The sequence below is a fragment of the Phalacrocorax carbo genome, chromosome 1, assembly GCF_963921805.1.
Source record: "Phalacrocorax carbo chromosome 1, bPhaCar2.1, whole genome shotgun sequence".
Lineage (NCBI taxonomy): Eukaryota > Metazoa > Chordata > Aves > Suliformes > Phalacrocoracidae > Phalacrocorax > Phalacrocorax carbo.
The window spans coordinates 118,788,861-118,910,756 of NC_087513.1; the positions used below are offsets into that span (position 1 = coordinate 118,788,861).

Sequence of the window (121,896 nt, forward strand, 5' to 3'; positions counted from 1 at the left end):
TGCACTCACTGCCAATAAACAGCACCATTTTGGCTACGCTTACCAGGTGTTCTTGAAGGTTTCATGCAGAACTAATCCAAAAAACACCCCAGGAGCAGCATTTCTCTCCACCGCCTCCAAAGTACATCTGGCAAAGGCTGCTGCAAGGCAGATCAAAAAGAGGAGTTTTTAAAAGGCCTTAGAAATCCAATGCAAATACATAGAAGTAAAATAAATGGAGTGGGGATGGAGGAAAAAGCACAAGACCCCTCTAAGAGTTCAGGTCGTGGTAAATTATGGGTATGAGGGAAACCCTAGGCAGTTACAATCACTGCACAGGTGAAGGGAGCGGGAGCCTGAGAGGCAAATGCACCTGGGAGATAATAAGAGTTAAGATTAGTGAAACACAAATGACAGAATAACTGAACCAAAAATATATCTGCAGGGACATGGGTCATTTACTGCCAGCTGTCAAGGAACTGCGTAAGAAAGAGTTGCTATCTTTAGTTACCCATCGTCTGAGGAGGCAGAGCAAATGATGCAGTGATGCACCAGAGCTGGAAAAGGGTAAACATCATAAAAAGTTCATCTGTCAGGGAGGAAGGGGCAGGCCAGCTAGCCTAACACTAATACTGGCAAAATAACAAGCTATTCAATTTCTGAGCCCTTCTAAGTTTATAAAGAGCACAGCCAAAACTTGGCTGCCAGTTTTCTTATCAGATTTCCGAATTCCCTTGTTTCCTCCCTCATCAATCATTTTGCCTTCACACTGTGTTTCAGATGCTGGTTCTTCTTCCCTCCACATCACCATTAAACCCACTTCCCCCTAACTGAAGATGCTTGCATGTTTCAATCAAACAGCTTATCCAGCGACATCATGATTTTCTATCTTTGGAATAACCAACATGTCTATTTCCATATATGCTTTCATGATTCAAAGTGATGCAATCTCCCAGTTAGCATCCATCAATTGTTCTTAAACAGTTCCCTGGGACTAATTATTAATGGCAATTAAGTTTTGTTGGTCACATAAAGTTGTGTGCCATTGTTTCCATTTCCTGACTGGAGGACAAGGCAAGTCATTTCAGTGCTAATATTAACATGGTGTGATTTTCCGTTTGCTTTTGCAAATACTTGTATCTCCAGCTTTGAAATAATCATTCGTTGAACCACCATGATATAGTATGGTTCAGTCGACCTAACGGTCATAACAGGCTCATGCAAATGCATGACAAGTAGAGTTAAGCAAATTTCCTTAATTATACGCACAAATCTGAGTGGATTTTTGTTATAATACTGTCTACCCAGTTCTCCAAACAACTGTTGGCCTGTTTTCCGGTATTTGCGTTCTCTCTCTTTCTTCAGCTTCATTTCATGGCCATTTCCTTTTCTTCCCATATTCGTAAGATCTCCTTCTCTATTCATTCCGCTACCTAGTGTGCCTTTCTCCTTCCTGAAATGACTTGTCCTTGGCAACCCTTTAAGCAAATCTTCTCTGTTATTTACTCCGTTATTATTTGAAACCTAATCTCCTTTTCAGCAAAGTTTTTTTGGGGATGGGTCTTGCTTTTCCCTTGGGATTCATTTTGCAGTTTTTGGCAAAACATTTTAACTCGTTGTGAAAGACCTCAGCCTAAAATTCTAAAACAGGACAGCAGCCACATTAATAAACCAGATTGCTAAGGAAGAAAACTGCTACTGAAAGTAACACAGCAAACCTGTGACACCGTCCATTCCGCTTTTGCACGGTTTGGAAGCAGGGCAGAAAGGACGTCTGGTGTGTAAGCAAATGACCCGTGCTGGTATTATACACCTGGTTAACCTCTGCTCACTCTGGCTGGCTCTTTACAGTGAACGCAACATCTGCCCTCAGGGTAGCAGCAGCAGTCATGCTGCTCTTTAGATGCCTAGTAGCTGCTCATCTAATGCGGCAACTCTTATGACACTTTTGACCTTTTCACAGGGGACAACTGTAAAGATAAGATGAGCAAATTTTCCTGGATAATTTCAAGAAAAAAAAAATGCGGAGGGGACTATTAAGAGTTAAACATTATATAGAGGATATATCTCTATTTCTTAAGGGAAGAGATGTGACTTGCAGAATGAATGCCCTTCAGATAAATGCCACTGTGATGAGCTATCAGCATGCACTGCCATTTTTTCCGGGCATGCCCCTCCCCAGCAGAATTACATTTTCTGCCCATACAACAAGTGAGAGCTTGTGGCATACCCTTCTTCATTCAGATGAGACACTCTCAAAATAAACTTTATGAGGCAAGCAAACCTCTGTCGTGGCGCTATCAAAGGAGAAAGATCTGCACACACACCAGTAAAAAAAATTGCATTGTGAAATCCTCGCTGTTGACATGCAGCTAAAGGAACACACATCCACCAGATGGAAGGAAATAAAACTTAAATTACTTAAGAGTACTTATCTCCCCGTTCATTCAGCCATGTTCCTACCCAATTTTCTACCCATTCGTTTACAGTGAAACTCAATGCATATATATACTGTGACCAGCTCTAGTTACAGCTCCTTTCTGGATTTTAGAGCTTGGCAAGGTAGATGTATTAAAATAATAGTCTGGTTTAAGCACAGTTTTCGTACCCTTACCGTCACAGTCACATTGAAATAGTGTCTGGGAATACCACATTATGTCTTTGTATCTTTTATTATGTCTTATTATGGCACACTCAACACAGAGAAATATATAATAGACCTAATAACAGAAAACAGGAACTTGAGACAGCAGTGCAATCCCCAATCTCAGTAATACGATAAGCACTTAGAAGATGCAAATTTGCTGTTTTACTCCTTCAGGCAGGCAGTTGGCTGATGACTAGGAGCCAGGCCAGGGCTCACAGGCCTGCACTGAAATTTCCAGTTCAACCACAGCTTCCTGCATGACCTTACTCTAGTCAATTAATCCTGTAGATCTGTTTACAGTTGGTAGAAAGAGAATGCATGCTTTCCCTATCAGAGGGTGATTATGAAGGTAAAATCCCTTAACTGCTGTAAGGAATGAGAAGTTTTGAGGGCTCTGGCAACCTCTTGCTGGATTTTAAATGCTGATTTCACTACTGCATCTGCAGGCTCAGGTTAGACCAACAGGCTTGTGGTCAGGCAGAGTCTCCTGTTCCAGGGCACGGTCAGATACGCTGTTTTTGTTGGAGCTGCTGTGGATTTAGAGGTGACCTTACTCCCCAGCTGCTTGCCACTGTTTTCCCACAGGGGTGGCTGTGCCTATGCAGACACTGAGTTTAGGGAGAGCAGCCTGTAGAACTTTAGAGCCACAGCTTTAAAATTAACACTTTAATGATTAGTTAAACTGTTGCGCCATCTATGTTTAGACACGTCCCGTGTTAATAATGTGCTCAATCATCCCTGAAAAGGCACAGCCAGATACCTCCCACCAAAGTTCAAGTTCTTGACCACCGGCATGCCTGCACTGACCACATCCGTGCAGCAAGGCGCGTGACACCCGCCCCTGTGTGGCACCTTCCTTGCACTTCGGTTGTGTTCACGGTTGGGTCGGCAAACCTGCAAGTCTCATCCACAGCATGATTTCCATTCAGTCGCTAGGACCAACATCAGGGAAGGTCCATGAGGCTCCGTGCCTGGCCGTCTGCAAGAGATAAACAGCACAGCTTATTCAATGAAGGAAAAGCTCATAATAAAAGACTCAGAGACCTCTGGCTATAGCTGGCAGGAGGATCAGCTCGTCATTCCTCAAAGACAACAGACACCCAAATGTGGTTTTTTTCTCAAACCACTACCCTTCTTACCACTTGCTTTTTAAAGCAGTATGGTTTCACATTCCCCTTTATAAAGTGCCAGGCGTTGCACAGTCAGGTGTCCCTATTTTAGAAGTTGAGTTCTTTTCCTTACTGTTCCCTCTGCACTGTCCTCTTCACAGCTGAACTAATGTCACTGCAATAAAGCGTGTCAAAGATAAAGGAATCACTGCCACAGCACTGCTGAGCAGGGGTAAATGCTGTCCTTCCAACCAGATGACTGGGGAGGGGGGAAAGGGTTTCAGTAGAAGCATTTTGGTTATTTCCTTCTCAGGAAAGCTTTCTGCTGGGTCTTCATCCTTAAAAAAGAGGTGACTCAGGTCATGCTACCTGCCAATGCCTCATTTTAAATGTGCACAGTCCCTTACAGGCATATACCACCCAAATGCCAAAGTAACCATTTGTAAATACAGTTGCTGCGTTTGCACTCAGCAGAGTAGCTCCTTGTCTCAGGCAAGCAAAGGGTTCTGCAAACACCCAGAAGTGCTTGTAAACAGCGTGCACTCAACTAGCTACCATTTTCCCTTCAAATTAGCAGGCTGAGTGTGAACCCAGCTCTGAATTCAGTGAGTGTTTTGCTTTGCCTCTGATGCTGTGCCTTCGGCACTCAACCCTTTGCCTTGCACACCCCACCCTGCGCAGTGATAGCACTTCTTGGGACTGCACATGGAGCTCTTGTTTATGACTATGGAAGTCATGACCCCCTCCCTATCACCATTCAGCGACACCAGAGCATTTTGAGGAGTAGTTACAAATAGGAGAACAAAATGTAAAACAAATCAACCCCAGCGTGCTTACTGTTACAGCACATTCACCAGCGTATTCACCAGCTGGTGGCCAACATAGGCACCTCTTAGAAGAGCAGATAAGGGCCAGCTGAAACAGTCACCCTTCACTCCCCTGTTCCAAGAAGAGCTCTCCACTCCCATCTCGCTCTCCTGGCAAATCCTTGTCTTGAATCGCAGGCACTTTTGCAAACAGCTCGATCCCACTACTTTAGCTTCTTTCTCCATTTCCTAATGGCTAGGACAGTCACATAGACAAAGGAAGACCTACCTCCACATCTTAGTAGTGTCTCTGTTTTACATGCAGCAACCTTTGGATAAAATCTAGAGGAAACACTGGAGTCAGCACAGAGATCCCTGAACCACGTGTGAGCAGAAGGCACAGTGACTCCCACGCAGGGCACTGCCCCACTCCTCGGGATCCATGAATGGTGCACACCAGGTGCCTCCAGGCTGAGGCAGAAGCAAAACAGTTGTTTTCAAGACCACAGCTTCAAACTCGTCCTTAAATGGATCTGGGCTTGTCCTCAGAGTTACCTCTCAGCTTTATAGGCTGCTGCCGAAGCAATGTCCCTGCAATCAAGAGCTCGAGTTGTAAAAATGGCAGATTTTCCAAGGGAGTTTCCCAGAGGCCCAAAAAGCCATGAGATATCCAACCCTTGGTGGCTTTCAGCTCTGCCCATTATTCAAACCTAGTGCATTTCAAAGCATATTTCAAAGGCGGCTATCATCTGGGAGAGGTACTAAGTTGTTAATTATTTGATGTTGGTTGCAGGGCACAGGGGGAGTTTGCAATCCATTAATGACTGCGGAATCACTCAGCAACAACACATCCAAGGGAGCCTGGGAGATATATGAGCTGTTTATGAAAACTATTTTACTGTGAGAAGTGTTAAAGGCATCCTTTAACCTGCTCCTCCTTGGCAGGTTTTATTAGCAATTCATTTCTCTCACACCTCAGGTGAAGCTACTGTAGATCTTGCAAGATTTTTTTTTTTAAAACATGTTATTATTTAATTGGTGTCTCTAAGATTGTTTTCGATCCGGTGCATGCCCTGTGAGTGGCTGTCTGGGTCGTCTTCCAAGTTGGCCTCCACAGCAGAGCGTGCAACTTAACTGTTTTTCATTTTGTTTGACTGCCATTACTAAAGGACCACTGCCACACACTGGCAAACTCTGAAATACATATTTTCCTAAAGTCCTGCTGATGTTTTTATTCCATTAATCATCTCTGCTTCCCAAAGAATTTCTGTGAACACAAATTTTCTCTCTTTTCTTAACTGGTTTTATCCCTCTGCCTGATTATATCAGAGATGCTGCACAATCTGCTCTGGAGGCGACATCGAGATTCACCATCACAAAAGCTGCTGGTAGGAGGAGAGGCCTGGCCATAGCATAACAAACTGAGCTCTTACTCACAAATACTCCAGTAACAAATCAGCAACGACCAGGAAAGTCCTAAGAGGAACACTGCGACTGTGGTGGGGCTTGGGTCTGACTTTCTGAATGTCTCTGGGTGAGCAGGTGAGGGTCTTCCATGTCCCACCAGCTTCTGAGAAAGTTCTGGTGCCGCACCACAAGGATGGCTACCCAGTTCAAGGGTAGCTTGGTACAGAAATCTCCCCCAGGCTTTCAGCGCTGTCTCTATATGTCTGTTCCTGGGAACATGATTAAATTTGTCTTAAAGGAGGAGACGCTAACACAGGTTGGCAAGAAAAACATCACTCAGGCTTCAGGTTCAGGTTGTGCTGACACTTCTCAGGCATTAGACAAGGCCAAAGCCTGCAGAGATTACTGGGTCAGATGGATGGGACCGTCGTTTCTCTTTGGCATCTGAGCTCCATCATTTTGTTCTTCCTCCAGCTGGGCGTTATCAGCAATGCCGTGGTCTAAAACACAGACCGGAAAGGATAATTCGTTTCTCTCTTTTACTAGCTCTGGCAAATGGCTTACAGTCATGATTACAGAAGTTTGTTTTAATTGCTTTTGATACCCTGGGGTCTCCTACTTACATGAGACTATTTTGCTTTATCAGTTTTCTAGCTGGACTTTTTCTTCCCTGAAACCTGCAAGGTTCATGACCATGCTTGTAAGAGTTCCTCAAAACTGCCTGCTGGGTGCCATGGTCTGCAGTAAAAGCTTGGCCCATACCTAGTGGAAGTTAATAGGACTGCAATGGACTTCAGGTCCATTTTGAAATATTGTCACTTTGACACCTACTTTAAAACATTTTCAGGTGTATTCTGTAGTAGCCCTTGAATTATTTTTCTTCTCCTCAGGTGATCTCTCTGAGGCTGAAGCCACTTCTTCACCCTGCTTGAAAGACACTTCACTGGATTTTTATGATAATTCACAAGCTACAGTGCTTCTCCCTTTCTCTGCAAACACTGATCAAACAGCACTGCTTAGAGCGGTGCCCCGCGTCTGATTAAATTGCCTCTCAGGTAGAAAACATTTCTTCCGTAACAATATGTCAACAACTGTTCAAGGCTGTTACCAGTGAAGGGTAAAGCTGATGGGAAGAGCAGTTTCAGAAGTTGTTATTATACCCCAACCATTCCAGCCCAGCTGAATCAGATGCAGAGAGAGACCCATCATGCCTCTGTGTCCTCCTGATTCAGAACAAGATATACCTGAATTAGAATGGAATGAGCTCCTAAAAAAAGCTAGGAGGTAAGGTTTCTATTAATCGCTGCTAAGGCCTTGCAACGGTGAAAGTTTATTTCATTTGACTAAAAAGTTGGTGCTACCAGCATCGTTCCAGCCTTTCTTCTTTTTCATACCTCTCATCTCAAACCCTGGAGCTCTGCTAACTTGCAACTCACCTGCCACAACCCTTCCAAAAACACATCCCAAAAACTAACGCTGAGGCTGAGACAGTTTTTTTAAGATAAATGGTCACATAAAACTTTTGCCTAATAATTGTGGTCAGTTATAGCTGCTGTGATTTTGCTGTTGTTGTTACAACATTTTTATGACAGCAAAAACCTCAATACAGAATCAACCCTTCAAGCATACAGAAGATTTACTTTTGTATATCTTGTATTGCTCACCATGCCTGCAATATATATATTGGCAAAGCATTTTTGCCTGTATGTGCTGCCTGCACCAAAGGGCTGGCCAGGGTAGTTACTCTGGCAGAACTTTTACATCTAAATGATGCCCAAACCCCTCAGCTCCCATAATCACTTGGTGGCATCAACAGAGCTCAGGTGCCTGAACTCTGTGGGTGGGTGCTTCAGAAAACAGGAGCAGATCGGAGGCTTCTTTTCCCCACTGAATTTAGTAATTTCAAGCGGATGCTCAATATTTTTCTGCAGCATGTATAGAAGACAAACAGCACTCCTCTGCTAAAGACTGATTTTTCCTGCTTGGTCTTTCCCTTTTTTCTTTGCAAAGGTGGGGGCGGAAAGTAGCAGGTTCATATTTTCTGAAATGTCTAGCCTTCAGGGTTTGTTATACCATGTGTCAGACACTCACTGCAGCCCTTTCAACAGAGAGGCTCCTGTGCACTTTTTTGCTACATCTTGTTTGTGCCATGGCTTCTAGTTCACTCTCCTTTTGTACTGACGGACTGTGTTCCTTATTTCTTTTTAGAATAATTTTAGTTGAAAGATTTTCTCTCATTTTTCAGAAGTTTTTGGTAACAGGTGTTTGTGTAATAGGTTGGTTAATAAATAATTAGAGCTGCATAGTAATTTAAGTAGACAATATATGGAAAGTCCATTTATCTTAGAAATCCCTGTAACTTCAAAAGCCAACAGATCAGTGAGCAGTTTGTCATGGATCATTAATGTGATGGGACCCACTTTCCTTCATTAGCACAGACTGCATTCAGAACAGTCAGGATGCCAATGAGAGATGTGCATAAAGACCCAAAAGACTTTGTCCCCCAAAACAATCTTAGAACAAGGCCAAGCAGCCTGACCTGTTGCACAGGTCCTGGAAATGCCTTTTCTCACATGATGTCTGTACAGATTTCTTGGCAGCATCACTTCTATGCTCAGCTTGATAAACTACACCTGCCATGGAGATGTATAGCTGAACATCCCTTTCCCAGCTCTTCTTGCTCGGCACCCTTGATGCATAGCAGGAGAGTGTAGGCACAGCTCTCCGAACAGACGTGGGTGTCAGCTTCCCTCAATAACCATGCCACATGGCAGGAATAATCTGCCTGTCTTCACATGTGAAGAGCTGATCTCCTTCAGTCCTTTGCAGTATGCACATTACTGATACAGTCCAGCTTTCACTGGCTTGGGTGAATTGTGTAACCCTTGGTGTAAGATGCCTCTTCCCCGGTGTCACCTACCTGCCCAGCTGCACAAGGTGAAATGGGAGACAGTTGCAGACAGTTGGAAAGCTGCCTGGCAGAGAAAGACCTGGGAGTGCTGGTTGACAGCCAGCTGAACGTGAGCTAGCAGAGTGCTCAGGTGGCCAAGAAGGCCAACACCATCCTGGCTTGTATCAGGCATAGTGTGGCCAGCAGGAGCAGGGAAGTGATCGTGCCCCTGTACTTGGCACTGGTGAGGCTGCACCTTGAATACTGTGTTCAGTTTTGGGCCCCTCACTACAAGAAGGACATCGAGGTGCTGGAGTGTGTCCAAAGAAGGGCAACAAAGCTGGTGAAGGGTCTGGAGAGCAGGTCTTATGGGGAGAGGTTGAGGGAGCTGGGGTTGTTTAATCTGGAGAAGAGGAGGCTGAGGGGAGACCTTATCGCTCTCTACAACTACCTGAAAGGAGGTTGTAGGGAGGTGGGTGTTGGTCTCTTCACCCACGTTACTAGTGATAGGACGAGAGGAAATGGCCTCAAGCTGCGTCATGGGAGGTTTAGATTGGATATTAGGAAAAACGTCTTTACTGAAAGAGTGGTCAGGCATTGGCGCAGGCTGCCCAGAGAGGTGGCGGAGTCACCATCCTTGGAGGTGTTCAAAAAACATGTAGATGTGCACTGCACGGGTTGATGGTTGGACTTGATGGTCCTAGAGGTCTTTTCCAACCTGAATGATTTATGATACTATGATCCTACCCAGCATGTGCAGTTTTCCCATATCCTGTGTAGCAACCTGAAGCTGTCTACCCTGTTCCAGATCTTCCTTAACACCTTCACCTCTCTCCCCATTTCACTCCATTTTAGTATGGTATTTCTTGCTCTGTCCTTGAAAGCATCTGAAATCACTTATCAGAGGAAGGTGCTGGAGTAAGTGTTCTGACCTGGCACGCACGTCCTATTGCAACATCATTATTGAACTTAACAGTCAGTAAATCCTGCCTCAGTCCTGTGCTCTGCCTCTGCTGTCCGCTTGCCTTCTGTGATAATGCCTAGTCCTGTTTGTAGTTTCATCCTTCTTACAGGATGAAACTATACTTTTCCTGCAAAGCTCAGAAATCCTCATGACTCTCTGTGCAGAAGACACTAGAATGCCACCTAACGAATTGTGGTTGTTATGTGCTATGCTAGACTATCCTTGGTATTTCCTGAGGCATTTTTATGCCTGACTTTTAATTTACTATACTGAAAGCTGCTTGAAGCAGAAAGCACCTTTGCTCTCATTTCTCACCCTGGCACCCAACGCGGCACAAGCCCTTGTGTCACCAGGAGGGTCCATGCATGGTGGAAGCAGGATTTCTCACTTCCTTGTTTTGCAGGGTGTAGCTCTCCCCACCCCGCTCTCCCCACGGGTACTACCCAGCAGGCAGCTGTGAGCCTCAGACTTCATTCAAGGAGACCCCCTTTCTGCCTGAGGGAGATCACATTTCCATAAAACTCTTCTTTTGAAGGGGATTATTTCTGTATTACTTTTTTAAATTTTGATGCTTTGCAAGGAGATACAGTTTCCTGAAGGGCAATGTGACCATGGGTCCACCTTTCATCTGATGTGTCACTGTGCAATGTTTGGAGGAGCCTCCTGTTTTTCATAACTCATCTGCAAAAGAGAGCTCTGCACAGCCAAACCCAATAAAAAAATATTCTCTTGGGGAAATGGAAGTATCCTCCAGGCTTTGTGTATATTTACAGCAGGCAGATTAAATGCATACATTAAAAGGATAGGTAGAGGCTCTGAAGAGCTTAAGCCAGCCAAGGTACTCACACACTATGTATATTTATTAAGGATAGCATTTTTTTTCCCCCCCACAAGGAGCATTACTGTTTCACGTCTGACTTTCACAGTTGTGGTAAAATACACGGTGGCGTTTGAGGGCAGTGGGACTGCTGTGAAACCCCTCGCTTTGAGTGGTTCCCTGGTAGGAGACCTTGGCACCGAGAGATGGTAGGGAGGAAATTCTGGAACAGACCAAGAGCTAAAAGAAAGCACAGCTAAACATCACAAGATTTAAGTGCTGTGAATAGGGAGTTTGTCTCCCGAAGAGTCACACAGGCCTTTATCCATAGGAGATAGGTTGGAGGTCGTGGGGTCGTTTGGGGTTTTTACCCTCTTTTGCCAGCACAAAGCTACTTTCTGCCTACAGGCGCCCCCGATGAGCACCCTGGGCTGCAGTCTGGGGGCTGGTCAATAAATAAGTAACGCCTGTCAATACAGTCACTCACTCCTTACTGCGGCAGGCTGGCAAGAGTGTGCTGAGCAGCCGAGGTCCCAGCGCTGGGAGCCAGCCATGCTTCCACACACGGCCTGCGGGCGAAATGGAAACCAGATGGGAACCCCTCCAGCCCCACCGGGCTCGCCTTCCACCCGGTCTGCAATTAATTAAAACTGAAGGGGAGGTTTTGAATAACCCCTTTGTGGAACAAAATACACACAGTCAAAACCCAGCTGACAAACACAACAAAACTGACTTCATGGTTTCTTATGAGAAAACCATTAATGGCTTAGAGAAATGAAGAAACACTTTGTTCAAGTCACTGGTGTGAATGCAGCATATTCAGATTACAAAGCAGTCCTGCCCTGCTATAATAAATATCATATAGCTTTATCCACAGGTAAGCAGGTATATAAAAGCCAGGAATAACACATTAGGTTTTAAGTTAGCATACAGTACCCACTATTACATTTTCACGGAGTTCACTCACAAAGAGTCAGTGCTTCCACAGCAGTCGATGCCTCCGACGCAGCAAGCACCGACGAGGCAGTCACCCGATACCCGCCGCCACAGCTCTGGCTTGCTTTCAGCTCTTTGTCCATGCCTTCCCCTCTCATGTCAGCACCCAAGGGAGAGGGGGCTGCGTGCTAAAAGGTTTCATAAAGAAAGCTCTCCTTTACCTCGGCAGCGTGTTGCCTTCTTTTCCACAGTGGCGTATGTTAGAGCCTGCTGATGACCAGTGGCAGGTTGCTCAAACAGTCAGGCAGGAAGAAGTAGGGAAAAGGATCATATTTGGGGAAAACATTTACAGTTTCCAGACCTTAGTTGGGATGAAGTTTAATGGCATGTGTTATGTGGCAGGTCAGAGCAAAGGCTGTAACAGGCTCCTCTCCCTGCATAGGCTGTGAAAGCGGTACTCACTCCCTGTTTTACCGCCAGCACCCAAAGCATCTCACAGGTGTCCAAGCCTGGCTGTTTCCTACCGTGGATGTCTCTTGCAAAGGCTTTGTGTGAAGGCTGGCTAGCCACTCTCCATGATGCTTGCGAACCCGCCACGCAGGGCCAACCATGAGATGGGGAGCGTCGGTTCATGAAACACAGACCAAGCAGGTACTGGTCCGGCCTCACGTCACATTCTCCCTTTGGGCATTAGCAGCTGAAGCCCCCAAAGTCAGCAAGCACCTTCCTGTCTGCACCAAACCCTCAGCTCTGTCTGGAGGTCCCTGTCCTAACCTGAAGGTGAGAGACCTGGAGATGAGACTGCAAAACTCATTGATCCTTGAGGCCTCATCCAACCTGGGAACTCAAGGCCTTGCTGGAAAAGGTGGCCACCATGCCAAATCAGCATTTCAGGCACAAATCTGGATAATTTTTGATAATACCATTGTTAACATCCAGAAACACTGTCATTTTTAAGCTTATGTCATCGTCCTAATATGAAATAAATTCAGATCGACAAACCGTATTTTCATTAGGTTCTCAGAAAATCAGCATAGCACCTTGTCTCCCTAATTTGACAGCAGTTATAATTTACTGTCCACATTAGTCTCCATCATTATGAAGACTTTCACGCATCAAGAGTGCCAGGTAGGATAACAAATAATTGTTTTATTTCCAGAACACGAAAAGAACCTACTGCAAGACAAATGAGAAAATCCTGTTTCTACACCTTTGCCAGCCCGTAGAAACCTGAAAGGCTGAACTTGCTGAGGTGGTGAGTGTGCAAATTCAACAACAGTTTCCATGCCTGTATTCCAAAGTACTTAGCCACTCCATAACAAGCTCTCTTTACAGACTTATGATCCGGAGTGACAGCTAACCTTTTACAGTTGTTACCCCATAATTAAGTTGGTCCTGCCTTTCAGCTTGTCCTGTCATGTTACAAGACTAACTGTTCTCTTCAGGCCCATGAACAATGAGATGATTGTACCATCCTCTGGGTAAGAAACATGTGCTGAAAGAAACCACGGCCATATGCCGTAAGCCTTCCAGTCACAAGAAACTGGCTCAACACCTCACAGTTGACCCACTGAGATCAGGAGACCATGTCACAGCTGTCACTGGCCCTGCAGCCTGGTACTCATCTGCCCACAGGGCTTTGATGTCTTTTCTAATGCATGCACGGCGCTCTTTCCTCCGCATGTGGTAAGAGGTGTCTCCTTCCTCCCTCTCCCTCATTTCAAATGTGTTATCCTAAAGGTAATGGCTTATAAGCAGGCTCAGGTCAGGTCCTCCATCAGGTGTTGCAGGTACAAGGATCTTTGTGTGGACTCCCTCAACTCAAAACCAGCTGGGACTATTAATATCAGCCTTGCTTGATCAACCACCTTTAGATTTTCAATGCTAATCTCTCCCAGCCTCTCCGACTCTTCTCTTGAGAGTCAGTTTGATCTAAAAAGATGGCCTGGACAGAATAGATTGGGATCACTGTGGAGAACTGAAAGGCCGGACTTTTCCCTCCCCAAAATCACTGCAAAATTAGCTGGTACACAGGTGGCCTTAGAAAGATTTCTCACTACAAGCCCTACATGACTTCAGCTATACAGAAATGTTAGAGATGAAGTCAAGGTTTTTCTGAAGATGAGATCTTAACTCCGAAGGGACCACTGAAAAGGTCATTTAACACGGATGATTACAGCTGCCACTCATGCGCTAGGTGGGACTGTGGCAGGGCCATTACTCCTCCTCTAAATATACAAGATACTTCATTGCAGTGGCTTGCCTCTTCAAGCACTTGCTGAAATTGCAATTAACTTAATGCACAAATTTTATTCTACCAAGGTTTCTCTGATTTCTTTACAACTCGCCACACCTCCAGTCAGAACTCTATTTCTTCCTCCTGGTAACTTTGGGTCTGAGTTTCAAGCTGTGACTTTCTGCTTTCATCCATAGGATGAGCAACCCCTTCTTCCAATTCAGCTACTTCTTCAGACTCTTCAGGAAATACTAAGGAACAGGTTGCTTCTTCGCACCCCACTTTGACAAACCACAGGCTTTTTCTTAAATATCTGCTCTGGCAACCACAACACCACAGGAGCTGTCTCCTCCCTGGCTCTGACCCCAGCTCCTTTGTGCAGATCATTGCATCATCCTCTATTATAACCCACTGAATGCAAGGACCTACTCAGCATTCTACCTCATGCTGTAATTTCCTGTACATAATGTGGATCAACAGGACACATGAAGTCCTGAGAAAGACCAAAGAACCTGCCACATTCACACATGCAAAACTAAAAAGTTTCTGAATAGACCTTCTTCCAGCTGGACCACACATCTGATGATCTTCACAAGATAAGCCAAGAGTGATATTTCTGCCTAAGGTTTCTAGGTGATACTGCACGTAAGATTTCTCATCAAGCCCTCTTCAACACAAGAGAAAGGATAATCTGTGTCTGCTCTGCTCAAACTTCACAGAAAGAATTTCCCTTTAGCCAAGGGAGACCAGCACTGAGCATTTTGCTCAGGAAAAAAAAAAAAAGAAAAAAAAAGATGGGCAGAGCTAGGAACAGATGGGGAAAGGGAAGTATGATGGAAATTAAACCTCAAGCTTAATTATGTCCTCCAGTAACTATACTCAGAGTCATTTGTATTTCTGGCTTTCACAGATTTGTTAAAAGATCAGCCACTTCATTAAGAAGACAATAAAAACATCTGCTCAGAAGTAAACCTCTGTTTTTTTCCATTGAAGGGAGCATTTCTTTCTACAGCCCACTCTCTCCACAAACCAGAATGAAACCAGGGTGGAAAGGGAAGAATCTAATAAAAATGTGACAGGTAGAAAAAGAAGGGAGAAAAATTAAGAACTCTCTAACTGATAAATCTATCATAAGACACAGTAACCTTTGTAAAAAATCAGCAGCTTTACTCTGATCAATTTTTATGCATAGGCAGCTGTTGGGGACTGACCCAGGATAAAACTTAATGTAATGATGTAACTAATCACTTTGCGGAGGAAAGTGGTGGATAAGGACTATTTTTTAAAGTCACTGTTTTTAAGGTAATCAGCATAAGATGCTTTACCAAATCACTCTCAGAAAGTAAAAGAGCGATTAGAAGTTGCCAAAAATTAGTTCTTCTAGAGTCTCAAACACAAGATCATTTCAAACTAGTGTGAGTAGATGGATTTGAGGCCATTGCAACATGCAAAGTTTAGTCAACAGCTTGTTCTTTCTCTGTGTCATGTTCTTCCTCCACTGTTATTTTTTCAAACACAAGCCCACACATCGATTTTGTCCAAAGTACTACCAATAGTACATAAATATTGTTTACATTTCTATAAATGGAACAGTTTATTACAGCAATTTCTGCGTGATTGTTGCTCTGCACAAGAATGTTTTCAATGTCAAAGCAAGAAGGCTGATGAAATCCTGCTTGAAAGCATTTTCTATTGTCCATGGAGTATAAAAAGTCCACACTTCTTAGCATTTTAACAATTCAGTAGAGTACTGAAGCTTAATGCACAGCAAAGTACAATGACTCTACCCTTTTGAAGCCACGCAAAAGCACAGGGTTGTTAAAGAAAGAGCTCCTGAAACCTCCGCATTAAAAGAGATTAATAAGGTCATGAAAGGGTCCAGCTGCCCGTGCCAGGCCACTCATCGGGCCTGGAGGCTCTGCATCATACAAAGTGTTCATCCAGGGACAGTATTCACCCACCTGACGTTTCATCTTGGATTAATTTTGGATGGCTGCAATGAACTCCTCCGCAACCTCCAGCAGTCTCCAAACTGCAGTGCCAAAATTCAACTGGACAAGCGCTTAAGCAACCTGGCTCTGCAGTTACCCATGCTGGGATGTGGGGACAGGACTAGGGGCCTCCAGAGGTCCCTTCCAAGCCAAATCTTTCCACGATTCCATGAAAATATTGCATTTTTTTCTATTGAATCAATTAACATTCGACCCCTATTCAAAGTGAGCTTCCATTATGTTCAAATCTTTTTTCTTTTCTTTTTCAATTCAATCCTAGAAAGGTGTCTCTTGGCCCTACCTGTAAAAAAGGGGAATATAATATTTGACAATTTAGTTTAACTGAACACCTGCTGCCTTATTATAAAGGAGAGAGAAGTACTGTGAATTACTTGCAACTCTAAAAATAGGAAGGGACTGAAGAAAACCCATAAGAAATCCTCTGTGTACAATTTCTGAGAAATACACTCATTATCTGGCTAGAAACGTTAGCTGTCAACTAAATGCGACTTGGGTACATACAGGAAAAAACAACTCAGAACATATTCCTCCAAGTATCTAAAGATGAAATTTCCACACCTTTGAGAGCTGAATCATATTGTACTTCCTTTTACAAAGCTCCTATTCACTACAGTACTCAAGTATTCTCGGGAAGTGCATATTTAAAAAGAAAGGAACTTTTTCTAGACAAGCAGCAGGATAAAACGCTATCGTTTTGCAACTTGCCAGCAGAGCAGAGTGAGGTACACGAGAGACCGTAACAAACATAGAATCAAATGAAAAAGGAACAGAGAACTTGAATCTTCTGGCACCAGAAGATTTTGGGGGGGTTGGGTTTGGTTTCTTTTTTTCAAAGAGCCCCTGCAACAGAAATACTTTCAGAGATATGTTAATTTGACCACCCTTGGTAAATTAAGCAGCACACTATACTCTTATTTCCACTTGGACATTACGGTAAGCTATGGGCTGGTTTCCACCTGTCCGTAATCTGCTCAATATTAAATCAAATTCATCTCATACACACAAAAGCAAAGAACTAAATCTCTCCCACAAGGTGTTAAACGTGGGTAAGTTGGTTTTGGTTTTAGCACAACTTTTTGCACTGCTTCCTCCCTGTTACTATCCAGATTCTCTCTGAAATGCTGCTAAAAGCACCTCTTTCCAGCAGACACTGCCTCCCACCTTGCCCCAGCCTGGGTGGGTGACAGAACAGGAATCCTGTTTCTGGGGTTTGTTTCTTAACTACAGATGTTATAGCAACAGGCTGCAAAAGGCTTCAGGCATAAATGCCATGGGACAGGCTGAGAACATGACAGAATATAAGCAAGGGGAAAGGATCTTGTGCCTGGAAAGCCTCTGGGCTTTTCTCCTATTATCCCTCTTCCTTATGAAAGGTATTACTTCTTACCAGCGTCCCGGCACCATGCTTATGGCACTGTTGGGATGATAAGATTATTTGTCACACTGCTATCAAAGCAGGGGGTGCTGGTGCCAAGCGACTCGCAGAGCGGGGCTCTGCACCGTGCCTGCCCCGAGGCTGTGCTCTGAGGATGCCTGCCCATACCCCGCGGCCCCGCTTCCTTGCTGGGAAGAGGGAGCAGAGCATGGGTTTCCTCTGCAAAATGCTTGCAGGTCTCCAGATGGAGAATGCTCTCAGTTGCCCAGAGCAGCAGCTGATTAGCAGTCAGGTTTGAAATACGGTATTTTGAAGATACAAGCAAACCTGGTTTTATAACATGCTCAGGGAGCAGGAATGACATACACTGTGTCACCTGCTGCAAAGACCTTCCTCAGCAGATTAAATCAACAGACCAGATAAATGAATATATTATTAAATGCAGTCATTCATCTACGACACCAGATGAGAAAATTTATTCATTTACAAAACAGTAGTTTACATCCCTTACAATTTTTAAAAGATGGGGAGGGGGGGGAGAAAATCTTCCTCTGCTTATGAGACTCTCTTTTCACTGTGCTACTGCCATCTAGCATTAAAACAGAAAGAAAAATCCCTTTTTACCAAATAGCAGTACAGCAAAGAGGAATCCCATGGCTTGCCATGGGTTCAAATGCAGTCGGCGAGCTCTGCCAGCTCAAGGCTAGGAACCAAGTTGGGTGACACCCAACGTTTGCCTCTGTCTGATCACCCACACCAGGTGTGGGCTTAGCAGGCAAGCCGCGGAGCAGGACACGGTGCCACGCTGCCTGCGGGACAGCTGACCCTGTGCAACTGCCCTCTGCTGCTACCGTCACCCTGTGAGCAATGGGAGGACTGATGTCCCCAGGGCAGCCACCGTGGCCAGACTAAAACAGGATGGCCGAGGCTCCCTGATTCCCAGGCCAAGCCTGCTGCTCTGTCACCCCTTAAATGCCCATCACCTCTCAACTTTCGCTCACCCCACCATTAAGTAGCCAACCCCCTGCCAGGATCTGCACTGCATTTCTGAAAGCAGCTGCAGAGACGTCGGGTTTCTGCCATCTTTTACAGACAGGTACAGTCTGGGTGCTGCATGTTGCACTTACCTGCGCTCCGTGCAAACTGAAACACTGAAGTAAAGTGAGCTGTTTAAATCAGTCAGCCCATAAGTAGAAAAGAGGAAGATCAGAGAGCGGTACAAGAAGACAACCTGGCTTATACAGTCCAGCTGTTCCCTCTTTCTCTGAAAGAAATGCTGTGATCCCAGAGAACTGTGGTGTTGCAGTACTGAAACTCTCAACAACACTTATCAAGCACTTAGATCAATATTCTTCCATGTGATAACAGGGAGGAAAAGTGGAGATGTTGCCTTTTTTCCTCTCAAATCACAAGGTAGCCTTTTAAAAACAGGTAGAATTACTTTCATATTTCTCTTAATGTTTCAGCATTCTTTACCTCTTTAAAAAAACCCAGATCTACGTGAATTCTGCTAACCTGCACAAAAAAGGAACCCAGCCTACAGGTTCCTGCAATGGGCTCGTTACCCATTTTGAACCCACATGCACCCTTTTGGAGGTACCTGCTGTCTCTATTTTCAGGAATAATGATGAACAAAGCCAGTTATTAAGATTTTGTTACTTATTCCACAAACATGGGATCAGATTCCCTTGAGGAGACAATAATCTTTCCGTGGTATGTCCCACTGAGCAAATTACAACCTTAACATAAAACAGGAAGACATAAAACTGTCTCATAGATGGAATGAGATCTTTCTGGTCCATATTTCTGGGATAAAGCAGCCAATCTATCTCGCCTCATCTCATGTAAGCTGGAGATCTTGATGGCAGAGCCTTCAATGGAGGGAGATAAATCGTAGCAGATGAACCTGCCCATCCTGAACTCAGTGTCTAAAATAGGTGGGATTAATAACTTTCTGGAAGTTCCTGGCTCTCTCCATTGACTCGAGAGAGGTTTTCAGGTGAGGCAACATAGTGAACAACAGCCTTTTGTTGCAGCAGCAGAGTCTCATTCAAGACACTACCAAAACACCCGTTTACCGCAGAGACTAGAGGGTTTCACCCAGAGTTGCTAGGGGAAACTGTGGGGTTTTGTCACAGCCGGTCCCTGAAGGAGGGTTGGATGGCCACACTTCTGCAGGAAACCCTGCAGTGCTCCAGCTGAGTCAATGAGTTGCTCATCAAGTGGTTCCCCTGCAACCCGATGACCAAAGAGGCATTTTCCTCATCCTTTTATGGGTATAATCTGCACTTCCCATCTCACCCTCCTCAGGCCTTCTTTTCTAGGCAGGCTGTGTGGTGCTTACACCACCCACGAGCTCAGTGGCAGCGCTCTCTTTCAGCGTGCAGGGAAGAGAGAGAAATGCCAACCAGAAGAGTTCCTCCATGGCTGGGTAGAAATACTGATGGAAGAAAAGCAAGACGACTACAAGAAATGCTGACTCCATTCACAGAGCCTGCACTTGCTGCCTTTTTCATATCTACAGGGACAGGGTCGCAGTTAGATCAAAAGATCCATGCAGGAATCCCTATTTCTTCTGGAGAGCAAAGACCTCCCTCCAGTAATGCAGTGGGAAAATTCCAGCAGGAGTAGGATCACAGGTGGGATATTCCAGATGCCTGAGCTCAGATGGCTCTGTCAGCTGCTTTGCAGAAGCTTATGCTTTGTACTGAGGGAAAAGGTGCAAAAAAAAAAAAAAAGGCATATTCAAACAGAAACACTCGTTTCCTGCACAACCGCAAAATCCCCAGGGCCATTCTCCTCACAGAAGCTATAGCTTATTAGCAGGGACAGCCAGCCTTGCAAAGAGCATTTGAAGACACATTAGCAGAGGTAACTGCAGGCTGCTAAGATATTTAGGACACACATCCATAAAGGTGCTGGTTATTTGAGATTGTTCATAGAGAAAAAAAAAACCAACTCTGCTCCTGAAGCCCCTGAGCTGCACCGAACATGCCAAACACCATCCTGCCTCCTCCAGGGGCACCACGCCACGCTCTGCGGGGAAACCAAAACATGCAGCACACTGCAGAGTGCAGGGAAGCCCAAACCAGTGCATTCAGTGGTGGAGTATGTGTGCAGAGACAGGTAAAGAAAAGAGAAGGTAAAAACACCTCCCAGTTCAACCAGAAAGCAACTGGTAGCAGCACCTGTCCTGAACCATCTCTTTTAATTTTCTTTTTTTGTTTGTTTGCTTTTTAATGAAAGGTGTCACAGGCATGTCAGCAGAGCTTGGACTGCACCACAGCCAAAGCAGTGGCACCTTGGAGGGATTTCACCGGAGCAATCATCAAACCTGGAGGGGAAGAGCCCCTCCCCAGTGCTGGCGTTAGGGGACCAATTTCCCCAGTTTGCCTCTGGCAGTTTAGTTCCTCACGCATTGCAACGTACATGGGGCTTCTGCCAGGCTGGTGGGGAAGGTGACCCACCTCTGTCTCCTCTGGAAAGCCTGCCCAGGCTGGCCTCTCCCCAGCCCACGGCACACACCCCCAGTGCAGGGTCTGCATAGGCAGCCCTTATCCCTCCTCAGCCTAAACTCCCAAAGCTCCTCAACCCATGTCACGGTGCGGTTTCCCGCTACCTTGCCCCCAAGATAAGGGGGTTTCCCCTGGCACACCTCCAGCTGGCTCTGCTGCCCTCTCTCCACCATGCAGGTGTCCTCCCCAGTGACCCAACAGAGCCCATCCAGCCCCCTCACTGTGGCTGTAACCCCTAGGGCTTCTGCAAAGCCTCACTGAGGAAATCACAAAGTAGCACAGACGCTTTCCTGGGGTGCCCTAGCATTGGTCCCCCCTTGCTAGGACACAACACCTGCCTTGGATGCTGAAAACTCCTGTGGTTCAGTGGCCTGTGGAAGCACTGACCTGCAAACAAGCAGTGCCAGTCACTCACCTTGAAGAGGAAAACCCTGAAAATACCACCTCTCAGAGGGTCAACCTAGGCAGCAGATGAAATATTCAGGGAAATTTTTTTTTAAATACCATGAATTTTGAGGAATGACACTACTGTATAACCCTGGTCCCACCTGCCTGCCACATACATTTTCATCTTGAAATCATATTATCCTTTGGGGGAATCACTCAATCCCAGGAAGATTGTCCTTAAAGGAGAGAAATGTGCAGTGAGAGAGACCAAACCCTGACCCACCCTTAATGGAACGGCATATGCAGCATTTTATCAGGCTTTATTAGCAACACATGTTTGAGAGAAACAAAAAATAAGACACTTCTGTGTTTTTAAAGGGCTAGAAGAACTGAGCAACAATTAAGTCAGTCTGGCTAACGCTTATGCAGGAAACACCCAAAAAGATACAAAACCAGAGCACAGATGGACCCCTCTACCTCTGAACCTGCAAATGCTTGCACACCAGTAACTGGATTTGGTACAAGTCTCACTCAAAGTTTCCAGCAAATGCAAAATACTATGTGTGTAAATTATCCAACGTAAAACAAGTATATTATTAGATATCACACACTGAAACACAACACTTGTAATGCGAAACACCGCATCAGGGAGCATCCTGGCACCATACCCACTGACAGATGAGCTTTCACGATGGCTGTATTCTCTGAGAGACATGGGAATTGTTTTCTGCTGCCCATTATTATGACACACACCTTCTCTGTAGGGGAAAGTGTATTAAAAGTTGCTAAGGCAAAGACAGGACATGGCAAACCAAACAGAGAAGAAGAAGAATGGAAGAAAGGAAGAAATTCTCCACTACACAGTAAGCAACAGATGCCAAAAGCACCACTGGCCTCAGGAGGTCCACGCAAAGCCCACTCTCATCACACCAGTAATTCATAGTGCCCAGGATAGACCCTCACAGTGCTGGGCTGCCAGATGAGCCACACACAGGGAGGTCTGCAGCCAGCATGGGACTTGCTTGCACTCCCTTCAGCATGTGTATGGTATGGCACGTGCAAGGCATCTCAGTCCCAGGCCATACGGTAAGCCCAGACCCAAGGAGAGCATGGGATTTGCCTAGTAAGAATCACAGAATCACAGAATGGTAGGGCTTGGAAGGGACCTCTGGAGATCACCTCGTCCAACCCCCCTGCTTGAGCAGGCACACCCAGAGCAGGGGGCACAGGAACGCATCCAGGCGGGTTTTGAATGTCTCCAGGGAAGGAGACTCCACAGCCTCCCTGCGCAGCCTGTGCCCCTGCTCTGGCACCCTCACAGGAAAGAAGATTTTTCTCATATTGAGGTGGAACTTCCTGTGTTCCAACTTGTGCCCATTGCCCCTTGTCCTGTCATTGGGCACTATTGAAAAGAGCCTAGTCCCATCGTCCTGACACCCACCCTTCAGATATTTATAGGTATTTATTAAATCCCCCCCCAGTCTTCTCTTCTCCAGGCTAAACAAACCCAGGTTTCTCAGCCTTTCCTCATAAGGGAGATGCCCCAGTCCCCTGATCATCTTGGTAGCTCTCTGCTGGACTTGCTCAGGCAGTTCCACATCCTTCTTAAACTGGGGGGCCCAAAACTGGGCACAGTGCTCCAAATGAGGTCTCACTAGGGCAGAGGAGAGGAGCAGGATAACCTCTTTTGATCTGCTGGCCACACTCCTTTTAATGCACCCCAGGATACCCTTGGCCTTCTTGGCCACAAGGGCACATTATTGGCTCAGGGTCAGCTTGCTGTCCACCAGCACTCCCAGGTCCTTCTCAACAGAGCTGCTTTGCAGTAGTTCAGCCCCCAGCCTGTACTGGTGCATGGGGTTGTTCCTCCCCAGGCGCAGGACCTTGCACTTGCCCTTGCTGAATTTCATGAGGTTCCCCTCGGCCCAGCTCTCCAGCCTGTCCAGATCTCACTGGATGGCTGCACAGCCTTCTGGTGTATCAGCCACTCTTCCCAGCTTGGTGTCATCAGCGAACTTGCTGAGGTTACACTCTGTCCCTTCGTCCAGGTCATTGATGAATATGTTGACCAGGACTGGACCCAGCACAGACCCCTGGGGAACACCACTAGTGACAGGCCTCCATCCAGACTCCGCCCCATTGATCATGACCCTCTGAGTTCTGTTGTTGAGCCAGTTCTCAATCCACCTCACTGTCTGCTCATCCAACCCACAAGAAGTTGAAAGAAGAAGGGACAACAAAAAAATCAAACATGCATACAAGATAATATAGGCTTCGAATAAAAGGGGATACAATTGAATAATAATTCTATTCTATTCTAACTCCCATTCAAATTATGGGAATGATACGAAATTTTGCTATTTGTGTAAATAAAAAGAGAGTGCTGGAAGAAATAGCTTCTCAAGAAAGGGAAGCATGGACTGATTTTGCAGAAGAAAAGAGTTTATCTTTCAGCTGTACCTTGATGATAAAGAAAGTAGATGTAGTGAAAAGAATAAGAGCTGAGCATCACACTGATTTGCATCTCTCTTTTCATACCTGCTCACAGGCAAATAAGAAATATATTGCAATTTAGCTCAACACAGGCACTTCAGTTTAGACATACGGTGGTAATCTATGAATACGAAAAAAAAAGGGTGAGTGACCTGTGTGCTCACAAACTGCAGAAGAAGAAGCTGTTCAGTGAGACATGAGAGAAGCAGCCACATTACACGCCAGCATCGCATGCCGATTCGGTCACCAGACCGGGGAGCATGGAGCAAGAAAACACACCTGAGCCCTTATACTTCCACCAGCAGCCAGAGGCTGTGCTCCTCCAGTCATGTCCTGCACAATGCTCCATGCAAAAAAAAAAAAAAAAAATCTTTTTCTTAAAGTTTGTCCAGCTGTGTACAGCATAAAACTTTCCAGGAAGACACCTGGTACAGAGGAATACTGTAGCCTCATTCACTTCATTTAAGGCCTCTGTTGCTTACCCATCCAAATAATACGTGTACAACTTTTAAATTGGTTAAAAGGAGTCAAATGGAAAAAAATAAAGGAAGGAAAAAACTCACCCCCAAAACCCTGGGTGAAACTTTAGCAACCCAGCTATGACAAAGACATGCACGTCCTTGCTTCAAACCATTTAAACCGGGGCCCATTGGGTTCTACGGATTACTGTAGCACCCAAATTTTTCCAAAAATGTCAGACAAGTTTACCACAGCAATTAAGCTGTCTACCATCTGTAAAAGATTTTCCCAAGATTTTTCCTAATGTTTTTTCCCCCTGAAACACATTTAACTTAATTCTTTCAACATTTTGCCTATCATTCAAGTCCATATACATTAAGTATTGCAGAGTTGGCTAGATTTTTGAGGGCAACTTTTCCTTCTAAGGATTAGTTGTTCACTGGTGCACTGAAATTTTATATACAGAGTAACACTCTGAATATGAATTATTTCTTGAGAAACACTGCGCCTATTCTTGGGAATGAAGAAGTAAAAACTTTACTAGGAATTTCAGCCAAGAAGCTGAGATTAACACCCTTTATTCTCCTCCCAAATGGTGAGTTATTTTCAGAACACTAGACGGGGCTCAAGCTTAATGTTTCCATCACACTGTATTGAAAGTGCCCTACAAGTAAATACGTGCACTCAGCCAGTGACAATGAAAGACGTGGATCTGAATTCTTGAGCGCGCTGGAGAAAGTTTTAAGTTGTCTCAGCAACATTTAATGTACCTTGCCATCCAAGTAAAACAGTGGTTAGGAAAGCCGAAGGGTATTCTTTATGTTTCTCCTCCTTCTAGCCTGGATATAAACTGGTTGTTCCCAACTGCCTAACACTAGTGGGTGTTCTCACTTTTTGCTATGGAAACTGTATTTTTTATGTAACTCTCTAAATACAGATTGCTTCTGGGACAAATACTCAACCAGTCTACAACACGTTATTTTCTCTCCCTGAGCATTTATGCTTTTATTGCAACTTTTGTTCTTCCTTCATACACCCAAACACTGGGTCTCCTAAAATAACCTCTGAAAAAGTAATCCATTAATGATTAAAAGGCAGGAGGGTTGGGGGCACAACCTTGTTCTTGTCACATAGATGTGCATCGCCTTTGGAACCTGATTTTGACAGAGTTGGGAACAATTTTACGCTGCTTCTGTGACTCTGCAGAGGCAGAAGATAAGGTCAGGCCTTAGAAGACTTGAGAATAAGGATCAGAGTTTTTACAATGCCCAATAAATGACTACGTAACTGAGAAGAGTGGCAATTAGGAAAAGAAATAACTCAGTCCCTCACCTGGGCTCAGCATAGCACCTTTGAAATCCTTCAGTGACAAGATCTCTCTGTAAAATATAAAATGCTCATTTACCATTGAAAGCACATACTGAATTTTGGGATGGTGATTCTGTGTGGTTAAAAACCATCCATCAGCCTCAGTGGTTTTATAGCTGGCGCTTCATATTCATAAAACAGTGTAACAATGTAATGCTCCCGGTTTCTTCTTTCAGTTTCTTATCATGTGTTTTTCCTGTTTCTGAATTTCATCTAAGTGACGAAGCCCTTTGGAGTTGGCATCCCTTTCCTAGGAAAGCAACCAAAAGCACAGAAAGGGCTGATCACAGATGTGTAATGGTCTGCATGAGTGGTCCCACCACGCTTGCTGGGAACACTGAGGCAGCAAAATGACACACACAGTCCTCAAGCCGGGGCTAAAACCCCAAGCACCATGCAACAGCACTCACAAACCCACCCAGCTGCAGGGCTCCTCGCCCCTCCTTCCCTGTGGCCCCCCTTTCCGGCTGCATGGCATCAGTCCACACTTTGCTGCAAAGCACATCCCATCTTCCTGCTCTGGGGCTGCCACCTCCACTGTCCTCTGTAGCTGCAAGGTAGAGCTCCCCCCGCCATCCTCCTGCGCCAGCCTGAGGGACCTGGCTCCAGGCTGGTCATGCTTGGCTGCCACGGGCCGGCACGGCCATGGCCCCGCTAGCCAAACCTGCCTGCCACCAGGGTTAGGGCAGCCAGACCGCTCTCCCTTCAGAGCCATCACCATCATGTCTCCGGCGGATTTACTGTCACTGACCCCTGCACCATGAGGCAGTGTCTCTGACCCGCGGGTCGTGTGCCCCAGCCGTACAGGATGGCAAGCACCAGGTTTGTTTGGTTTTTTTTTTTTTACAGGCTGCTTTTTCACACAGCGAAGAGAGAAGCACAACTGATGTTTATTTTTGGTTGGGATGTTGAAAGCCACCCAAACAGTACACCAAGCGCTATTCGGCTAAGCCTCAGTACTTGCTGTGTTGAATACACATCCTTCATGCTACGCCTGTCCTCTGCTGCTGTATTTACTCCTAGGATTGTAGTGCAAATTCTGGTGGAAAAAAGAGTCGACACAGACACCAAAAAGTTGCACTGATTTAAAGTGGTGAGGGATTTTGCTGTTTGTTCTTCTCTCTATACAGAAAGGCAAATTTACAGCACTAAAATGAAATGTCTCTCCACCCCACTTTACACACGCTTTCAAAAATATTGCTGCTATTCAAAATAGCATATGCTAGGCACTAAAAAATAATAATAATCAACAGTGTGGAACGCATTCTTTCCACTTAAACGTTTTTACAGCCCATGGGCCTAGTGTTGCTCACACCGAGAAGGGGACACACAAAAATACTGCAAAACCATCCGAGAGGCCATAAGCCCCTAGAAGCCTTGCAGGGGAGCCCGGGCTCTGGAGATGAGATGAGGCAAGCAACCCATCCCCCAGGCTTAGCAGCAGGGCTGAAAAAGACAAGGCAAAAAAGGGCAGCTATAAGGATGGGGAATAGCACAGGGAACCAAGGAAGGGGATGGGGAAAGAGGTGGTCAGGAGTGTCAAAAAGAGGAGGCCCGTACCCTGGGACAAGCAGGGCCATGCACCCTCCCGCCCCAGAGCCACCTCATTCCCACTGCCAGGTGTCTCTCTACCCTAGAAAGGTGCAAGGGGAACAAGTCGACGCCTGCACTGCTGGCCTTCCCCTTTCTGGAGTGAGTGCAGAGAGCTGATGATGCAGGCATAATCTTTTCTGGGGCTGGGAGTCCACACCCTTGCTTGGATGCCCAGCCCTTGCCCTGACAGCATCCTCAAAGCTGGTGGCTGCTCACAAAGCTGCAGGGACAAAAGTGTCTCTCCGCTGCATGCATCCTCTTGGCTCTGCCCTCTCCTCTCTAAACCATGTGGGTGTGGACCACAAAAGGGCAAGCAATTCCTTAGCAAGCCTCTAACACCCAAAAAACTTCAGAGGTAGTATTTCTGAGATAGTTTGGCCACAGCTTTCCACCAGGTCACTGCTAAAGTATTCAGTCCAGGCAGCAGGGACTGGATCAATTTTCACAGATCAGATTCAGACCCCTGTGGCTGCATCCCCTACGCACCCTCTGCTTTCATTCATTCATTTCTTTGTTCATTCATTTGTTCATTCAGTGAACACGGGGCTTCCTTTTCTTAGCCACTTTTTACAAGTTACTTCTTAAGATTATCCCACAGCTCCCCAGGGGCCCCTTGACATCAGATGGCAACCACCAGCACACCACTGGCAGCCTCCCAGCAAGCCCAGCCCCACATCGCCGGAGGCAGCCAGCTCTGCTGGTCACCAGAGCCACATCCACAAGCCCCTGGCTGCCTCCATTGGGGCCCCACGTACACCCACTGCTGCCAGCAACCGCCCTACCGCAGCCCTGGGGAAAGAGGCCAGTCATCCCCTACTCATCTTCAGTGGCGCCAGGGACACCCAGCCTCTGCCGCTCGCTTGGCAGTGGCATTAATGGCTGCATGGGAGACAGTACATAACGATATTTGGTGTGATACAAGTCTACGAGGATCCATGGGTGCTATTTGTCCGTCTGTCCTAACAGCTGAAAATCCTTCAGGAAAAAAAAAGACCCTTAACAACACTTTTATTAAAGCAGCTCTGGCTCATACATCGCTCTAACTTGCGTAAGGAGGTGCTGTGACCAGAAGCCAAAGACACACAACCAAGAACAAAATAAAAGTTTGAAAACAATAGGTTCAGAACTGTATTCTCCTTGTGACTTCTCCTGTCCTCAACTCACAGAGACAAGGACAAGGAAGGTGCTAAACACTGAGCCCCTCTGAGTGAGTTCAGCTCTTCTTCCCTGTCAGAACAGGCTAGCGAACACATCGTCTCTGCTGAGACATCCACAGCCAAGGATCCCCTTCGAATGCTTCCACTGAGGCATGAAGGGTACACTTCCAGGATGAGGTTTACCTTCTCTCAAGGGTGTCAATCTCCTTGGACACTTTCTGCAGACGCCCAAGAGAAGAAAGCGCCCTCTCTGATTTTCCAGAGCTTTTTACTCACTTGTGAATGTTAGAACCAATTCAACAACTGTGTGACTGACTCACCCGTTTCTTAGAGTTCAGGTTCACTAACAGTAAGTGCAACTGCTACGTCCTTATATCCAAGGACAAACAACCCCTGAGTCATTTTCCTTCCCTTGCCCTTGTTCATGCTCACATTATTTGTCGTTGGCTAGGCTTTCACAGGAAGGAGACAGACGACTTGTGCTTTACTGCAGTGTGCAGAATACGGAAGGGCTACACAAACGCAGAGTGCCACCTGCCATACCTCAGACCACACCTCAGACCACACCCTTTCTTGCAAGAGTCGCTCCTTCAGCTCTCTGGAGCCGCCTCTCATCTCCACCATGGCAAGGTCCCAGCTCAGCAAAGCATTCGGACTGTGGTTACATCAAATAGCAGCCAGGGGAGATGAGGGGAGATGGAGGGACCCTAGGGGAGCAAGCAACCATAGGGTTACCACAAAGACTGTGCTCTTAAAAACACAGGGATACAATCAGGGGAAAATTAAGATAAACCATCTTGTCTGAGGGTCTGTAGGGAAAGGCAGTGCGTACAGCACAAATGGCCAGTCAACAAAGGCTGAAGCTTAGCTGCTGATCCTGCCCTTCCCATTAGACCTTCTTCTGATTTGAAATGTCCTGGCCAGAAAGCCCAACTGGGATGGATGGCTGTCCCCCTCTCTCCTCCACTCTGTCTGCACTGTCATTTTATAGAATCATAGAATCATTAAGGTTGGAAAAGACCTCTAGGACCATCAAGTCCAACCATCAACCCAACACTACCATGTCTCCTAAACCATCCCCTGAAGTGCCATGTCTACACATTTTTTGAACACCTCCAAGGATGGTGACTCCGCCACCTCTCTGGGCAGCCTGCTCCAATGCCTGGCCACTCTTTCAGTAAAGACGTTTTTCCTAATATCCAATCTAAACCTCCCATGACGCAGCTTGAGGCCATTTCCTCTCGTCCTATCACTAGTAACGTGGGTGAAGAGACCAACACCCACCTCCCTACAACCTCCTTTCAGGTAGTTGTAGAGAGCGATAAGGTCTCCCCTCAGCCTCCTCTTCTCCAGATTAAACAACCCCAGCTCCCTCAACCTCTCCCCATAAGACCTGCTCTCCAGACCCTTCACCAGCTTTGTTGCCCTTCTTTGGACACACTCCAGCACCTCGATGTCCTTCTTGTAGTGAGGGGCCCAAACCTGAACACAGTACTCGAGGTGCGGCCTCACCAGTGCTGAGTACAGGGGCACGATCACTGCCCTGGCTCTGCTGGCCACACTGTTCCTGATACAAGCCAGGATGGTGTTGGCCTTCTTGGCCACCTGAGCACACTGCTGGCTCATGTTCAGCCGGCTGTCAACCAACACCCCGAGGTCCTTCTCCACCGGGCAGCTTTCCAGCCACGAATGGACTTCTGGTCTCTCTTTCTCTATCCTGCATATAAATTTCCCGATTCCCCAGACAGCTACATTCTGCCACAGCCTGCAGTGGTCTCTGCTAACAGCCCCTGGCTGACAGTCTCGACTCTCCAAAGTTCTCACCACACCTGGAAAAGCAACAACCAGAAGTCCTGAACTCAGGCAAGCTCTGAAAGTGCCAACAACCCTGCCAAGACCAGGAGGACAGCACCTGCGGGGGGAAAAGCTGGTGCTGAAAATTACCTTTTGCCACTTCAACTCAGAGTTCATTCTTTGTGCTCACCACAAAATTCGCTTGTCAGGTGCAGGACAGGTTTTTGCCTGTGTGGTGTGAAGGCAGCATCCTCAAGCATCAAGACATATCCTGTCTAAGGGCTGGGCCCCACAAAGGTTTGCTTGTTAGCTTTCTACTTCTACTCAGTGTGCACCTTACACGCTTGGAGGCATTAAATAAGCTGTAAGCATTTCCCAGGTTTTACTGTTATCCCATTTGCATGTGTATTTTGCTCCACATCTAAATTTGTGGGACATTCAGGTTAAATATAAAATATATCACAGACCCATCTGGAAAAGAGGAAAATATAGCTAGAGTCAATAACATCTTGCGCGTCCAACCCTAGATCATTTGGTCAAAGGCAAAGTTCTTACTGATTTCACCAATACTGAAGGGAATTCAAGCAGGAAGAAAGCAACAATAGTTTCAAATATTGGACTTCTGTTTCCCTAGGATGTGAGTCACTGTAAAACTACACTTTGAAGCAAGCAAAAAGTAACAAAATAATTCTATAAATCAGCCTAATATGCCTTATCATAATAGGTATGCACAAGTGTGCCTAGGTGTATACTTGCGCACAGGCTGGAGGCTGGCTCTTTGAATTCATATATTATTTTTAGTGTGAGTTAAAATGCTGTCACTGAACAGCAGGTTATTTATTTATTCCCCCCTCAGATGAAACCTCTGACAAAAACATATACATGAAGTAGGTCCTATTTCTTCTTTTTTTCTATTTGACATGTATTTTCTGCAGGAACTCACCAAATTCATTTTGGGCACAATTAGAAATAGCACACTTACGCTAACAGCAGTGTTGCTCAAAAGCATAATCCGTAAACCCAGAAATCCAATGTGAATGAAATTGTTGGTAAAAACACCATTCTGTACGATAGACAAAACCAAAATATGCCTCCGTTTTCAAATTCTGCCAGAAAGAAAAACTTTGATTCGTGGATGTGCGTTGTAAACCACGATTTCATTTCACGACGAAAATGTCCCAGCAGGGATGCAAAGCTGAACTTACAGCAGAGGGTGAGGGAGCAAACGCCGGGGCTTCGCTCGGCGGCGTGGTTTCCCCAACACTGGGCTTCATCGCATTAAACATCGCCACTTAGAGAGACGTAGGGGTTTAAAGCAAAGCGTCAAGAACCAGAGGACTTAAACTCGTACGACGTGGCAACACTGCCCTCCTGCTTCCTAGCGATTCCTGCCCTTTTCTCATATTCAACATACCTCGGGCCAAGAGATGCCCCGGGCAGTTTCTCCCACCACAAAAGTGCTGAGGGACGACTTCTGCTTTTCCTTCAGTCTGTTCAGATCTCCTTGAGCAGGCAGCAAAGATGCATCTCGTTAGGGAAAAGAGGATAATAAAAGCCCAAAACTTTACTTTCTTGGTTTTCTCAGGAAAAAATACACAGAGCCATAGAAGTCATCTCAAAATCCACTGTTTGATTTCTGGGTTCTGCTTCAGGCTTTATAGATCAGCTTAACGCTTTATAACTGAATTAACAACAAATAATAAAATTATAATGAATTCATCTTAGAAGCGAAAATGGTTTATATCTGTTCTTTTCACTAGGTTAAACACAATGGAAAAGGTTTAAAAAATGGGGGAAATACATTGCTGGATTGTATTGGACTGATCCTGCTCTTTCTGCGTTCAGTGTTTGGGTGATGGCAGGCAGGGAGAGACGTAATACTCTAACCCTGGCCAGATTAAAATTTTTAAAATTAATTAAATTAAAACACAGTTAAAAATAGTAATCCCTATGACCTTTTCCCATCCGCTTCTGTTGAAACAGCCGTCCTCTATAGGCCAACAGAGCAAACATCGTACCGAGAACAGCAAGAAAAAGAAGAGAGGACACGTCCCGCTCCCAGCAGAGCCCGGAGGACAGGCCCTGCGGCCACGTGCAGCCGCTAGTGTGGCTGCAGGAAATGGGTGAAGCCTGAGCACATCAAGGGAATGACTCGGAGGGTTAATTTAAGCATATGATGAAGCAGCTAACTACTGTAAAGGAAAACAATGTGGAAACCGTACGTTTTATTTTGGATAATACTTCACCTGAGCCTATGCATTTTTTCCTCCCAGAAACAAAAACAAGCCGGGGTGTGCAAATAAATCAAGAAAACTGGAGGGAAGGAAGGAACAGCTTGCAAAGCAATTGTGAAAAAACAAACAACAGCGGCAATGAGGAAGGAACAGAAAATGCTTCACAAAGAGAGGACGTGGGACGGGGTTTAGAAAAGATTGGAAAGACACAAAAGGTGCAGGAAAAAAAAGCTTGAAAAGGCTTACTGAACCCAGGAGGTGAAGAAGACAGAGTAGCAAAATGAGAAAAAGGGGATTTACAAAGGAAAAAAAACCTCTATTTTATTTCTGAGTTCTTGTAGAACCGGGTACTGCTGCTGACAAATCTGAGCCCCTGGTGCTCATGAGTCCCAAACTCCCCCAGACTTCTGCCCTCCTTCGAGAGCGCAAAGCTGGCTTTAGACTCCCCTCGGTTGCCACTTAAATGTTCACACTTAAAAGGTAAAGGTTTACCCAGTAAAAACTGTCTGTGTGCTGTATGCCTTAGGAAGGATGTTTCTGCTTCCAAAGGAAAAAAAAAAATAACAAAAACAAACCAGAAAAAGCAGACGTAGGCAGTAGCCTTGCCTACTTTGTCACCCCAAAACCCTTACGGTTTTCTGATTTGAACCCAAAGCATTACCAGTTTGCGGATACCCAAACCGTCCGCTCGAGCTCTCTCTCCCATATCTTCTTTACCCTCCTTTGCCATTGACCTGAACAAAGCTTTTTTTTGGCCGCGAGCACACTCGGGAATCAACATGGCCACGCTCTCCACTGGTGGGGCCCGCAGCCCCGCCAAGCGCACTCCCTCCAGGAGTGCCGTACAGGCACCTCCGACACCTCTCACCCCCGTCTGCGTCCCCTCGCCTGACAGCAGCGCTGCGTGCGCAGCACCGTGTTTTCCTTCCAGAGGGCCTGGGGAAGACGAGGGGGTCCGGGAGTTTCGCTTGTGTGTTGCTTCCCCCACACTCACCGGCATTTTGCATCGTCGAACACCGCAGCTGAACGGTCCGACAGCTATTTTCACTCGAACGTTACTACTCACTTAATTAGCATTGATCTGCGCATTTGCCTCATGCTGGCTATCACCTTCTAGGCTTTCCATATGTGTCGGGTTTTCCTGACATGTGGCATTACTTTGGTGCCTGGGAGCTTGACTTTGTTCTGCACTCGAAGGTCACGCAGAGTGCTTTTTCAAAGCGTCCTTCAATCCAGCTCACTGACAATGACAAATCTCGGTTTATTGCCTTTCCTAAGGCCTCACAGCGTTTCCTATCAGACATCCTAGTGGTATTCTCAAATCCATCACTCTTGAAGCCAGATGTAAAGTAACCACCAAAAGCTGTATACAGCCATCAAGCCATACGAACGGTTTTATAACTACTGGCAACCCACTGAACATTAGATGTTGGATTAACATTCAACAGCTCTGCTGATGCTTCCTGCACTCTGGCAGCGAGCTCTCCCCACTCTGCCGTATGCTCGCGGAACGGCCGACAGCTCTCTTCCAGGAAAAATCTCAAAATGGAGGGCTTCGCTTGCGCTGCGCCAGACTCGCAACCCGCAGCCAGAGGGAAATGGAGCAACGCAACAGGACCGCAGGCTGGGAGACGAGACTGCTGCTGCTTTTCAGCCTCCGTGAAATCAGTCTGCAGCTCTTTCCTTACCTGTCTGGCCCAGGAAAAAACATGTGCTTGAGTGCTACCAACCCAGACCTCCCCTCTCACTCTCCTCTTTGCATGCCCCTAAGTGAGAACTGTGATCGTGATCCCTTTGGGACCAGGACTGGTTTTCCTGAGTGCAAGGTGAGTTTTCCTCACGTTTGCTTGACTTTTTCCCCTTACGCACCACAACATGAGCGCTTCTCCGAGCAGGAACTCCGAGAGCTGGCTCCAGGTGCCTGTGCTCCAGAGACGCAAGCACAAGTCCCAGCACCACCTCGTACCTCCTGCATGCTTTTAAGCAAGATCCTTCCTCAACTCCACGTCCCCCCTGCACTGCCTGCTGCTGCATCTGGCGCCTTGCACAGGACCTACCCGCCTCTGGTGCAGGGTGCTGCAAGACCGCAGGCACTAACCTGACCCTGTTATATCCAGCTTCCACCTCCATAAAGCACGGGCAGGTGAGGTGCCGCGAACATGGGCGATCCTGCCAACGCAGGTCAGGCACTGCAGTCGTCACCTGCCAACTTTTAGTTGCAGCTCCAACTTGTGGGAAGGAGCCTGATCCCGGAGGGATGCCAGGCGGCTGCTGTTGCCTGTGCGCGTGCACTCCTCCCAGCACGCTATTTTACATCCAGATGCAGCCTGCGCCGATTTTAGAGGCAGGAGGAGGCTGACTGATGGACTCCAGCACACAGCCCAGGAGAACACGCCAACAGACCCATGACAGGGGCAATCACCACGTTTAAAACACCATTTAAAGAAAGGTAACCTGTCAAGTTTGCTTATGTTGTAAGGCTCAGCCCCGGAGGACTCCGGCGTCATTTCCAGCACATCGAACTAACTGTAGTTTACATTCGTTTCACTCTCTATTAGAGGTGCTCCGCTTTTCAGGAAAACTAACGTGATCCGCAGCACCTGGCCGGCCGCAGCTTTCTGCACGAAACCCGAGCGCCTCTCTCCGCTGAATGGGGCTTCGGGTAATAGTCAGCGGAAAACGTGCAGCGCGATCTGTGGCATGTCACCCTAAACATCGCTACACGCCGAAAATAGTTTCAGCTTCCTCCGCCGCACGTACTCTGGAAATAAAACATATGGAGTTAGCACGGCTGCTGATTGGATTTTGATTGTTCTGAAACGCTGCCAAGTTTAAAGTGGAGAGTGAGGCCTGAAAGGAAATACAGTAGACACTAGACAATTTATTTGTTTCTGAGCAGGGACCTGGCTGACGGGCCGCTTCGAAGGTGGCTAACAAGAGCAGCATGTTCCCATATGGAAACCATATGGGCACATCGGCCGGGATCTAAGAACATGGCACCAGCATACGTTATCGCGGCAACAGAAAAAGCGGAGCGCTGTAAAATCGGTGCCAATCACAACAGCAAATCGCTGATGGACGGTGCTGAGGAATAACTCGGATAGCTAACGTACCGGCAGGTTTTAGATAAAGTAGGGCGGGAGCCGGGGCGGGAAAGGGCGCCCGCGAGGTGCCCTCGGGGGGGCGGCGGCGGCTCAGGTGCATTTGCAGCGCCCTCCCGCTCCAGCCTCCCAGTCGCTCCCACAAAACCGGGGCCCCCAAAACCTTGTAAAAGGGGGGAAAACAACCACCGCACGGCTGTGACCTTACTAGAGACCCGCGGGCGCTTTGCCGCCTGACGGCAGCCACGGAAAACCAGCCGAAAGCGCAAACATTTGCATTTGGGGAAAACACCCTCCAGCCGCGGCGCGCCCGGGGCCGAGGGGCGGCGGCCCGGCGCACCGCCCCGCGGGGAAACGGGGCCAGCCGCCGCCGCTGGAGCCCGCCCCGCCTTCGGCCGGAGTCGCCGAGGCCTCGCCGCCCCCTCCCGCGGCGGTGCCTGCCCCCGGGGCCGGGGCCGGGGCCGGGGCCGGGGCCGGGGCCGGGGCCGGGGCCGGGGCCGGGGCCGGGGCCGGGGCCGCAGGGACCCGCCGCCGCCCGGAGCCCCGCCCGCCGCCGCCCGCCCGGCAGCCGCTGGGCCACAGCGCCCCCGCGCGGCCGCACCGCGCCTCGGCACCGCGCGCAGCCCCGGGGCACCGCCCCCGGGGCACCGCCCCGCCCCCGGCTCCGCCCCCAGCATCGCCCCGCCCCCGGCTCCGCCTCCCCGGAGAGGGGAGGGAAACGGCAGTGGAATCAAAAGGATACACTGAATTTGGCATGAAATTAATCATCGTCTTGACAAAAGGAGGAGGAGAAATTAACCCCCTCCCCCATATTTGGGACGCTTTAAACTAGACCGCGTTCATACCTTTACTTTTTTCTATTAAAAAAAAAAACGGCCAAATTTGTCTGGATTTAAAGAACAAAATTTTTTCAAAAAATTAAAATTAATACTGAACCTCTAAACAAATTAAACTTTTCAATTAAAAAAAACCCAAAACTTTAAATTCCTTTTCTCTCCTCAGTTTTCTGAGAAAGCAGAATTTTTTCATGCTTTTTATAGACCCAAACCAGTCTTTTGGGGAAAAGAACCACTTTTCCGAGGTTATTTCACTTGAGTCAGTAAAGCAGAAAAGAAGAAATAGTCACCGTTTCAACTCTGAGGGTGAAAGGAGAAGGAAATAATTGAACATGCCGAAGCACGGCCCACCTGGCAACCTGACAGTCACCAAGGCCGCTTGTCATACTTCTAATTAGCTGCTGAAATATTTCTAGGACAGAAGCATTTTGTGCAAAGGCGGTATCGAGAGAGCTTGAACACACGACTATTGTCTCTTAGGAATAAGACCCCTTGTTTTCTCACCTCAGGAGCTACTAACTAATTTTTTATGTCTTGATTTTATGATTTTAAAGGTACAGGGAACAGATTTTTTTAAACGTTTGTCTGTGGAAAAGGCATTAGCTTTTCCACACTAACTTTTCAAGATTTATAGGTTTCCTTTTTGCCGGTGACAGTTCAGGAACTGTTTCACCGGTTCTGCGTATTTCTACCTATTCAGTTAATGTCTTCAGTAATACTAAGACCAAAGCAGTGATTTTGTGTTTATTAAATTCATGTATGATTTACACACAAGGCAGACTGTTCCAAAGCCCACAGAAATCAACATCACTTACGCTGACTCCGAGAAAAAACCCACTTGGGAAAATAATATCTTTCATTACAGCTCTGGCTACCTCCGTTCACTCTTCCTGCAAGACCCTTGTAGGAAGACTCCTGCACCCTCCCACCCTGCTTATCTTCCTACTGCTAATACTAGGGCTGGCGCTGCTTGAAACATGAAGTCCGTAACACCCCTGTCTGAGCCCACAGAGGTACTGTGGTGAACCTGAGGCTCTGACCTTTTGGGCCCACGGTTGTCTGGGTACAGGTGCCCGTGCGTGTCCTGCTCAGAGGGTTTAGGCATAAGCACCAAATCCAAAACATTCGAGAAACATCAAAGGTAGAGAGGATGAGAGAGATGCCGAGAGAAACCCGGACGTGCCACACATCCGCCAGAGATCCAAGGCTACGTTAGGGTAACTCCTGAATCCTGACAGAACCGGGCAGAAGCCAGGTAGTTGTCGGTCAGAGACAGGAATCGATGTGTGAATCACCCAGTTTCCCATTTTTGTTCTTTTATTTTAGATGAGCAATATTCCCATGCATTTACTGGCCTTGTCTGTGTGCCATTTCCTTGGACCTTTGCTTTTCTTCTTTATAATTTCCATTTGGGTTGGTTAGCTAGCACTCTGGAGCTGAGGGAAGTGGGTTATGCACAGTAGTGACTTGAAGCTCATCTGTTGCCATTACAGCTCCCATTTATTAAGCCCTAACAGGCATCTTTAATGCTAAAAACTATATAGGCAAGAAAACAAAGATTTCTGTCATCAGTTGCTTGTGATGATCTACCTGGTTAAATAACCCAGCCTTCAAAAGAAAAATAACACTTCAGTAAAAAAATCAGAAGCTTTAAGTGTCCAAAGGCCTCTCAATACAATCTCAGCAACTGTAAATTAATGTTTACATGTCAAACGTCCATAAGTGAATATGTAAGTCCATATATACACATGTACGTCCACATTCACTATAACTTAGAACTAAAAAAAGCCTCTGGGATGAGTTGGGTTTCAGCTTATTTAAAGATAAAGCTGAGGTTAGCACATATTTCAACATCACCTCAGGCACCACAAAGCTACGGCATGATGCATTTTTATTCCGATCATGAAAAAAAGTTTTGCACTGATTTACAATAAAAGAGGAAAAGTTTGCCCTATCCCTGTCTCCAGCTGCATACATTTTTTTGCACATGTAACACCCATGCTCCGGTCTCCTCCAGAAACAGAAGGGTCACATCCAGGTTGACACTACACCTGCTGCAGGAAAAGCCAACCAGACGTAGCTTTGCGAGCTGTAGCAGCAGTGGCACTCATGCTTTTCACTCCCTAAGCCAGATTTTCAACAGCAACCCCTAAACACACCAGTCAGCATAGCTCACTGAGTGATGCTCCTGTTTTCTTCACGAACTCAGAAAATGTACCAAAACTTCTAATTAGTCAACAGCCTCTAGAGCACTCCACTCTGCTCTTTAAGCAAAACGCATTGACTCTGGCCCACTGAGCACCTGCCTTTTCATTCCTCACCCTGGATTAGCTCCTTGAGGCTGAAGCAGGTGAGACAACCCACCCAGTTAGCCCTGTGCATGCTCTGCTCTTCCAAAATGGCCGAATTGTCTTTGGACAAATAACTGAAGCCCCTGCAAGCTGTGCCCTCTCTCTAAAATTTGGTTCTTTCTCCTAACCCTGTTAGGATCTCAAGCTGACAGCCACATCATCATTTCTGTGACCGTACCATGCTTTCCTACTGTGGGAAGTACTAATAACAGGCTGCAGTAGGGCAGGGACGGCACTGCTTAGCTCCCACCTTGGGGGTGGTGCCCACCACTTGCTTCTCTGGCTCCGCATCACTGGCAACATCAAAGGAGATGAAGATGGTCAAAGTGAGGTCCCAGTCAACACCCCATCTCACAGCAGCTGGTAGCAGATGATGAGGGAAAGAAAGAGCAGATGCTCAGAGAAAGCCTGCAGCAACACCCCATGGGTCTGCCTTACCAGTTGCTGGCAATCTAGCATCTAACCTTTGCGCTTAACAGCCCTCCATCAACACTTTCATTCCAGAATTTGCCCCTGCTGCCAGCACAAATAGACTCGGCAGCACCAGGGGAAAGGCTGGGAGTCTTCCCACAGAATAACATTGTCTAGAGGTTGCCCCTACACCCGAGGCTGGCAAACCTCTGAAACACAAGGACGGGAGGGTAGGGATGAGGATGCCAGCAAATAGGGAGCAGGCTGGGAGGTGGACAAGAGAGACAACTGGAGAAGGGCAAGTGGAAGAGTTGAGCAAGTGTATAAAGTAACATTTATTCCAAACTGAAGAAGCCAGAGGTGGTGCTTCCTACAGACAAAGAGCCAGTAGTTGAGGGAGTGGGTAGGGGCTTGCATCCTTTCATTGCTGGGTTAGACTGATTTTCCCAAAGCCCTAGCTCCTGGAAACACGTGACTTTGTGATGAAAGTTAAGGTCTGGCAAAGAAAGAAAGTAAAAGTCTAGCCCTAGTAGTTATGGGGTGAACTCAAACCTCAGGAGGCAGATAAAACGTACTCAGATTTTAGAAGTGGCATGGCTTCTGAAGCCGATTCAGAGTTTGCAAACTTGGAGCTAGCTACGCCAACAGAGACTTTATATACCTGTTCGCTTGTCAACATCTTTGTCTTTAAAAGCAGCGCTTCACTTTGCTACTAAAGAGACTTGTTACCCAGTCACGTCCGACTATAATGTTTGTGCCATGGTTTAACCCCAGCCAGCATCTAAGCCCCACGCAGCCGCTTGCTCGCTCCCCCGCAGTGGGATGGGGGAGAGAATCAGAAAAGTAAAAGTGAGAAAACTCCTGGGTTGAGATAAAGACAGTTTAATGGGTAAAGCAAAAGCCACTCATGGAAGCAAACCAAAACCAGGAATTCATTCACTCCTTCCCATGGGCAGGCAGGTGTTCAGCCATCTCCAGGAAAGCAGGGCTCCATCACGCGTTAACGGTTACTTGGGAAGACGAATGCCATCACTCTGAACGCGTTCCGTCCCCGTCCCCCCCTTTCTTCTTCCCACAGCTTTATACACTGAGCATGACACCATATGGTGTGGAATATCCCTTTGGTCAGCTGGGGTCAGCTGTCCTGGCTGTGCCCCCTCCCAGCTCCTTGTGTCCCCCCATCCCACTCACTGGTGCGTGGGGTGAGAGGCAGAAAAGGCCTTGGCTCTGTGTAAGCCCTGCTCAGCAGTAACGAAAACACCCCTGTGTTATCAACACTGTTTTCAGCACAAATTCAAAACACAGCCCCGTGCTAGCTACTGTGAAGAAAATTAACTCCATCCCAGCCAAAAGCAGCACAGTTTGCCTCTTGCCAGCAAGTTTTTAATTTCTGGCTCTTGAGTTCTAACCAAAGGGGTAATTTTTCAATCATCAGGGAATGGGTTTGACACGTAGGATTTAGTGCCCCATAATTACGTCTTTAAGGTCAGAGAGTTGAAGTGTACTAAAAAATGATAAAAAGGAAAGCTGGGCTAGAAAAATAACAGCTGAGGAAGTTGCTGGAACAAAATATAAAAAAGGGCTTTTTATCTTTTAAACACTCAAATAATTTTGTCCAACTGCAGTAACGACCAAAACTTTTTCATCTCATTTTGACACACCTTTAAAACAAACCACAACAATGGACGAAGCTTCCTGCATCCACTTCCTGGTATAAACCATTCTATTCTTTGAAATAAATATGTTTTGGGTTATTTTTGTAAGGGTAATGTTTAGTATCTGTCCCCCAGCGTGTAAATGTGTAGAATACACCAAAGATTTAACATCTGCTACAAATAATTTTACAGAGGATCTCAAGTTCTCTATTTTAAGATTATTAGGATATTGTACAGGTGGCCAAATTATTAAAATATGGTTTAAATTCAACACTTATGCCTTTTCATAACATGTATTGGATTTTAAAGTCTGGAAGCCACATGTCAACACTAGACAACACAAGGCTGGCTTGCTGAAGTTCAAACATTAAAGGCTACTTTCAAAACACTACAGACCTGCTACACAGCATCACAGCTGCGGCAGCAGGCTGCTCTGCAGAAACACTTAGCAGCACCCCCTAGGTAGAGGTGATGGAAAAAGTTACGGCAAGCTACTTTCCTTTCAGACAAGTGACCATTTCCATGAGCATTACAGCATTACTTTCTCTACCCCATACTGATTAAGTCAAGACCTTTACCAGCTGATCTTAATTTTAACATCTAACTTGAAGTGCGACGCTGGAAGTGTAATGTGGAATGAAAACTGAGCCATACAAAGTCAAACAACTGTTTTTGATCCTGTTTCTTTGTTCGTGAAGTACTGTGAAATCTAAATGAGGGAAAGCTAAATAAATGTGATATTAAAGAGACCTACTTACTCTTAATGCATAGGACTCGGTATTTATTCCTATTTTGAGTGAGCTGCTGCTTAATGAATGAACAGGAACATACTGCCTGATGCACTGACATGGTGCAGAGCTCCGGGGATGCGGCTGAGGAGTTCGGGTCCGGCTGGAAGGAAGTACATGACTCACACCAACATGTGCAACATGAAAACCCACTTCTGCAGCCTGTGGTTTTACTGGGCTGCTCTGAAGACCACAGAAAGTGGTTTAGCACAGGAACATTTGCACCCTCTTTGGAGGAAGCACTAGCTATACCGCTGCAAAAGAGAAGAGTTGTCTTACTCGATTCCCTCTGTCCCATGGTGTAGAAGTGGATGCCGTTAACTCGAGAAGCACCCTACAGCACCACCTGAGCTCCTTGGGTCTGAGATCTCAGCTAGCACGTCTGCTATTTCACTTCCTAAGAGCCGGCATATGTCTTTCTGCTTCCAGGCGATCCCTGCACAGGCACGATGCGCAATTGGGAAAGAGAATAGCACATGTGCGAAGGGGAGCTGGGATGATACTTAGTGAAGAGGCAGCCTCATGCTGCGGGCCCACCTGCTGTGAGCCATCCCATTCATAAATATTTTATTTTCCAACACACATGATTCTGAGCACATTCAGGGTAACCACATCAAGTACAGGGCTCTTACTGCTTGAAGTAGAATAACGTCAGACACAGTTGAGCCTGAATCAGAACAGAGTCAAAAACCATCTCAGACCTGAGCCAACACAAAATTTGATCTCCAGCATTGACTTGCAGACGTATTTCCATCCTGATTTTTTTTAAAGATAATTACTAAATATATTGAAGAAGTTAGCAAAAAACCTAAAATTCACACTAGCCTTAGAAAGCAGCGTTGCCATGACTGGGCACCACAGGAGAAAAACCAGGCTGCAGCTTTGATTATCTGACCTCTTACTCACCTCCATATTGGGATGTTCAGAAAAGCAAATAGAGCATTCACAGTTAGAGCCAACAAAACCTTCAATGAAAATTATGCTAGACAAGCCCACATCATCCAGAATTTCTTTACTAGCCAGACAGGGTGTCAGCTGAGAACTGTGGGGATTCATACTTGGTTTTCAGTCATAAGATCTCCACAGCAAGCCTTGTAAGAGACAAAGTTCATGTCCATAAAGATAGAAAATGTGCCTTCCACAACACCTGGGTATAAGTCTATTTATAAAAATCCCATAGGTTGAATTTTTTTTTTTTGTTAAAAAACCCTACTAAATTTCAATAGCTGTTAAAAGTATATATTCCTCACGTACGCTCTCATACAGCTCATAGAGAAATGGAAGAACATAAAGAAGTAAAATCTTGAAGGGCAGGTGCTGATTCACCTTTTCTGCTGAATACACCACTGCAGGGCATCTCCTCACGCAAGGCCCTACAAGGCTGTCTCAAACGTTCCTGCTTCCTGCCACTTGCAAGAAAAAACAACAACAGTCTGAAAAGCTCCACTGGGGAAACTCAATTCTGGTTTCAGGTTGAAGAGTTTTGCACCAGCACTTTCTAAGTAATGAACAAAAGAACTGCTTGTTTCTGACAGCATCCGCAGGGTTTCTGGCAAGTGTCCTCCAGGGTTTAAAGGTGGAAATAGCCAGGCACAGTATTTTGTACTTGCTCACTGTGCTTATTCTGCACAAAAAAAATCTTTTTCAATCCAATTTGGAAGCAAGTTAAGCGGAGCAGCACAAAGGCATTCTTTGTGACGTACAGGAATGTTACTCAGGCCAGCAGGGAATAGCTAGCTCACCTTACAACCTACTTTCATTTCACAACAACCGCCTCAAACCCTGATTTTATAGGATGGTCAGTGCTAAGGTTTCCTCTACTACGCTCTTACCTTTCCATACTGGCTGTCTCTGTTCTCATACAACTTTCCAGCTACAATCTTTCTGCCCACATGTTTTGGGTTTTTTGTTTTGTTTTGTTTTTTTTTTTTTTAAGCAAGGCTGTACATTCACCATTCATCTATTCAGTAATCAAATTGCTGCCTTTAGCAATTGTGACTCTATTTAATGTTCATACCCGAGTTGATGGAAAAAAAGACGGCTTTCATTTCAGTAGGCCATGAAAAGGGATCCAAGTCCAAATCAGACCTAACAGAAGAATTCAAGTATCAGCCCTGAACACACGAAACACAGTGGACTTAGTGTACGAAAGCATGTTGTAATCCTCTGATTAGAACACAGGGGAAGAACCCATGGTCTTTTGAGTAAATGCTTATTTTAAGGAACTGCCCTTTGAAGGTACATCACCTTTCTCACAAAACATCTTCTACTTTAAAGCCATTACCGAGGCAAGTACATAACACCCCGCACAAAGAGCTTTTAAACATTTGGTTATACAAATGTTTGAGGTAAAAAACTCGAGACTATAGCCTGCCATTCAACCTGTAACTTTCTTCCACAGACATGCTGTTTGGGGTCTGTCTTCCCTCACTGAAGACACCTCAGGACACCTTGCTATCAAAGCGAGACATGTGCTTTGCATTTTTATCCTTGCGAGTTAATGGTTTCCCACAGTATTTACTGTACAGAATTCTCAAGTACTTTCGCTCATCAGCTGTTCTACGATATCTATCAGCAGCATTGCAGTGTTCGCTATAAAGTAAGAAAGCCTTACCTCAAAGTTCTGATCTTACTTGGCTAGAGGTGCCCATTAATGTTGGTTGCTGTTATGTGCAGCAGCTGTCAACACTTTTAGTCTAAAAGAATTAAAGGGAAAAAGATGTAGATCTGATTGCACTGAAAAAAATCATTCATCTCTCCTACTTTCATTTCATTCTTAGCTCAAGTTTTTAGACACAAATCAGAACATTTTAAAAAATCTTTTTAATTACCTGCAACATTTCAAGTTTCACTATAGTATTTCTATTTCTACTTTCAGCATCCTGATCCAGCTTTGTTCTTACAACTCATCTTGCGAGCGCTCAACACGTCAGCAAGTCCTCAGCTTGTTCACCCACAAAACATGCAGATGCCAGCTGCGTGTCAACTTGTCCTTTACAGGGCATGCCTAGCATTACTAAAGAAACTCTTGCCTGAAGTTGAGGCAGAAAAATTCCTCCTTTACGTGCCACGAGTGTACTCATTTGCGTCAGTTATCACACTTTCCACCAGGGAGAAATGAAACCAGCAGTCTCACCCTGAGCTTCCTCCCCTCCACGTTGTTGTAACTGAGCGCTGCCCTTCAACATTGGAATTAAAGATGCAAATGTCTTCAGGCATCGGGTGGGGACTGAATTGAAGTTTGCAGGGCAAAATTCCAGGGTTTTCCTAAATTTTGCCTGCTTGACCTCCCAAATGTTTTAATAGTTTTTGGCATAGAAATTATAAAATTACATGTCGTAAGTGAGGTTATTCCTTTGAGGCTTTGGCAGCAAAGCAGTTTGCAGGGTGGAACCAAGATACTTTCTGCCAGTATGAAAAGGCTGGAGTCTAGGAAGACTTCAGTTGTCTGCTAGAGTGATGCAGGAAGATGAGGAGATCTTTACGTAGGGAGGGGGAAAAGATGTGCATCACGCATTGGCGTCAAGGATGGATTGATGAAAGAATAAAGGTCTTTCCTGCCTCATCTCCGTTGTGCAGTGGGAACACAGAGGTACGTGAATAAGGTTCAGGGAGGTGAATAAGGACAGGAGGCAGGTGGTCACTGAAAGCATCCTTTGCGACATGAGCTCCAACATCCCCTGCTGTAGTGCCGCAAAAGGCTTGGGCTCAGACAGAAACATTCGGGCTTGTGCTTTTGTGCACGGTACCAGCGTTTCTGCTGATGGCACTCAGGAAGGAGAAACTGTACAGGAAGGACAACTGGTACATCATGTCAAATCCAGAAGGAACATAAAGGGATAGAGGAGTGCTCAGGAAGCAGAGCAGGGCATAATGTTTTCATGCTGTATTTTCAAAAGGCTAAGAATTTTATGACTGAAGAGTCATTGCACTATGTGTGACCACAACAACCATGTGGGAAATGAAAGCAGAATAGCAGCAATATTGCTGTTTTGGGCATTCAAACATGGAGGTTTTGTAACAAATCCAAATAAACCGCAGATTTCCTGAATTGGACATTACCTCCTATGTCTGTACAGTTCAATACTCATACACCTGTGTCCTGAACTGCACAGACACCAACATGTTACAAGCCAAAAGCTAAGGAGCACCGTGATTCCAGGACTTAACAATTAGGTCAGGCACATCGCCTTTGAGTCAGAGCCTTCGAGGAAAGGGAGAACACGTCTGCCTAACAAATATATTCTGCAACATGATAAAGCAGATTAGACCTGAGGAGGCTGTGTCCTTGGTTTGGAAGACAACATTCTTCAGCAGAAGACAGCTTGGTGTTTTCTGAGGAAAAAAAAAAATGGTAGCAAGTGACTTAGATTATTTGAAAACTAGAAAAAGAAAACTCTTCCAGTCTAACTCTATCTGGTTTAGGCATTTGCATTTAGCCCAATAACTTAAGGAAACAAGTCTTATACAATCACATTTCAGACATGGAGGCAAGAATGCGCTTCTTCCCTAAAAGCTTCTGAAACCATCTGACAAAAGAGTTTCAAGTTTATACGCTCCTACGAGTATTACGAAAACTAGCAGCTGTTAGAAAAAAAGAAAACCTTGTTGCAGGCTCTTACTAGATACTGGAGAGCATAAAAAACAACAACAAAACAAAACCTTAGCACTGTTCAAATATGAAAAAATCTTCAGTCAGCGCTCACATCTTATGAGATACTCGGGCATCATCAGTTCTGATGCTTCCAGAAAGATTTGTTTTAAGGGAATATGAGCTACTTCATATGTCACATTATGGAAAAAGCCAGAGAGGATTTTAAATTAAGGTATCTTCTTTCACTGCCCTGTAGTGCTTACCGTGTACTGGAAAAGGTTGACATTTCAAATTTATTCAGCACAAACCAGCTGACACTGGTGAGGGAGAGTCGTACCGATTATACACTGTGCACGTGTCCTGGCCTACAGAGTTTCACACCAGAAAGCACTACTACTACACAAAGCTTGACCTCATCTGTAAAGTGGATCACAGAAATGTACCGGCATACACAGGGGGAATCCACTAATCCACTAGCTCAAGAGCATCCAACAGAGAGAACACCACACCCTACATAAGCACTTTCAGCTATGGAGAGCTATCACACTCTTTGAAGCAAAAATAATCTGCCTTCAGAGCACTCAGCCAATACACCAGTTTGCAAACTGCATGGGTGATAAACCAATACTAGAAGCATATTTACAGTTCCTATAAGAGCATGCATATTTATTATTAAAGATGTGTCTTGTTATGTACTTTACTCATTACCAATCAAACACGTTCAGGACACAACTAAGAAAATGGCGCAACTCTCTCAGAGCAACAGAATTCTCAGCTCAGATCACGCATACAAACAGGTTTTAATTAAAATGCTGCACAGAAATGGAAAAAAAACAGGAAGAACCATGTCCTGCACTTCCATGCTTCAGTTTGTTCCAAAATACAGTACCACTTAAAGCAACAGTTGCTTGCTTATATGTAATTATATTAGCAGAAGTTTAAATCAATGTCTTAACTGATATGCAACTTGATATCCACACTAATATTCTACTACTGCTGCAATGGTGATACAGTGTGCAGCTGAGAACTTCCAAAACCACAGGTTGTAGCAGGCCTGCTGAAGGCAGGGGTTACTTGCTACAGTGGATGTTGACTAAGCCAACCACTCTCAAAGCTGAAGGGGTGACAGCTCTGTTAAAGAAATACACTCTTCAAAAATGTCCACTGGGCACCTTGTGTAAGTCAAAGTTAGTTAAACTCAGTAGAGAACTTTGAAGCTGTTAACCTTTTGTTCCCAAAGGATAAGCTACATGCAGTTTAAAGATCTCTGCAGTGACAACACCAGCAAATTACCTGGCAGCAACAGAACTACTATCTTTTAATATTTTGTTTAAGAAAATTGCCTTAATTAAACAGAGGATATACACAAGTCAGAACTGCATACCAATCCTAATAAATATTTTACAGACACTGCTGAAATTGTTACCAACTTTCAGAGAATTTTTTGAGATGCTTTAAAACTTGAACTTTCATTTTCCTCTAAAGATCACATACTCTTCATAAGAGATCTTGTACTATTCCTACTGCTGCCAGCAATATGGAATTCTAAAGTGGACAGATTAAATCAGTTTGCCCTGGCAAATCCAGCTGAAGCAGCTTGCAAGCCTACCACTGCATTTGGCTGGGAGAGGTTCCCACCACCATGAGAGGTCTCACAGCAGGGCATGCTCCTGCGCCTCTAAGGCCTCCTCATCCAGGTCTGAAGCTGAAACTGCCAACAAAGGCAAGCTCTCAGCACGGCACTGCAAATGGGAGCTGCAGCATCTGAGCGTGGGCACATCTCTCTTCCTGGCAGATCTGCAGGCAGTAGCACCCCAAATGCCTGTGACGCAATGAATCCAAGCCACAGCCCTTCCATGCAGTTCAAAACAGCTCCACGTTCCTTCCTCCTACTAATCTGTAACGCGAGCTTAAGATTATTTTCCACTAGTAAGTCTTTTAAAGGTATTTACCATACTTTACTTACTATATTTTGTATCAACACACATATAAAAAAATATGTGCACACATACATATATATCATTCATACATACGCACACAAAAAGTTACATATATATTTATGTATGTAAAGAGACGCATAGCATATTTTCTCTATCACAGACAAATCTTTAAAAAGGATCAAATATTATTAAATCCTTTGTCTCAAAATAAAGTAAAAAATAGGTGTTCTCATTAGATATAGACAGAATTCCTTAACTGCATTTCCTCTTTTACATATAAAAGGTATACGTTTATATAAGACAAACCCTTCAGAAGGAGGAAAAGAAGTTGCTTTTCATCCTCAAGACACCTTTCCTAAAATCTTCCAGGAGAAATGCTCCCAAGCCATGCAGAAGAAATACGTGTTTGTAGTGATGAATTTGAAAGTAACAAACAGGAGCGCAGCAGTAAAAATCTACTGGAATTTATTCCACTTTTAAGGAAACAACTACAATTCCAAAATGTCCTCTACAGAAGAAACGGGAGTTTACGAAAGTGCAGTCTGCGTCACAAATGTCCTCTTTAGATATAGATATTACTGTGAGTTTCATTGGTGGTCAGTATCTTCTTCAAAATCTTTGTGCTTTCAGATATGTCCTAGGAAAAGGAAGAGATGATCAGCGTTAGCTACACTGCTGGTAGCCAAACAAAACAGAAAAGCCTCACTGTCCTCTATTCCAATTTTTATTACTGAGTATCCATTTGATTAAAATGTTATCTGTGAGCAAAACTCAGGTCTTCCAAATGAAGGTACCCAGAGACCTGCTAAAGCCTCCAAATGGATTTGCAGTTCAGCCACAGAATGGGATTTGTTAATTTGCATTCCTCCTCGCTTGTGTATGAGAGGAAGAGCCTGCATATTTGCTGTTGTTTTCCTTCAGAGTTTAAACATTTACATACAGGTCTGTTACACTTATTTAGCAGACCTGTATAAGCCATAACAAAAACTAGCTTGCAGTTCCCACATTTAAAACTGAAATAAATACTTCAGTACACATAAACCTCTTCTGTTGATTAAATGTAAGTTCAACTGGCAAAACTGAGGAGAGTGTTTTGAACCAATTTTGATTAAAAACGTTTCAGAAAGAAGCAAAATAGTTTTAGTAGCTATAACGCCATTTCAAAGCTGCTTGATTAGTGCAAAACTGTTAAGAATCATCTTAAGAAATTCAATCTTTTAATTCCAGAAAGAAGTTATAGGACAAGATAAATTTCTTAAGAAGCTTTCACGTATTGCACAAGACAGGTAAATACAGAGCTAGAACCGAGCCATCTTGCATATGAATGCAGAATGTTTTAAAAACATAAATATACTTAAAAGTTTTAACATAAGACACCTCTGAAGAAAACTGCAGCTTAAACAATCACAAGAAATTATTCTCTGAAATACTAATATCACTACAAGAGCCTGGAAAGTCAAAATGAAGTTCTCTAAGGGAAGCTGTAGATTCATTAAGCAACTTATAAACAGATATAAAGTTACAGCAGGCACTATACCAGATATCATAGGCCTCTGACAATAACGTCTATACATTTCTGTACTTCACACACATCAGCCTTTTTCAGTTGAATCCTCACAGGGGCACATCAACAGCAGAATGCAAGAGATGAAAGACAGACCAAAATAGACCGAACCTCCCATTAATTTTCAAATCTGAAATTTTACCTTGACTAAACTCTTGAGGATTTTAGAAGAAAGCAGAGGCTTGAACGCTTCAATTGTAACCGTGTCCAGTTTGATGACATCAGTGTAGCACTGATACAGCACTGCAGGAATCTGCCATACTTGACAATAACTCAAAACTAAATACAAGCCAAAAGAAAACGTGTGTTATATTCAGCAGAGAAGGAATCTCAGTTCTGTGTATAAAATCACATTTCTTCTGGCCAGAACTTCAAAATCATGAAAGTTTATAAATTAACTACTCATGATCCTGACTGCTAGACCAGCCATCCCTCATGGTCAATAAACCACCAGAAATTAGTAAAAATGTAGGTGGTATTTCTTCCTGGCAAATACCTTAACTGGAAACTGTGTATTATTGGTAAACAAAAATCATACGAGCTTCTGTTAAAAACAAAACAAAAAACCAACAAAACAAACCCCCAAAACCCAACCAAACATAGAAACTCAAAACAAGTGTAAACAAGCTTTTTCTAGAAAAATCATCCACTTTTAGCTCCTGCCAGACACAGATCTTTCCTCACAATGCTCTCACTAACTTGCTACCCTATAATGAAAAGCCTCAGAGTTTTATCACATTACACACTAAAACTGAACCTAACTTTTATATGAAGTCGATCGGCACTGTGAAACCTACTTTACCTGTAATATGCAAAAATGACTTTATGAGCCTCAGTTTAGATGCTCAATGAAAATAACTCTTCATAAAACATATTTAGTTGATAAGTAAAATGCCCAAAACCCCCAATATACAATATACTTTGTGAGGCTAGTACTTATGTTCCACACAGGAGGGGCAAAAGGATTTGTGGGTGGTTTTGAAATTTGTCCCTATTTTGCAAGGCAACATGTAAGATGTCAAACTGTTAGGAATGAACTTTCAAAAAGCTAACTTGTTAGCCAGTTCACATAATTCAGTAAAAATTCGAACTGCAGTGGGATGCTCTTCAAAGTGAATTTTATGTTGCCACCAGCAGCCTTGTAAATAACTGGAATTGCGAAATACCAGCAGCAGGAAGATCTCGCACAATGTTCGGTTGTTCCAGCAGTGGGCAGCAGACCTGCTCTTTGAATTCTTTTGTCTTCAAGGCTCTCAGAAACGGAGATGGAAGTGTTAAAGTGGATTCCTGAGTTTTATAATCAGCTACAGGACATGTTGAAAGAATGGTTACTTGCAAGCCCTCCTTTTGCATACAGCCAAAAACCTGAAATAAAAATGTTAATACATAAGCAATATTTATCTTCTCACAATAACAGCGTAAAACCACAAAGATTCATTTCCATTTCAGTGCAGATGGCAAACGGCAGTTTAATTCAGGTTTGCAGGACTAAAATTTGAATCACAACCTTCCAGTAGAAATTTCACATGGATTGCTCTTGGGATGGAGATAAAAAACCCAAAAGAACAGCTAACATATTTACCAAGTCTATTGATTTTCTTGAGAGGCTTTAGAGGTTTTCGGCACTTTCTATTACCTGTAAATATATTAAGACTTACTATTTTTACTAACGGCGACTGCAGAAAGAAAAAGGATTCCAAATAAAACCATGCTGCTTATGACAGGAAGGCAGCTTGCTTGGCTGCAAGACATTTGAAATTGAAATCGTGCTCACCACATGTTCTACAGTACTTAGAAAGAGTCTTCATTTTAAATACTCAGACTTTTCTTAATTATATCCAAATTGAATTGAGAAAGAGAACCTTAATTTTATCACAGTATTCCTCAAATTCAAAGAAGAGAGTTTCAAAGACATTGCACAAAACATACTTTCGGATCCACTGCATGCCATCACAAAACACCAACACACTGCATGGTGTTCCATTGTTTTTAAAGAACATATGTCAAAATGAGCAGAAACATGATAAACCTGCACCTTCCCATCACACTGCCCTCTTCGGATTTATGACCAATAAGGAGATAGGGAATTTGGTAAACATTACTGAAACTTGCCTGTTTCTGTATATGGTAACAAACACAGAAGGGAAGCTGACTGTTCCCTCGCATCAGTGTGTAACCATTGTAATACAAAACTGATAAAACTTTTCAGAAGCACATGCATTTTCAATTTGCTTTGTTCAAAACACTGACTGGTATGCATCACTGCAAAACTTTAGTCTGTACCTTCTCATTTTGTCAGTAATCGCTTAATGAGAAAACACATACAGAAGTAAAAATCTGATTCAGAGACTGAAAATGCTCAGTGAATCAGAATTCATCAAGCACAGAGAACAGGTCCATAACTCACAATAAAAGCAAAAGATTACCAGCACAATGTTTCTGCTGTACATTTAAAAATACCAGTAACCATGAAGTCTAAAAATACTCAAAAATACTGACTTTGTAAAGCTGCGCAGTCCTACTGTTCACGAACACCCACGTTTGAAATAACACATATGTGCAGACAGCTGGAAAAACACAAATGGGGAAGACAGCAAAACCACAATCATCTTTCTTTTGTGATCCCAGTTTAAATGAAGTGCAAGAATGTGTTGAATACAGCAAAACCAACATGTTTTAGGTCTTCGGGTTTCTGAGCTTCGAAGTGAACCACTACCTCCCACCAAAGCAAATTAAACTCTTCAACAAGCCAAGGGACCACAAAAGGCTAGTTTTCCACAAACTTGGGTCTGAAATCCCTGTATCATTCAGTGAAGTTACCCCAGTTTTCCACCCTCTTTGCCTTCCCATAATCTCCCTGGTTCCCTCATGCCGAGATGCTTGTATAGGTCTCCCTTGCAACAATGCAATCCTTCTCATGTGCTGCCTGGGCCAGCCAGCAGGCTACACCGAGCAGTATCACTCAGCTGTGGCTGACGACTTGCTTTCAGTGGACACACTGCTTTCTGTTTCACTCTTTGTAACTCTAGCCACAGCATTACACAACTCCAGTGTAACATAACAGCTTTAGAATCTCTCCTTGGTCATCAGATCAGCAGAGATTTAAAGGAACATAGGTTAGCAGACAGACAGCAAGACAAAATAAGCCACACTTCCTTGAGGCTAAGGAGTCACCAAAAGCCATAAGGAAAATCAACAGCCAGAACATTCCTCCCCTGGCTTTATCTTATTAAAATCAACGTGGTATTTGGAGGGACCTGAATGGCCAAGCAGCGTTGATGTACCCGAATGATGCCGGGGTAAGACATTTTGCATACTAAGGTCTATGAACAAATGGGACAGATGTTGCTTTAGAGCTCCTCCTTGTGGAAGGAGCATAACGCGCTCGTTAGTAAAGATACCATTCATTCATCCATCCATCCATCCATTATGAGTTTCACAACAAGCTTGTCTGGTGATCCTCTGACAGCTGTACAAATGCGGTTACGTTATTATTTTTTTTGGCAAGGTTCTCCCAGAGCTGAAACGCAGCTGAAATAAGCCATAGAAAATTTAAGACAAACAAGAAAAAATGTCTGGAAAGTAGTTAAAGGCAACAAAATTGGAACTGTCCAAAAGAAGCAATTGCACAAAGTTGGTAAGTTACAGCAGATACAACTGGCAGCATCTAGACAGGAATTTCACAGATTCTGTAGAGAGTAAATTTGTTCATTTGTTGAATATTTAAGAAAAGAAAGCCACAGAGAAAACAGTTATTTACAATGCTGTCATGTTCAGAGTATCAGAGAGGAAGAGCCACTTACGCTAAGTTGAAGATCCCCACCCCTAAGATTTCATTGCTCAATTTGTTGTCTTGCCAGTTTTACCTTTTCGAGCCACTGGAACTGTTGATCCTCAGCAACGTAGCAACTACACTGGCACAACAAAACCTTAAAAAAAAAAAACCCAAAACCACCCAGTTACATAAGCAAGTGGTTTAAAGAGCACAATAACAGCTCATAATCACATGTAAAGACGACATGATGGCAACCAACAACTTGTTCTGTTTTCTTGGGCTTCTTCAACTCTATTTCAACATGGATTTTTCATTCACAACCGACGTGAAGCCAATCAGATCGTCGTACATCTTCTTTGTACTGAACTTCACATGCTAGAACTTCAAATAGCTTTAGTGAGCATAATGACCCTTCAGATTTTTAATGAGCCTAATCCAGAATACTGCAGCCTTAATGCTTTGTTCGCCCTGGGCAAGGGTAAAACACTTCCCTACCCGCCAAGGGCAGGGGGTGGATGAAGGTTGCTCTCTTTTTCAGAAAGCTAAAATATAGAGGAATTCACGCATAAGTCACTTACTGTCGGATCTGATATTAACCGGTAGAACAAACAGAAAGAATCTGTCGGGAGGACGTTTGTTGTGTTGGACGTTCGACACCACTCATTCCACAGCTTCACGACTCCAACTACTTCCCAACATACAGAATCCAGAATAAAAGAAGACATGAAAGCTGCAAAAACCAATAAATACTGTTAGTTTAAAAAGCATGAAATCTCTGTTGTGGAAGTAAATACCCAAACTGAATTAGATGATTTCTTTGCAATCTCAAGTTTTCTAAAAAAAAAAAAAAAAAAGTAATAACTTGTGTTTATCTACATACATTCATTGATCAAATCCAGCAAAGATCAAGAATGTGAGTAAAGAGCAGTCCTACATACAGAGATCCCTAACATCAAAAACAGGTATTCTTAGAAATTATATCACTATGATCAGCTTTGATTCTTTTAGTATACAGGAAAGATGTAAACATTAAGTCTCTAATACTTCTTGAAATACCAAATATAATAGATTTAAAAAACAAAAACCCCAAAGCACTGAACCAGCAAGGTAGAACTGTTACACTGGCTCTAGGAAGCAGAGACAAGAGTATGCATCACTTAGTGGCAAAAAGAGATCTTAAATCAAATGTTCACAAATGAAATTCCTGTCAAAAATTACTGCTGTTACACAGAAGACCGAGCTAAAATATTTGTAACTATTTTTCAATGAAAAACCAGAACAAAGGAAAAACAAGTTAATGAAATTAACGTCACATCTAGATGATATCTAAGTTAATGTAAGGAAGACTTAAAACTTCTTTATACCTACTGGGAAACAGCTATTAAAAACCCTCAAGACCTTGGTAAGTGTGTGGGGGAAGGGGAGAGTGTGTTTCAAGACTCTAGTCCTATTGAATAAACAACCACCTTAAAAGAGAGGGCATTCTGAACAAGGTGGGACTTAAAACGTGAAAAAGAGACTGACTAATCAAGAAAAAAGTGGAAAAAAATCACTGTTCATTAGAAATTAAAGAAGTCACAGCTTATTGACCTAGAATTTTACATCTTTGACAGACCCCTATTTCAAAACACTAGGCTGCACTAAGCAACCTGCTGCTATTAGAAGGAAACTGGCCAATTAACAAACAATCCAGGAGAGTCTACCAAACAAAAGTCAGATAAAGGAAAAGGGAGGTCGTCCCAACTAAAATCCAAAACCAACAGATACTTTGCTTCTGCTCTTCAACTGAAAATATACCATTTTACCATGATTTGACAGAAGGAATAAGCAGCTCTAATGAAAAGCGTGTTTTACACATTACAGACTAACTTTGGCTTCCTCTGGACAGCTCAGCTGCTTCAGGGTTAAAACTCTGCTGCCTAAATGAAGAGCTAGGCACCCTTAAGGACCATTCTTACGTTAAAACAGACCCTAGCAGAGGGAGCGTCCTGGCACGCTCACACCTTCCAGCCTCCTGCCTTCTCAAGTTTAGCCGACAGAGAAAGAACCGCAGCGCTGCGGAGTCTCAGAAAGGATTGTCTTCGCAGCCCGCACCACGTACCTGCAGCGTTGTGTCCTATCGCTACTATAAATTTCGAGCAGGCAAACGGCTCCTCGGCAGAACCTTCCGTTGTGGCGCCCGACTTCAAGGTCCAGAGGACGTCGATCTCCCTGAAAACAGCAGGCGGAGGGAAATGGAACAGCGATATCCCCACCCGGCCCAGGCCCGGGCCCGGGCCCGGGCCCCCCCGGCCGCCCCCGGAGGTCCGCCGCGGGGGAGGCCGCACCACAGCGGCGAGGAGAGCGGCCGGATGTCCCCTCCCCGCTACCTTTTCTTCTCCAGCTCCCTGCGGATCTCTCGGTCCTCGGGCGTCTCCTCGCGGGCCTCCTCCTCATCGTCCACACCGGCACGGGACGGCGCTACCACCACCTCCCCGAAGAAGGTCGCCATCGCCGCCGCCCCACCGGCCACCGCGCCTGCGCACCGGGACACTCTGGTTCGCTGGCACCACCGAGTTCCGCTCCGCCCCGTTGCCGCTCTGGCCCCGCAGACCATAGAGCGGGTGCCCTGCGGCCGTTACGGCGGCCGGGGCCCGCCGCGGCCGCCCCGCTCGCGGCCTCGCCCCGGACCGCGTGCCCCCGGCGGTGCCGCCATGGCAGGCAGCGGCGGCGGGAGGGGGCCGCTCCGGGGGCGGGTAACACGGGTGTACTGTGCCCTGCTCACGGAGGGGCAGCCCATGGATAGCTTTTCGTGAGGTACATGTGGACCAAAGTAGTCTTTAATACTAAAAATTGGATTGTCCTGCACTTCTAGTACTTTCCTCTGTTCCCACTGCCCATCAGCCTGTTCACGGGCCCAGATCCCGGGCCTGCTTTTTAAAAAAATAAAAGCCAAATACAGCCCCCGTCCCAGCTTAAAAATGCACCACATTGAGCAACTTTAAGTATACTACTTTTACAGCTCTACTACATCACTTTAATCCTTCAGCATTCTGTACTGGGTCTAGCTGTACTCGGGGAAGTAAAGTTACGAGGAAGATGAAAGATGTGGTAAGAGTGAGCGTGCTCATTTAAATACATTAAAAAATTCCAACAGAGGGTCAAAGAGTAGAAGTCCCGTTCAAGTTTAATCATTTCTCCTCCTACTAGCTCTCTGGAACCCGTTTGTCTGTATGAAGTTAGGATACACAAACCAGCATTTACCTTGCTTATAAAATAAAGCGTTACGGTCCCCCTCAGACACATAAATAAAGAGGGCGGAACCTGCCCCCAGCCTTCAGGGATCACCATGAACATGTGGTGTGCGAGTGCAGTAGGACAGGGACTACTGAGTCTGAAAAAGGGCGAAAAAGAAAACCATCTTTTCAAATCTAAGCCTGGATTAGAATACAAACCTACCAGCCCAACTTCAGCTGTTTAAACTGTAAGATTAATAAAAACTCTGACATTCACCGAGAAGCTTATACACCAGTATTTATTCCAATACTGGAGGTTATACTCCACTGAACATTGATCATAAGCGGCTGCTGAACAATGCATTCAGTTTATGGAAAATATAAAAATACCAGTTGTCTCACTCTCTTTTAACAAAGGTGCCCCTAAAAGGTAAGATACACAAAGCTACCTCAAAGTTTCATCACTAAACACAACTGTGTTCATATTCTAGAAACCAACTTAAAGAATTCAGGTAAACATGTATCTTGAATTTACAAAATTCTACTGTATCATATTAAGGACTACTCTCTAAATAAAGAAAATTCCTGGGGCAAGAATGATACAAACTGGGTTCTTTTTGGACTTCACTTAGAAGTTTTAAGGAAAAAAAAAAAAAGTACTTCTCTATACTGAGATAACATTTTAGATTCCAAAGTGATGTGACGGTAAATACCCCTGTTGGCACATAATGTCAGCGACGTGGCCAGAGAAGTGGTTCTCACCGACCGCTGGTAGGCAGCGCGTGGGACTCCCTTTCTGTTACTTCACCTCCATTTGTACAAGCAGTTCTGGCATTAATGACTGCGACTGTGCAGCTGCACTAACTTCTCCTGCCGGCCCCAAACCCTTCCGTATGCTGCTACCAGTCCAATCTGCTGGAAAACGACTTCAAAAACTTGCTCTTTCAGTTAAAATGAGCTGGGTTAGGATCAGTCTAATATTCTGACACACCTCCTATTGACCAACGGTATCAGGAATCACTAAGTCATAGCAAGGCAACCAGCAGAGCAGAGGGAGGAAACCCCGAGTGGAGAGCGGGGAAGGAGCGGCGATCACCAGGCGCCTGGTGCTGGGCTGCAGGCCACGATGGTGGGGCTTCTGCCAGCACAGCGCCAGGGAGAAGCAAGGTAGGAGTCGGGAGGCGCTACATGCTCCTGTAGTTGATACACGGCCAACCAAGAATTTACATGGTTTTCCTGGAGAAGTTTTCTTATCTTCTACGCAAGAATTATTTCCTGTCAACAGCCACCTCAAACATTTCGAAAATAGACGATGTACTGCAATGATCAGAAACTGGTACGGTTTAATCAATGAGAAGTCTAACATTAAAGCACTTAAAAGTTTAAATATGGAAGAACAACAGAAATGTAGCAAAAAGGTCTGGAATGTAAGAATCCTGCACCTCAAGCTCTTCACGCGTAAAGAAAACAGAACAAGTGTTTTGTTTGTTTTTCTATTTTATAATGAAAACACACAAAAACCCTTAGGCCCGAGAGTTCACCTGCATTTTATATTCTTAAGTTTACAGTAAAGAAGTCACATTAATAATGATAGTACTACCTGTCAGCATAAACCCTCTCTTCACCAGCACCAATATGCCTTTTTAATTGGCAAAGACGCCTTTTCACTGGTAACTGGTTCTAGTTGCATGTTATCGATAATGGAAGTACAGAGCGTTTACCATCTGTACTAATACAAGTTGTAAAGTTATTAGCCGAGTGACCGTTCATTGCTTTTCCGATGCAATGGCAGCATCTGCCAGATTTTTATAGTGTACAGTATTATTTATAAGCCTGTTACTATTGTATATGATTTCATACAGCAATAGAGATGTTTGAAATCTGGTTTTGAATGTTGTATGACCTAGGTAGTATTCCATTGCAGCACCCATAACAATAATACTCAACATACTGCTACTAACCTGTTGCGCAGTGTTTTAACATCTTTTTAACTCTTGTTATATGTAATAAAATACCAGTAAAGACAAAAAATTGCCCCTATAATGAGGCACATTTTGGCATCTGTGCTAAATGCTGCTACATGGGCAGGCAAGTGCAAGTCAAAATATGAAAAGGAGAAAGTTATCATCTAATCACATTCATAACTTTTTCATAGAAAAATATAAATATATTCCCTGAAATGTAGGACAAAGAAAAGCCAGCATCCATCATGAGTTCTAGTGCTATTACCATAAAAAAAAAAAAAAAGTAGGGGGCTGGCTTTTCCTTTTAAGGTTACGTTTCGCAATCTACATCATCTAAACCTCTGTCATCTTCGTCATCGTCACAATCGTCATATCTCACAGTCCGTCTACCGCCGTTCCGAGTTCTTATCTTAGAACGCCGATTAGCTCTTCTGTATTTGGTGTAATCCAAATCTTCAGAGTCATTTTCTTGGTTAGGTTTCCAACGTTTCCTTCGCTGGGGTCTTCTGGAAGGCTTAAGTGAGTTGGAATTGGTAATTTCTTTTCTGGTGATTTCTGATTTCCTTTTCCTCTTTCTTGTTTCTGTTGCATCACTATAGATACTGTTATCGGTTCCAGAGTCTGAATCAGAAGAACAATTGAAACTCGCTTTTGAACTTCCTGCAGTGCCAGGTGCTTCCACATTCTCTGATACTGAGCTTTTTTCAACTTTCTTCCCCTCTGTTTCAGATCCTGCTTTTGCTTTGAAGTCATTCAATATTTTTGATCTTTTGAAAGAAACTCTAGATCTTCTATTTGATACTTCTCTACTGTTTTTAGTTTTGTGTTTAGCTAAGTCAGAATCTACCTCCTCTTCAGAGTTGCTCGTACAATGGTTGTGGGCTGAAGTTGACTGACAAGAACTTCCCCACTTTCTCCCATTTTCCATCTTGTGGTTTGTGGAATTCTCTGAAGAGTCATAGTTGAGACTTCTAAGAGCTACGGCACAGACTGTTTTTTGTGCCTGCCTGTGGTTATCACCATTCTGCTTCCGAGTCACTTTTATCTCTGCCTCGGATTCTGTTTTTTCGTTCTCAGACTCGCTAATGTACTTTCTTTTAGGAGCAGATGATTCAGGGCAGGGAAGTTTTTTCCTGCCAGAAAGCTGTTCTTTCTCATTTTCAGACTTTAAGCAAGCATCTAACTCCGAGTTGCTGGTCAGTTTCTTCCTGGATGCTGCAGACACAGTGCCATGAAGCTGCCTTCTGTTCTTTTTTACTGTGTAAACACTTTCTGAGCTGGATAGTTCTTCCTTTGTATCGCTCATTATCTTAATCTTATTAGCTGCCAAAGTGGCACACCTGCGTGGATTCTTCTTCTCAGTCACATTAGACAGCTTTATGTGTTTCTTGTAGTTAATGATACACGTCCTGCTCCTGAGCACTTTTGGACTTTGTCCAGTCTCCTCAGATGTTGATTCTACAAAATAAAGATTCAAAAGTTTTTAAATAAACCAATTATTTCAGGAATATAAGTTATTAAGCACAAATACTACCACCTTTAATAAAATACACAAAAGCTTTTTTTTTTTTATTTCAACTATTATGTGGAATTTATCTTAAGCCTTTACTAAAACTACAGTCAGCCAGTCCCAGGCATGCTTTTAACTCTCAGGATTACTCTTTTGCTTTGAGATAATGAAAGGGTTTGAAAGTAACATTCTTTAGCATCACTCCAGTAATCACCTTAGAAATTACTGATCATTAACAAATACTTTCACATTACTAATACTCCTAATATTAGAAGCTATCATTTCCTTACTAGAATGAACTTTTAAGATTCTTACACAATTTTATATGTTTTTATTCTAAGAGATTATAATATTTTCTGTAAACACAAGCCCCAGATGGATTCCACAATTTGAGAATTGTTTCACATACACAGAAAACATTTAAACTGTTCAGTTCCTTAGCGGCTTAAGCAGTGAGATTGCTTCTAACAGTGAATATTCCATTCAGTATTTTAATATAGCACTGGCTTCTTACCTTGGGTTTTAGAACAAATATGCAATCTGTAAATAATGTGAACGATGCTATGAGATCAGTGGTTTAAACTTTTATGTTCTAAATAAAACAGAATTGATTACTCATAGGTATCAATAAAATTAAAAGCAGTTCTTGAAGTAAACGTATGTGCAGAGACTTGATAAAAAAGACAACCAAATTTTGCTATTTTAGCAGAAATGTCTTGCAAAGTTAGCTTTCCCAAGCTACCTTTGTCCATCTCATATTTCTTTGTAGCTATTACCGACTCTATGAGCAAAATGTACTCCATTTTACACTTGTAAAACGTAATTTTACACTTACATGTGCTCCATTAAAGACCCTACATTATATGAGCCTATTATCTCCTGGTAACAGTCAATTTTGTTCTAGCTTAAACTTATTACTTCTGATGATTCTCTAACTGTACTCAGCAAACAGAGGGAAAAAATCATGGCAGCTGCTGTATATTTGCAGAATGCTAAGCAACTAAATATTTTTTAAGTAGAAGCTTAGGGAAATTAAGTTGACAGAGGACGCACTCTCTTGTCTTCCTTTACAGAGGGATGAAACAAGCTTGTTTTGCTAACTTTGCTTCAACTGTCTGAATGGCTAATGGCCAAACACCTGAGAAGGGCAGCCACTCAGATGCGGAACACTAGCCTGAGGCTTAAAACTGAGTAAGGTTCAGTTCCTTGCAGTGTTAACACTTCCGGTTAAACTGGCCAGAAGGAGCAAGTAATTGGTGCTCTCTTGTTCCCCAATTCCTCACCTGTGAGGTAAGGGCAAGGCAACATTTTCCTTAAATTCTGACAAGATTCAATGCAACGGAGATGTGTTATAGAAAGTGAAAAAAAAAGTTATAGGACACAAATTCAAACGCCCAGCTTGAGCACCAATATTAAAAATACCTTCAGATACCAAATCTGGTCAATATTTCAGTGTAAATCCTTTTATGTGCAACTCAAGTATAGACCTATTTTGAAGTTTCCAAAGGATAATTAATTTACTGTCATTTCTAATGGTTTCTAGAAATTATACATGAACGCTACTACTGTTACTATTCATACTGTGTGATTTTATGGCCAAAAATAACACATTTCTGCTGAACACTGTGTAATGCTGGATAAGAGATGAACCAATTCACATATTAAAAAAAATGAAGAGCTAAAGCTGAAATTATACACTGCCCTCCAATACTATCAAGTAGACATGTACACAGCATATGGCTGCTGCTTATAGCAGTTACAAGGTAAGTCTGAACAGGCAGGAGCAAAAGAGCTTTAACATGGTAAATTACACTTGAAAGAGGCAAATACTGCAAGTAAATGTAATGATACATCATAACATAGTAGTGGCGGCAAACAACAGCTCAAAAGTTACTGGTACAGAGACATCTTGACCAGTTAGTAAGTGTGGAAATGTAAAACCAAACCCTAAGATTAAGATTCCCCATCATCTGCTTTGAGCTACACTCGCATTCTAGAAGGGTGTGGAGAACAAGCCTGATGAGGAGCTGCTGAGGGAGCTGGGTTGTTTAGCCTGGAGAAGAGGAGGCTGAGGGGAGACCTTATCGCTCTCTACAACTACCTGAAAGGAGGTTGTAGGGAGGTGGGTGTTGGTCTCTCCCAAGTAACAAGCAATAGGACGAGAGGAAATGGCCTCAAGCTGCATGAGGGGAGGTTTAGATTGGATATTGGGAAAAATGTCTTTACTGAAAGAGTGGTCAGGCATTGGAGCAGGCTGCCCAGAGAGGTGGTAGAGCCACCATCCCTGGAGGTGTTCAAAAAACGTGTAGACGTGGCACTTCAGGGGATGGTTTGGGAGACATGGTAGTGTTGGGCTGACAGTTGGACTTGATGATCCTAGAGGTCTTTTCCAACCTTATCCATTCTACGATTCAATAAGGATGGGCAAAAAGGGGGAGTTTCAACAGAGAGAGGGCTGGGGAGGCAGTCAGAGGCCTGGGAGATTTGCAGGTGTCAAACTAATACTTTTCCTTGTTTTTCATATAACAAAAGGTTTCCCCTTACATCGGTTTGGCAAGGTGGAAAAAACTGCCCAGCCATAATGCTGAGTGCTACCTTAATCCCTTTTGGCAATCTGAAGAAAAAAATATTTAAAACTTAAAGACATCACCTGAAACTCTTCCAGGAAAGACAGCTAAGAAAAAAGAATGCACACAATGATTTTAGCCAGGTTTTCACTACTTAGGTGTTTATAGATGCATGTTTTGAGAAAAACCAGCTTTCATCATAATAAAGAGGTGTCCTGGTTTTAGTAGGGACAGAGTTTATTTTCTTCCTAGTAGCTGGCAGAGTGCTGTGTTTTGGATTTAGTATGACAATAACAGGAGTGTTGCTAAGTAGTGCTTACACTGGTCAAGGACATTTTCAGCTTCCCATGCTCTGCCAGGGGGGACACAAGGAGTTGGGAGGGGGCACAGCCAGGACAGCTGACCCCAACTGACCAAAGGGATATTCCACACCATATGGTGTCATGCTCAGCGTATAAAGCTGTGGGAAGAAGAAAGGAAGGGGAGGATGTTCAGAGTTATGGCACTTGTCTTCCCAAGTAACCATTACATGTGATGGAGCCCTGCTTTCCTGGAGATGGCTGAACACCTGCCTGTCCACAGCACGGAGTGAATGAATTCCTGGTTTTGGTTTGCTTCCATGAGTGGCTTTTGCTTTACCCATTAAACTGTCTTTATCTCAACCCAGGAGTTTTCCCACTTTTACTTTTCTGATTCTCTCTCCCATCCTACCGAGGCGGGAGTGAGCGAGCAGCTGTATGGGGCTGGGCTGCCAGCTGTGGTTAAGCCACAACAACAGATAATGCATAGTTTTAAAGTTTCAGCAGCTAATACGTAAGATAGAGTGCAAGAGTAAAGGATAAAGGAGTCCAGCCTTTCTGCAACACACGACCAGAAAATTAAGTCTATACTTTGCATACAAAATCCTAAACTGGGAGCAAATTTGTATAAAGCTCAACTTATTTTTTAATTAAGCTTGATGAAACTACACAATGAAAATCCTGAATTAAACGCTGCAAAGGTACAGATTGCACAGGCAGGAAGAGGGAGGATTAAAAAACTCCACTACCCACAAAAACTGTGAGAGCAATTAGAAGGAAGGCACCATGATAGAAAGGCCTTGGCCATCAAATTTGCCATTGCGACAAGCTGTCCTGGAGTTCATGCCACCAAAATCTAAGCCTGGAAGTCCAGGCTGCGATACTGGGAAGGAATATCCAGCCATGCCTCCAGTCAGCTGATCTGCAGGGTGTACTACTGTCCACAAAGGATTTCCCAACCCCTACTGACCAGCTACGCAATTTATGTGAAAACTGTGCTTTAGTTTTGTTGTTTTTAATATATATAAAACCATGCTATATACCATATATCTGTAACATATATTATTTGAAATATATATTATATAAAATACACTACAGTACTATAGATGTTTTCTATATTCAAATATAGTAAATTTTAAACATAGCTTAATAGATGATATATATACACTATCAGCCTCTTTAGAAAAGAGCAATACATGCATCAGTTCGGCAAACCACAGTGAACTAGGCTGTGCTAATAGCACGTCTGTTGTTGCATCTATTGACTGTTAAGGAGAAAAATGAGCTAGAAGGCCCCTGGTAATTTAAAAGTAATTATGTGACTACCTGTGGTAATATTCCAAACTTAATTAAAGATCAGCTAAACTGAAATGGAAAATAAATATTGTGCTTTGCAGTAAGCATTGTCCAAAGCTAGCTATCAGTTCATATACATGACAACTAATGTTTCAACAAAGCAACAGGGGGAATACCTCACAACGTAAAGAAAACTAAATGCCCCAAAGTTACTTGGCTATAAGGAACACTCTATAAGACAATGATATCTTCCCCTTTCACGTGAAAAGGGTCTCAAACTTGGCCCTATGTCTTTAACCATCCCGGTTCTGTACATACTGGAAACATAACATTACGATTTTTACTAAGTTAACAGTACACTGGGCCCTCCTGGCAGACAACTGTGCAATGAGACCCAAATAATGCAAGTATTCGTTACTATATTTTATCCTTATTGACTTTTAAAGAGCATATTCCATGGGCTTTGTAGAAATTTAGCAATACTCGCTCTTGCCCCATACTTACACCTTAAGGATTTCCTTTAAATGGGGTCTCTTCATTTAAGATTTTTAAAAGGGTGTCAGCTTAATTTGGTAGAACAAAAAACCTGACATTCTGCTGTGCATGCAACTCAACATTTGGGTGGTTACAGGGCATGGGATGTTAAACATTTTGTACGAAGTTAAACTGTTCCATAATAAATGAACCTCCCTTAAAGTAAAAAAGTGGATATTAAAGTAAAAAAATATACTGTTTATTTTTTTAATTGATTCTTATTAAAATCTTTGGTGGTGTAATGGTCACTGAGCAAATGCAGCCCTTGGCAAGTAACTGATAATACATGTCGATACTTGCCAATGTTTGGCACTAACTGCACATGGAAAACAGTGCTGAATTGGCTTTTATGATTAGCAGTTTTACCTAGTGGATGAACACTGATTACGAAAGAAGCTATGGCTAAAGTAAAAGGATTAGAATTTAAAAAAAACCACCCAGAAGTCATCCAAAATGTTTAACAGATAATATGTGAGTAGGAGGAGTTTGGTTCCAAGTGAGAGCTGGAAGACAAATTAACATTCCACACCCATGGGCATAAAAGGTACAACACAGCAGAAGCTACAGTTTACCAGAGTGTTAAAGAATTGGCAAGAGGATGAACCAGATTTTCATCAAGCTTTGAAACACTACAGTATAAACAGTTAAAACATCCACATTATATTCAAAGCACAAGCTAAAGAGACAAAAGCTCAGTGTTGGCTACCCAGTGTGACAGCTTCTACATATTCCACAGGAAATATTTACATAAAAAGAGTTAGGAAACTAAGATCAGCCAGTCCTGTTTTTCCTTACAAATGAGGTCTTAGACAAGCTTAATAAAGAAAACGTTACTGATTGCCTACTCCAAAAGCTACTAACTCCCACTAGATGAAGTATTTGTACAAATACCTTCCCTTTTTGCCATATTACAAGCCTCTTCTAATCTTCTCAAAGTAAACATACAAGTCTCAAAATAAAAAAAAAAAAAACAAGAAAGTTTTATATTTAACTCATGAGTTCTGACATATGAAGCCTATTCAAGTAAGATTTTTCAATTCTTTAAAGCTATTAAGAGTTACCACCCCAATTTTCATAGGTTTTAGAAAGTGACTATGGCAACATAGTCCTGGCAAGTCTAGAGTTCAATAGCCAATTACAGAACTCAGCAGCTCCTTATTGCTCCTCAGGTTCATCTGGCATCCTTCCATATTGCTAACGTTAAAACACTGAGAAACGTTTTTGGTATGTTTAGCAGCTTTAAATACTAAGATCTTTTCAGTACAAAAAAAAAAAAAAGGTATTCCTGGTGGAAAACTGTTGACACAGATTCATCTTAAGAAACAATCGTTTTCTTCTCAAGAGTCTTAAACCTCTGTATTACAAGTGTGTTTCAAAGCCACTACCTGAGAAGGCACAAAAATGTGAAAATCCAACTTACAAGGCTGTTAAAAATTTATTCAGTCTGGAAGAAAAAAAAAAAAAAGCACTGTCAGAAATAATCCTTCCCCCCCCCCTTCTTTTTTGGTAAGGCTGCATTCACTTGACACTGAACACTGAAAGGAAACAGCTTGGACACACAAAAATTTTACTCTTTTATAATGCAGTACTGAAGATGGCTCTTTCTTTTCTCAATTGCCAAATCAAGGGATGTAGGAAGTTACTGAAAACACTGATAGGAATTTTTTCTCCAAAACATGACAGTTCAACTCTGATCAAGTATTATGTGAACCAGAAGAGTTTAATTCTGTTTTGTATGTTTGGTATGGAAAACAACCAACAAACCCACTTGAGCTTCTGTACCTTTTTTTTTTTTTCTTTAATTCCCTTAAAACCTATTGCTAACTATCTGTGGGACACTAAATTCCTGTAAACCCACATGTTATGGCTAAACAATGCAGACTACTTTGTTTGAGAGAGGTGGGTGAGGAAGTGTGACAGATATGCTCAACCCCTTAACCAAACCAGCAGTAGTTTGGTATGGGCCCCAAGGTAAAGGCCTGAGCTGTAGCTGGGCCGAAAACTCCTCTAGTTTCAATCTGTGCTCTGAAAAACCACAAAGGAACAGAGTGACACAGTGAACATCAATATATATGGGTCTGGAACACCAATCATGCAATTAATGCATAAATAACAGGTGGCTTTTCCAAAACTCATTCATCAAAAACCAAAGCTTTGGGTACAAGGAGTCTCATGCCTTGCTTTCCATTGCATGTGATCTGACTATAAGCCAACCACTTGATCCCATAAATATGGCAGCCTAAGTGAGCCTCTCTGAGCTCCCCCACCTGGGCAGCATGCCTGCATGGCGGCGAGCTCCCCTTGAGCTAGGACATCTCTCAAGGTTACTTCTCAAGGCAGAGAGGCCTTTTAGCAACAGTTGGACAAGCCTGATTTGAGCTCTGCCTGAAACGCAGCTAGACTGCCGCCTAGTGACTGTCCCCTTGAGCTGGGACACCTCCCAAGGTTTGAGATTCCTCACCTGAGACCCAGGGATCCTTCACTGCCTGAGGCAGAGAGATCCCTTATTTCTCAACACTGAGAGATTTCCTTGCTACAACTGATCTTCAGTAAGTCACTAAGAGTTTGTTAAACTTGGTAAGTTTCACTAGCTCAATTTTCCTCTGTATGTTTCTCCCATGCAGTAATATTAAGGTTAATCTTGCCATCACACTTACCGAACCTTAGTAAGCCACTGTCAAACTTTGTATATTCCATCAAATTCATTGAACTCTGTCAAATTATTATTTTACCTCAATAAAACATAGTTATCACTTCTCTCTTTTGAGTGAGGTACACTCCACTCATCCACAACAAACTGGTGTTGTCAGCAGGATTCTAAATCGGGATCTGCCACATGAAGACTGCTGGGAAACATCAGTCTTTGCACCATAATAATAAAACAAATGCTATATAATGAAGCGTTGAAAAGAAAAAGAAATGCTATGTAAAAGTGTGTGTAACAATTCAGACAATACTATCCTGTACATTGAACATATTCATTTTCCCTTTTAGAATAACTGCAAGTTGCGACAGCTCCCAAAGCCTGAAAAATTTGCTCTACTTGCTGTAAAGCATACTGACAACTTGCACTTGAAGATACAGAAAAATCTAATGGCCTGACTGCATCTACTGTCATTTATGGATATTCTCTCAAGTCAAGTCTTTTAAGAGAGAGCACTTAAGATTTTTCACAATTTTCTTTTTGGGGTGGGGGTGGCCCAAAACCCCAACCACAGTTAAAATTCATAAGGAGTTTTTAGAGGTTCATAATCTGGTCTCTGTGATTGAGTGACTGGTTTGGAAGGATTAGACCAAACACCAACCTCTGAACAGTCTTTCAAATTCTAAGTCAGGACCAGTCCCCTAACGATATGAAGGCACATAATGTACAGAACCTGTTTTAAGAAATCTTAGCATCATTCTGATAAGCTTAAAAAAACCTGCAAAAAATGAATCTCCAAATCATAAGGTGTCAGCCAGCACACACAAGCATTTGTGTGACAAATTGTAGAAAAAACACAAAAAGCAAAAGAACTAATTTTTTTTAAACAAGTGCAATGGTAAATCTTGCTTCTGCAACTATCTGGAATTTCTGCCTTTCAGTTGGCTGTTAACTGCTTTACAGAGATCTCTCATGTAATGTCTTATTAGTATGATAATGTAGTTAGAGTAGTGACAGGACGCTCCAATTAGATACAACACCGCTTAGACACGCACAAACCTATGAAACGAACACAAATAAGGAATAGGAAGATCACCACAGTATCGGTAACAGCATCCCTCACAACTAACCTGCGCCCCAAAACCACCCAAACCCCTGTATGTTAAATCTGGGAGAAGCCAGACACGCATCAGAACACTACCAATGAAGCATCAAAGTGCCTCTCTGTCTTAGGGACACTACACATTGCTGACAGAATAAAATCCGAAAGTGAAATCATGTTACATGTTCCAGTGCACACCCTGGAAGTAAGAATAATTAAGCACCTTTCAAGCAAATTCATTTTGAGACCACAAATAAAGTTACTTCAACTGAAAATAATGGTTAAGTCTACTTTAGCACAGCAAATTTCAACAGGAAGTTAAGGTAAAGTAAGAATTATTACCTTACCCACAAACTCAAGGTAACAGGACTACAAACCAGAGGGTTTCTCAAGACAAGGAGCAGGCCAAATAAAGAGAATGCACTGTTCCTTTTGAGATTTTCTGCTACCTCGAGCTGCATACCATAGAACTCATTCATAGCACCCTTTAGAATATTGCTTAGTTTTGTGTCAACAACCTGAGAGTCAGTGTTTCTCAGATTTACCTGTCACAACATGCACACACAGCAGCATTACTTCAGAATAGATATTTGTCCTGGTATTGGCTGGGATAGAGTTAATTTTCTTCCTAGTAGCTGGTATAGTCAGCATTAGTTACTATATAGTCCTACACAGATAAGCAAGCACAAGTTAAATATGGAAAGAACAATCGTGATTTAATGACAAGTTTTTCAAAGATAAATGTATCAGCTGAATTGCACAAGAACGGCCAGCGTTCAGTCTGAATTCTAAATACCACAGAACTACACTGAACTGTAATAGTTTTCTCTCAGTGCTGTGTTTGGTAACCTCCCAGTTTCAAGTCTGTCTAGACTTTTAGGCACTGACATCATATCATCATACCTTACAGTTCTCCTTCCCCCATTTATAGTTATTTTAGAACAATGAGGAACACTGACTCTTTGTATAGTCCAAATCATCCCAGTCATCATACAGTCATTAACCTTATGTTGTCTCCATCTAGTCAGTATCAAAAGTTAGATGCATTAACTTCCAAAATTTTACCTTTTCTAATGATTTTTGGTTTTCCTTTTCTCTTCCTCTTTTTTGTTTTTGAAGATGTTTCACAGTAATTACTGTTATTGGAATCTGTCTCAGATTCTGTATCAGAAGAGTGATTGAGTCTTGCACCCGGTCCAGATTTTGAACTCCCTGCAATTCTAGTTGGCACCAAGGTCTCCAAGACAAAATTTCTCCCACCCTCTCGGTCTTCTGTTTCAGATTCTGCTGTGTCCTCTAAATCACTCAAGACTTTTGCTTTTTTTAAAGGAGCAGCAAGCTGCAGACCGGTTGCTTTTCTGCCATTCCATCTATCCGATTCAGAATCCGCTTCATCCTCAGAGTTGCTCACTACAGGCTTATCTGCAGATGCTGACTGGTCAGAAACTTTTTGACTGCTCCCATCCTCTGAGTTATGGCTTTTGGAGTCCTCCTCTGAATAGTCTAGGGTGGGACTTTTCATTTTGGGAGAGACAGAACGGACTGTCCCACGTAACTTTTTAAGACCATTGCTTTGCCAGTTTTTCTGCTTTGTCTGCGTGTCCGTCTCAGAATCCGAAGTTCCATTTTCAGATTCACTAACAAATTTTCTTCGTGCAGCAGATGAACCAGGTTGAGACAGAGTTTTCCTCTTGGTAAGCTGCTCTTCTATTTCTTTTTCACTTTCAGACTTTAAGCCTACATCGTCCTCAGACCCCTCCAGTAACATTCGCCTGGCTGCAGCTGAGGCATTTCGGTGAGGCAGTTTTCTGTTCTTGCATCCAATGCCAATACTTTCTGAGCTTGAAATCTCTTCCTCGACATCACTCATTAGCCTTAATTTATTAGCAGCCACAGCAGCACTCCTGCGTAGAGTTTTTCTGTGTCTACCGGTATTATTACTGAGTGACTCAGATGTCACCACCGAAGTATTTTCAGAGTCACTTCCATATAACTTCTTCCTGACAGCTTTTCTTGTATTCCCATTTTCCTGAAGGAGTGTTCCTGTAAAGGAAAGGAGAAATTCATATCTTAAATATAAAAATAGCAGCTTCTTAAGTCTTGTCAAATCTGAAACAGGTTCAAGCCACAGACATGACAAAGAAATATACTCCTAGTAAGAGTTATGTGCTTTTGTTAGCTGAATAATTCCTCTTGGCAGACATGTCAGATTTCAGATTCATTCTAGTTTTGTGAAAATCAGAACTTCTTTACAAATTATTGTTTCTACTTTCATTAAGACAAAGTAAAATGTTGCAAGACATTCCCTCTCACTAGGCTCTTGGTTTCTGTCCTCCTTCCCGAAGTACTGAAAAAAAAATCTTTTAAAAAGCCATGTAGCATTTTGAGAGCTTCAGAACTACCACCAATCAAAAAGTTAGTATCTTACATATACAACAATTTTAAAAATACTAATTACAGGTAGTTATATATCTATAGGCACTTGCATTATTTGCCATTCACAAGAAAACTACTCAAATCTTACCAATTTGCTTTCTCTGAGCAGCTCGATTTCTAGTTATCCTACAGTTGCTGTTATTTCTTCTACATACACCATTGTGTAGCGGAGGCGACAAAAGAGCCACAGAGCTTTCTTTGCTGTCTTCTGAGCTACTTGTAGAGGATGAAGATGAAGAGGAAGTAGATGAAGAAACCAAAGAACCTTCTATTTCACTTTCTGTTAAAAACGAATAATTGTCAATTAGCATTCTAAACATACAGTTAGTTTCCAGTTAAGATCCATATTTTCCTAATCCAGGAAATGTTCAAAATTTCCTCGTGATATTATTTTAAAATACACCATCATGATTTGATGTCTTACATGTATAAAACTGCCAGCCCTACAAAATATACCACCCCATACTTATACAGTGTTCAGTGATAGGAAGCTTCTTTAACCTGTACTTAAGTAAAATAACACAGCTGTTTCCAATTAAAAAAGCATGTTAAAAAACAACACAGACATATTCTGACCTATCTCCTTTACCAGGACTTGCATTCTTACTCTTTGAAAGAAGCTGAACTTTTGTCAAGGTGAGGTGTAGGGGAAGGAGGAAAAGGCAGGAAGGATTTGTGTCTTGGGCAACTCCTGTCATTTGCCAATTTTAGATGGCGATTTTTATGTAACATATATGGGCGTATAACCTGTCTTTTATGTACTACCATTTATCAAATACACTACATTTTCCTCTCAAATAAGAGACATTCCTTCACTACAACCACTTTCCTAGAACAGCTGCTTGAAATGAATAAATTCTATTATTCTATTCAGTAAGACTTAAGAGCATCAAGTAACCATGTAGTTGGCAGGTCAACTTCTTCTTACCATCAATTTGACTCAATTCAGCTTTGTTGTGAATCCCCATATAAAAGCTGGAAAAAGAAATACCACCTGCTTGACTGCAAAATGACAACCAGGACATCTCTGCCTCTAAGCAGCAAACTATCCTATTGATAGATTTCCACTTGGGTGCAAGCTTTTGCATTAATAGAAGTTAAGTAAACTTACTGCATTCTATAGGATTTTAAAGCAGAAATTTCTATGTTTAGTACACAGATCTTTTTATAACATTCAATAATGTAGTGAGTGTCCAAAGTTCATTAAAATACACAAAATTCTGCACTCTACAAAACCCAAACTGCATAGAAATCTTGTTTAAAAACCATCACATTAAAAATGCAAACCTCATTTAACAATTTAGAATGTGAGTGCAAATTATGGCAATTTTAAAGGAAAGGAAACATTAGCGGACAATTCAGATGCAACCAAGATGAAAATCCTCATCTGAAACAGATTCCATTTCTGACCTGATGATAATGCAGAACAATTCGTTAGTGTTGTGGATCTAGCTTTTCCATTCCTTTCAAAGGATGCCAGGCATGCAGAATCAGAGGATTCACCAGAGGAACTATGGTTGTAATTGCTACCATTCGTTTTATGGCTTGCAACACAGGCGGCTCTGCTTGAGGTAGGTTGAGTAAAAGAATCTTCCTGCTCAGATTCAATTTCTGCCTGAGACTTCAATGGTTTCTGCTTCAAATTTCTAGTGAAAGGGGAAAGATGTAAAAGCAACACAGGTTGTAAAACTGAGAAATAATAGTAACAATACTTAACAATACTTTTCTCTGAAAGCTTAACTAACTGTATGCCACACAATTTTAGATTTATGGAAGGGTCGCTAGATTTGTCAGCTAACATGGCGTGGGACAATTTTAACTTTGACAAGGATAAGCATTAAGTACTATCATTAAAATGATAGTTTACACTCCTAGTGAAGTTATACAAGAGGATACATTCTTTCTCTGCTCTGAGAAACAAAGAGGTTAAAACTGAATGCCTTCTAGACAGCAATGTCCTCTTATTGTTCACCAGGAAATTGCAACAGCAACCTCCATTTCTGTTGAATTCCCAGTCTCTTGTTACATTGAGGCTTATGTACAATTAAGTGCTATGCATACTAACATTATTCCACAATAAACTGAGTTCCAAAGACACAAAGAAGGTGTACCTTTAGAGGAAGTTTATTGCCTAACTTAAAATGCATGTTTGTAGAGAAACTCAGTGATTTGATTCTTACTTACTACACATGCTAGAGAGCTACACACAGGTCTGGTAAGTCACTTATTTTCACATTTAGAACTACTTTCTTACAGTTACAGGCTTTCAGATAATCATCTAGGCACATAAGATGTATATGCTCTTTTTGCTATCCAAACGCTCTCCTAAATAGTCCCAAATATCAGTCCTGCTGAGCACCACTGACTTCACATGCAATTCTTTAGATACAAGCAGAAGTGTCGTTTCTAAGGAAAATTTCTGCCTATCCTGATGTGTTTCTCTTTATTCTCTGGGAAGAAATGAGAACCCAAGGAATACTCCCAGTAAAGCTTAAAGCTCATTGCCAGGTATGCCTGTAGCGTAATCCAACACATACACATAAGAGAATTTGAAAATGTAGAAGTAATCCACTGAAATTTTAAGGGAAGAAAGCCAAACATGGCTAAGAAATGTATTCTTAGATTTTGTTGTTGTTATTTTTTGTTGAAACTTTTATTCCTATCCTGTCACTGCCAGAGGAGAATGGCTGGACAGCAATAGAAAGGTATAAGCTCGGTTTCAACAATTTACTGTGTTTAGTTTTTGTATTTTATCTCACTTCACATCCCATATGTAAATTAAGAATACATGAGTTAATCATGTCAACCAGCAGTTCTGTCAAAAGCTTGTTTTCCTTCAAAACAGGAAAGGCATATCTAGCTACCAACAGAATGCTACAGTAAGTGAACATTTCTATAAATTCCATAGTACTGACTTTCTTCTGTAAGTGATAAAACACGTCATACATGCAGCTTTGTAATCTTTGTAATACATATAAGCAAGTAAACCTTCGTTTCATTCCTCATTATTTAAGTCACATTAAATATTTGATTTCCTGACTGAAACATTTAAAATACCGAAACATTAAAAAAAAACCTCAACCTTTTCTACTCTTCAGTTTCTCTGCTGTTTCACAGACAGTTTTATACTACTAAAAAAATCTGGGTTTTTTTATGTGTCTTTCCTACTGCAAGAGAAGTAATTATAAAAAGTCTCACTGGAGTTAGCCATTTAACCAGCCAGTTGTTCTCCTCTTCATAGACTAAATATGACAGTCAGTATGAGTATTAGTCAGCTGTGAAGTATCTCTACATCTTCATAATTTGGTTACCTGAGCATTTTGGTAGGATGCTGCACTGAGCTTTGATTATGAAATCTTCTAGTATACCTCTGGTTTCTTCGTAGTTTTTCATTCTGCTTCTGACCATTTTTGAAATCTGAAACAATTCTTCTTATTTTCTCTTCAAATAGTGCTGACAATCTCAAGGTCATACTATAAATCTAGGTAAAGAAGGGGCTTATATTAAAAACACAACCTTTCATCCAAGAATAACATTTCTAAAAAACTGTACAGAAAAGAAACAGCAAGGCACACAATACTGTGTAACACCAGATAAACAAGAATTGGACATATCAATATTTTTGTCATAATTGTCCCCACTACCTATCCAACCAGACACCTTATCAAAAGTACTGATAAACTAATTATAAAATAATACCTCATTTCATTAAGACAAGCATAAACCCCCCAATATTAACAGCTACCTTTGACTTTTTGTTTGGAGTATAAGATTTTGCGTTACTAAATATTAGTCTTATATCTTTGCACAGTTCCATTGGAGTGTCGTAATTTCCAGCTTCCAGAGTTTCTCTCACTGTACCAAAGTCCATTGGAGTGTCTATAATATGTCTGTAATCCTAGATAAAACATATTTTAAAAGATTCAAAAAGGTATAAAGGAAAAACAACACTTCTGATTTTATTTCTATAATTTAAGGGTAGCTAAGATGATGACAGACTATCTTAACAGTCAGGTGAAAACAGAAGCACCTACCACAGCAGACAGCAACACTATTGCTGAGACTAGTTGATTTGAAGCCTCCATTACATTATCCCACACAAACCGTTGCTCATTTTCAAGGTCTCCTTCAGAATTTCTGAAGGATCATGAGTTGATACTATGCCACATGCTTGCACATGCAGATTGCCAGTTTCAATTCTCCAGTTTCTTCAATAAAAACTACCAGCAACGGTAACATGCAAGTCATTGTTTTTATTGTTAATCAAAATGAGAATTGAGACTGCTGTAAATAGTCATGTAATTCTTTTCCTGATGCATTTTACTATGAGAAACAAACTGATCTGGTTTTAAAACAAGAAAAAAAAAATATCTAATCAGAACACCTCTTTCTCTCTGGTTAATGGGTTTTAGAGAACCTCAAGATGTTTTTAAAACCTGAAGTGAGACCCAAACGCAAGATGCAAAGCCCACAGGAAAACAGTTGCAAGCTCATTAAGAATTTTTTTTCCTTGAAAGTTTGTTGGGTTTTTAGACAAAAAGAGACCGAAGAGTTAGCAAGAATACCATGAACAACTAAGAGAAAGAGAAGGAACAAAGTAAGTTCATAGCTCAGGCTCAGTAAACTGGTTTTGTCAGTTGTCCCTCAAGAAACTAGTTTTAATTAAGAACATACAGATCTACCTAAAATTACTTCCCTGTAAGGGACAGTAAGAAAGCAAGTGAGTGGTTTCGAAAGGTATCAGGATATTTCTAGACACCACCACTGGTCTACAATTGTTTTGTGTTCTGTGTCAGTATTTGGATGGATATTATCTTGATGCAGTAGACCATACAGCTAACTGTTCCAAGCACAGAGCAAAGCAAATTTCTTTCAATGGTTTGAGACTAAAGCCATGAAGAGAGCAAATAGCTCCAAGAGCAATGTGGAGATCTTATTATGGTACCAAATGCTAAGAGAAAAAACCCAAATATTACTTGTATCTTACAAGGTTAATAACAACAACTTACAGGATATTGATCCAAATCAACCGGCTGCCTGAAAGGTTCAGAATCTTCACACTGGAAAATTAAATTCACCAGTTCCATACACTGCTTCTTCCAACAGTTTTCATCATAGCCAGTTCTCACACTTTTTCCTTTTTTTAAGCCCCGTCCCTTGAGAAAAAAAAAAGTTCAAAAGCAGCATTACTGAAATATAGCAAGAAAAACTAAACCTGATCATCTGTCTGGAATTATTTCTGTAGCAGAAAAATGCACTTCCAAACATACTGTTTTATAAAACAGGACACTATACTACTACTATTTTTTTCCTAATCTGACAAGTTACAGTTTTATTTTACTATATTTCAAGGTTTTTTTATACTAAATAGCTAAGGCGCACAAAAATATACAAATATACCTTCAGCTAACAAATTATTCTCAAAAGTTTTGAATAATATATACTTAAAATATTTTTTTCTAAGCCTCTCAGCTGGATAATGCATTTATTTCAATATCATACAGATTACTGAAAACTGTTACACTGAACAGCACTGGTATCAATCTTGCAACTAAGATCTTCCTAAACAACTATACAGAATGAGTACAGAGGCACTAAACCAGCAAAGACACATTTAAGCAAAGCTTATACTTCCTCAATACCATTAGAAAAATTCTGTTCTGTGACTGTTATAAAACCAAGCATCACTCCAACAGAATTTCAATACAGTCTGTTAACCAATTTTTCCTGCCAGGCCTGATTTGGTTATATATAGTAAATATTAGCCAACTCACTTTTCTTCCTCTATATGATGTTCTCGGAAGACATTTTTCATCATCCTGCACAAAATAAAATCAATCATCTTAAAAATTATGTATGAAAAAATAGGTAGTGGGTGCTTAAAGTGTCATTAGATTTGATACTGTAGTAAAAATAATTTTTATTCTAATTTCTCCCAATAAGACAGAAGATTAGCATACCAGAAAATATAACACAGCATTTGAGAGACTTGGAAAGCAAGATCCTGGATACCACAATTGAAGATTCCCAACTCCAACTCTTGTCCTTAATACCAGAAATAGCAATGATAAGATACCCATCAACCCATCAGCTTTGAACCTCCATGCCTAAAGTAATTCAATTCACTGACGATAAATGTCAAAACTTTCTGATTTTTGCTTGTTCAGAGTTTAGGAAAAGACATCTCGTGATCAAGTTACTTTTGGTAAAAAGAAAAACCTTACAATGTGGAAGTACTAAGGTGATGCTGAAGTAGCAAGATAAAGACCTAAAATGACTCAATGTCATTTCTTCCCTACAGGTTAACCTGCAAGGGAAAGCAGCCACTTTTAAGCTGTATGAAGCCTTGTTAGTAAATGCCAAATTAGAAACTGAAATGTGAAAAAGACATCAGTTTGGGGAGTTTTGGGTACACTATTAATAAACATACCACACTGCAGACAGCTTTCACTGCGTAACAACAGTGCATATTTATCTCTACCAGATTGAAGATAAATGCACTTTATTAAATTCTCAGTGAGGCATGCAAATCTGATCCATTATTCATATTGTGGTATACAGAGAAACTGAGGGCCAAAGTATCACTGCAATAGTTACACAACTTGTCAGCTTTTAGCATTTATGACTATATGAATGACAATTTTTGCCTTAGAAATAACTAGATGCATATAATTAAAAATGCAGCGGAAGATAGCTATTCATGTACTCTTGAATTATTTGTATTACATTACTGAACTTTAACTTCAGAAATACAGTGCCACTCAAAAAACACCAAAGAATTGTTCTAGTTGATGGCGCACAGCCATAGTACAAAACGTGTATCTGTTATACTACTTAACAAATATTGGCAACTCAAAATTATTTTAATAAAGCATCTCCTCACATTCATAATATATTCCATGTTTATATTAGCTATGTAAATGTATAAATACACACAAAAGCATCCCTGTAAAAATAATTGAGCAATTTTATCAAAAACACTTGAAGGCTAGTTGTATTTTCTTACCACCATGTGTTATTGAAATTATCCACAAAAAAGCTTACCAGATCAGCATCAAGACAATCTTGTTCATCATCTGTTGTGCTACATAGTTCAAAAATGTTTGTACAGTCCTGATCACTGTAACGCAATTAAACCTCTGTTACTGGAATAGCAAAAACATAGCTATCATTTCCTAGATTAAACCCAACCACAACAAAAGCTCACATAAACTGGAAGAGAGTAACTAAGAATTAAATGTACTATAAAAATTACAAGATGTTTATAATATTAAAAAAGTAATGTTACATCTGAAAAACTGTTCCACTGTGCATTTCAGGAGTGAGGGGAGGAGGGTGAAATTAGCATTAGGGATTTGAAAGGGGCCTTCATGCCTGATTCACCTGCAGGAAGACTGCCTACACTAACTTCTTTCAGAAACAATGCTCTCACCTGAACTAAGCCATACAAGCTGCAACAAGAACTTCTACACAGGTGCTAGACAGCACAGAACTTACTTCATAGGCTGAGCTAGTTTCATGTCAAGTGACATTTTGATACTATAAATACCAGTGAATGCTACTAAGGGGAAGAATTAAAACGTCTCTATGCTGAATGCTTAAGTATTTCCCTGGTTAAGATAATACTCAAGAAGAATTATGCAACTGTCCTGCAGTGTACTGAAAAATAGTATGAAAATCAAAAAAAGCAGGATTCAGAGCAAAGGGATATTAAGATGTTTATACTCTCCCGTTGTATAAGAGCATGAGTATTCAAGCATTTTTTTAGATTAAAATGCCACTTACTTGATAAACTTTAAGAGCTGGGTAGTGATCTTTTTTGCAGCTCTAGCAATAGCACTCCCGGGTTCATTGAATGTCCTAGCATTGCTTTCAATATATCTTACTTCCCAAACCAATGCAGAGATTCTCCTTAAAATTAAAAAAATTGCATCTTTAACACTAACCTGAAAAGCTTAAAAACTGCAAAAATTAGATCTTGGTAATTTTGTGTCCACTTAGATTAAGATCCATGTCCTTTGTTTTAAGTCTCATTAGACCAATCTCAAATTTTTCATTCACACGGCAAACTGAAGTATGTGTGTATGTATATGTATACACACACACTCACTCAAGGAAGCAAAACCAACGATGCACATCTTTGCTCACTCATTTTCCAACTCATTATTGATAATTCGTCTTCAGAAAGTTTGTGAAATTCTAGCACACTCTGGTTGCATTCTTAAAATTCAGTTAATACAACCAGCCAAGTAAGCACTAGCATTTGCTACCACTCAATTATAAAATATCACTGAAATAATACGGAGGATTGTGGATTCCCTGGATTCTTTAAAAACACATGCAATTTTTTAAAAAGCTGATATTTGACCTTATTCACCAGAAACTAAGGCCACATTCTCCCTTGTTTCTATGGCTAGTACTAACCTGTAAAATCGGTTAGCCAGTCTTGTCCGAATAGTGTTCAGGTCTGTTGGATAAGCAATCACAGTACAGTACTTGGGATACGTACACAGGTCAACTGGACCAGCAAAAGCTGCTGAAATGTCTGTTAAGAAACAGCAAGATTAATTGAACTATTTCCAGGCGTATATGCATATGACAATTGAGCCAGGTGTTCAACTGCTATGTGTAATTGCTCTTGATAAAGCTGATGATTTATAAAAATAGAAAACTATCAGTACAGACTAACAGAAAGAACTGCATATGAAGATTTAAGACCATTTACAGTACTTTATCATAGGGAATTTTTAAAGGATGCCATGATATTCCAGGGACTGCTTACAAATGTAATGTTAAGAGAAAACTACCTAAAGCTTAGGTTACATGCTCACCAAGAGTCAGAAGCTGATCAATACCGTTGATAATCCGTTCACATGCTTCATCACGAGATCTCATCCCCCATTCCCCTTCTTGGGGTTTGTATAGTAGCTTCTCCACCTCTTCAAAAGTCACAGAAACACTGGCTCCTAATTCTTCAGGCTGATCAACTGAAGAGTGATAGCACATAGGAAAGGGTAAAAAGTGAGAACGCAAACCAACAAGATAAATTTTTAAGTACTCGCGCTTATCAAATACTCATAAGTGACAAAAAAATTCTTGTCTTAAGGTGGAGTTTCATAAGACTATGGGGAAAATAAGTACACAAAATGCATACAACAGCAAAGATACCCTTTATTTGCCTTTTCTGCAGTGCTGAATTTCCAGAAGACTCTTTCCTCTTTTCATCTAAGCATTAGCCTTAAAAAGGACTCAGAAGAATCGTTTATATGTTTTTCTTCTAAATGCACACCCTGAACTTCACAGGATTGTAACTTATTGAGCCAATTTGTGCCCCCAACTTTTAAATATGCACAAGACAGGCAATATACTTTGTGACACCCTTCCTGGTATTAACAACTGTGATCTTTTGGACATTTTAAAAAAGATTTGTTTTGAACACGGCAGATTAATCATTTCAAAGCAATAAGAACTGGTAGAAATATAAAGCTGTGATGTATGGTTCTGTGGAAAGAGCCACACTTCCAAAGACTAATGCAATCTGGCCAATGCAGACCGACTGAGTAGATAATGCATTATCCCTGGATATCTTCCTCCCTCAACTCCACAGACTGTTTTCAGTACATCTGCAGTTTCTGCACTTCCATTGTTTTTGAAAAGCTGAGTTCCTCATTTCTTTTAAGCACTGGAAAAGTAACAAGCATGTGAAGGTTCCTGAATGAGACACTGTGGGTAGGCAAGATCACGTCTTTGTATTGATTAGGACAACTGGAATTAGCAGATAAATTATTTTTTATTAGCAGATAAATTCAGCAGTATAAAGTGTGTAGGCTTATAGCTAGAAACTAAGAACTTCCATTAACATCCAAGAGTCTGTCCGTTAAAATGAGAACAAGAAGCAGGATAGGGTCTTCCTCAGTGTTATGACAACTTTAATCCACGAATACGTTGCATACAAATTCTAAAATACGTTTCAGCTACAACTACTGTAGAGAAAAAAAAAAAAAAAACGCCCCAAGCTTTACTGGGGGATCTTTTAAGTTTATGAAAAGGACTATTTTTTCCTTTAGCTAAACAGGTTTAGTTTTAATAACCCAAAGTCATTTCTAGTTCTCTGTTCATTATTGCATTGACAGAGCCCCTAACAGTATTTGTTATCCACTGAAATAGTACTAAAGATGAAGCAGTTCTTCAGGAAACAAATGGATAAAATACAAAAAGGTGCTAGGAAAAGCTGAAGGGGCAGAGGTGACTCACTCAGATGAACCTTCCAACTCATCTTTGAGCTGAAACAAGTTTTGCAACCAAACTTCCTGAAGACAACACTAAGAGAAAGCAGCAAGTAACGCTTCTACACTTACATAGGGCTGTGTCAAGAAGAACTCAACATGGTATCTGGTACTCCATTGCATAAGCGCTCAAGAGGGATTTTCTCCTGCAGGAGTAACAACTAAAGCAGAATGACAGGCTAAAACAAACAAAACTCTGTCCTTCTCAACAAGCAAGTAAAGGTCTGTTTTGTGTTCTCTGCAGCACCCTGGCACATGTGAAACAGAATACTTCTTTTAAGTCCTGGCATGTTATATATGTGTGTATGTACACACACACACATATATAGTATGACTATATGGTCTAATCTTCAGGTGTAAATGGGTCACAGAGAGCTGAACCCCTAGAAGGAAGGCTGCAGTGCTTAAGAGTACAGGTACCAACAGAAAGTGTGTGTGTGTGTATATATGTGTGTATATTTATATGCAACAGCCATACATATATGGCTACTACACCAGTAGTGGTTTAGTAAGCAGGCTGCTGACAACTGAACTTTCAGTTCATATGCACCAGCTTTTCCTGGTCTTGACAGCATTGTCCCTGACAAGAGTTTGACATCTGATACTACAGGATAGAAAAGATAATGAAGTTGTGACCTGCTAGTTAGTCCAACTTAAGTGCTGTTCTTCTCCCAGACATCTATCTTAGTAAACTGAATGAAGAAGTAGTATTTTGAGAGAAGAGTGGCAAATGTGACATACAATTTTGATTTCGGATGTAAGTCAGTCAATTGAAGAAAGAAAGAGAAAGCGAAGAAGAGGTTTAACCCGTTTTATACTATATTGTTAACATAATAACGCTTTCTATAAATGCATAAAACCTTTCTGTCTTTAAGGGCTCCACCTCCCTACAGAGCACCATCTTCTGCCTCGAAAGAAAGGTAGAAAAATAAGTTCTGGATTGTCTTCAGACAATTTTTTTCTTCCTCTAGCCTAGTGGCTGCTGTGCTACTTATCCTTGACCTGTTCAGAGGATGTTCTGAATTCTTTAACCTTGTTCACAAAAGACACACTAGCATTTAGCTGCCTTTTTGTTGTTGTGTCACATCCCACTTTTTCTGTGGTGAAGGTGTAGCTCCTCAGATCAGTCAAACCTTAAGCTCTTAGCATGACAAAGTAGCAATTTATTAGATCACAGAAATAAGTTACAATTAGCCTCTGATATAGCCAGTAAATGATGACCTACATATGTAATACTATCCAGATTTAAATTAGCATCTATAGGATGTCTCTGTCATAACGTTGCCAGTGTAGTAATTTCAAGAATTGTAATTCCTTTATGCTATCAAACTTAAGTGGTTGAGAACACTATATATCACTTCTTCCTGTGGACTGAAAACTAATGCACTGATATAAACAGCAACTTAAATCATAGTATACAGCGTTCAGAAGACATTGATATAATTTGTCCTGATAACAAAGTAAATCCTGACTGAAGTTGACATGTAAGCTCTGTGAGCCTCTAACAGTAATAAGACTGTCTCCCAGTGATTTATACGGGAAGCGTTAACCAGTTCACAATGAGTAAGAAAAGCTTCTGCATGTTAGGAGACAGATGTCGGTGATGAGAAAAATAGAATGTTTCAATTATATCTGTGTGTGTGTATAAAACTAAAATCCTGCTGATTATACATCTTAGTTTATAGAAAACAAGTAACGAATTCAATTTCGCATCTTGATTTCAGACTGTTTTGCACAATTGGTCATCACAAGATACGACTGAAGCAGCCATCTAACACTTCAAAGATCAGTCGGGTGGCTACTGAGAACATCCACATATGTACAATATACTCATATTTAAGAAAAAATATAGCGTAAGCCTTTCTGGTATCTGGGAAACAAGCTAACTCCTAGCAAAGGTTATTAAGAAAATCAGTATCTTTTTGACAGCTTATTCAGTAACTACTCTCTCAATATTTCACAAACTTTCCTCCCTCCACCCAGCTGGTACGGACAAGCACTGAAAAACTGAATTGAATAAGACAAACCAGGAATCCAACTGTCTTGTTTACAGTTAATTTGGATTTGACCAGCAAACTTTATAAATTGCTGCGTTTAAATCATATGCAGTAAGAATTTGCTGACTGAAAATTATTTTATACTTATTCTTTCCCCACACCCTTATACTATAATGTATAGATTTTTGAAAACTTGACATGTTTTCAAAACTTGACATTTGGAAGTAGCAGGTTTTACTGCATATGCCAGAGCTATACATTTGAAGTATTTCCTTCAAAATTGCCGTGGAAGATGCAAAGGGGAAAAAAATATAGGTATATTCAAGGTATTTCACTGAATCTGAAGCAAGACTGTCTTTAAGAACTTTCTTGCCTAAATGCACAAAAGCACCCTGCTGACATGCTATATAATTTAAAGGATAACTACTACCATATCAGTTTCACCTGTTAAGATATGCACAATGAATACCGTAACCAGATGACTCAGTGGCAAGAGTTGCAAGAAAGATAGGAAACATTTAACGTCCACTACCTGCACGATACAAAGGAACTGGAAAAGCACATTGAACTATTTAAGTGAGTTTCTACTTACCATTATCAGGAACTGGTTCCATGTCCCATGGGCTAAGCTTTTCAACTTCACCATTGTCCCATCTGATTCACCAAGTTTAAAAAAAAAAAAAAAAAAAAAAGCAATAATAATTTAAAACTTTCTTGACACAAATATGCTTGGGGGGAATACTTCTAAGTCATGGCTATTTTTAAGTATTAATAAAACACGCTGTATAAACATGCATATAAACATAAGCACTAGCTAGCAATCAGCTTTCACAGTAGAAAAAAGAAAACATTCTTCATAATGAATTTCAAATTAAAATTATGCTCCTGATTTTGGCTATATGCAACTTACCCAATATAAAAATCAATTTTACAAAGCCTGTATCAAGAATTTGCAGAAGAAAAATAAGCCATACACTTGGAAAAATGAGGTAACATTAAAGGGAAGATACAAGAAAAAACACAAAGGAGAGAGGACTTCTCTTTTTTTGCTAATCACAACAGTAGTTGTGCATGTCCATGGAACATTTCAGAGAAAGAACGAACACTAAAGTGACATATTTGGTATATTAACATTTCATTTTATAAGGCATACCACATTAAGTAAAAAAAAAAAGAATTGTCTATTCACCTCACTTAACACCTTTATGACTTTGTGAACTATGTATGCACCCCTTTCACCCTTCCACCTGAAGAATCAACTTTTTTTTTTAGTGTTAACCCACAAAACATCTGATACACACTCTTAATCATTTTAGTTGCCCTTCTCTGTACCTTTCCCAGAGTCATCACATCTTCCTTTAGATGCTGACACCCAAAATACATCAAGACACCAGCACACCAAAGTGCTAGAAAGCAGTGAGCAATACTGTTCTGTCCTTGATATCCTTTTTCTGATGGTGGCCAACACCTTGTTGGTTTTTGCAGCTGCTACTGCACACACAGCTGATGTTTTGAGAACTGTCAATGACTACCTCAACATTTTTGTCTTCAGCTGAATCTACTAATGAGCTCAATGTCACTAAGCACAAAAATAAGGCCACTGTTCCCTCAGACATCCTACCTAACATATGTCTATGCTGAAAATTATCTGGCACTTTTTTACCCAGTCAGTTTTATGAGGTCTTTCTGGAAGTCCTCACCTTTAGGGTGACATCTGACTACTACCTGAAATGACTTGCAATATTTACAGAGCTTGGATATTTCACCATGTGCGCCCTCCAAGAGGCTTAGAAGGATAGTAACTAAAGCTGGTCCCAGCACCCGTTCCTGAGGGACCCCACTACTCCATCCTGAAATAGGATTGTAAAGAACCACTCTTTTACACCCTATCCTTTAATCAATTTTCAACACACAGAAGTATTTGCTCCAATCCTATGCCATCTTAGTTTCTTTACCAACTCTTGAAGAGAAATCCTACAAGGGCTTCTCAAAAAAATACAAATATATGCTGTCCCCCGTGCACTTTACCCATATACTCACTAACAAAATCACAGAACTTCAAAAGGGGTAGAGAGGCAGAACCTCCCTGTACAAATGCAGTGCTAGCTCTTTCCAGCACTGGGTTTATCCTTATGCTCAATAGTAGTATTTATTGCAGGCACATACCAGAAGCTGAAGTCGAATACATCAATCTACAGTTCCCCAATTTCCCCTTCTGTTGGCTGGAGTTACAACAGCAACCTGCTAGTCCTCTAGTACAGAGTCCAACTGTAGGACAGTTCACAGCCTTGCCAGGAGTTTCATGTCAGAGTTCTTCAAACGCATGGGTGAATGCCATCTACTTCTTATGACTTAATAAACTTACATACTTGGTCTAATACCTCCTGTGTATTTTTTTCAAGCAAATTGAAAGTCGAGATGATCAACCTCATCATTTAGTTATATTTTGTAATATAAACTCTGCTCATGCAAGAGCACCTGTCCACAATTTTGTATTACCCATTGACTTCGGAAAACTTTGATCCACCCACATTCAGCCTGTTTTATGTTTATGAACTAACAGAGTTCTGAAGGCTCTGAAGGTTCATCTACTGAGTTATCCTCCTCAGTTAGTGTACAATGCTTCAGAAGTTGTTGGTATTCATAAACATATACACTACTTCATAACACTGCATGAAAGACTTTATCAATACAGTTTAGTACAGCTTAAGCCCCATTTAAGTTCCGCTTAAGCTCCATTCATCCAGATAAGGCAACTTAATAACATATAAATCTGCTTCTATGCAAATACCTATTTTTATCTGGCCAATAAAATAACAAAACATGCAATTTATACAACTTCTATTTATTTATTATCAATACAACAGTGATGGTGATAATCTGAGATGATTCTTAAGGGTGTGACAACCGGTTACTGACAAGAATTTCAATTAAGTTACGTGGCAAGTACTCCCCTTCATTTCATTCAAAAATGAGTGTTCTGAAGCCACCTTTCTAAGGTTGTTTCTGGTATAAAATAAAAAGCACTGCTATTCCAATAAAACCCTTTGTCTCAGAAGTGGCGAAGAAGAACTGCAGATACTCAAACTCAGCTGGATTAGCAAAATTCTACCATCTAGAAAAGCACAATAACCCAAATCCTGAGTGAAGAAGAGAGACAGCATATTGCAGTTTTTCCAAGACAGAGTCACAACCATTTGTGTTTAGGTTGTTTTTTCCCATTTAAACAGATGTAAAATGAAATATGCTTAAAAATCTTTTTGCACCCAATGTATAAAGCATACGAATGAAAATTAGGAAGCTACTGCTGCTGAAGCACATGGAGATTCTTGGGTAGACAAAACTTAAGATTCTTGAACAAAGGATTGTATTTACAAAGAGAGCTGAGGACACAGCAAAGTCACAAAACCTAACTATACCTGCAAAGCACTCTAGACGTTTTTATACACATATCTTATGAATCTTCTCTAGAAGAGGTGTTTGTGAGTCAAGGTAGAACATAGTCACATTCTCTACAAAGCAGCACAAACCTTTAAAGAACTCTTTTGAAATCGCTCTTTATAGAGCACTGCATCCCTTATCTATTCAATTATTAAGCTAACTTCAAAGCAACTCTAGACTTTCCCCTGTTAAAGGCTGGTACATTAAAATTCTGAAATATCCTTTAGCATTCACAAAAGAAAGGAGTCTAGGAAATTGGCTATAGGCTCTTTTTTGTAACTGGAAATTTGATTTTGAACTGGTCAAAATAAAAAACCTCAAAACCCCATCTAAACTTACTCTTAAGGAAAAACTGTGGTAACATAACAAAACGTATGAAAGGTATAACATATGGAAGGTAACATATATTCCCCATGCCAGTATATCAAAGGGTTTGAGTTATGTAACAGTTAAAATTTAGTACCCTGAAATAAGATTTAATTGTATTTTTATACTGGTATCTGGACTCAGTGGATTTTTACTCTGTACATCATTTTACAAAACAAGAGAATATATGCTAGCCAGTAACTTGAATATTTTTATCCCTACATCACCTGCAGGAGACATGCTCCAAGTGTACTATCCCTCACGCCTGGGACATGAATAAGATGTCAGTAAGCATCTGGCATCATTTTAGTTTGCCCAGATCCTCTCTTTAGGTAAAAGAAGAGTAAGAAGAATGAAATGAGAGCAAGACATCAATATACAGATAGTCTGGATTTCAATTTTCTGTCTGTATGTATTTTCTCACTGTGGGTGATTAAGCAACTGTCAAAGGAAAAAGACCAAGTATTCACACACATACTAACAGATCCTTTCTAGGTGGAGCAGTCTTAGCTTTATCACTGTCAGGAACATGAGAAGTCCTTCACGGTCAGATGATCTGTTGTAAAGACTTAATGTTGATGCCACTTTTATTTATGGCGCATCAGCTAGAACTAGCAAATTGCACTCTTGTAGAAGCCAAAGTGAAAATTCACTTGCCGAAAGCGTACAGGCAAGGACTTCAGTCTGGAAGTTACTTATACCTTCCCACTACAGAAAAATCAACGGGATAGATGACAAGTGAAGTAGATGAGGCAAGGAACCAAAATAAGTTAACACAATCTTGGCAGACTCACAGAATTGTCTATTAGCTACAATTATGTCCTTTCTTTGGGATGAGTGACAGGTTCAAAAGCTTCTGAGTGGAAAAAAAAAAAGCCCTCTAACAACGAAACTCTAAATATCAAATATACTGTAAAAGACATGGGAGGAATCTCTGGTCATGACAGAAATAGGAATATTATGTATTCATTGAGTATTCTCCTAATAGTCCTCCCTTGCTGGGGGAATCCTAAGCAAGATCCCAGAATCATTCCAGACAACTTGGACGGGGCAGGACAATGGCAATATACTGATTCTGAACACTAAGGTCCAGAGTCATCTTTGTTTGCCTGTATTCTCCTTTGGCCTGAAGGACCTGTTCATATGAAAGAAGGTGCACAGGAACGTCACTGATGTCAAACCATCATGGGAGGACAGTAGGGAGTAATTTTTCAGAACACGCCTTGATAAAGAAGGTATAGGTCCAGCTATCTTGTCACCAGTTTGACTTGGAAGTTTCTGGCCTTTCCTGTTTAAGCAGTTATTTTTTTTTACTCCTACACCCTTGATTTGCTGAACTTTACCTATTTTGCACAATGCACTTGATACTACATGCTTTTATCTAGGCAGTATTATCTTCTGACAAGTAGGCTGGCCAAAGGGATTTGTCCGTTACAGGTAACACAGGGTTACATTATCTGCCAGCTGTCCAGCAAAATATCACCCGAAGAGGAAATCAATGGTGATATTGCAAGTGGGATCTACACAATAAGGAATATGGCAGAATACCACTAGGCAGTGAAGAGACTCAAGTTCTGTCTGCACATTCGTATGTCAAGCATAACGAGAGAGCAAGGTTTGGAAACATCCCTTCTACAGGAGTCTCAAGCGATAGCATGAGATCATTTTATACGTATACTTGCTCCTGTGGACTATCAAGTGAAAGACAGACATGTGAGAACTTGAAGCATAAGGATCACGATGTCAGCAACAACAGAGAAGATTCAGCATGCCCCATCCAAAACCAATTATCACTGAAGAATAATAATTACCATACACTGGAAATTGCATTGCTTGCTTCATGGAAGCGATTCAGCACTAGTAATTGCAGAATATGATTCACAAATGTGAAAGAGGTCAGTAACTTTTTTTACCACATTAGTAGTCACTGAAAATTTGCCATCAATTAGGTATTCACACTGTGCTAGATTGGCAACTTGAAACCATTAACAAGTGATAATACAACCAGTAAAATCATTTGAACAACTTATACATTCTCATACCAATAAGCCAGCTATGCAAAAGGCAACCCCCACTAACAACATTAGAAATTAGTATCTTTTTATACTTACTTAACACTGTAACACTGAAAGTGACTATCTGGATATTGAGGCTGATACGGCTCTTGACCCAACACTGTTCCAAACCACCATGCATCATCAATAATGGATCGGAACCTATCAGCTAGAGCAAAAACAGTCTGCTCAAATATTCTACTGCGAAAAGTTATTTAACTGTGCTTCTTCTACATGCAAACAGAAAAACTTTTCATCGATGTATTTCAGTTTAAAATTCTAAACCCACTGATATTCAGTAAAAGATGAGACAACTTATTATGCCAAAAAAACCCAAGTGCTAAAATCTAAACAAGTTTGCTACTTTGCTATAAAATAAGAAAAGGGAATACCAGAGTCTCAATGTATGTTTTGAATACTGTGCCTTAGATCTATGGTAATCCCTGCAAAATGCTTAGTACAGCAGTTAGTAGGCTCAAATTTCTAATGGGCAAAGGGACCTTACCTACCAACGAGCCCTCTAAAGTTACAAGGAAGTGGCATCTAGCATATTCAGCAATTAGCAGCCAAGGTCAATTTTTTTATTTCAAAATCATTTAGTCAAATACTTAGAAAACACACTTACAAGCTTGCCAGTTCCTTTGCCGTGCTTCATCATAGAACTGACGTAATATAAGGAAGTCGATAACATCTGGCATATCATGGTATCTAGGTAAAAAAAATAATGCCTTTCATGTGTGCACCTTAGGACTTTAGGAAGAAGCTTAAAACAAAACATATTTTTAAACACTTTTCAGAAAAATAAACATGCACATACCTGATGGAAAATGATTTGTCTGTATGTTTTCCGGTGGCATGATCTATAAAGGCAAGCTTGAGGCAACACAGTGTGGGAGGACCAACTTCATATCTAATTCCAACAATTTTTACCAATTCCTGATCCTACAGGCAAAAAAACACAGTTTCAGCAAGTATTACCTTCTGGACTTATACACAGAACTATTAATTTAACATTAGTTAACCAAGCAGATGAATTGTACCTACATCCAAAAAACCAAAAATACTGAAATTTTATTTGATATTTCAATGGAAGACAGTCTGGCAGACTTGGTAATTTCAATGCACCTATTTATACTCGTCTTCCCACAGGTACCTCTGAAGATACTCTGGCGATTGAAGACACCTTTCCTTATTGTTTCCATGGTGAAACATTACAGGAAATGGCATAACCTCACAAATCAATGTTTTGCAAACAGCATAATACAATTCTTTGTTCACAGGCTACTAGTATTGAACCCACGGTATTTTCGAGGAAGACCTACCCTAAGGGCTACTTTTCTCCACGGCTCCTTGTGTGGATTCAGTTCATAAATGTTATTTCTTCTAACTGCTTCAATGTAAGCTTCATGTCCTTGTCGGAAATATATTACCTGAAAAAAACCCAACCAAACAAAAAAAGAAAACCAAGCAGTAAATGTTATCCTATGTTTAGTAACTATAATAATGTTAGTTAACACAAACGTTTCAAGACTTCAATCAATATTCCTACCTCATCGCCCATCTGAGGAACAAAAGGGGATCTTCGAAGGGCTGTGTCTGTTATCCAAATGGGAGGATGCCAATCATATGAGAATTCCAAGTTTACTGGTTGAGTTGGAGTATTAGCCTTTACATTAAACAGAGAGCAAAATTAGACATAATGGACATACTGCTGACGTGACATCAAAACAACTCATTCCATTTTAATATGGCAGGCAAAAACTTAACTTATAGAAGACTAATGTACATTTCCAAAACCTTTTAGCAAAATTCCTCTATGGCTTTGCTCGACTTGTTACTTACTAATACTAAGCATTCCTTTCCTATATGAAGATTTCAGTGACCAAAATTACTATTATTCGGGTCTTAAGAGAAACAAACTTTTATAATTTAGATGGCAGTCTCAGTGTCCAGTTTAAAAAAAAACCAAAAAACTATCAAGCTGCAAGAAACTACTGAAGAAGAGAAGTTATGAAAGATATTGCACTGTAAATAACCATATTAAAACAGTTCCGTATTAAAACAGTGTTTTGTGAATACATGGAAGAAAGTGAAAGGATGGAGAAAAAACATACCAAAAAACCCCAAGCGTTAAAAAAAAAATCTATTTGCGCCTTTATGGCAGAAACCAGCAAATAACAGCTATTGTACCTTAAAAAAGGATAATTATTTAATTTAAAAATTTCAGTAACTTACAGAGTAATTATTGTAACTTACAAAAAATTAAAAATTCAACCCAAGAATAAATGGCCACTGTAAACTCAGTGACTATATCTCCTAAGTTTTGAAAAAGATACATTACTTAAAACCAGACAGTTTAACAGGATTTTAGTCTAATATTCTGTACAGTATTTAATAACCACAATGGCCCCTCGATAACAGAAAGCTTGAGAACAGTTTTTATTTGAAAAGTGAAAATTACTTCACTTGGAATGCAGATTCTTCCATACAAATCGGCAGACAACCTCACATTTGGAATGGTCTCAATTTCATTAAGGGTACATTGTATGTAGTGATACCAATATCCTTGTCCAATCGCAATAACAATTACTTTAACAGTTTCCAGTTAAGAGGTCTAAAAACCTAAGAGAGATGTTTATTAAAGAGTGAGTAGCAGAAATGAACTATATACCTCCTCCTGCTTTTTTGGTCTGGGCTTTTTTCTTCTTTTTCTTCTTCTTCTCTTTGGAGGAGATGATTTCTCTGCTGATACTTCATCTTCTGAAGTACTGCAGTATCTGATAGCTTTCCGTCGAGAAGTCCGTACGGGAGGTTGTAGGTTAATCCCTGCATCAGCAATCCAGTCAGAGTATCTGCTGGAAGAATCACTGTCCACGGTGGACGGGGCCAGGGAAAATACAAACATAGAAGCAAGTTGTTAATATTTTAGAATGCTAAATTCTCTTAAGATGAATATCTGCAGATCTAGATTGCTGTTGAAAGCACTATCAAAAGAACTAAAGTTACTTTGACCTGTTTTAACAATTACTTCACTTGATGTTTAGCAAAATTTTTTGGGCACACAGTAATTCAGAGCTTAATTTTAAATTTAAAGGTTTTTGAATTCGAAGTAATTCAAAGTTTTTTTAAAAAAACCTCAAAGCCGGTGAATTCTAAAGTCAGTAATTTTATTCAAGGAAGTTGTGCAATGAAATTCTGGGCTAGTTAAGAGCCCTCCCTAAAGAACACAGTGTCTTTAAAGACAGTTATACAAATCTCGCAGGTACACATTTGTTTTTTTTTTTATATCTCTTTCTTAGTTCTACTACTAGAGAGTTCTAGAAAGAATACCTAATCCATAGTAACCATAGCTGGTGACAGCGACCATAGCAGAGTGACCAAAAATTATAGATAATTCCGTTCTAAACAAAATTATAACTTTATAAAACTAAGATTTTTTCCAATCAAACATTTTTGTAAGAGCAAGCAACTGACTGTTGCTACATTATTAAAAAAATAGAACAAAAAACAAAACCAAACAAAATCCCCCACCCCTCAAAATCCCAACAGAACAAAACAAACTATTAAAAAAAAACGTTTCAGACTATCTTCTTTATCCTTGCCATCTAGCAAAAAAGCAAAAGGATTTGAAACTACATTAAAAGACAAAAATGTTTTGGTGAAATGGAACACTAAATAACAATGCAACATGTCAGTACAGTAGAGTACCCAACAAAATGTTGTTACGTACAAGCACAACAGAATTTCCATGCAACTTTTAACTTGCCAAAAGTTAAGTAAAACTCACTACAGTAATAGCTGGGATTTGTTTGTTCATTTTTACCTAGAACTATTACTGTTGCTTTTCTTGTCACTTCTCCACTCTTCCTCTTCATCAGATGAACCAGACTCCTCACTTTCTTCGGCTTCCTGAATTTAAAAATATGCAGTCAATCCAAAACTCTCTCATATCACATTTTAAGGGTTTGAAACATAAAACACATTGTTCACTCATGTCTGCATATTATCAACTTAGGAGGAAATTTGGTTAAAGAGTTGTTAAAATGGAAATTAAAGTAGTTCTTTTTTGCAGCTGATTTCAACTTACCCTGTTAACCTCAAGAGCGCACTATTAATCATGAACTTCTGTATATTCACTCGCATTTATTAGCCACATGTGGATCCACCTGCTGTAGCCACTTTTCACAAAGCAACACCTCCACCCACCCCCTACCACAAGGCAGTTCAGTTTTTTTCTAGTCGAAGTTTACATCATTTATGAGAACAAAGCGACAGGTGATTTTTATTCCTTCAAATTCCAGACTCATAATGCTGTAAGGAGGTCATGTAAAGTATACAACAAAATCTAAGCTCATTAGAATAGAAAGGAAGAATTTAAAGACTGCAAAAGGAACAAATCAAGGAAAACTATCACATCTCCCATCCACACAGCACATGGGTATATTCTGTTATGGCAGCACTTCTGTGATTTTTTTCTTCCCATTAGTTATGCAAGTTGGGATCAGGTGATTTTTCTGATTTTAGTATCAACTGATTGACCAAGTACTAATCAGGTGTATTCATGCATATATTTAAATACAAAACTAAAGGGTCAAGACACAAAATAGATTATAATTGAAGTAATTTCCCAATTGTTCAAGAATTTATTTGCATTAACCTCATGCTTTTAATGTGTTTTCCATAACTGAAATGACAAAGTCTAATTGCTCTTGTCCCAAGGTATGTTATCGAGCAAATATAAAAAAGTAAGAAAACAAGATTTAACTTGCAACTTCAAGATCAATACTGTTTGAATCAGTCCAACCGATTATTTGTTTGCCATTTTCAGAGTAACAAAGTTAACACTCTTCCCAAAAGGACCTGCTCATACAGTGTACAGGATTGACAATACTCACTATGTCAGTTTTCTCTTATCCTACCATTTGTAGGATTAAAACCAAAAACCAAAAAACCCCAAACATTTACTTCAAAGCTCAGCTTCTTCTAGTATTATTAGTTTTAGTAGTATTAGACCTAACATCACTTCTTCAAAAATATTTAAGTCTATGTAGTATTTACAGGACAGAGTGCGTTAAGTCTCCTATTTGCACTTTGTGTGCTTTGAATTTGTCAGGCACCAGAAGTCTCCTGTCAAATCCCCTCCCACCCTATTCCCAAAATAAGGAAAACCTGAACTGTTCATTAAATTTAAAGTGACTTATTGTTTTTGAAAACATAGGAATTCTTTATTAAGAGGCTAGGAGAATAGAGTCCATTTCCAAAGAAAACGATTCATCCTATTTACAAAATTGCCTTACCTCCTGAATGTCCCCCATTTTATTCACCATTCTTCCTTAACAAAGTAAGTGACTAGTCCAACAAGTCTGACCTCTACTTCTTCCCCCTTTCCCAGTTTGAGAGTACTTTCTTGTGTGCAAGGCAAGGCAACTTTAGTCTAAGCAGTCCTACCACTGATGTACAGCATTGGATAACATGACAGCTAAAAGCTACTGCTTTTGCTCCAGCAAAGTCCTGTTTCATCCCACACCAGGACTCAGCCAGGATAAACAGACTCTGGAAGAGTCACATTACCAGGATGCAACAATGCTTTATTAAGAACCTCCAAAATCTCCAGTTTAAGCTGTGTGCACAACTTTGGAAGGTTTTCACAGAGGAACAGCAGAACACATCTAAAATCCAAATTTCACTTTAAGGCAACCTCAGCATTGTACGTGGGTTTGTAGCCTTGAGCTATGGATTTGGTTTAGACAATTCTCAGCAAAAACAATTCAGCCATTTATAAAATGACAGGAAAGACTGCTATTATTAAAGCAACAGTAACTAGGTTTGAGAAGTGCTAGCAATACTGATGCTTAGAGAAATACTTTCCCTGGCAAGAGAGGGATTTTTTTTTTTTTTTGCCTTTTTTTTTTTTTTAAGAGAGAAAAGGCACATTTACATGAAACATCAGTTACTGAGTAACACAAGTTCAAAATACAGAACTCTGAAGGGAACTCACCTGCTCTATCAAGCCAAAGCAGTTATCTCCTTCCTCATCAGAAGACTCCAGTTGTTCAATGTTATTCCGTGTTCGGTAATTGGCATATTTCCGCCTATGCAGTCTACGCTTCGATTGTATTAATGAAGACTCAGAGTCACTCTAATGTATGTAGAAAGGAAAAAAGAAGTTACATAAAAGTACATATGCAGCAAACTTTTATGGGGTTGAAAGGGTAGCGAAAAGCACTGCTGAATGTAAAAACTGCAACCGCCTCATCACATTGCTGCCTGATCATGTCAAAACTCCTTTTCACAGGAAATAATTTTCCTGTAAGCCAATAGTTTTAAATTTGCTGTTCTAAATTTAAGATTTAGTAGTTGTTCTAAGAAATTGCCCTTATAAATTACTTTAAGTGACAGGATTACCTGATAAATATATTTACAGAATCAAAATATCAACTGCCTACAGGAACCTTTGAAGACCATACCTTCAGAAATGTCTGCTCTCATTTTTTAAGCCATGACTTGTCCCTGGACACAGAATGCCCACTTTCCTAGAAGCTGATGCATACCTTTTCCAATGACTCAAATGACTTTTTCTTCTCTGTTGCATAAAGATCCCTCTCGTCTTCCCCTTTCGCAATTCGGTATTCTTCCTGCTTCCTACAAGAAAATAACGAAGATATAATTCTGCATCTGTTTTGACAATGCTGAAAAGTTAAATGATCCATCCACTTTAAAGGATCTAAAAACCCTAACACCTAATTCCATTCCATTATTTACTTCAGATGTTATTATTGCTCAAACACCTGTAACATATGTACACTCATTTCCAGATAAAGATGGACATTAAGAAAGTCTTCCTTGCAAACATCAGAATATAATAAACTTTTTCAGCTCTGTCGTTAATCCACATTTTTCCCTTTGCAATCATTCTACCTCCCAACACTAGGAAAGCTTTTCAAAAACTTCAGAGATGTGGCAGCACATATGGCTGTACCAATAAAAAGTATTGATATTAATTCTCCTTTTCACAGACACATGCTGATAGTACTTTTGAAAGCAGCTCACTTTTTAGCATTTCAAGTGCTCAGTGCTGCATAACACATGACCCCCATAAAGCCTCACAAAAGCACGATATCTCTGAACTTTTTCACATAAATGAATTTAACCTATATCCCTTTATACTGGAAACAGAAAGAATCTAGGTAATCTAGCTGTCCTTTAAGGTAACTTAAAATCTTGAAATATGGGAGAATCACTCTCTATTACCCTAGAGAAACTTCCCATTATTTTCATTGAATGGACTTTACAGTTAAAAGTTTTTAAGCACAGCTGACCATAACACTGGACTATTTCAGTTTCTACCACAAATCTATTTTAGCTTAGGTATAATAGCACCAGATTTAGAGAAAACAATGTGATGTGTTCCCTCCAGTCATATCTGCAGCCCAGTAATTCGTCTACAGACCTGAGTAAGCTGGGTGGTATTTCTGGTACAACAACTCTCCGTCTCCAAGCCTGAAGGTCTCGCTCAGTAGCCATCTGACTTCGTGGAGCATTCTGATGCATCTGACGCACTCCTTCAACCTGCCCACTACGTCGCAGCCCAATATTGGGAGGAGACTGGATGTCAAAACTCGGTCTTCTAAAAGCTAAAATACACACAAAATATTTTTTTTCCACACTACACAAAATTGGAACCTTGTTTCTTCTTACCACAAGATAAAAATATGTAAAATGTTAACTTTTTATCTTTATGATTATGACTAGTTATCACCTTCAGGAAACTAGATAATTATCTGTCATGTAGATACATGTGAGATGTACCGTGAGATTACACATATACTCTTCTTTAAATGGTTATTTCTACTACTATTTTAGTACAGTGAAAGGAAGTATAATGTGACAGAGGGGTTTTCTGAACTATTTCAGGCAGCTCTGCAGCTAGTGAGGTTCTAAAAAGCACTGTTCCTGGAGAGCTGAGCTTACGTAATTAAAACTACAAGAACACAGACCAGAAGGGTGTCTGGTTTAACTCTGTAAAGGAAGACAAGAACCCAGTTCGAATAATGGTAAAATACCTATTTTGCAAACTTCAGAGAATAAATGTAGCTCCTACAAATGTTCTTTGAGTACTCTATAAATATTACTAAATACGTACCACTCTACAAGAAATATAATTAATGCTCTTTAAAAGAAAAAGAAAAAGGCTTTACTTTGTAATTTCATTACAGGAGTAGCAGTGTTTTCATGAATAAAAAGATCTTAACCAGATATCGCTAAGTTAAGGGAAACTTAGTCCTTAAAAAAAACATTAAAGTTAAAACCTCTTTGAAATATTTCACGCCGTGTAACAAACACAGAGATAGAACAATTACCTAAGAATTTATCAGCAAGTACTAACCTCTTCTAGGTGTTCCTTCCACATTTTGTGGGCCACTCGAAGCAGATTCTTGATCAGCTCCAGTTCTTTGATCTTGTTGTAGTTGTAACTGTCTAATCATGCCATCAAGAATGCTGGGCTCCAAGCCTTGTTCATCCTGATCAACTGTTTGTTGGCCTATAACTTGTTCAACCACTTCCCCATCACCTAGCAAGCGTAAAACAAATAAAGTGAATGGGTTAACTGACTGTAGCAAATTATTTGATCCCATTGTTCACATCGCAGTGAGACATGTCCTACAACTCAACACAATGAAACCACTCTTGAAATGTTTCCAATTGCTTATTCCAAATGAGAAATTTATGGAGCCCACAACTCAAACAGTTTGTGCATGTCAGTGCCTGCAGAAAAGAATTAAGACATCCATTTGAACAACTGATTTTTTTTGCCTTGTTTAAAATTGTATTCACTGTGGAACTGTTCAGCATCTTTAGTGAACATCAATACATGACAGGTAGCATGTGAGAAAGCAAATGCATTTTTAAATCACCCACGTCACACGTACTCTCTTCCCATCAGAATTACTATAGTAACTCTAACATCTGGATGTAGGTCTTAGTGATACTGTTCTTACTTGTTGCTACATATCCAAGTTGAGGAATCAAATGTTCATCTGCACAATTCTCTCTTCCTGGCACCAATCTTTGATATTTTGTTGGATGAGGGTTTCCATCTACGTCTACTAAGAAGGGAGGGGGCATGAGATGAGGAGCCTGTTGAGTCTGCTCATCTAGGACATAATTGTTAGAGTCTCGAATAAGTGGCCGATAGTCAGTGTGGAAGAACATCTGATCAGGAATCTAGAAAGAAATAAAGTTTTTATGTTATCAATCTGAAAAGAAGAATATGCTAAAGAACAGAGAAGAACAAGTGAGACTAAAATATCTAAAGTCTTAAAGGTAAAAGAAAGGGCAAGTTCCCAATAAGAAGAGTTCTGTACAGCTACAGTTAAGCTGTATGGGTGTTGCAGTACTCTCATTTTTGATAGTGCTTTCACAGGCAACAAAAGGCTTTTAGAAAACAATAAACTGAGGTAACTTGAAGCAGAAGCACTGCTTTACACTTCAAATGAAAAACATTTTACATCTCGTTATTTTTTCCACACATTTAGAGAATGAACCTTGGCTTCCATGCAAGGAAATTACTGTCTGAGGTTCAACATAAGCTCTCAAAGTAAAGTTCTTTCTTAATCATGCAATGTCCGCCAGAAATTTTTTCTGCAACTGAAAGAGTCTGTTAAACTCATGCAAGTGAAGGAAAACAGTTACACAAGTATTAGACCACAATCAGAATCTTTGCTCTTAGCAACGATGAGCAAGATGAAATTGAAACTTCTCTTCAGCTAAGAATGTAGAGTAAGAAAAAATAATTCTTTGAAATGACAAACATGGAACTACCATTGCAACTTGAAAAAACTGAGGGGGAAGAGAAGACCACCATAGGCCAGAAGTGCACTTTTGAAAGCTATTTCGAAAAAACAGGAAGACATCTATTTATAAAACCAAAAAGGGAACAGGCTGATAAGATTCAAAAAAGCAAAACATTTATCCCATGCACATTCTTCTAACATTTCAAAATCCACAGTGTTAGAAGAATATTTACTTTTGCTTATTTTAATCAAACTGCTACAGTGAATTTGCATTTGAATAAGGAAAGGCCTGAAGAACTGCAAGTTCTAATAATTGAAATTAACCAGCTAATTATTAATACACAGTCTGCTTTTTTCTTAATTAGGTAGTAGTGCAATAAACTTTGTGATACATTTCAATCCTTAAACATTAAGCTATTTTCAGAAATTAGAAGTAAGAGTTATTTTGAGGTTGTACAATTAACATGCAAATTAGCTGGCTGGAAAATGAAAACACATTCCAGAAACCTTCTTCGAAGCTACTCCCAAGGGAATGTTAAGACACCGGTTATTTCTGCTGTGCCAGGACCATACATACAACAGAACTCAGACATCAAGGAACCCATTGTATTTAGATCCTGTACCCATACAAAACTCTTTTTTACATATGACATTTTAGAGGAATGAATGTAACTAATCTAATTTCAATTAGAAGCTTGAATAAACAGTCCTAATAAAAAGCTGAACTTACCTTTTCATAAGGCCTGCTACAGCCAAACCCAAATATCAATAGATGCCCATGAGAATCTGTACATGCAAAATGCTGTCCATCTGGTGAAAATTTACAGTCAAAAACAGCTCCGTGTCCTTGGCCTTCAATCTAAATTGAAGGAAAGAAATTCAAGACTATCTGACCAATATTTTTTTTTAGCAAACAATAATGCAGCATCAAAAATTAATTACTATCAAAAACTGTCATGCACCTCTGAAGTACCTCCATTAAAGCACAAATAATCTCGTTACTCTCACATGTCAATGGAAAAAGAAATAAATTAATTTAAGTCCTGAATCATACAGTTTTAAAAAGATGCACTAAAGGGTATGGAAACTTACTGTTAAGAAAGAAAAAAGGGAAAAGCTTTTTGAGGCTTTTTAGCTGTTGGTATACTGCTTAAAAGTAAACTGCAGCTAATATATACTGATTTTGTTAAACCACTCTTAAGAAAAGCACAGGGAATCTTAAAGCTAAAGAAAAAGAAATCACTTTGCTATTAGCTGTAACCAGAAAATAAAAAAAGATTAGAAAATTAATATGAACTTTAGATCATAACTTAAGTCTCAAAGAAAATAACCTATTTTAAAGTGTTATTCATGGGCTGTCAAATGGAGCAAATGTCGTGGGAGCTCTTGAGAAGAACTGCGCCAATCCACAAATGCTTATGGTGGTAATATTAGAATTTTTAAGGCAGCTGAGAAAACAAATATTTGTCTGTAAGACTCCTGAAATTATGGTCTAGAACAGAACCTTTCAGTCTTTTAGATGGCACCGCATCTCAGTTAAGGAGAACTGTTACTATGAACGAGGTGCAAGATGATCTTCAGTAATAAAGGGTGGAAAAGTCCTGGTGTCAGCTATTCATACCACCTCACAGTCCAAGAAGCCCTGATCAACAGGTGAAGTCTGAAGAGCTCAGACATTGACTACAATGAAAGTAAAGTCCTGCTCTGCTCCCCCATACCTCACATTCCTCACACCCAACTGCAAATTCTCACAAGTCATCTTCTTCCTCTCAGCAGCTTAGCAAGACCTCCCTGACAGAATTCCACTTGGAAGCCCTACAGGAAGGTAGCAGTGGAAGGAAGAAGGGAATACTTTTGCAGAAGACCAGTGAACTGACTCAGCTTAGTAAAAGGTCCAGTGAGAGGCACCTTATTCAAGGTAGAGAATGAAAGTGGGCAGCTGGCGACAGACAAGGGAGGCAATCCTGGCCCTCTTTTTCTGCCACATTAAACTGTTAAAACTGGCTCCTGATTACTTCACACCTACAGTTACAATAACTAAAAAATTAAAAGGTAAAAGCTCTAGAGAAAAAACAAACTCATAAATTTTGAGGGTTTGGGGTATTTTGGTGGGTTTTGATTGGTTGTTTTTTGGTGGTTCTTTTTTTCCAGAAGGTGTAGGGGCTGTGCCTGTTGGTGACAATGCCTTCAACTAGTATGTGAACACACTGCTCTGTATTGAGGAAAAAAAAAAAAAGTTTAAAAAAAGGTCTTACCATGTTAAAATAATGCTTTGTTTTCGTGCCTTTGGTAATATCCCATATAAAGATGTTGCCATCATGACCCGCAGACAGCATTATCCTGGAATCAAAGGGGTGGGTCTCCAAGACAAATACTTCATCTGCATGCCCCTAGAATTTAAAATTGCACATCACATGCAAACAAGAGGACACAAATCCACATCAACAAGATATCTACAGTAGAGCCTAAAGCACTGCACTATCATCTCCTCACATGCAGACTTTTGGTAAGTTACACCCCTACAAGCTGCCTCCAAAAATATACAGACTTCTACAAAATCCACAGTGTATCTATCTGGACTGCTACCTGAGGCACATAAGTAGGGCAAAAACCCAGGCAGCCAGAAAGACTATTATTCTAAATTTAATAATTTTCTACATTCAAACTAGAACTCTAGAAACATGGAGCTTTTGCCAAAGGACAGTGAACTACTCAATGGGCAAGTATGTTACTCCACAAAAATGTTTGTTTATTCCACAGGAGAGGCAAGTTCAACACAGCAGCTAGGGAAAGGATTGTTCAAATGTAGGAGGAAACAGCTAGTTTTGGTTAAAAAAAAATCCAAGAAACACTACACTTTATCATTCATATAGAGATTTCAAGACACATCAGACCCAATTATGAACTCAGCATGCACATGTCATTGCAATTGTAAGATGACCATCTACTTCAAAAAGCAAGTAAAATTACATACCACCAAGTCATGAAGCAACTGCCCCGTACAGGAATTCCAAACTTTGAGCAGATGATTATTCACAGCCGTAACAACATAGTTATCATTTTGGTTCCAGGCTATCATGGTTACTTTAGGTTTCATAAATTTGTCTTCTTCTGAACATGTGTCACTATTTTAAATAGTTGAACAGGCATGAGATATTTTTGATTAGTCCATTTCAATCTCAAAATACAGAAAAATAACCTCTTTTCCCATATTAATAATCAGATAAGGGAAGGGAAGGTAAGAATTAAATTTGTTTTGAAACTTTGGTCCATAAACTTCGTTCTTTTTGGAGCAAACTGTAAAGCAAATCTGGATTTCTAGCATACTTATTTCATAGGACACGATTAACTTCTTTCCCATTTGAGATACAAGGCAAAAAGGCTTTCCTTCTTCATGGAGTCTTGCCTGTTCTACAGTTAGAGTCCCAACATAATTCCTTTAAAAATTTGGACTTTATACAGTAAAGAGCTTTCCAACTAATTCTGTCTCAGAAGCTAACCTCTACATTAACCAAGCATTTTTTTCTGATTCCCAACATAAATATATTAAAGACAATATTTTGTATTTACCTCAGTCTACTTCCTCATTTCTCTCCTCAGAATACAGTTATAGGATATTGTAACACTCCCTCTCAGCATCTTAGTCAACTGAAGGAACAAGTGTTCTTTGAACCATGCCTTCACAGTATTATCTATATACCACATCAACTAGTAGCCTCTCTTACGAAGACTCTCAATTACGCACAACTACAATTGCATATATTAAGCCAGAAAGATGCCACAGTCAAATCTCAAATATTAATACATCCTCCTTTCTTAGTAAAACTTTTTTTTCCTCATAACTGCATCACAAGAAGAGCTTGCCATCACCCTCCAGTTAACTCATACACCCAAGATTTCTTATTGTATGTGTGCCCCCACCTCATTTAATCAACTACAAATTCACTTCTTGCATTCTGTACTACTGTAAATCATCCACCCTTCAGGTTTATCCAGTGTTATGTAATATCCTGATCTTCATCTGTAATGACACTATTCAAACTGTGTGCCACCACCATATTTCATTAATGCACTTTTTAAAAGTACAAAAGAATCAATGAAAACAGTCGGCAAGATCAGTCCTGATGAAACCCCCCTACTACCTGTCATGACCCCATCTGGAAAGAGGTTATCATCTACCTTATTTTTACTCATCTAAAAATGTTTCTCCTGTGACATATCAGGTGTCTGACTGAAATCCAGATAGAGATCTACTGCACTTTCTGTTAATTACATTTCCTTTGTTAAAGGAAAAGGTTAATTTGGCACAGTGTACATTTTAAAGCTATATAAATATTTAGGCATTTATTCAAGCACAGACTAAAATTTAGTGAGTCATTATACCACCAGAACACTAATTTGACCCCAACAAAGACCATAATATTGCTAAGGCTTGCTCTGGTTTGATTGAAGTGTGCTTGATGAGTTTTTCAAACTTTCTGACTTCACACAACAGATTAATTAAAAAAAAAAAAGACAGCACTTCACCTACCCTGGTAATCGATCAGACATATCCAACAAAATGCTCCTCCATTCTGCTTGCTCAAAACGCCAGATTCGAGCTGTTCCATCTCTACTTCCACTTATGAACCTTGAAAAAGTTTTAAAAGATAGTTCATTCATCTTCAAAAGAATTTGCTTTAAAGTATGTTCAGGGTTACACACCACCACAATTTAAAACATTACAGTGAAAGACTGAGAAGTGAAATCTTGAATTTGTGTGCAAGAGAATTCTTTACTGTTACCTGCCCATTAACTTTCTTTCTAGAAGCCCAGGAAAGAGAGTTTTTCTGAACTGAAACACTGAATGAAGTTGACAAAACACATAGAACAGAGAAGCAAGTTCCAAAGTTTAACTCAGTTCACAACTTCACCCTCAAATCCTTCTCAATCACAATGTTTCACTGAAGTATTTTAAGTAATCCATTCTGAAACTGTAAAGTTTCAGATACTGAAGAAGAGGCAAGAACAGACCAGCACCGCAAAACCTGAGATGTTCCCACCCACCACTGTGCATAAAAGAGAAGACCACCACTGGTTTACTTTAAGATACCAAGGTGTAAACCATAGCAGTTCAGGCTTCCATTTCATGAACTGCTGAACCATCAGCTGAGAAAAATGGAAATTGCTGAAGGGAGGAACTGAAACATTTTAAAACATCCAAAGATAATCTCCCTAGTCCATGAATCACAGCCCTGAGAAAGACAGTTGACATACCTCCCACAGAAAAACCTTGCATGCTAGGTATATCATGACTGTGGTCTAATTTGCTATGATCCACTTTAATAATTTACCTTAAACATCTGCCATAGAAAGTGTCACTAAGCAAAACAGAAGTTTTGCATGCCCCCCCCCTTTTTTTTTTAATACTGCCTTGAAAAGGGATCTATGCAGGCAACATGGATGGTCCAGTGCAACACAATGGCCCCAAAGACAATTATAATTGCAGAAAAAACATTTAAAAGGAAGACCACTACAACTTCCAAACTGAATGTAGATTATTAGTGTTCTCAGTCACAGTTATCTGGCTTTCAACAAGAGGAAAAAAAAATTAAGCTGCAACTATTGGCTGCAGATGTAAGTCTACCCTGAAGGCTAAAATCCACATTTTCATTAGTGATAGGCCAGAGATCAATTTGGACTTCATTCTGTACTGGAAGTATGTGTGAGGTTTTACAAATGGAACTGACACAACACTTCCTCCTCACCCCCCAGATCAGCTGTAAAATTCTGTTAAATACATTTCCTTAAAAAACACAAACAACAAAAATTTAAAAAAATAGGCTAGAAAATAAATGAAAGTTATTAAAACTTATTTTAGACCGTTTGCATTGCGTTTTCCCATTTTGATCCAATACTTCCTGGAACTGAAAGCAAAGGAGGGGGAAGAGGAGGCTTATGAAGCCACAAATACATCAGGTATGTTAAAAAGTGATAACATGCCCCCAGGTAAATAAAAACCCAGCCAGTCCAGAGACATTGTCTAACAGAGATTAATAGAAAACTGAGACAGACAGCTGAAACTTAACTATGCTGTCCTGGATTAGTCCAAAGTTCTAAAGGAGAATTTTCTTATTGGAAACCTCCAGGAATGAACAATAATAGATTCTTAATTACAAAATAATGTATTGTTTGTTTACATTTGAGCATCTTTCAACATACCTATCACCACTGTTAGAAAACTGAATGCTGTCAACTTTGTCCTGTAAGAAAAAGTACAGTTTGTTAGAAATTATATTTTTAAACAGGAAATATGTTTTTGACAAATCTGAGCTTAGTAAAATCTGAAACAGTGAAAAAGCTGCATATTGTAAAATTCTTAACAGTTTTAGTTGCAAGGTGAACCAAGTCCAACAAATACCAGAATTCACTAACCGTACATTTAAAATGCAAGTTTTTTAAAAAGTCCCAATTAATTATGAAGCACTGACAGATGAAATAACTTTCCATTAATAACTTGGCAGCCAATTACCTCATATTTGAATATATATTTCCAATGTCCTAAGCCAACTACAATCGAGATGAATTTGTTGTTCCCACTCCTACTTACACATTCCTTAAAAAATATATATAATTAGTTATTCATTTTTATTACAATAAAAACTATGGGAAAATTAGATAGCACACTCAGTTTATCTTCAGAGATTAAAGTCTTCTCTACATACAAAATACGTACTGATCAAGCCTTATCACTATCACATAAATGGTAAAAGTCAGATTCAGTATTAGAGACGACATATCAAGGCAAACAAAATGAAGATGATGAATATTTGAAGAGCTGCCCTTGAAAGAACTTTAAGGGTTCAACTAAATCTAAATTATCTATAGTAAATCTACAGATTCTTTGTGCATCAAGTGCTGAAAAAAAAATTACTCAACCTTCAGCACATGAAGGTAAGCCAAATTTCCCTCAATTCCTTAGAAGATAGATTCTGCCAGACTAAGGTACACAAATAAAAAAAATGAAAGCTTTTTATTTAAGAAGTTCTTTTCCTAACAGGTATCAGTTATATCAAGAAAGCAAGTAAAGACAGACAGAACACATTATATAAAGCACATGGGGAAACACTGCTAAACCAGCCAGCTGACTTATTACTCAGGAAACAAAGTGGCTTGCACAGCCATCGAGAGTGTGAACAAAGATCAAGATGAATGGAAGTAAAATTCTGGACACTCAATGCTATTTAAAGATTTAATGCAAAAGGTGCCGAATGGTAAATAACTTGAGTAATGAAATCCACATTCTCAGCCTATCTACTTCCTGTATACTGCATATAGCACACGGGTGGCTAGGCACAGTGGCATCAGAGGGAGAACCACATACTTTAAAATTGTAGAAATGTATGACATCCAGTTGAAAAAAGAGATTTCTAAATACCATCTTGATACTTTCCAGCCTTTAAAATGGTCAAGTCATATTGAGATGACTGACTGGAATTCTGCGTAAGTTCAAAAAATATTCAATGAAAGAACATTGCTACAAATCCAAAAAAACATTAACTTGCAACTTCAATGCTGTTTGAAGTGACCAATTATTACATTCAACAGTCTTACTTACAGCATGACTTTCCAATTCAGCTATTTTCTCAGGTGTTTCAGAGCCAAAAAAATACATCCTGATGACATGGTCAGTGCTGCCAGTTGCTAAAAACATACCACCTGTAAAAATCAACCAATAATTAAGCTACTGTGTAAGAAATTAAAACAGATCACCAACATTTCTCAGATGCCTTGTTTAAAAAAAAAAAAATCTGAAGAGTGTCACTTTTTTTTATGCTCTTCCACCAACATACAGATATCGAAGGCAGTTCCCTTCTTGCCTGAGAAAGCACTCTCAGCCATAGTAAAAATAAATAGTCATACTAGTGTTACAAAGATTCTAAAGTATATAATTAGGGGAATGCTGAAACTTCTAATGCTACTAATTGTGCACAGAAGCCCTCGATTACAGGGAATATGGCTAGTCCTCATTGGAATTACCTAGATGACTCTTTCACTGTAGTATAAGTCCCATTTGTGGCATGTGAACTGCTTCAAAACTGGGTAGAAACGGAAGTAAACCAGTGTAAGTACACCAGTATTTAGCTGTGGTGGCAGCAATATTAAGATCTGCCTCTTGGCACCTGTGAGTGCTGCCAAAAAAAAACAACCAAAAAAATCCCACAAAAAAACCCCAAACCCAGTCACAACACAGGACTATATCCTGACAACATTAACAATTTGCACTTTGATTTGTATTTTATTTCTGGATTTCCCAATTTTCTTCTAATGTTCACGCTACCTGGTACCAGTAAGCCTTCCCACAAATCACCCATAGATGAAAGACAGAATGAAAGACAACTACAAGCCAGGAATGAAGTACACTTATAGATACATTTGTGGATTCTTAAGAAAGAAGGAATTTTTATTACTATCCCTGCACACAACTGGCACAGAATCAGGAGCTCTTGCTATTGGCAGTAACCACTTCCTTGCTGTTGACTGTGGTATCTTACAGAACTAGTTTTGCAAATCCCTGAGGATTAAACAAAAATAAAAATCCAGTGAAGATGGATAGAGAGTAAACAAGCATCAGGTGGCTTTCACTTCTGTAAAATCACCAATGGGAAAAGGAAAACAGTACCACTTAGTTCAACAGCCTCCCACTGTTAGCTAAGAGCAGTCACATTATTTATGTCATAGGCTAACAATACACATATATAAAATTGCTTATCACACAGCTGCTGGTTTTGTATATTTCAAAGCTGTCACAACCATAATATTATAAAACTACTTATGAGGAAGGAAGAGAAATCACAATGCCAAACTCAATCTGTACATGACTTACCTACGCTGAATGAAGAACAAAGCATCTGAACCCCTGGTCTGGGTTTTTCTGTGAATTTCACTGGCCGATTGCTTAGAAAGAAAAGATGCTTGAAACAGGACATGCCATGCAAAACCTGGCTTTTCTTAACATTTCAAACATGTTTCTTCAAACATCTACATAACAGGTACTTCTTGAATACCTAAAGTTACCATCTGTAAATCTTGTGCGGGAGGATGAGCAATAAGGTTTACCTTTCAAAATTACTGTACACACATATACAAATGATATTTGAAGCCCACACAGCTTATGACTTTTTCTGCAAGATGCTATTACTTAGCAAAGGATAACGTGACATGCCAAAGAATGCTTATTTTCGCTCATCCTTCAGTAAGTATGATTTACCCCCTCCATAATATATCCCTGAAGTACTGAACTCTCACCCCCACATTACAAACCATTAACAGTACATGAAATAAGGCCCAACAAATACCATTACTGCACAATGCTCTGCAAAATCTTAAAACTTTACAGAAGTAAATAGAAGTTTTGCAAAATTGTGCACATGGTGATTTAAAAGACTGCCTTCTTTCCTGATCTGCAAGTCATGTGCACGCTTCCAGCTGACAGGGCCATAATCTCACAGAAAGTAGCTACTGAGAACTACATTAAGGAGAAATGCAGCAAGCTGTAGTTTGTTTGCATTTCTTTTGTTTCTATTGTTTCAATGAATAGATTAATTCGTCAACAGTATTTTTTGTTGAATTTTGTTGATAGTGAATTTGTATGTTGAAATTGGTGAAGAAACATTTGTTCAACAATAGAAACAATTCTATTGTTACAAACAATACAGTTTGTACACAAAACGTGTACAGCCACTTACAATATAGGTTTCTACTCATTATTCTACTGCTTTTCTATTCAAGTGTGTTGTGTTTATCAAAGGAAATAGAGACCTTCAGTATAAAAGTATTTCTCATGTTTGTATGATACACAGTACAGAGATTCAAATACTAAGAATGCTGCTTTGAGGCCTACCAATGCTTAAACCAAATTAAGCCCATGCTTAAACTAATTTAAACAGTGTTTCCATCTGATACAGTACTCTAATTTTAGAAAGAGAATAATTAAGGAACCAGTTTAAACACTCTCCTCCTACAAATTACAGCCCTAAGAGTCTTCAGATGAAACTATGCCTTTGATAGTTTTTGCTGCAATTCTACTACCTTAAGATCACAAGTAAGTTTGAATTAAAAAGCAAAATAATCTTCTGCTTTCTAAAGTACTTTTTTAAAAATAGCTGCTTTAATGTAAAATGGATCATTTTGTACCAACTACCATTATATGGCACAATACTAGACACAGACTGATCACCCCAGATCTGTCCTTTCCAGTAACAATAAAATATTTTGGTTTTCTACACATAAACAGCAACCACATATAGAACATTTAAAAACTATCCTGAACAGACTCTGCATGCAAGTTCTATAAGAGACATCCTAAAACTAGAGTACTGTTGAAAATTCAACACAGACAAAAAGCTTTATTATACTGTTCCAACATATTTATGTTTGCAGCAATTCTAGTTGTCCTACACTTGTACTTTTAGTGTTCTAAGAAGTTAATATATTTCCTGGCTAGTCTCCCAGGACAATGGAATAACAAATTTGTAAAGGATCTAGTTAGTGACGGTGCCTTAAAATAATTATGTAATAGATTATTTCCACAACATTTTTATTATTACAAAAAATCTATTTTTCTTAGCTAGTTAAAAGCACTTCATTTATTTTAATCAAGCATAGTATGGCATAGAGTTAATCAGCAGCCCATTTACATACTTGAATTTCATGGAATCTGTATCCCATTGCCAAAAGCAAACAGTTCCATCTGCACCAGTAGAGACCATGTATCGCATGGAGCCTTTCACCATCGGACTAAACTGAAGAGAAGAATGTAAAATCAGACACATAGAAGAGATATTTAAAAACTGTTTATGCACTTCTAGAAACACTAATGTAAAACCTTTATTTACTTTGCATTTTTCACCTAAAACTGCTAAAGGTGTTGATGATAAATATAATTTTCAATGCTTACAAAATAATTTCTCCTAGACCTCAAACTTATTTTAAAGTATGTGTTTCAACTATTGCATTATACAAAACCAATTCATTCACTGCTTTGTTTTTGAAGTCTTAACTAACCACAATCATTCACTAGAAGTTTTGTCAATGAATGAAGTAACAAGCAGAGCAGACTGAAAAAAAAAAAAAAAGGAAAAGGAAGTAAGTTTCACTAGACAGGCTTACTTTTTAATTCTCTAATTAAGCAGAGCATCAGTTATGAGATAGTCCAAGTATGTAACCCAGCATCACATATGAATTTATAGGAAGTCCTCACACATTTCTTTAAGACATGGATTTATTGCTATGCACAGAGCTACCCTTCAGAAAACTTTACAGAACTCAAGTTATACAAGTTGATAAAATTGTTCATCAATTACTACTACTACCATTGGAAAAGGCCGTATAAGTTGTACATATTGCAATTATAGTGTTATTAAGAACACTTAAACAAAAATAAAATCTACCATACTACAATAAAAGAAACACAACAAATAAGTGCTTTACTATTAAAAACCAAAGAAAGAAAAAATATGCAACGAATGCCACAGTAACTCTGCAAATATGAAGGTTACTCTCAGCGGCAGCATTTTTGCAAAAACTGCAAAATTATTTTCTGTACTGAACTTCACAAGCTGGCAAGAGGCCGCTCTTCAATTCTCAACATAAGCCTGTTTGTCTCATCGGAAAACGCAGCAAATCTGGATAACAAGCTCCTAGTTTATCTATTAAATAAGGAACTACAAAGGCCAAAACGAGCCTGAATCCAAAACACTACTGATAGCACAGAAAGTATCACAATGCCTTCAAATCTAAAATACACAACATACTACATCAAACATCTTTGCACTTTTGAAATAACTTATATTTTTGAGATTAAGACAAATACCCATATAATGGAAGCTGTAAGAATCACATGCTGGATCAGAACACTCACCTATACAAACCAGCATATTGTGTCTCCAGTAACAGACAGTAGGAGGACATGATACTTCCCAGAAATTCTATTTGGTTCTAACAGCTCAAATATTACTGGTGAGAATATAACATGAAGGAGGATTCTTTTCACTATTTTCAGTTAAATACTTGGGAATTTCAGGAAGGCAAGGAACTTTTCTATCTTTTGGTTTTTTTAAGTAGGTTTCTCCTGTGGTTTTGACTAATTTTTGACACAAGTATTTAAATGTTCAGATTTTAATATTCCCACAGGCAGTCACGCAGAAATAATTTCAGTCATGTGAAAACCACAGTGACTGTCATCATCAAAGGCACAGTGAGTTATTTGCCACTCACGCGCCAGCCTTCATGGGAAACAACATCACTTCCTTGCACTTGGACACAAAAAAGTAAGATGTACGCTTGGCAAGTTACTACTTAACTTAGTAACAGCAACAACAAAGTACTTTTCTCCACAAACAGAACATGAGGTACTGATCTTGCTTTTCAACACAAAGATAGAAGGCTCTATTGGCATAGAGCATTCATGTAACTATGTTTCTCAATTTCAATACGCAACCAAGGAAAGTGGTTATCATTTCTTACCAATATGATAGCTAGCTAATCTTAGGGCAGCCCATTAATCTAAATCCTACTACTAAAGCAGACTCAACTTTTCAAAGTAACTTTTCAAATCAGGTGCAACAGCCTCTTCCCCCCCCGAATTATTTCTTGTTTTCTAGTATTTTATCAAAATACCTTCAAACTTTCCATACCACACTGTTAAGTGAAACTTGTCTTGGAGTTTCGTAGGCTGGCTGCTTCTTACCATTCGTCTACATTACCTGTGCATCAATATATAGAAACACTTAAAAAACCCAGACATACCTGTAATGAGGTAATGGACCCTGTGTGCCCATGGAGGACTGCAACTGGTGCACAGGTTCTCAGACACCACACTCTGATCATTTTATCACAGCTTCCAGCTGCAATCATAGTGTTTTCATAATTGACAGCCATATCGGAAATTTCTGCTGAATGTCCTCGTAATGTGGCAAATAACCTGCCATTATGAGTTGACCAAATCTTTACCAAACAGTCATCTGAGCCCTAGAAAGAAATTTATTATGCTCAGCAAGGATTTTTAAAAAAAGATTCAGCATAAAAGTTTTAGGCTTCCTGTAAAGAACCTAACTATGTTTTCCCACAACTTGGTAAATTACATTTCTATTTAAAACCATTTATGATACTTAAGCTGAAAGAAATAGTCATATGACCAACATTAAAAAACCCAAAATGTTCACTTATGGTTCAAGATTACACTGCAATCAACACAGATCGATACCATATAATGCAAGAAGTTTGGAATAAGTTTGAGGGGGTTCCTTACAGTAAAGGCAAGGGGCAATGAAAGTACTGTTCTGTAAAAGCAATCTCTCCTCTGAGGGAAGAAGGGCCCAACAAAGCTGGTTAGTGTTCAAGAATCACCTCCTCCAAGCCCAGGAGCGATGCGTCTCAACACAGAGGAAGTCAGGCAAAAGCACCAGGAGGCCTGCATGGATGAACAAGGAGCTCCTGGGAAAACACAAACAGGAAGCCTACAAAGGGTGGAAGCAAGGACAGGTAGCCTGGGAGGAATACAGAGAAATTGTCCACGCAGACAGGGATCAGGTTAGGAAAGCTAAAGCCCTGACAGAATTAAATCTGGCCAGGGACATCAAGAGCAACAAGAAAAGCTTCTATAGATATACTGATAAATACTGATAAAAGGAAGACTAGGGAAAATGTGGTCCCTCTGTGGAAGGAAACAGGAGACCTGGTTACACAGGATATGGAGAAAGCCAACTTTTTTGCCTCTGTCTTCACCAGCAAGTGTTCAAGCCACACCACCCAAGCCATAGAAGTCAAAGGCAGGGACTGGGAGAATGAAGAACCACCCACTGTAGAAGATCAGGTTCAAGACCATCTAAGGAACCTGTAGGTGCACAAGTCCATGAGACCTGACGAGATGCATCCACAGGTCCTGAGGGAAGTGGTAGATGAAATTGCTAAGCCACTGTCCATCATATTTGAGAAGCCGTGGCAGTCTGGTGAAGTTCCCAAGACTGGAGAAGGGGAAACATAACTCCCATTTTTAAAAAGGGAAAAAAGGAAGATCTGGGGAGCTACAGGCCAGTCTCACCTCTGAGCCCGGCAAGATCCTCCTGGAAACTACGCTAAGGCACATTGAAAATAAGGAGGTGATTGGTAACAGCCAACATGCCTTCACTAAGGGCAAATCGTGCCTGACAGATTTGGTGGCCTTCTATGATGATGTTACAGCATCGGTGGGTAAGGGAAGAAACTGACATCATCTACCCAGACTTGTGCAAAGCATCTGACACTGTCCCGCACGACATCCTTGTCTCTAAACTGGAGAATCATGGATTTGATGGATGGACCACCTGGTGGATAAGGAATAGGCTGATGGTCAAACTCAGAGTTGCAGTCAATGGCTCGATGTCCAGGTGGAGACCAGCGATGAGCAGCATTCCTCAGGGGTTGGTATTGGGACTAGCTCTGTTCAACATCTTTGTTGGAGACATGGACAGTGGGATTGAGTGCACTCTCAGCAAGTTTGCCAGCAACACCAAGCTGTGTGCTGCAGTTGACACGCTGGAGGGAAGGGATGCCATCCAGAGGGACCCTAACAGGCTTCAGAGGTGAGCCCGTGTGAACCTCTTGAAGTTCAACAAGGCCAAGTGTAAGGTCCTGCACCTGGGTCGGGACAATCCCAAGCACAAACACAGGCTGGCCTGAAAACGGACTGAAAGCAACCCTGAGGAGAAGGACTTGGGGGTGTTGGTTGATAAGAAGCTCAACTTGACCCAGCAACGTGCGCTCGCAGCCCAGAAAGCCAACTGTATCCTGGGCTACATCAAAAGCAGCGTGGCCAGCAGGTCGAGGGAGGTGATTCTACCCCTCTACTCCAGCCTGGTGAGACCCCAGCTGAAGTGCTGCATCCTGTTCTGGAGCCCTCAGCACAAGGACATGGACTTTTTGGAGCAGGTCCAGAGGAGGGCCAGAAAAATGATCCAAGGGCTGAAGCACCTCTCTTGTGAAGAAAGGCTGAGAGAGCTGGGGTTGTTCAGCCTGGAGAAGAGAAGGCTGCAGGGAGACTTTACTGCAGCCTTCCAGTACCTGAAGGGGGCCTACAAGAAAGCTGGAGAGTTTTCCCAAGGACATGTAGCAATAGGACTAGGGTAATGGCTTTAAACTGAAAGAGGATAGATTTGGATTAGATATAAGGAAGGAATTCTTCACTAAGAGGGCAGTGAGGCACTGGAGCAGGTTGCATAGAGAAGTTGTATATACCCCGTCCCTGGAAGTGTTCAAGGCCAGGTTGGATGGGGCTTTGAGCGACCTGGTCTAGTGGAAGGTGTCCCTGCCCACAGCACGAGGGTTGGACTAGATGATCTTTAGGGTCTCTTCCAACCCAAACCATTCTGTGATTGAACTACATCACTGAATAAAGCTCCTACATCAATGCCAACACCTGACCAGATATTAAGGGCAACAATTTCTTACATGCTACCGATCTTTAATTACATCAAACTGTTCTACTTGAGCATGGTGATGGAGCTAATAAGCTACACTAACACTACTGATATCCACCTTCAGAAGTTTTAGCATAACATGCATTTCAAAGTTCTTTTCCTCACATCCATCTAGAACTATATTCAGATTTGGATCTATTTCATCAACTCACAGTAAATATTCGATGTCCAGTCCTATCAAATGCAACACAATATACAGAAGAAAGATGGCCAAGAATCCGCCTGTGCATCTTGACATGCTGATACATGCTCCCTGGAAATGAAGTACTGAACTTTGCATATCCAGTTAATTGTTTTGCTCGATGTACTTCGACTAGAACACAAAGAAATCAAAGAATGAACGTACTGATGTTTAAAACAGGTCTATTCCAAAACATTACTTTACCTAGCTGCCATTAATATATTACTTAAGGACTCACTAGAAGTGACTTTCAGATTTCATAAAATCAAGGTTTTTTTGTATTTGCTATTTTTTCTATGTATAAAACCAAGACAGCATTTTAAACTTGCTCCAGTCAAAACTTCAGTCTCTAAATAAGAGGTGCTAAATGTTACCTTTATTCTCCCATGCCTTTCTATACCTTAAAATCATATAAGAGTCCATCTATCCAAAGCAGAATGATTTGTCTTTTCTGTAGGTTTACCTACAGGGGCTTTACAAAAGACAAATATGTCATCTAGAGGTTACTGCCTCACTAGTGCTGTGAGCAGATTCAATGCGTAACTCCAGTGAAGGCATATGAAGTTCTCTAGATAAGCATCCAGATCCAGTTCTGAGTGGCAATTCTCAGTGTTGTAGCAAGCCTAGTACCAAAATACATATCTTATGCTCACAGAAGCAGTGATGAGTATTGAGAAGAGCTTACCAATATTTGGTGGTGTGCCATAGTTCACGGGAATTTCAGGAGGTCTTCCTCTATGAAGAGCAGCAAATGCAGAGCCCTTCCAAACAGTGTTCCTGCAATCTTTAAAACCAATAGGTAGAAGTTAATCATAAGCACAAGTTAAAAATGCCAACAGAACCACAGTTCCAAAACACAGTAAAGAACATATCTACAGCTGGTCTCAAATACAGTAATGAAACAACTGAAAAAACTGGAACACCAAATGCCCCAAAACTTTTCAGGAACAGTGTAGTATCAGAGAAGAGAAAAATCCATTTAATATAGTAACAGAAGGAAGGGGAAAAAAACCCGACACAACCAACACCAAACTTTGAAGTTACTCCTAAATGGTGATGCCCCTGCAGTTCACATAACAAAAACTAACTTTCCAACTGAAATTTTCCTACTTGTTCCCAGTGTGAAGCATTAAAGATTTTTAACATTTTCATGAATATTTATTCATAAATATTGCAAATATTTACTGAATATTTGTTAGGATTAAATTATCTCAAGAGGTCCCTTCCAACCTGACAATTCTGCGATTCTTAAAAGGAATTCCCATGCTGACAGTTATTTTGACACACTCATGCTGAAATAATTGCAATCCTGATTTTCAGAATAGAACAGTCACTGTCATTCAGCGTGCATCCTTTAAAGCAGTTAGGGCAGATAACTGAAAACACAACAGTATCCCGTAAACCAGTCCCACATCACAACATCCAGCTACCCAACAGAACTTCATACAAACACATGAACACCCTCCTCCCAGAAACATTCAAAGAGTTAAGCCTAAAGCTAAAATCTACTCTATCAAATAAAGTATGTGCTTATGCACTGTCAATCATTCCCTTTCAAGTTAGGGGCAAGGACTTTCTTCCTGTGTACATACAGAATTCACAAGTACTAATTTTGATGCCATCTGCATTAACCAAGAAAAATTCCAGGAAACTAGCGTCACTGTCTCACATTTGCAGCGAAAAGAGCACAACAGATACCGCATTCAAAACCAACATGAGCCAATATATTACTGGGAGTGTCGGGAGATGTTAGAGAAGTACGACCTATGTCCTGATGATTCATTATATTGCAGTAACACTAAAAAGTGGCCATGTTCAGCAGCCTCAGCACTCAGAGTAACAATAATTCTTGTGATGCAACTTAAAACCTCCTCTTCACAACAATCAATTTATATTTACACCATTAATACACAGATCACTAGTGTTTTGGTTGATTAAACACAGTACAGAAGAAGTGGGGACCAATTTTGGTGAAAGCTCATAACTCTTAAGTGTTCCAAAAGTCTTCACCATATACTTATGGAAAATGTATTGTACCCATTTCAAATGATAAACCAACCATACCTTTTGCTGTACGTAACAATGACTGTCTCCCTGCACCGAGTAAGGAATTCACTCTCGAAATGCTGGGTGGTATCTCCTTATCCAGAATAGGACCAATACGCTTGCAAATTTGTAACAAATGGTCTGGAGCCACATGTTTGTTGGACAGCACCTGACGGAAATTTAAGTTTTAAAAATATATACAGTACATCCAGAACAAATCAATCTAAAAGCATCGATATTCACAGGTATATTAAACATTGCTTAAATATTTTTAAGTTCAACTTACAAAATAAAATCAATTCTGTTAAGCTCTGATCTAGTAAATTCAGCAAGAACTCTCCAAGAATGGGAGAGCCATAGTGAAAATAAGTGCAGTAAAATGACTTATTGCCCGTCAAATATTTTATGCCTGAAAGCCCACAATATTCACATGTCTGGCACTCATTTGTGCAGCACCCTACAATGAGTGTCTTTACCCAATTCACTCAATTGTTCTTATTAAAAATAAAAAATAAAATTTAAAATCTCATAACCCAAAATCACGGAGAATTCTGTGGTAATCAAGCACAATAATTTATGCAACTAGTACTTCAGTTGCACGGTACTTGTTCGCTAAACTGCAAACTAGTAGCTTTGAGTACAATCTCTCCGGGACTAGTTTCCTTGAAGAACCAGTACTACATAGCATAAGACTGCCCTACTTCCTTAAACCAAAAGGATCAAAACAGTCATCTGTCCGTTCAGGACGGATCCCATACTATCTACACCTCATAGTCTAAAAAAAAAAAAAATACACCCACACACACACTTGGATGTCTCAGTCAAAACCAGATGTGTGTGGCTTTTGATTATTCTTCCCTTCTTTCTGTGAGTTCAATGAAAAAAAATTCTTGCCTAACTACAATGTCAATCACAATAATGGTGAGGTTGAATATGCAAAATAGAGTTTACACAGACTCAAGTAAAGCAAACCATCAGAATCATAAATTTAAGCTATTTGGGAGGTCTGAATCAGAAGGCACAAGCAGCCCCATGCTTCCTCCACTCTCCCATCTGGCCACGTAAAAACCAGTTAAAACCAGAAGCCACACTGCTACTTCAGCAGCCAGGCTATTCCCAGGAGAGGCAGAGGGCCACACCAACACAGGTATGTGGCCGCTTGCCCACGTAGCTCAGAACGCAGGCACAACTAGCTTGTGCTTATGATGCTATTCCCTTAGCCTACTGACTGAACTTGGATGAGGTAAAGTCCTGACAAGGCTGATCTCATCGTCAGATCAGTGGGAGTAAAAATAACACGTGCTGTCACGTAAGATCTGTTCAACAAAAAGTTGCCCAAATGCACAGAGTATTGAGAACGTACGATACTTGTTTTAATAGCAACAATCCAAGTAATGTAGTAATGTATAAAGCTTGTGGTGGCATAGGTTGTATTTCTGGGAGGACTGGGGAGGTGGTAATATCAGCAAACTAGTTAACATTACCACACAGCCCAATATAGGCAAGCAAATCAACCCATCAGATGCTTAAGGTTGGTTGTGAGAAATATATTTGTCTGTCCAAAGATTATAAAATGCACTGTTTCATAATTTCTTTATAAGCTTTGCCTCTTGAATTGGTATAGAGCAGTACTATCCATGACATTCAGAACAGAAAGTTCAGCATACTTTATGCCAAGCATTATAAACCATTTTGCTTGCATGCCATCATCATCAAGTATATATTCCAAATGTGAACCCTGACAGAAGCATGCATACAAAACCTTGCCGTTCATTTCCTTTTTAAGTAGTTTTACTCAGATTTTGGAAGGAACTGTTATTTTAAAGTCTTGATCCAATTCCATGATGAACAAAGATGAAAAGAAATAATTGCACCACATGACTGCATTTGTCTGCAGTCTCTGCAAATTCAGAGTGAGACCAGCGGGACAACAAAAGGCTCCCAAAGCCCCTCAAAAGCAGAAACTAAAACCTTCATAAGATTAATTTGGATGTTCTGAAATACTACTACCCTGTGCAGAGATTCCTTTTAAATTGCGTAGGAAGAAGAGGTAGAAGCAGCATATATTAAAGAATTAATCTGACAACTGTATATATACAATGAACAGTGTTAAAAGAGACTGTACTGAAGTCAGAAGAATCCACACATGACATCTCCCAACACCACCACTTTTTACCAGAAGAACTGGGATCAAAAACCGCAATCAACCAACTAACAAAAAAACCCCAAACAATCCTTTTTAAACTTAATACTACTTTCATGTTTGCTCAATTCAAGTCAGAGCTTGAAAGTATTCCTGTTTAGCAAGACTAGGCTTTTTAGTGACTTAAAGCATTAATTTAAAACCTCATTTGCTCAACTGACCACACTGACAAGTAGAAGACAGGGAATCCATTTTATCATTTTAAGCAGCACTTAAAATAATTAAGACAATGTTTAAACAAAATTTCATTCCTTCTCCACGCAAATACGATTCCGAGATCTTCAAGTGTTACACAAGAGAGGCAAGGGGATTTAACTATAACAATACACAAAACTGATGGGTAAGAGAAGTCAGTCAGTTAACCCGGAATGCCTGAACCTTCCACGAGGGAAAAGCAAGACTAAACATCTGGTTGAAGAAAAAAGAAAATCAACTACAATAAAGCTGGGTAAAACCACACTGGGCAGGCACCACCAGGCTATCACTTCACAAGATTCAACTGGCAAATGCACTTTGCCATTTAAGAAGCAGTAAACTAAACCAAGACAGCTTTCCATTCCAAAACGGATGTAAGTTAAAGCATTTAAAGCAACCATCAGCTGTAGAAGGCTAAAGTACACGCTGTTGAGAGATCACTTATCTTTCTAATATTTAGGAACAAAAGCTATGACCAGTGAGTAGCCAAAGATAACGAGCACACTCATAGGCACCAGAACTGCCAACCCTTGATTTCTGAACAGCGATTTCATTTCCTAATCTGTTGAAGGGGGCTGATGAAGGAAGCCGACCAGAAAATAAATACCGTCAAATCAAAACGCGCTTAACAAACTTGCTCATGAAAATCTGAAATGAAACCTTGCTTCAGATTGGCTCTTCCCTATACGTAGGCAGTGGCATGTACCAATGCACGACGCCAAGCTCCACCTCTGCTATGTAAACAATATCCTCAATTTAAAACACCACTTGTGTTTTTGTTAGTCTAATGTAAAGACATTAAAGGCCCTTTCCAGAATAACTCCAGTGTCTTAATAGAGCTGGAATAAAAGTGGAAGGTAAAGATTTGGGCCTACTTTTAAAGGTAAAGGGTCTAATTATCAATCTTATCATCCTAATTAAAAGTTTATTTAAAAAAAATGAAAAGTCTCACCAATTCTTCGTAACTTCTGTAATGCTCATTTCCTTGCCAATCCAACCTTTTAGGAAGCAACTACATGGAGGGGAAAAAAAAAAAAAAAACAACAAACAACTGAGTGGTTAATGGGGAGGGAGGAACAGATCACATCCAACATCTCAACGTGTGTTGAGAGGAAAAAGTTGAAACAGTAGAGTGGAAGAAACTTGAACGACTCGTAAAGTAAAGGAAACTTTCGACTACAGCGAGAGAGGCGATTTCATCAGAGCCCACACAGACCTGGTGCTGCTCCAGCTCCTGCACCAGCACCTGCAGAGAGAAGGGAAAAGAAACAGCGGGTTAGGGGCGAGCAAGCCGCCGGCTTCTCCAGCGGCCGCAGCCGCGAACGGGCTCGGGAGAGAGAGGGCGGGGGAGCGGGGGGCCCGGCTGCTCACGCCTCCCATCCTCTTTGCGGCACCGAACTCGGCCGCACGGCCGGGCGTGCGGCGCCCCCGTACTCACCCTCAGCGCCCTCCTGCAGGGCCCGGTGGTCAGGAACCGAGCTATGAGGAAATAGAGCTCTGCAAGAGACACGGGGAGAGACGGGGGGGTGAGTGAGTCCGGGGCGGGGGGGCGGGGGAGCCCCCGGGGCGGCTGTAATTCATAAGCACGGTCAGGAAGATGGCGGCAGGGAGCGGCGGCGGCGGCGGCACCGGCGGCAGCCCTCGCCCTGGCCCGCGGCCGCTCCCGCCCCGGCGGCGTTACCTGATTCAATGAGCGGCAGGGACACGCCGCCGGCGGAGCTGGACGAGGCCGGGGGCTCGGCCATGGCGGCCCCGGCCCGGGGGCTGCCGCTCACTCGCTGGGCACGATCGCTGGTGGCGGCGGCCGTGGCTGCCCGGGCAGGGATTTAGAGCTCAGGCAGCGCCTGGCGCGGGCAGGGCCCGGCTCGGCATAGCCCTGTCAGCAGCGCCGCCCCTCCCCCACCGCCAACCGCCAGCCAACCGCCCCCCCTCCCCCTGCTCTTCTCCCCTCCCCTCTCCTCTCCTCCGCGCGCGGGAGCGAGCCGCCCCCGCCCCTCGCCGGACGCCGCGCTCGCGCTCCGGCTCCCCTCCCCCTCGCGCTGGCGTTAGCGCAGCCTCGGCAGCGCCGCCACCATCTCCGCCGCGAGACCGGTCTCCGCTCCGCCGCTGACACCTGCGCTGGGCGCGCCCCGGGGAGGGCGGAGAGAAAAAGTAGTCCCGAGCGCCGGGGGGCCTGCGCGCGGCGGCGGCGGGAGCCGGGGGAGGGGGGGGGGTAGGGTGCACGTGTGACCGCGGAAAACGTGCGGGGAGGGCGACAGTGGTCGGGGGTCGGAGCGAAGGCGCTAGGTGGGGGCGGGAGAGGCGCGGGCGCGGAAGGATTGCGCCAGGAGGGCGGTTGGTGACGGAGCGCCGGTGGGCGGTGCCATAGCCAGAAGGTGCGGGCGCGCGCGGCGCTACCGTCCGTTGGCCGTTCATGGCCGGGGGCGCGCGGGCCCGGCGGGAAGGAGCTTCCCTGAGGGCGGGGGACGGCGGGGTCGAGAAGGAGGAAGGCTCCCGGGGCGGCGGAGCTGGGGCGCGGCCCCGGCTGCGGCACGAGCGCGTTTGCTACGGCCGGCCGCGGTTTTTTCTACTCAGGATCGATCGTGTTTCAGCTGCCGCTTGTGGCGCCGGGGGTTGTCCCGGAGCGGGCTCCGCCTGCGCCGCTGGGGCACCCCGGCCGCCCCAGACCTCAGTCCGGAGGGCGGCATCGCTGCCCTCGCAGCGTCCGTCCGAAACCGTCAGCTTCGCCCCCGCGCCTGGCCCTGCCTCTGCAAACAGGTGCCAGCGCCACCCCCCCCCCCCCCCCCCGCAGCTTTGGGAGCCTGCTTACGGGGGATTTTACTTGTTTTTACCCTCCGCGTTTGTCACCTCTGCCCAGCACGAACGAATTCTAGCGTAAATGTAGCAGTGGACACACTCGTGCTCTGTTTCAGCTCCGAACTGTTCCTTTCTTTTTCCATTTCTCACTGTGGTGCCTTCGTATGCACTTTTAGAACGTTCAGAATAAAATATTTTTGTGGATCCTTGTGGAAATAACGCGCGTATTTTTGTTGCTCTCGCTACCTCAGACGTGCTTTTAGCTTCTGAAAAGAGCTGG

At 41.3% G+C, this 121,896-nt stretch overlaps 2 protein-coding genes across 2 annotated transcripts; both read right to left on the minus strand.

The window, feature by feature from the left end:
• Positions 1–48,302: 48,302 nt before the first annotated feature.
• PSMG1 (proteasome assembly chaperone 1) lies at positions 48,303–55,804 on the minus strand. Its single transcript, XM_064471870.1, has 7 exons — positions 55,563–55,804; positions 55,295–55,404; positions 53,772–53,923; positions 53,285–53,347; positions 50,585–50,783; positions 49,561–49,697; positions 48,303–48,491 (listed from the first exon to the last, which is right to left on the minus strand). The coding sequence occupies exons 1-7, from the start codon at positions 55,787–55,789 to the stop codon at positions 48,417–48,419; spliced, it is 963 nt and encodes a 320-aa protein (XP_064327940.1). The 5' UTR covers positions 55,790–55,804; the 3' UTR covers positions 48,303–48,416.
• Positions 55,805–57,731: 1,927 nt separating this feature from the next.
• On the minus strand, positions 57,732–120,726 carry BRWD1 (bromodomain and WD repeat domain containing 1). The gene is made up of 41 exons (XM_064471881.1): positions 120,502–120,726; positions 120,259–120,317; positions 120,037–120,066; positions 119,773–119,832; positions 116,441–116,591; positions 115,062–115,160; positions 114,348–114,508; positions 111,488–111,709; positions 109,382–109,482; positions 107,565–107,635; positions 106,296–106,396; positions 104,900–104,940; positions 103,230–103,328; positions 101,673–101,823; positions 100,954–101,088; positions 99,429–99,557; positions 97,904–98,129; positions 97,291–97,476; positions 96,355–96,538; positions 95,456–95,546; positions 94,903–95,043; positions 92,728–92,813; positions 91,576–91,771; positions 90,454–90,570; positions 90,227–90,334; positions 89,722–89,846; positions 89,530–89,612; positions 88,962–89,073; positions 83,636–83,697; positions 79,592–79,747; positions 79,185–79,305; positions 78,546–78,671; positions 77,805–77,880; positions 76,535–76,579; positions 75,770–75,916; positions 74,506–74,658; positions 74,072–74,241; positions 72,171–72,406; positions 70,849–71,040; positions 69,390–70,367; positions 57,732–59,830 (listed from the first exon to the last, which is right to left on the minus strand). Exons 1-41 carry the CDS (start codon positions 120,563–120,565, stop codon positions 58,683–58,685), a joined length of 6,939 nt encoding a protein of 2,312 aa, XP_064327951.1. The 5' UTR covers positions 120,566–120,726; the 3' UTR covers positions 57,732–58,682.
• Between the last annotated feature and the right edge of the window lie 1,170 nt (positions 120,727–121,896).

Coding starts and splice junctions, on each gene's coding strand:
- PSMG1 (XM_064471870.1), bottom strand. CDS start 55,789: ATGGTCTGCGGGGCCAGAGCGGCAACGGGGCGGAGCGGAACTCGGTGG. Junction 55,405..55,562: donor AGGGAGCTGGAGAAGAAAAG/GTAGCGGGGAGG, acceptor TGCTGTTTTCAG/GGAGATCGACGTCCTCTGGA. Junction 50,784..53,284: donor AGTTCCAGTGGCTCGAAAAG/GTAAAACTGGCA, acceptor TTTTTATTTCAG/GTTTTTGGCTGTATGCAAAA.
- BRWD1 (XM_064471881.1), bottom strand. CDS start 120,565: ATGGCCGAGCCCCCGGCCTCGTCCAGCTCCGCCGGCGGCGTGTCCCTG. Junction 96,539..97,290: donor GGAAGGAACACCTAGAAGAG/GTTAGTACTTGC, acceptor TGTGTATTTTAG/CTTTTAGAAGACCGAGTTTT. Junction 89,847..90,226: donor GGAGAAAAGTAGCCCTTAGG/GTAGGTCTTCCT, acceptor TTTTGCCTGTAG/GATCAGGAATTGGTAAAAAT.